Source organism: Muntiacus reevesi, chromosome 2 (genome assembly GCF_963930625.1).
Source record: "Muntiacus reevesi chromosome 2, mMunRee1.1, whole genome shotgun sequence".
In the NCBI taxonomy this organism is placed as follows: Eukaryota; Metazoa; Chordata; class Mammalia; order Artiodactyla; family Cervidae; genus Muntiacus; species Muntiacus reevesi.
The window spans coordinates 258,486,139-258,622,012 of record NC_089250.1 but is presented as its reverse complement, the minus strand read 5'-3'; the positions used below and the strand labels follow the sequence as shown (position 1 = coordinate 258,622,012).

At 50.8% G+C, this 135,874-nt stretch overlaps 8 protein-coding genes, 2 non-coding genes and 1 pseudogene across 19 annotated transcripts; 4 read left to right on the top strand and 7 right to left on the bottom strand.

Moving 5' to 3' along the window:
- Positions 1-1,443: 1,443 nt before the first annotated feature.
- SDHAF1 (succinate dehydrogenase complex assembly factor 1) lies at positions 1,444-2,540 on the bottom strand. The gene has a single exon (XM_065925984.1). It carries the CDS (start codon positions 2,441-2,443, stop codon positions 2,087-2,089), a length of 357 nt encoding a protein of 118 aa, XP_065782056.1. The 5' UTR covers positions 2,444-2,540; the 3' UTR covers positions 1,444-2,086.
- A 31,263-nt stretch (positions 2,541-33,803) lies between these two features.
- LRFN3 (leucine rich repeat and fibronectin type III domain containing 3) lies at positions 33,804-41,306 on the bottom strand. 5 transcript variants are annotated; one of them, XM_065925802.1, is made up of 4 exons: positions 40,293-41,306; positions 40,080-40,181; positions 37,339-38,778; positions 33,804-34,426 (listed from the first exon to the last, which is right to left on the bottom strand). In XM_065925802.1, exons 2-4 carry the CDS (start codon positions 40,172-40,174, stop codon positions 33,961-33,963), a joined length of 2,001 nt encoding a protein of 666 aa, XP_065781874.1. In that variant the 5' UTR covers positions 40,175-40,181; positions 40,293-41,306; the 3' UTR covers positions 33,804-33,960. The 5 variants fall into 5 exon arrangements, with proteins under 5 accessions (XP_065781874.1, XP_065781876.1, XP_065781875.1 ...); XM_065925804.1 differs by having other exon boundaries at positions 37,339-38,775; XM_065925803.1 differs by having other exon boundaries at positions 40,080-40,174.
- Positions 41,307-57,632: 16,326 nt separating this feature from the next.
- On the bottom strand, positions 57,633-58,003 carry LOC136161270 (ubiquinol-cytochrome c reductase complex assembly factor 2 pseudogene; annotated as a pseudogene).
- Positions 58,004-60,396: 2,393 nt separating this feature from the next.
- On the bottom strand, positions 60,397-60,469 carry TRNAG-CCC (transfer RNA glycine (anticodon CCC)). The gene has a single exon. It is a non-coding gene; the product is annotated as a tRNA-Gly (tRNA).
- Positions 60,470-74,671: 14,202 nt separating this feature from the next.
- On the top strand, positions 74,672-77,574 carry TYROBP (transmembrane immune signaling adaptor TYROBP). Of its 3 annotated transcripts, none has more exons than XM_065925987.1 (5): positions 74,672-74,805; positions 75,184-75,210; positions 75,369-75,503; positions 75,661-75,704; positions 77,345-77,574. In XM_065925987.1, exons 1-5 carry the CDS (start codon positions 74,751-74,753, stop codon positions 77,408-77,410), a joined length of 327 nt encoding a protein of 108 aa, XP_065782059.1. In that variant the 5' UTR covers positions 74,672-74,750; the 3' UTR covers positions 77,411-77,574. The 3 variants fall into 3 exon arrangements, with proteins under 3 accessions (XP_065782059.1, XP_065782058.1, XP_065782060.1); XM_065925986.1 differs by having other exon boundaries at positions 75,658-75,704; XM_065925988.1 differs by lacking the exon at positions 75,184-75,210 and having other exon boundaries at positions 74,694-74,805; positions 75,658-75,704.
- A 167-nt stretch (positions 77,575-77,741) lies between these two features.
- HCST (hematopoietic cell signal transducer) lies at positions 77,742-80,403 on the bottom strand. Of its 2 annotated transcripts, none has more exons than XM_065925999.1 (5): positions 80,302-80,403; positions 79,055-79,150; positions 78,649-78,672; positions 78,102-78,233; positions 77,742-77,867 (listed from the first exon to the last, which is right to left on the bottom strand). In XM_065925999.1, exons 2-5 carry the CDS (start codon positions 79,095-79,097, stop codon positions 77,827-77,829), a joined length of 240 nt encoding a protein of 79 aa, XP_065782071.1. In that variant the 5' UTR covers positions 79,098-79,150; positions 80,302-80,403; the 3' UTR covers positions 77,742-77,826. The 2 variants fall into 2 exon arrangements, with proteins under 2 accessions (XP_065782071.1, XP_065782072.1); XM_065926000.1 differs by having other exon boundaries at positions 77,763-77,864.
- An 877-nt stretch (positions 80,404-81,280) lies between these two features.
- On the top strand, positions 81,281-88,461 carry NFKBID (NFKB inhibitor delta). Of its 2 annotated transcripts, XM_065925948.1 has the most exons (10): positions 81,281-82,096; positions 82,276-82,336; positions 83,184-83,374; positions 83,456-83,561; positions 83,679-83,825; positions 83,940-83,991; positions 84,084-84,232; positions 86,514-86,630; positions 86,926-87,090; positions 87,811-88,461. In XM_065925948.1, exons 3-10 carry the CDS (start codon positions 83,322-83,324, stop codon positions 87,862-87,864), a joined length of 843 nt encoding a protein of 280 aa, XP_065782020.1. In that variant the 5' UTR covers positions 81,281-82,096; positions 82,276-82,336; positions 83,184-83,321; the 3' UTR covers positions 87,865-88,461. The 2 variants fall into 2 exon arrangements, with proteins under 2 accessions (XP_065782020.1, XP_065782019.1); XM_065925947.1 differs by lacking the exons at positions 81,281-82,096; positions 82,276-82,336 and adding an exon at positions 82,798-82,929.
- A 3,560-nt stretch (positions 88,462-92,021) lies between these two features.
- Positions 92,022-101,619, bottom strand: APLP1 (amyloid beta precursor like protein 1). Its single transcript, XM_065925834.1, has 16 exons — positions 101,387-101,619; positions 100,420-100,563; positions 99,490-99,622; positions 99,137-99,249; positions 98,776-98,909; positions 98,485-98,663; positions 97,909-98,039; positions 97,460-97,534; positions 96,436-96,594; positions 96,226-96,354; positions 94,718-94,817; positions 93,689-93,796; positions 93,136-93,206; positions 92,846-92,908; positions 92,570-92,713; positions 92,022-92,468 (listed from the first exon to the last, which is right to left on the bottom strand). The coding sequence occupies exons 1-16, from the start codon at positions 101,513-101,515 to the stop codon at positions 92,370-92,372; spliced, it is 1,911 nt and encodes a 636-aa protein (XP_065781906.1). The 5' UTR covers positions 101,516-101,619; the 3' UTR covers positions 92,022-92,369.
- A 1,256-nt stretch (positions 101,620-102,875) lies between these two features.
- Positions 102,876-111,551, bottom strand: KIRREL2 (kirre like nephrin family adhesion molecule 2). The gene is made up of 15 exons (XM_065925801.1): positions 111,374-111,551; positions 110,998-111,147; positions 110,271-110,420; positions 109,943-110,103; positions 109,175-109,325; positions 108,798-108,903; positions 108,544-108,692; positions 108,087-108,214; positions 107,863-107,995; positions 107,473-107,573; positions 107,095-107,314; positions 106,507-106,611; positions 106,086-106,186; positions 105,688-105,753; positions 102,876-103,801 (listed from the first exon to the last, which is right to left on the bottom strand). Exons 1-15 carry the CDS (start codon positions 111,423-111,425, stop codon positions 103,466-103,468), a joined length of 2,109 nt encoding a protein of 702 aa, XP_065781873.1. The 5' UTR covers positions 111,426-111,551; the 3' UTR covers positions 102,876-103,465.
- A 3,579-nt stretch (positions 111,552-115,130) lies between these two features.
- Positions 115,131-134,977, top strand: NPHS1 (NPHS1 adhesion molecule, nephrin). Of its 2 annotated transcripts, XM_065925789.1 has the most exons (29): positions 115,131-115,634; positions 115,742-115,957; positions 116,034-116,156; positions 116,325-116,453; positions 116,953-117,034; positions 117,416-117,519; positions 117,708-117,835; positions 117,923-118,094; positions 118,282-118,439; positions 118,703-118,847; positions 118,950-119,074; positions 120,632-120,818; positions 121,042-121,171; positions 121,311-121,483; positions 121,929-122,069; positions 122,166-122,306; positions 122,799-122,920; positions 123,493-123,664; positions 123,760-123,916; positions 124,012-124,163; positions 125,826-125,937; positions 126,021-126,202; positions 127,959-128,015; positions 130,236-130,355; positions 130,495-130,519; positions 130,626-130,701; positions 130,859-130,952; positions 131,054-131,169; positions 133,584-134,939. In XM_065925789.1, the coding sequence occupies exons 1-29, from the start codon at positions 115,577-115,579 to the stop codon at positions 133,713-133,715; spliced, it is 3,729 nt and encodes a 1,242-aa protein (XP_065781861.1). In that variant the 5' UTR covers positions 115,131-115,576; the 3' UTR covers positions 133,716-134,939. The 2 variants fall into 2 exon arrangements, with proteins under 2 accessions (XP_065781861.1, XP_065781862.1); XM_065925790.1 differs by lacking the exon at positions 121,929-122,069 and having other exon boundaries at positions 133,584-134,977.
- LOC136162126 (U6 spliceosomal RNA) lies at positions 133,129-133,231 on the top strand. The gene has a single exon (XR_010661969.1). It is a non-coding gene; the product is annotated as a U6 spliceosomal RNA (small nuclear RNA).
- Positions 134,978-135,874: the final 897 nt, after the last annotated feature.

The following is a 135,874-nucleotide window of genomic DNA, read 5'->3' as shown; positions in this document are numbered from 1 at the left end:
GTTGAGGCACAAGGAGGTTAAATCACTTACCTCTGATCACGTAATCAGTAAGTGTTAGAACTGTGATTCAAACCTAAGCATTCCAGTTCCAGGGTCCAAGCTCTTACTCACCCGACATTCACCCTGTAACTCCCTTCTGACCAGGACACCCAGCCCCAGTGAGAACTCGATCACTGCCTGTGACCCTGCCAGAAGCTCCCATCCTGGAACTTATTAGGACTCAAGCTCTTGGAGCCAGGAATGAGGAGGAGGAAGAGGAGGGAGATGCAGGTGAAACCCTAATGTGGGCTGGATGGGTAGGACTTAAACACCACTAGCCACTTTCAAGATTTCAGTTTATACTATGAAATGCAGCCAGGCCAGGATTAATAGCAACACCCTGGTGGAAGAAACTGAGGCGGACAGATGAACATGGACATGGAGGCTGAGTACCAACCAGAGACAAAGCTGAGGTAGAAGCCACTTACATGAACCGCACAGCCTGGGGCTCTCCAGGCGCCAGCATTTCTCCCCTTCACCCTCTCCAGCCTTTACCCACATGGTCCCCCTGCTTAGAAGCCTATCCCTACATTCTGGCAAACACCTCGTAATTCTTCAGATTTCAACCTCATCTTATAACTATTTGAGTATCTGCCTCCCGCACTGGGATTGGGGCAGAGACTGTGTTTCTCTTTGGTCCATCCTACCTTTGGGGCTTCCCAGGTGGTGCAGGGGTAAAGAACCTGCCTGCCAATGCGGGAGACCCAAGAGACGTGGTTTCAATCCCTGGGTTGAGAAGATCTCCTGGAGTAGGAAATAGCAATCCATTCCAGTATTCCTGCCTGGAAAAAATACTATGGACAGAGGAGCCTCGCAGGTTACAGTCCATGGGGTTACAATCAGTCAGACATGACTGAGCAGCAGGCATGCCGTGGCATCCTACCTTTGAGCTGAGCGCTGAGTTCCTTTCCTGAGGTCCTCCTCTCAACTGCTTTCTACTTATTTAATGGGTGCAAATACAGCTGAGGGCTACAAAATGCAACACCTCAGGGAATGTCTAGGGCATGTCCCTGTGGAGACATGGGAAGAGGTATGTCTGTGGCCTAGGGGTGCATCTCTCCTTTTCTATCCCTAGGCCTTGCTAACAACAATTCCAGCTTGTAGCTGAGGCTGGTCTCCTTAGCCAGAGGTTTGAGGGTCCCACTACTACCGCAAGGGTTACCAGCCAGGCCCCCTCAGCTCCACCATTCTTCTTCTGCCTCACTACCTTCCATTAAGGGGTCAACAGGGGCTTCCTTGGGGGTCAAACCAGGGTGGGTTCCCTCCATGGATTTGCCCAGGAGAAAGAACTATGCTGCTCCAACCAATCTGCCATTCTAGAGGGTTCCCCACACCCGTCCCTTGCCAGAGGGTCACTTCTTGATAACCCTCAAAATCCCCAAACACATCAAATCTTTACCACCACCAACAGGGAAGTAAGCACACCCCATTTTATTGCCTTTTTGTCCAACAGTCCTGAGCAGGGAAAGGGGCAGGAATCGGGGAGGAGGGAAGTTTCCCCCTCAGAACCATCACGTAGAGGTCTTGAGGGGGTCTTTAACTGATTAGCGGGGGTGAGAGACCCCTTATCCCCTTCCTCACCAATCCCAATTGGTCTCAATGGAGGAAAGATTTTTCTGAGGGGGTTTCCAGGCTTCTCACCGTCCATCAGGGCATCATCCCAAACTCCTCAACGAAAAAGTCTGCTCTTCTCAGAGTTAAATACAGGAGAGGGGAGTCTCTGAGGAGCCAGCAGTGGTATTTCTCAGGGTTCTAGACAAGAGCGTGTCAGTCTCTTTCTGTCCAACAGCGGGGTGTCTTGGCTCCCCAGGCCTTAGGGTAAGTAGCTCTCAGTTTGACAGTCCGCCCCACGCCTCACTGGTAAAGTTTGACCCGGTACCATACAGCAAGTAAAGCCGGGCATTTCTCGCCATCGCACCCCACGTCCCAGGAGGGCTCTTCCTCTCCCTCAATCTGTCCATCTAGCTTCTCAAGACCTCTCAGTTTCCATCCGGGGGCCCCCCGGTCCTCCAGTCCCCCTGAGCCATTTGCCGAGCCCTTCAGCCGGTCACCGTCCATCCAGCGGGGTCTTTTGTGTCCTCACGCTGTCTAGCGGTCTCCTCGGGTCGTCACCTTCATCAGACAGGGTCCCTGGGGCCCCCGCGCCAGTGGACTCCTCGGTCGGGCCCCGCGTACGCACGAAAGCACCCATGGCCGTGGCGTGGCCCGAGCGTAGCATCTGGAGCTGGCGCCGACCGCGGCGGTACAGGTACTCGATGCGCAGTACGTCGGAGCGTGGCAGGCAAGCGTGCTGCCGGAACTCGGCCCGCACCCGTGCCTCGGCGCCCGGCTTCCCGCGCCCGGCGCGCAACAGCTCGCGGTACAGGCTCAGAACTTGCCTCTGCAACCGGCTGTGCCGGCTCATGGTAGTAGCTGGGCCGCGGGGCACGGAACCGCGCGCCAGCACAGCTGGGAGAAGCGGTGAAACACCGCCACAGGCACTTCCGCCTCCCGCTCCCAGCTTTGCGGCGCCGTCGCGCCTCATAGGTTGTCGCTGCTGCTACGTCACAGGGTTATGAGTAAGGGGCGGAGCTAATGGTTCACTGGCCCGGCCCACTGGACATCAGTGTCCTTGAGAGGACGCTTGAGGGCCTGGAGGAGGAGGACGCTAGACGCTGAGACTCTTAGGTTTGGGGTCGGAAGAGACCAGGGAATCCTGACCTGACTCCTAGATCCTGCGAGTGGAGAGAGCTAGAGGTTAGGGTCCTTGTGTTCCCCAGGGCGCTGGGGGCACTGGGAGAGGGAAGACGGGCACACACGTGGGTTTATCCTCATTTATTAAAGCAACCCTGGGAAGCTCCGTGCGTCCCCACTCCCAGAGCAAGTGTACATCGAGGGTCCCAACCCTTGGGGACGGGAATACGCGGTAAAGTGTTGGGTCACAGCCGGCAGAACCAGTCTCTCGGTGCTGAGAATATGCCGTGGGCTATAAGCCCCCAAACGCAGCCTGTTTGGGCCGGCAGCGCTCTCTGCCGTTGAGAGTCGGATCTGCGGGTAGGAGAGGGAGGGGCCTCCCTAGCTGATGAAGCCGAGTCCAGCCCACATGGAACTCTTCGACTGTGCTGGCACTTCGCAGACCTCAGGAAGTATCAGGTAGTCAGCTGCAATTCCGTTATAGTTCCCGCAGGCTATCCGGAGGCGTCCCCGTAGCGCTGGGAGGCCCGCAAGGCCACGACCTGCTCAGCACCCTACCAGCATCCGGAGTGTGGGGGACCGGGAAACGATAACCCGGGATCCCTCCGCCTAGAGTGCGACCACGCGCTCGCACATCTGGGCATGCATTCTTCCGCAAGAGGCTGGGCAGGTCAGGGGCTGGGAAGAGGGCCTAAGTTTGGGAGTCGATCAGTTCAGTTCAATTCAGTTGCTCAATCGTCTCCGACTCTTTGCCACCCCATGGACTGCAGCAGACCAGGCTTCCCTGTCCATCACCAACTCCTGGAGCTTGCTCAAACTCCTGTCCATCGAGTAGATGATGCCATCCAACCATCTCATTCTCTGTCCCCCCCCCCCCACCCCCACCGTCTCCTCCTGCCTTCAATCTTTCCCAGCATCAGGGTCTTTTCTAATGAGTCAGCTCTTCGCATCAGGTCAAAGTATTGGAGTTTCAGCTTCAGCATCAGTCCTTCCAATGAATATTCAGGACCGATTTCTTTAGGATTGATTGGTTTGACTTCCTTGCAGTCCAAGGGACTCTCAAGATTCTTCTCCATCACCACGGTTCAATTCTTTGGCGCTCAGCTTTCTTTATAGTCCAACTCTCACATCCATACATGACTACTGGAAAAACCATAGCTTTGGTTAGATGGACCTTTGTCAGCAAAGTAATGTCTCTGCTTACTGTGGTGTCTAGGTTGGTCATAGCTTTTCTTCCAAGGAGCAAGTGTCTTAATTTCATGGCTGCAGTCACCGTCTGCAGTGATTTTGGAGTCAAGTCCATGCAATTCTCCAGGCCACAATACTGGAGTGGATTGATATTCCCTTCTCCAGGAGATCTTCTTAACCCAGGGATTAAACCCAGGTCTCATGCATTACAGGCAGATTCTTTACCAGCTGAGCTACAAGGCAAGCCCTGGGAGTCAATAGGGAGATCTGAAACTGCTGTGATTCCTGCTGGTGTCTCTGTCAGAAACACATACCAGGTTCTTTGCTAGAGGAATAAGGTCTGGAATTTGCTTTAAAATCCTACAGCACAAACAAAACAAAGAGTGGGAGGAAAAGAAGAAAGCAAGCATGGCAAAATATTTGTAACTGTAATGGGGTTTCAAACACTATTCTTTTGTGATGCTTGAAATTTTCCATAATAAACACTGTCTCAGAAGGGAACTTTAGAGAGAGAAAAAAAAAAAGCCTCTGGAACCTGTCACATCTCTCATCTGTGTCTTCATAATCTAGTAACTGTTAACTGAGCACATTCTCTGTGCCAGGCACTCTTTCAAGTGCTTTAATATTTTACTTATAATGTATAGCAAAGTAGGTTAATAAAATGTATAATATAATATGATGCAATTGGCATTTTAATATATTGTCACCTAATTTATATTATTTTATGTAATCCATTTATTTGAAAATAGTAAATATTTAAAAGTTTATTAAACATTTAATGTTTTAAGTGATATTAAATCCTCATCAACACTCCCATGAGACGATCTGTACCATATGACTCTTGTGAAACCGAGGCCAGAGAAGTAACAGCCTGCCCAGCTTCACATACCTGGTAAGTGGCAGAGTCAGGTTTTGAACCTCAGGGATCAGATTTTGTGACCTCTAGTTTTAACAAGTCTGCTCTACATACTGAAGGCTTCCCAGCTGGTGCTAGAGAGAAGGAATCCATCTGCCAGTGTCAGAGACACAGGAGACGTGGGTTTGATCCCTGGGTTAGGAGGATCCCATGGAGGAGGGAGTGGCAGCTCACTGCAGTATTCTTGCCTGCAGAATCCCATGGACAGAGGAGCTTGGCAGGCTACGGTTCAGAGGGTTGCAAAGAGTCAGACACAACTGAAGCAACTTATCATGCATATACATACTGCCTCTCCAAAGATAATATAAAAATGGTTACAAGAGCAATCACAGCTCATACTTACTGAGCTCTTATGCCAAGCACTTTATATATATCTTCACAGCTACCCTGTATGGTGAGTACTGTTCTTATCACTACTTTTTGTGGATGAGCAAACAGGCATAGAGAGAGGCTGAGTCACTTACCCAAAGCTACACTAGAAGTTTAGGAGATACAGTCAGGAGTCTCTTGACCCTTGAACCAAAGGGTCAAGCTTACCTGTCTGGCTTAGCTTACTTGACAGTTGTGGTATATGTTCAAGCTGTTCTCTCCCATCCTTCCACTCCTACAGGTAACCCTGAACTCACAGGTGATTCTATTTCTCATCATGAGATTTCAGGTTTGTTTTCCCCTTACTAATAAATAGCATTCTGGGAGTTCACCAGCGGTTCAGTTGTTAAGAATCACCGTCCAATGAAGGGGACTTGGGTTTGAACCCTGGTCGGGGAACTAAGATCCCACATGCCGTGAGGTATGGCCAAAAAAATAAAAATAAAAACAACAACCAAAAGAACTCCCAAAACTATCCATTTTGCCTTCCCAGATCCCAGTTCTGCTGTTGCTTTCCTGCTTTCAAGGGAGCCATGCATCCTCTATCCTGGCATCTCTTCCTGCTGGATTTCCAACCTCTCCTTGTCTGGCTTCTGCCCATCAGCACTGAAACATCCCTGAGTTTCTCCCATCTCAAAATAATACTGATAAAAATTAGTTCTAAGATATTCTTGCCCTCTGGCTCTTCCTAGCTGATCTTATTATTGTTTGTTCTATGCCGTGGGGCATGCAGGATCTTAGTTGCCCAAACAAGGATCACATCTGTGCCTCCTGCATTGGGAATGTGGAGTCTTAACCACTGGAGCTCAGGGGAAGTCCCCTAGCTGATCTTTATTCTCCCCTTTCTGCATGGATACCTTGTCAAGAGAGGTGTCTATGCTTGCTACCTCCAGCTGTCTCATTCCTCAACCCTGTAGTCTAAGAGCTGCCTCCTGCTGTGTTGTGTGATAGAAAGAGCCTGTGTTTCTGAGTTGGAGGAAATGAGCTGGTTTTACTTGGGCTGTTCATGAGAGAGCAATACGCTTTTATCAAGTTTAAGTCACTGTAATGTTGAGCCTCTGTGATAGCTCTTGGCCCCAAAAGTCTAATTAATGTAGATGCTAATGAAACCATTTACCTCAGACTGGCACTTGATCCCATGTGCTGGGACTTGAACCCAAGTGGCTGGGCCTTGAGCCCAGCCAAAACCCTGCTTGGGAATCTAACCCATGTGGCTGGGACTCAAACCCAGTCAAAACCCATGGTACCTGGTTCCAGGTCCTAATGAAGCTCAGGTTCTTGATGCCTCATCACAGAAAGAATTCAGTGAGAAACAAAGTGATAGGTAAGAAGTGGATTTATTCAGATTTAGGGAGAAGCACACTCCACAGAGTATGGGACATCGCAGAGGGCCAATGAGTGTGCCTGCGATATGTGGCATGATTAGTTTTTATAGGTTGGGCAATTTCATATGCTAATGAATGGGAGAATTTTTCCCTCTATTTTGGAGAAGAGGTGGAGATTTCCACTGCTTACTGTTCTGATGCACAATTCCTTGCAGTGGCCCAATTTCTTGGTCTTTTGACAGTGCCTTGGAACTGTCATGGTGCCTCTGGGTGTGTCATCTCACTTGCTGACTGAGGATGATGGTCTAGTCTTGTCTGCCATCTTGGTCCCATTTGATTCTAATCAGTTTATGTTGTATCCTTGGGTGATGTCTTTCTTTCAAAAGTTGTGTCCTGCCCTTTTTCCTCCTGTTATGCTAACACAGAAAAAGGAAAAGGCAGGGATGAAAGATGGAAACTTGAGTCCTAGTGACATCATTTGAGTCCCCAAGTCCAGCCCTGTCTGAACACCTCAACTTTACCCAAAGAAAAGTAGATATATTTCCTGTTGTATTTAAGATAGTTGGCATCATTTTCTGTCAGTTACAACTGAAAGTCTTATTGATAAGGTGTCCTAAAGGGAATATTTTGATAAGATATGGGAGACTCTGTGCCCACCCACCGAGGCCTGGGGACCTGTCTTACAGGGATGTCACATCCATTGTGGAAGCAGCCCCAGTGGTCTTGGGACACACAATCTGTGCCATCAAAGATGACGACAGGGTCACACTCACAGCCCTCATGGCATCAGAACAGTGAGCAGGACTTGTTGCAGAGAAGCCAGTTCTGACTGCATATTGGAAATTGTTTCTTTGACTTGCTTTTTGTTGCTTTTGTTATTTTGCAAACTCTGGGAGATAGTGAAGGACAGGGAAGCCTGGCATGCTGCAGTCCATGGGGTCGCAAAGAGTTGGACATGACTGAGCCACTGAACAACAACAAGCCTGCCTCAGAAGACCCTTCCCCTCTTAAAGTGCTTTTGTTCAGCTTATAGAGAGATAATCTAACCTTACCCACCTGTGAATAGCTACAATAAAAAGAAGAGATTAACACACCCCTTCCAAAGGTTGGCCATTCCTGGAGATGTTTTGCAAGACTAAAGAGTCTTTCACTTTACTTCCCCACAGCCTCTCCCTCTCTATTCTGCCTTTTGACTTTCCTTCCTCATCACCCCTCTCTCTGTCTCTGTAAAAGAACCTGGCATCCAGATTCCAACAAGATGGTTACTCTGAGACATTAGTCTGCCATCTTCTCGGTCAACTGGCTTTTTTGAATAAAGTTATATTCCTTGCCTCAACACCTTGTCTCTCGGATTTATTGGCCTGTCGTGCAGCAAGCAGAGTGAGCTTGGACACGGTAACAGGCTGAGAGGCAGGACGTGTACCCCATGACAGGTCCATGCACAGTGGCTTCGGGTGGACAAGTGAGGACTGCCGGTGGATGGCAAAGGTGAGTGCTTGGACTCCCAAGTTTCCTTTTCCAGTCCTACTGCCTTCCACCCCGAGTCAGGCTAGCTTCCTAGTGATGTTTTCCAGCCTTCACAACTTTGGAATTATTGTTCCCTTTCCCTTGCATGACCTTCCTACACACTCTCCTCAGCCAGTTCCATCAATGTCAGGTCTTCTCTGATCCCCATCAGGAGAGGAGATGTAGCCACGTGTTCCGGGAAACAAACTCACTCAGAGGGACAATGCAGATAGTGGAGTGCAGTTTATTACAACAGCGGGCCCAAGGCAGAGTCTCCTCTTAGCCAAGGACCCCGACCAGTTTTTGTGAAAACCTTATATACCCTAAGTGTACTTGCTCAAACCCACCTCCCCAAATTCCTTGAAACTAGTCTGGACAAGGTAGAAGAGAGATACAATCAAAGTTAAACCATGATTCATGTGTCACAAGACAGTGGATATTTATCAACAGGCCTGTGGTCATATCCCGATAAACATAATGGAATTTACCACTTTGTTCTGTTACAGAGATAATTAGCATATTCTTTTAGGCAACGGAGAGTTGAAGTACAAGTCCTGAGGCTCTTTTATCCAGGGGTCTGGTTTTCTGTTGGTGTGCCATTTCTATAGACACCAGGTACAAAGTTCAGAGTCCATTGGGAGGATGACCATGCATGTAGCCTAATGTTCGCAGCCTGGCCTAAGATGGAGCCCAGTTCTGTCTGTCTTCTCCTTCAGAGACTCTTCCTGCTGGCCCACAACTTGCCTAGCATGCATCCCAGGCCCAGCCAGAGCACTCACAGCAAAGCTGGGGGCACCTCCAGGACATCATGGGGATCCCAGCCTCTAGATGACCCTGCAGTGTAGGCTGTGATGTAAAGAGGAGACAGATGGTGAGGAAAAGAGACAGGCACAAAAGAAAGACAGACCTTGGGACTGTGTTGGCGGTCCAGTGGCTAAGACTCTGTGCTCCCAATACAGGGGGCCCAGGTTCTATCCTTGGTCAGGGAACTAGATTCCACACAGCACAACTAAGAGCCCCTATGCCCCAACTAAAGATTTTGCATGCAGCAACAAAGATGCAACTTTGTTGCCTCAACTTAGAGTCACAGCCAAATAAGCAAATACTAAAAACAAAACAATAACAAAAACACCCATAAAGACTTTGTTAAACTGCTGTCCCTCCAGATCTGGCCACTTCTTCAAATCTAGTCATTGCTCTTTTCCAAGTCCCACCCTTCCTCATCTAGCCCCGCCCACCAAGGCCTAAACTTCTCCTTCGCATGCCAGTGGCGACACAGGCCACAGACGGGGGCAGAGGAGCCTGCAGACCAGGCCACAGCCTGGCATCTCTGCCAACTTCCAGGTGTTGAGCAAGAGTGCTGAGGTGCCACTTGGGCTGCCTGGGTCATGAGGTCAGCATAGGTAGGATCCCGTAGGGCTTCAGCAGTGTCACGTGCACCAGGTCTCCCAATCTTAGGTCAGAGAGAGGCCGAAGTGAGTGTCTATGCAGGGCAGGCAGCCTTGGCAGTAGGTGAGGAGGCTGCAGTTTTAAATGAAGGGCAGTGATTCCAGAATTCCCTTCACCTACAGGGAGGGAACGTGGGAAGGGAGAGCAGCCAGGCAAGGGTGTAGTGGCGGTCAGCAGACTCTTCTGGAAATGTCACTGAAGGATCAGAGAGGGACTAAGGAGAACAGTGGTGGTTGGTTAAGGGGCATTTAGTCATTAGATATCAAAGGAGAATTCAATGGGAGGTCAGTTGGAGGTGAAATAGAGGGTCAATAAAGGATCCAATGGAGGATCAATGGTAGAGTGGTCAGAATTAATGAGGAGTCAGTGGAAGACCAATGAGGGGGAAAAGAATAATTAAGGAGTTGGTGGGGAGGGGTCAGTGAGGGAGCAAGGGGAGGATCACAAAGAGGACAAATAGAGGCAGTGGAAGGACAGATCCATGCATCACTGAGGATCAGGAGAAGACTTAGGTGGCTTTGGGTGGCAATGGGAGGACTTAGCTCGTGGGTACGTTGGGGTAGATTCAGAAAGTAAACTGATGAATTAATGTGACACTATGAAAGGCTCCATGGAGCCCACCAGGCTCCTCTTCCATGGGGATTCTCCAAGCAAGAATACTGGAGCAGTCTGCCAGGCTTTTCTCCAGGGGATCTTCCCAAGCCAGGGATCCAACCCCCATCTCTTATGTCTCTTGCATTGACAGGTATGTTCTTTACCACTAGCACCACTGGGAAGCCTTCAATGAATAAGATACTGCATCAAAGAGGCTCAATTAGGATACCAGAAAGGAGTGAGAATTCAATGCAAGAGTCAATATCAATAGGAAGATCAATGGGAAGAGTCACAGGGGTGTAAACGATCAAAGACTCAAAAGAGAGTTAATTAGAGAGTGATAGGAGTCTCAAGGGTAGTAAATAAAAACAAGTGAGAGTCAGTTCGAAGGAGTCCACAAGCAAATCAGTGAGGAGCAGGGTCAGTAGCCATTGGGGGGAGGGGGGCGGTGAATGGGGCCCCTGGGGAATCACAGTGGACATCTTTGAAGACTAGTGGGAGAGTTAATAAAGGGACAACAGCAGAAAACAGGATTTTGGGGGTCGTGGGGACAGTAGGGGGTGGGGGTCAGTGTGGACCTTTGGAACCTCAGCCCGCTGTGGTTGAGATCGTTCAGACTCACGTCTGGTGTCAGAACACAGGCTAAGGGTCAGACCCTTGGTGCAGCCTCGTGCTGCAGAAGTAGCATCAAACCCAGACTGAAGTTGTCATGGGCTGTGTCACGGAGACACACCAGGCGGTAGACAGAGGAAGCAGGGAATTCACAGTGGGCTCCTTCCAATGTGTTGAAGTGGAAGTCTCCCATGGCAGGGCAGACCAGTGGCTCCTCCAGGGCAGTGGGGCCGAGTGGGGACTAGGCTAACAGGCAGTGGTACCAGCCACCTGTGGCAGCCTTGCAGTGATCATAGCTCTTCTCCGGCCAGCACTGGGGCATGCTGCTCACAGGGCACCAGTGGCCAGGTGGTAGCCACGCTGAATACAGTTGTCTGTTCAGAAAGCGCAACCTCGGCAGAGGAAGCAGGAGCAGTGGGCGTGGGGCATGTGTCAGCCCCCCAGCAGAACATGACCAAGTGGGGACCGGCAGATAGGATCGTGGGGGCAGCTCCAGTGCTCTGCGGCTGCGGGGTTGGTGCATACGGTTGGTTAGACCGTGCCACATGGCACAAAGCTGGTGTTAGGTGGGCTGGGGGGTGGGAAATCAGCAGTGAGGCCATGGGGCTCAGAGCAGGAGCCAGGTGGATATGGAGGTTAGGGACCCATGAGTCCCCGGAGTCTGAGCCACAGTCTGCTCTTTGCCAACACCCGGAAGTCATGCACTCATCTCTGACCCCTCAGGCCACAGCCCTGGCCACCTTGCAATTGACAGCCTAAGAGCCCATCTGTGATGCCACAGACCTCCTTCGTAGGGCAGCTGCAGGGGTCCCAGGTCACACCCTCCCCTAGTTGGCAGGTATAGGAGGAGCAATTCTTTCTTTTGTAATTTAAAAAACTTTAAAAAAATATTTAAATTTATTTATGTTTGACTGCGCTGGGTCTTCACTGCTGTGCACAGACTTTCTCTAGTTACAGTGAGCAGGGACGACTCAGTAGTTGCGGTGAACAGGCTTCTCATTGCAGTGGTTTCTCTTGTTGCAGAGCACAGGCTATAGAGCACGGGCTCAGTAGCTGTCGTTGTGGTGCACAGGCTTAGCTCTCCAGGGCATGTGACATCCTCCCCGACCAGGGATCGAACCTGTGTCCCCTGTGTTGGCAGGCAGATTCTTATCCACTGTACCACCAGGGAAGTCCCACAGGCTTTTTTTTCTTGGATGTGGACCATTTTTAAAGTCTTCATTGAACTTCTTACAACATTGCCTCTGTTTGATGTTTTTGTTTTCTTGGCCAGGACACAAGTGGGATTTCAGCTCCCCAACCAGGGATCAAACCCTTACCCACTGCATTGGAAGGTGAAGTCTTAACCACTGGACCACCAGGGAAGTCCCAAAATTCAGTTCCAACATAGTTTCATTGTTGATGTTTTCTGGCCACACATGCAGCTTGAAGGATCCTAGTTCCCCAACCAGGGTTCAAACCCATGCCCCCCGCAGTGGGAGTGTGGAGTCCTAACCACTAGATCTCCAAGGAATTCCTCTAAGAGGAGCAATTCTTTAACAGGACAGTCTGGCCAGGCTGTGGAGGAAGGGAGGAGAGTGAAAGGGGAGATGGTACTGAAGGGAGGGTATGCCTAGAGGTTCTGACATGAGATCCATTCAAGGAAGTGCATGGAGATTAGAGGCAAAGTGGAAGGCTCCAAGTGAAACTCTAACAAGGACCCAAGAGGATGCTCACAGGGAGGTTCTGGCCATTGTGGAGGCAAGAACAGTGGCCCACAGGGATGCAGTCACCCCCTTCCTGGAAGAATCCATCCTCACACTCAGAGCCCTCATCCCAGGGGGTTGGAAGCTGCACCACCTCCTGAATACTCGGACAGGCCACAGGGCAGGGGATCCACACAAGATTCAGAGGCTCTTTGAGGGTGGGGCGGGAGTGGGGGAGGCTGCATGGCTGGGGAGACAGGCTTGTCAGGCTCAGACAAGCCAGAGGCTTACCCTCCATCCAACCAGCACCCCGAGGCTGCATTGTTCTGTTGGCAACCCCCCTTGGATTAATCATACAGCAAAAATAACCAGCAATGACTGAGCAGTGTCTACATATCCTGCCATGTGCTATCTACTTTAATGGGTCCTAGATATGACTGGTGGAGAAGGCAATGGCACCCCACTCCAGTACTCTTGCCTGGAAAATCCCATGGACAGAGGAACCTGGTGGGCTGTAGTCCATGGGGTCGCTAGGAGTCGCTAGGACACGACTGAGCGACTTCCCTTTCACTTTTCACTTTCATGTGTTGGAGAAGGAAATGGCAACCCACTCCAGTGTTCTTGCCTGGAGAGTCCCAGGGATGGGGGAGCCTGGTGGGCTTCTGTCTGTGGGGTCGCACAGAGTCAAACACGACTGAAGCGACTTAGCAGCAGCAGCAGCAGATATGACTGAAGCAGCTTCTCTGTTCTTTGTCTTTGGGGATTTTTGGCCCACCACTCACCCCCAGTCTCTAATGAAAGGGGTGACCATCCCTTGAATCATCAAATGATTCTACCTCTTATCTGCCTGTTTGGGCCTGTGGGGAACCTGGCAGTAGACTCTAGTGGTGGCTGTCTTTTCTGTCCTCCCATCTTTAAAAAAAAAAATTAAAAAAAAAACCCAAATGAAAACATCTATTTATTTGGCTGCAGCAGGTCTTAGCTGCAGCACTCAGGATCTTCGATCTTCATTGTCGCATGCAGGATCTTTAGTTTCAGCATGCGAACTCTTAGTTGAGGCATGTGGTATCTAGTTCCCTGGCCAGGGATCGAACCTGGGCCCCCTGCATTGGGAGTGCAGATTGTTAGCCACTGGATCACCAGGGAAGTCCCCTCCCACCCTTCTGACAATGATACCTCTACCTCCTTTTTGGCAGTCACCCATCCTTATTTCCAACATGCAGATTGAGATGGCTCCACATCCAGGCTCCAGAGATGGGTACAGGAATCAGGGCTGGCTAATCAGACTATTCCTCCCTCCTCTGGGCCCCAGCAGTTGGTCAAGCAAAATCTATGAGTGGGGACTCTAGGACTTTGGCAACTAGTGGGAAAAAGGTGTTACATTTTGTGAGAGGGCTATAAAGCTGTTAGAATTGTCCTCCTGTTGTTGCAGAAGCCTTGCTGCTACCACAGGGGAAGAATTTGCTTGAGAATAAAGCTAACACAGAGAGAGGAGGTTCTCCCCTAGTAGCTCAGATGGTAAAGCATCCACCTGCAATTCTGGAGACCCGGGTTCGATCCCTGGGTTGGGAAGATCCCCTGGAGAAGGAAATGGCAACCCACTCCAGTATCCTTGCCTGGAAAATTCCATGGACAAAGGAGCCTGGCAGGCTATAGTCCATGAGGTTGCAAAGAGTCGGACACAACTGAGTGACTCACACACACACAGAGAAAGGAAGGGAAAACCAGGACAAAGAAGAGAGACAGAGAAATAGGTTTCTTCTAACTGCAATCGAAAATTCTTAATCTAGCTAAGCCTGAAGATAGAAATACCTTCTGTCTTTGCAGCTATATGTGCTTCAAATCCTTTTTTTTTTTTTTTTTTTTTAAATTTCCCTAGTTTAGGACTCTGACATTGCCAGTAAGAGGCCTGCCTGACATATTGGCCACTTCATGTCCCCATGACTCCATCTCTGCCACAGCTGGTTGGGCCAAGGCTGGACAAATGACCATGGTCGATAGAGGTAGGGGTGGTCATCAATCTGTAACTAAAAAGCAAGCCAAACAAGTTCCCCCCAGGGTGCATTTGAACTAGAGGCAGTAAGGGGTCAGACAGGGATGGACGCCGACACAGAAAGTCAGGATGGAGCCAAGAGACCATGAGGAATGTGGAGGAGAAATGTGGACATAAAGACTCAAAGTTGATGAGAGTCTGTTCAATAAGTGAACAAATGTTCAGATGCCAGCTAATTCATTTTCTGAAAAAAAAAAAAGATTTATTTATTTATTTTTGGCCACCCTGGGCCTTTGTTGCTTTTGGGCTTTTCTCTAGTTGTGGGGAATGCTGGCTACTCTATTCTCTGGTTGCAGAGCTCGGGTTTCTCTTTTTCTGGAGCACTGGCTCTAGAGCACAAGGGCTTCAGTAGTTGCAGCTCCCAGGCTATGGAGCACAGGTTCAATAACTGCGGTGCACGGGTTTAGTTGCTCTGTGGCACGTGGGATCGTCCCTGACCAGGGGTTGAACCCATGTCTTCTGCATTGGCAGGCAGAGTCTTTATCACTGAACCACCAGGGAAGCCCAGCTAAGTCCTTTTCTAGGTGTAGAACACTGGGCAAATTCCTTAACCATCAGTGCCTTGGTTTCCCTTATCCATAACAGGTACCTGCCTGATGGGACTGTTGGGAGAATTAATTAAGGTAATAGAAGGCGCGCGTGTGTGTGTGTGTGTGTGTGTGTGTGTGTGTTTTAGTCACTTAGTCATATCTGACTCTTTGTGATCCCCGTGAACCTTAGCCCTTGAGGCTCTTCTGTCCATGGGATTCTCCAAACAAGAATACTGGAGTGGGTTGCCGTTCTCTTATCCTGGGGATCTTCCTGACTCAGGGATGGAACCTGCATCTCCTGCATTGGCAGGTGGATTCTTTACCATCTGAAACACCATGGAAGCCCAAAAGAAGGCTTAGCACTGGGCAAGCACTCTATACAGTCAGTCCCCTTTTCATGTTACTACTGGAACTATTTTTACATTATTGTTAGAAAGATACTAAAACATAGAGGTTTCAGGGGGATTCTGGAGTCAGGCAGAAAGGCCAGTTCTGCTGCTTACGGCTGAGATCTGGGGAAGCACTTAGCTTCTCTGTGCCTCAGTTTCCTCACCAGAGAAAGGAGATGACGATTGACCTTATCTCCTAGTGTGGTTCAAAGGTGCAGTGAGCTGATTTGGAACAGGTCAAACAGAAGTTCTGAGACTCAGCCTTGCATCTGATCTCCTGAAGGGCTTATTACAAAAGGATGCTGGGTCTCATCCCAGCATTTCTGAGTCAGTAATAAGTCTGGGGCAGTCTGCATTGTAGACAAGCCCTGTGTTGCTGCTGCTGGTGGTCTAGGGACAATAATTTGAGAACCAGAACGGGTGCTTTGTAAATGCAGCCGTGAGAGAAAATCAGATCCATTTTCCCAAGGAGAGTGTGGGCAGAATTTTGTCCTGTTTGGCACTGTATCTCATTCGTGGGCCTGGCACATGGGTGGCTCTCACTACCATCTGCAGGATGATGGGAGATCAGACCTGGTCTTGCACCGCCGACCCCCCTGGTGATGGCTCACAGCAAAAGCCAAGTGTCCTTCAGGGCCGCACACAGACTCTACCAAATACTTGGCAAGCAGCCGTGGGGGCCTGTGGGCAGGCATGGAGCATTTGGTGGTTCCCATGGGCATGACCCTTGTTGGCCACAACCCTTGTCAGCCACACAGACCAGGAAGAACTCTGGTGACAACTATGGGTGGCAGGGTGCCAGCAGGCCTCTGGGATCATACAGGAAGCTGCAGCTGCTATGTCTGCGCTCCTGGCCTCGGTGGCTGCTGGCATCTGGGCAGGGACGCAGGCATGCCATGCAGCTGCAGCTCCAGCCCCATGCAACTGTTCAGAGTGCATAGGAATAGTGTGAGGGTGCAGGTACAGAGCCTGGGGAAAGAGTACCAATGGAGGGTTACTTGGTGGCAAGTGGCTGCTGGAGTCTCACTCCCAACTTCTGGGGCTGGAATAGGGCATCTGGGGCCCTGTGGAGATAGGAACTGGAAAACTTCACTTGGGCAGAGCTGAAGCGAAACCTCAAAGAGATAAATGCTAGGTAGACCAGCCATGGATCAGAGGCACAGCCTCTGTAAGAGCTTAGGATGGGAAAGGCCTTGGGGACTGGACTATGACCAGGTCTGTGTTCCTGAAGAGGTAAGAGTTGAGTAACTGCACCACGATCAGGGCTGAGAAGTGCGAAGGATGAGAGCTAGTGGCTGGACTTCTGTCAGAATTGGGCTGACACTTTAGGATAGGCAAGGTTGAGGGTCTGGATCATGAGGAGGAGGAGGGGGTGGCTGGAGGCTGGCAGCGGAAAGTGCAGGGAGGGGCTGGCATCCTGAGATGCATCCTGAGATGGGCAACAGGGAGCTGAAGTTGCCCTGCCAGGGTCAGGAGTGGGGCCAAGCCCTACCGATGAGGGAAGATGAAGAGGCTGGGCTGAGGCCTTGGACCCTCACTGCATAGACTCAGTTCCTGCCAGGAGAAGACTTGGCCACCCAGCAATGGGCCAGTTTCACAGTAGACACTTCGCATTGGGCAGGGTCCAGTGCCCAGGCATATGTCCACAGTTCAACCTTGGGTTTGGTGTAGGAAGCTCATGACCTGGGTGGAAAGGCCTCAGGGGGGCCAAGAGGATGTCACGTGTGTGCGCAAAGTGGGCTGGAGTGCTGGTGGTTGGCAGGATGACAGACGATGGAGGCAGCACCTTGCCAGCAGCATCCAGGCACCCAGCCAGGGAACCCACCCAGAAGTTATGGCTGAAGGCCCAGGCCAGTGCATCCTCAGGCAGCTTGATGACCCCTAGAATGGAGGCTTTCCAGCCCCCAACTCTGGTAATCTCCATCCCTAGGGTCAAGTTTCGATCTTTAGAAACCAGAGGGTCAGAACATAAAATTCAGGCCATGGGATACAGAACTCTCACTCCAGCTGCCTAGAGGACCTTTCCATCCACCAAATCCAGGAGTCCTGCCTTTTAGAACTGAATAGTTCTGCACCCCAGGAACCAGAAGTCTTCACTCTCAGGGCACACAGATGCCAAACCCAAGACCTATTTTAACCCTCAGAACCCAGAAATCCCGCACCCCCAGTGGGGAGGAGTCTCCATATCAGACCCAAGGAGCCCAGCCTCCGGAGCCTCAGCAGTCCCACTCCTAGGACCCAGAGGCTGTCCTACTCCTAGAACCCTGGAGTCTTGCCCCAGCAGCTGACTCCAGTATCAAGGAGAAGGTTAGTCGCTCAGTTGTGTCCGACTCTTTGTGACCCCATAGACTATAGCCCACCAGGCTCCTCTGTCCATGAAATTCTCCAGGCAAGAATACTGAAGTGGGTAGCCATTCCCTTCTCCAGGGGATCTTCCTGACCCAAGGATCGAACCTGGGTCTCCTGCATTGCAGGCAGATTCTTTACCATCTGAGCCACCAGGAAAGGCCCCAGTATGAAGGAGTGTTGCCTTTAAATTCCAGAACCCCTTCCTTCCTAAGGTTCTCTCACTAGAACCAACCTGGAATCTCGACAGGTTGACACCGACACCCAGGCGCTGACAGGCCGGCCCACAGACATGGAGGGCCACGCAAAGCCCAAATCGGTAATCAGAGAAGAGACACATCCAAGCACTGCCGCTGGTCTCGAAGGGTCGAGGCGGCATCAGGTCATGGCAGCAGCTAAAGGGCCCGATCAGAGCCACCTGGGCAGGACGGGGTCCCAGGGGCTCCAGTGGGGACCTAGGCCTGGCTCAGGGCACAGCCTAGGGGGCCTGGCCCAGGGCATCAGGTGGCTGCAGGGCCCAATTATGCAAGGAGGTGCAGTGCAGGCAGCTCCTGCCTCAGACCAACCTCTGCCCCTAGTCAGGAGCTGCAGAAATACAATCCAGCTTCCTGATACTGAGGGTCAAGGCAATCACAGCTGCTGCTGGTCCACCTGCGAGGCAACCCAAGCGTAGCGTTGCCAGAAAGGCTGCATTCCCAAGCATCTGAGGAGGGGTGAGGGATGGAAGTTTGTGGGGGGTTGAATGTTGGGGTACTAGGGCTTTGGGAGGTCTCACTCTCGTCTATTAACCAGGAGTCTTGTTTTCAATACCCAGTTCCGTTCTCATGCAAAACTCAGAAACCCTCCTCTGGGGAAACCAGGTAAGTTGTTTCACTAAAGAGCTAGGAGCGCCCACCTCCTCCAGTTAATAGGAGAGCCTTCAGCCAGGACCTAAATGTCTTTCCTCCAGTTATCAAGAGGCTCCACCAAGACCTTCCAGATCGGAGTGTCTCCTTTCTCCCAATCTATAATTTCCCTCTTTTTTTTTGTCCTCCACCTCATCCCCCAGAAGCTTCCCAGGTCACCTTGTACTCTCCTTCACTGCCTCCTTTCTGGTCCAGCCCTCATCATCTCCTACCCGGACAACTTCAGTGACCTCCTCATTGCTCTCCCAGCAATTCCTCCATCAGCCCCATAGACTGTTCCCTACATGGTGCCATAAGGATCTTATTTACATGCAAGGGATGTCTCAACCCTCCTCTGCACAAAATCTGTCCTTGACCCCGACCTTACACAGTATAAAAGCCGAAGTTACTGCAAGAGCCCACATGGCCGTCCACAATCTGACTCCCATGATCTCCTCCTTTACTGGGTACCACGATCCCTCTGCTTCAGCCTGGACTTCTTGCTGTTCCTCTCACATGGGTGGCAGATTTTTCACTTTAGGCACTTGCTGTTCGCTCTGCCTGGAATGCTCTTTTCTCAGATATCCACATGGCTCTCTCCCTCACTTCCTTTGAGACTTGGCTTAAGTTACATCCCTCCTATTTAAAACTGTACTCTCAGAAATCCTGATCACACTTTCGTTGCTCTATTTTTTCTCTTTAACATGTATCATCTCCTAACATGGGCTTCCCAGGTGGCTTAGTGGTAAAGAATCTGCCTGCCAATGCAGGAGATGCAGGAGACAAAGGTTTGATCCCTGGGTCAGGAAGATCCCCTGGAGAAGAGAAGGGCAACCCACTCCAGTATTCTTGCCTGGAAAATTCTGTGGACAGAGGAACCTGGCAGACTACAGTCCATGGGGCTGCAAAGAGTCAGACACGACTGAGCAACTGAGCACACACAGCACATGCACACACACATACACACACACATCTTCTAATATACTCTATTATTAACTAAACAGTTATTGTTTATATCTCTCCAGTAGAATATAAGCACCATGAGAACAAGGTGTTGTTTTTTTTTTTTAATTATTTATTTGGCTGCTCTGGGTCTTAATTGTGGTACGTGGTATCTTTGATTTTCATTGCAGCATGCAAACTCTTCGTTGTGTCATGCTGGATCTAGTTCACTGACCAGGGGTCAAACCCAGGTTCCCTGCATTGGGAGCACAGAGTCTTAGACTCTGGACCACCAGGGAAGTCCCAAGAACAAGGGTTTTTTTCTGTCTTGACTGCTGATACATCCTCAGTTTCTTGAACAAGGTCTTGTACCTAATAATAAAAAACATTCCTTAATCAAAGAAGGAACTCAGGAGTTAGGTCCCTGGGAGATGAGGGCCCAAGTGGTGAGAGTAAATCTCTGGAGCTCTGAGAATTTGAGGGTGCTGGATACCTGGAATGGAGACTGCTGCATGCTGGGGAGCCATGAGGGCACTTGGGGAACTCCTGACTCCTGAGTGGCAGGGTGAGCTCTCAAGGGGTGTGGAGGGGAGTATGGACCATCATGGGTTCACATATCAGGTCTTAGAATCATATACTTTCTGAGCTTTCCTTATTTTATTTCATTTAATCCTCACTACAGCCCTATGGGTTGTTCTTGTTGCTCACTTGTTGTTAAAATGTGTCTGACTCTTTGTGACCCCATGGACTGCAGAACACCAGGCTTCCCTGTCCCTCACTATCGCCTGCAGTTTGCTCAGACTCATGTCCATTGAGTCGATGACACCATCCAACCATCTCATCCTCTGTTGCCTTCTTCTCCTCCTGTGTGTCCACAATCTTTCCCAGCATCAGGGTCTTTTCCAATGAGTTGCCTCTTCGCATCAGGTGACCAAAGCGTTGGAGCTTCTGCATCAGTCCTTCCAATGAATATTCAGGGTTGATTTCCTTCAGGATTGACTGGTTTGATCTTTATATCATCCCAATTTCACAGATGAAGAAGCCGAGACCCAGAGAGGTTAAATAATTTGCCCAAGGTCATATAAATAACGAGTGGTCAAGTTGGGATTTGAACCCAAACCATCTGGCTCCAGAGTCCATTGTCTTTTTATAGTGCAGAAAGGTAGCTTTGTACATCCATAACATCCAACACTTTGCCCCTGATTAAATATATTGTCTAGCCCCCACAACTTTCCAATCAGAAAAATGTCTGGAAACCTTCCCTGGGGAAAAATTTGGGACATGTCAGTGGCTGCATGTGGTCCTGGGATATGGCCAGAGCTCAGAGAATTTGGAGGTTCCAGATGCCAGTGTTAGGGGGAAATAGAAATAGCCAAAACATTCCTCAGTGACGCTCAGCATGAGCTGGACTTGGTTCCAAGCGCTTTCCCCACGTTAACTTGTTCCCACTTCACAAAGGCCTGACGAAGTAGCTGCTAGAGGTCCACAGGCCCTTATCTACAATTCCCCGATGCAAAGGTGGTCTAAAGACTGAAAGATGTGTTCTGTGTTTGAGGTTAAAACTAAGTCAGCAGCAAAAGCTGACCTGAACTCACCTGTGGCTGCTTACAGTTGTAATTTATCCCAATCGGTATGCATATTCAGACATGTCACTGCAGAAACATTCATATTTGTGGTTTTGTAACACCCACTAGTAGGAGTATTATATGATACGTGGTATTTGCATGGGATGACCCTTCGAAATTCTAAAATCTGAAATGCACTGGGCCATAATCATTTTATTTACTTATTTAATATTTTAAAAAATTATTTATTTAATTGATTTATTTTTGTCATGCTGGGTCTTCTTTGCTGTGCAGGTTTTTCTCTAGTTGTGTGCGGGCTTCTTATTTCAGTGGCCTTAACAGTTGTGGAGCACAGACTCCAGGGCACACGGGCTTTAGTAGTTGGGGTCCACAGGCTTAGCTGATCCGTGGTATGTGGGGTCTTCCCAGATCAGAGATCGAACCCAACTCTCCTGCACTGACAGGTAGATTCTTTACATTGAGCTACCAAGGAAGCCCTATTTTTTATTTATTTATTAAAAAAAAATTGTTACTGTTGGGACTTCCCTGGTGGTCCAGTGGTTAAGAATCCACCTTGCAAGGCAGGAGACATGGCTTCGAGCCCTGGTCAGGGAACTATGGTCCCACATGCTGCAGAGCCGTGTGCCATAACTAGAGTCTGTGTGCCCCAACACAAGATTTCACATGACGCAATAAAGATCTTGCATGCCTCAACTGAGATCCAACAGCCAAATAGATAAAAACATATCCTTTAAAATGTCACTTTTTTAAAAAGATTTTTTTGACGTGGATCATTTTTAAAGTCTTTATTGAATTTGTCACGATAGTGCTTCTACTTTTTATGTTTTGTTTTTTTTTTGACCAAGAGGCATGTGGGGTCTTAGCTCCCTGACCAAGGATTGAATATGCATCACCTGTGTTGGAAAGCAAGATCTTAACCCCTGGACCACCAGGGAAGTCCCCCCAATCATTTTAGATAAGGGACTGTGGACCTATCTAATTGGCTCCATTTTAGAGATGACAAAAATGAGGGATGGAGAAGGAGGGAGTTCCCCAGTATTCCATACAGTGTGATTCTCACCTGAACAAAGCTGAACTCGTGTTTGATGGCAGTGATGACGATGCCAAAGATGTGCCTTGTGACAAGCATGGACTGTCTCCCTCCAGAGCAGGTGACCCACAATTGAAAGGAAGGGAGACCTCTGTGTAGAGTCTGAGGGCAAAGGCTGAGGTTCAAATGTATAGGTTCCATGGCAGTCTAGTGGTTAAAACTCATCTTCCATTTTAGGGGGCATAGGTTCGATCCCTGGCTGGGCAGTTAGCCTCCTATATGCTGCATGGTGCAGCCAAAAAGTATAGATGTATGGTAACCCAGAGGCACAGCAGTACCCTCTGTGATGGCCCCCTGCTCATTCCCAGAGCCAGCTTCTATCTCTGATTTGGTCACAGACATCATTTTGGACTCAGATACAGTTTCAACTTCTGGTTTTCCCAGTCACAGCCTCTAAGCTTGGTTCAGTACCCAGGACCCTGGCTTGGCCACTCAGGCAGTTGCTGACCCAGACCATGACACTGTCATTGGATCTGGACTCTGGGTCAGCTGTGAGCATCAGCAGGGAGACAGGTGCAGGTGCCGATTCAACCACAGGTACAGATTCAGGCCAGGGTCCCTTCACAGCCCCTTGGCAAGTCCCAGCTAAGCTGTGGCCACAGGTAAAAGCTTTGGTTCAGTTTCAAGTGTGCTTTCTGATCCTGGATTGGCCATTACCATAGTTTGAGAGCTGGACACTGCTCTGGAATCCCTCAGAGGTAGCATTTTGGAACTGGACATGGTCTTGGACTCAAATGTGGCTTGCGTGCTGGGCACACACAGTCTTGTGCTTCGCAAAGGTGACATGTGGTCCTGTTAAAGGAAGCATTGTCATTACAGGAGACTGGGAACTGGAGTGGCATCATCAAGGAAGATGCTAGGAGGGAATGAGATTCCATGGGAGGGTCCACAGCTTCCTCAGTCAGAACATCTGGAGATGAGATGAGGAGAGGATGCATCAGAACTGAATCCTGACATTAATCTCATCCCTCCACACCCTAGATACCCAGGGTCTCTGGTATGGAAGCATCAGCATTCAGAAGCTAACACGGTTCCCAATATAAAATGAATTGGAGGACTTCCCTGGTTGTCCACTGGTTAAGAATCCACCTGCCAATGCAGAAGACATGGGTTCAGTCTTTGGTCCGGGAAGATTCCACATACCACAGAGCAACTAAGTCTGTGTGCCACAACTACTGAAGCCTGTATGCCTAGAGTTTGAGTGCCACAGTGAGAAGCCCACGCACTATAACTAGAGAATCCCCATGATTGCCAAACTAGAGAAAGCCCTCTTGCAGCAACAAAGACCCAGTGCAGCCAAAAAAAAAAAAAAAAAAAAAAAAAATCAGGAAAAAATAAAATGAATTGGGGCCCGTATCAGCAGAAAGAGAATGGTAAGGCTGAGGGACAATACAGAAATGATCAGCACAGCCTGGGTACAGAATAGGAGCTGGTGAATACAAGTTTCATCTAAAAACAGCATTGTGTACGTGCATGCTCAGTTATTTCAGTTGTGTCCAATTCTTTGCGACTCCGTGGACTGTAGCCCTCCAGGGTCCTCTGTCCATGGGATTTTCCAGGCAAGAATACTGGAGTGGGTTGCCATTTCCTTCTCCTGGGGATCTTCCCGACCCAGGGATCAAACCTGGGTATCCTGCTTGGCTGGCAGATTCTTTACCACTGAGCCGCCAGGGAAGAACAGAGACTGAATGGGAGCCCCTTATTCCAAGGTTCTGGGAAATCAGTCCCATAATATAATTTAGGATTATGGTCAGCATCCAGTTTACACCGAGTCTGCGCAGAGGGCCTCACTGTTGGTGGCAACAGGCCTCTTTCCCTAGTGGCCTGAGCAGATTTTAGGGTCACAGCTGCCACCTGTTCCATGTGCAGATTTTGTTGGTGATTTCTTGACTTCAACCTTCAACTGCTTCCTATATAAAATAGGGATAATAAAAAGATCTGCCTCCACGGTGGCTGAGGATTACATTTTTAAAACAAATGTTAGTCACTCAGTTGTGTGTGACTCTTTGTGACCCTATGGACTGTATGTAGCCCGCCAGGCTCCTCTGTCCATGGAATTCTCCAGGCAAGAATACTGGAGTATTCTTGGAGTATATACTGGAGAATACACTGGGAGTGGGTTGCCATTCTCTCCTCCAGAGGGTCGTCCCAATTCAGGGATTGTGCTCGGGTCCAGGAGGCGTGGCGCCATCTCCAGACTGTGGACGGCACAGCGCCGGGGTCCACAAGCCAGCTCCGTCCAGGTGAAGCCCTGGGCAGGGGCTTGGCTATGGTCAGAATGCTGCTAGTGATGCGGCCAAGGACCGGAGGGGCTGAGGCTCCAGTGCAAGCTGAGCAGCGGCCGAGGATTGGAAAAACCCGGCAACTCCACGGGCGCCCACTGGCAGCCCGAGAGAAAAGGAAGGATCATAGACGACTCCCCCGCCCCGGGCCGCGTCCCCGGCCAGAAAAAGCACGTGCAGGCGGGAGGGCAGCACAAGCGGGCGCCCCAGGTCCGCGTCGAAGCGCAGCCAGGAGCCGGGGCCCCAGCCTGCGCACCCCTAGGGCGCCGCCTCTCCTACAAGCGTCGGCCGCGGGTGCTGCCTGCCGCCAAGGTCACGAGGTCTCGGTGCCAGGAATCCGCCAGCACGAACGGAGGCACGGCGTAGACAGGTCCTCAGAGCCCCTGGGACAGCATTTTGGACACGTGGTCGCAGGCCTTGTCTCCCGCATACAGGACGGGATGAGTGGCCACCACGCCGGTGCCCAACAAGTCTCCTGAGCTCTGCACCTGCAATACCTGGAAAGGCTCAAGGCGTGCGAGGAGGGGCCGGCGGGCGACGCCGTCCAGCAGGACCGCCCGGCAGGCGTGAGGCTCGGGCCACCGCGGCAAACTCCTTGTGCGGGTCGTGGGGCTGCGGCGACGGCGTCACCATCACGGAGCGAGTACCCAGCAGGTGGCGCGATAGAGCCAGCGTCGGGCCCAGGGAGGCGTGCCCACCCGGGGTCACCACTGTCACTCCCATCGGCCTGGACGCCCCTACGTGCACCTGGCCACCCACCGCCCTCCGAGGGCCCCGCAGCTACACAGCGCAGCACAAGCGCGCCCGCAGTGTCCGCCAGTGCGCCCTCACCAGCACTGTGGTCAGGGGCCCCTTGGGCGGTGGCGACAGGTACAGCCGGAAATTGGGCTTCTCAGTACCAGTCCTCCAAGAAATACTGATGTAGTAACATCCCTGGAAACCCACACATGCAGTCACCCGGCCAGAGGGAACTGGGAGGGGACAGGAAGGAATCAGTATCATCTGGTGGATTTCGAGGCCAAACACATAATGTTCTAATCCTGTCGCCATCTAATCCCTGGCCATGTGAGCTTGGGCAAGGTATTTCACTTCTTTGGGCCTCAGTTGGCTCATATGTAAGAGAGGGTGTTAGCCCAGGGGTATGGGAAGATTACATGAGATAATGTACGTAAAGGGCACAGGACAATGTCTGGTACATAAACATTAACTTAGAATAAAGTTGCTTCCACTGGGTGGTCATCCCAGAAAGGCCCAACTGGTCCCCTTCTCACAAGCAGTTTGGTCAAATCCCTTGCTACAGACCCGGCCCAAATAGTCCTTTGCCCCAGTTGGCCAGGGCCCTGCCCCAAGAAACTCCACTGTGGCCAATCCCCTGTCACAGAACTTGCCAGGCAGCCCAGGAGCCCCAGCTGGCACTGCCAGTCCCCTACTGCTGATCCAGACCAACTCACCCGCCTTCTGGGTCTCCCATGGGTCACTCACCCCACTGGAAGCTCAGGGCGCCGCGGCCCAGTGGGGTGGGTGAGAGGGCGCCCGTGGCTGGAGAGGGAGTGGGTGGGTCCTGGTTAGTCACCGCAGTCTCTCTTGCCAGTCTGCCCTCCAGGCCTCTTACTGCAGGAACAGAGGTGATGCAAGAGGAATCCCAGAGAAGAACGCAGTCCTCGGAGCCCCGGGAATAAGGTAAGATGGGGGCTTACCTGCAAGGAGCCGAAATGAGGCCAGGCACATTGTGGGGGCATTTATGGTTCCAAATGCCTGGGCTTCCCTGGTGACTCAGATGGTAAAGAATTTGCCTGCAATGCCGGAGACTCAGGTTCAATCCCTGGGTCGGGAAGATCCCCTGGAGGAGGAAATGGCAACCTGCTCCAGTATTCTTGCCTGGAGAATTCCATGGACAGAGGAACTTGTGGGCTATGGTCCATGGGGTCTCAAAGAGTCAGACATGACTGAGCAACTAAGACACACATGCTTGGGCCTGGCCCTCAGCACTCTCCCTGGGTTAGCACACTGAGGTCCCCATGAGCACTGGCTCCAGCCTGACCTGTTGCCATCGATAGTAATGAGGCCTCATTATGTGGGCAGGGTCAAGGAAAAGGGGCAGATGGACAGACAGGGGAGGGGAAAGGACAGGGAGGGGAGACGGGGGAGACAGAGCTGAGCAGAGCCACCGAGAGAGGGAGAGGAAAACATACAAGAAAATTGCAGTGAGATGGAGAGATGGCTGTGGGGAGAGAGACAGGCAGAGTCAACAGACAGCTGAGTGGTGGAGAGATGTGAAGACCCAAAGACAGACAAGAAAGATATTCCTTCAGAGGGCCCTCAAGTGTTTGGAGGGGTGAAGTCTCCAAGTTTAAGACAGAAAATTACAAATCAGGGGATCGAAGTGGGTAAGACTAGCATACCATGGTTGGGACTTCCCTGGTGGTCCAGTGGTTAGGACTCTGTGCTTACACTGCAGGGGGCATGGGTTCAACCCCTGGTCACAGAACTAGCACGCAGTGTGGCCAAAAATAAAAAAAAAGAGAGAGAGAGAGAAAATATCATGGTTCCTAAGAAAACAGGGTCAGGATTCCTGAGCCTGCTGAGTGAGGAAGGAGAGGCTTCAGGCTTGAACTTCTGGGATCCTGGAAAGGAGGGTGCCAGGTGCCTGGACACCTGGATTCTGCAGAAGAGCGAGCATGGAGACTGGATTTCCTGAGTCTGAGGGAGGAGGACCGGGGCCCTGAACTCCTGGGGAAGGTGGAGGCTGGGCTCCGGGTCGTGAAAGTGACTGGAGAGGGCAGCACGTGCGCCGTGTGGAGTTCTGGAGGACCTGACGGTGGAGCTCCCACGGGAAGACAGTGGCTTCCAGTTGCTCTCATCCTCCTAGAACGTCCTGAACCAGAGAACAGTGGAACCTCACCGTCCATGCAGGGAGGATCTGGGAGGAAAGACGAGGCTGGGGCTCTAGACAGGGAGAAGCAAGAGACCTTGGGTATAGTTTCCAGCCCCTCCGTTCTCCCAGGTCCCAGGAATGTGCACCCCCTAGCCTCTTTCCGCCCAGAACCCTTGCTTTGGGTGGGAGGAGGAGGGGGAGAATTCAAGAAGGAACCGACTTTCAGTAGCTTCATTTCTCACCTGTTTAAGATCCCTCCCAGGCTCTTCATCACAAGCAGAGGAGGTGAGGGAGGCTCCACCGAGGGCACAGGGAACAAAGTGTGGGAGTGCAAAGGTGAGGGTCTTAACGGGAGGAAGGTCTTTCCTTCCAGACTGAGGTGGGGAACATACGTGCTAGAGATGGAGCTGGACCTGGGAACAGGGGAGGGGGGCAAAGCCTCTGCTGCCGGGCTGAGGAACTGGGACTCTGTCCCGGGCCCCCTGGAGAGCCATGGAAGGTTCTATGCAGAGGAGGGTGCATGGGTGCTCAGTCGCGTCTGACTCTTTGTGACCCCATGGACTGTAGCCTGCCAGGCTCCTCTGTCTGTGTGGATTCTCCAGGTAAGAATACTGGAGTGGGACTGGAGTGGGTTGACATTTCCTCCTCCAGGGGAACCTTTCTGACCCAGGGATCGAACCAGTGTCTCCTACATTGGCAGGTGGATTCTTTACCACTGAGCCAGCTGGGAAGCCCAGAGGAGGCTTGGGTTTGGTTTTAGGAAGATTCCCTGGACCAGAGGGTGAGACTGAGGCTAGAAGCCCAGGGGGAGGAGGCACAGGGACCCATGTGGGTGAGGCCAGAGTTAGAACAGAATGGGGCCAGAGAATGGAGGAAGGTGGGGGGCGCTGCTCAGGAGGCTGAATGGGGGTTGCCCTGAGACAGGACTCAGGAAGAGGCAGTTTGGGGAAGAAGCTGAGGCCAGGGTTGGACCCCATGGGTGTGAGGGGCCCCAGGCGGATGTTCAGGAAGCCAAGGAAAGCCAGGTCCAGGGTTCAGGGGAGGGCCCAGGGCTGGGATAGAGGTGTGGAGGTCCTCAGTGGAGAAGGAAAAAGGAAGCTTTGGGGTGTGCTGGGGGTGATGCCCCAGAACGAGGTGAGTGGAGAAGCAGGAGGGTGGTGAGGACCACAGCATTCAGGGCTGTGGATGAAGAGGAAGTTCCCAAAGAACTGATGTTTTATCCAGAGTCAAGTGTACCCCAGGGATTCTACAGAGAGTTGAAGCCAGAATATACCCAGAATAAAGTCCTCTGAAGTGTCACGTTTTATACTCTAAAGTCTCGTCAATTTAGCATTCAACTCCATCAGTCTACCCATGTGAGTTCTCATATAAAAAGATTTTCAAATACTTACCAGAACACCCTTGAACCTACCCTTGTGTACTCCCCTCCCACCCTCAACAGTGAAAATGGGTTCAGGTTCTCTGGGTTCAGCCGTGGAATCTCCTTGATCAGTCTCCCGGTATATGGGAGTGTCAGTCACCCATGCATTCAAGGCTCTTCATAAGCCTGCCCACAGCAGTCAGACAGTCCCAAGCCCTCCTAAGGCAAATGAGCCCCCAATCCCAACCTTATTCTTTGCTCTGTGCCCCTAGCAACCCTCCTCACCACGGATCTTTCTAAAGTCCATACCAGACCCTGCCCCTCCCATGGCTCCGGTGCCTCTGGCATGCAGTTAGACTTCCTCAGCCTGGCAGCAGGCATCCACCCACTTCTTAAGTTTCCCCGTCACCCGCCCTCTTCTCCCACTCTGTTCTCCAGCTACAGGGAACTTTGGCCAGCTCTCCAAGTGCCCATCGTCTCTCTTTCCTGCTTCTCTTTTGCATACAGTGTTCTTCTTTCTTGGGAGAACTCTCTTCTCCCAGCTTTCTCCGTATATCCTTCAAGTATGTGGGGTGGGGGTGGGGTCCCAGTGCAAAATGAAAATGTAGAGTCCTTTGTTCAAAAATGATTAAGAATTTCACGATGGTGACAGTGGGGCATCAACCAGCATGGGGTCCTTTTAAACAAGGGGCGCTGAGCATCCCTGCAGATCACACTGCCATGAAGCTGGCCCTGCCTTCAGGGAATCTTGGAATCTCCCCATCTCCCATCCCAGGCTCAGTTAGTATCCTCTTCTGGGCTCCCAGAGTCCCCTCAGCTTAAACAGGCCCTAATCATTCTTGCCTGTGCTTCTCCCATCCCAGCCTTGACCACTCTGGGCTCCCATTGTTTGGTGAGTATTTATTTGCTCCACCGGACTTGAACTCTGTGAGGGAAAGGTCTGGGGCTGTTGGTTACCACTCTGTCCCCGGTATCATTGTGCATGAAAAAGTGAAAGTGTTAGTTGCCCAGTCATTTCTGACTCTTTGCCACCCCATGGACCATAGCCTGCCAGGCTCTTCTGTCCACAGAATTTTCCAGGCAAGAATACTGGAGTGGGTAGCCATTCCCTTCTCCAGGGGAAATCTTCCTGACCCAGGGATTGATCCTGGGTCTGTTGCACTGCAGGCGGATTCTTTACCATCTGAGCCAGCAGGGAGGCCCCTATCATTCTGCACAGGTCAGAGTAACACTGAGCATTGATACCTATCCTTGCTTTTGTGAGGTGTGATCAGGAAGGAACCATGCCCAAGTTCAGTCTAGCAAAGAAACATCCCCTTTCGGAGGACCCTTCATCTGATTCTCCCACATACGCGTCCAGGTAGCGTTGTGAAGTCTTGGCATTAGCTGAAGCCTCTCATTTAATCACAGTTATCTCCAGACACTCAGGAACCATGGATTAGCCACACCCAGGATCTGGCAGGAGGCAGACAGGGGACAGAGTCCTGGTATCAGAACTATAGTGTCTTCAAGAAAATCCTCCAGAAGCCTGAAGCTTTGGTGCCAGGAAAGCTGGTCTCAAAAATGGGCAGGGGATCCTCCAAGCCAGATGTGGGATGGACAGTGGAAAGAGTAGCACTCCCAGAGCTCAGAAAAACTGGTGGACCCAGCTAGGCAATGTTGGACAAGCTGCATTTTAACTTTCAGCTACAGAGACACATGATCATTTGCCCAGAGTTGGATTGTTTCTGCATGCGGTTGGGGGATGGTCCATGTATCTTTCTGGGGAGGCAGAAGGGGACCATGCTAGAGGAACCAGCCTGCGCCCGTGTGCCTCCTCCCACCTCACTACTTCTGCCTGTGTGGGTGTGCATCTGTCTCTGGGACTGAATTTCCTGGGTTCACATCCCCCTCTCCCCTGCCCCACAAACCACAGCCTCAGTCTTAGCTCTTGAACCTGGAAGAGGTTCTTAATTCCTGTACTATAGAGAAGTCACATTCCTCATTTAAGGGATGGATCCCAGGTATCAGAGACCGAGGCCCCACAATTCTTCTTCCCCAGTCTCTGCAAATCTGGCCTGAGAACGGGGCAGCTGGACAGTGGTCCCCACTGTCCCCTTCTGTGTAGGGGATGGAGGCCTTGGGTAAAGTATTTCAGACCTCTCAATCCACTCACTTCAGCTCCCAACCTCATCCGGCCACTTTTTCTGCCTGCACCATCGCGGTAGCCTCCTCCTTGGTCTCCCTGCATCACCTTTGTCATGAACATGTAAACAGAACCCCCACTGGAGCTTCCTAGACATCAGGGAGGACTCTTCTCCTTATGGGTCAAAACCCTCTAATGACTTCTCATGCCACTGAGAATAAAATCCGGGATCCTCCCAGTTGCCCATAGGGTCCTTCATCATCTGCCCCCTTTCAGCTCTCCAACCTAAACACAGGATCACTGTTTTTTTCCTCCCCTCCAACCCATGCCAGCCCTGCAGCCTCCGGCATTGCTGTTTCATCTGTATGGAATATCCTTTCCACCCACTGAGTAGTTAGCTTGAGCATCTCAGCAGGTGTTACTTCCTCCAGGAAGACTCCCTAAACTCTCTTCCTGGGTCAAGCACCCTGGTTGTAGGGTCTCATAGTTCCAAGGGTCTCTCCTGTGTGACCCACCTTGTCACCATACATACTCTCCACTTGCTTATTTGACGCATGTTTCCCTCACCAAATGGTGAGATATGGGAGGGCAGGACGGGCCTATGTTTGTTCAGCATCGAATCCCTTTTTGTTGCCGTTGTTTAGTTGCTGAGTCACGCTGGACACTTTGTGACCCCATAGACTGTAGGCCCACGGTGCTCCTCTGTCCATGGGGTTCTCCAGGCAAGACTACTGGAGTGGGTTGCCATTTCTTCCTCTAGGGGATCTTCTGGACCTAAGTATTGAACCTGTGTCTGCTGCATTGGCAGGGGAATTCTTTACCACTGAGCCACAAGAGAAGCCCTAGTACTTTGCATTAATTAATGCTCTGGTACTACAGGCATTAATTGTTCAAATTTTAGAAGGAAGGTTGCAGGATGGCACGCTCTGGCTCCCCCTTATGGCAGCAAGTGGTATTTTGATGCAGGCACAAGGTATCCATCCCATCTTCCCATTCTCTAGGTCCCTTTCCCCAAAACACCTCACTCTCCCTGATGGCTTCACCTGACCTCAGCCACTGAGGGTAACAAACAAGAAGAAGAAGGACCTCGTGATGCTGCTGGAGGACTTGGGGGATCAGGTCAGGTCCTTGGGACTCAGGCTGTTCCCTTGGTCAATGGAGGATCATTTCCAAGGCCTACACCCAACCAAGAAAGGTGTGCCAGGATCTAGGATGCTATTCCACGAGGACAAATCATGTGCACCAGATCATGAGCATGGCCAATCCAGTCTTGGGCTCTTCATCAAACCCCTCACACAGCAGGGAAGAAAGACAGGACCCAAGTTCCCTCTATATCTTGCCTCTGGAGGTGGTACCAGCGGTGGTCTGAGGTCAGGGAGTGCTGGTCCTCCTACTGCTGATCCATTCCTGGGCCTCCAGTGACACTTCCAAGACCCAGGGCTTGATGGTGCAAACCTCCAGGTCTGGTATCCAAGGGGAGGCCTAGGGCAGATCTAGACTGAACGAGGACAAACCCTGGAGAGACACAGGGACAGAAAGGCCCCAGTCAACCTGAACTAGGCTCAAGGCCCACAGGACCACAGGGTCTATACTCCCTGTCTATAGTTTCTTACCTCCTACTGTCAAATCAGCTGACTTTGGCAGCTGCCCACCCAATCCCCTAACACGGCTCTCGCTGAGGTCACCACAGCCTTGAGATCATTAAACACAAGAGTCCTTGGCTCTGATTTGCCTGGTTTGCTTCACTCCGTCCCTCCACCTATTGCTGTGCAGTCTTTGTTTTTCAGCCCAGGTATTTATTTTCCTGTCCCTTAAATATGGAGAGTCTGATGACCCATCCCCGCTGACAGAGCCCCCATTTCTGTCCCTAGCTCTGGTCTTAGACTAGGGGTCTAGTGGTCTGCTGGCTGCCAACCCTTGATGGCATGCCAACCCTTGATGGCATGCCCACCCTCTGGGCCCCTATCCCTATATTCAACAAGTCCCAGTAGCATCGGTGGGACAATGGTGAGCATGGCTGCCTCCCATGTCCACCAAGTCCCACACTGGCCTCAGTACCGTCCTCAAACCTGCCCCTCCTCCCTGGTCCTGTATCAGGGCAGATCCACTGTCCCTCCCCCGGTCAGAGCCCTGGGCCTTCCCCTGGACACTTCCCTCCCCCACAGCCCTTCCGCTCCAAAAGGGATCCACTCAGCTTCCTGTCGTTCTCACCCACCCTCTGCTGCTTCCCCCACGCCTGCCCCTGGTCCAGCCTCGTCCTCACCCACCCAGGTTCCTGCCTTGGTTTTCCCCAGGCCCCCAGCCTGTCTTCGTCTCTGATCCACCGTCCTGACAGCTAGAAAGATCTTCCTAAAACCCAAACCTGACCCTCTCCCTCCCTTGCACAGACTCCTCCGTGACTCCCCAAAACTATCGGGCCAGAGTCTGAGCTCCTCAGCCTGGGGGTCCTGAACCTGCCCACGCCTCCTGCCTCACTTCTACCGCAGCGCCCCCAGTGCCGTGCGTGTCCTAAGCCCTTGCTTGTGTTGGCCCCAAGCCCAGAATACCTTTCCTTCTGCTCTTTGCCCCATTATCTCCTTCAGATGTCATTCTCAGCTCACGTCTCCTTCAGGAGGCCCTCCCTGACCACACCCTAGGCTGTGACCACAGCTTTTGGGGGGCTCCTGCCATCTCCTAGGCTTCCCTCCTCACCAAGTCTCCCATCGCCCTGAGCCATCACTGTCTGAGGGGCAGGGCTGGGGGCCGCCTGGGTCGCCACGGCGTCAGCCAGCACAGGGCGGGCCCAGCGGGGACACTCAGGGAATGTCTGCAGGGTGAAAGGACGACCGTCCTCAGGCTCATCCGGGGACCTCAGACAGAAAGGGGCGGAGGGCGGGGTTCTCTCCCCAGTGGAGGCATCCCTCTCCGGACCCCTGAACGAACCCCCACGCCCAACAGACAGAGACACGGGCAAGGGCCCAGGCCCAAGCTTAGAAAAATAGGACTTTCTTGTTGAGCCCCGGTGCCCCCGACACCCTCCCCGTCAGAGTTTTAAAAACCGTGAGCATTTTGGTGAGTCCGAGGCCAGGTCCCCCGGGGCGTCTGGGTCCTGCCACCCAGGCGGGGGGCGCCCTTCTGGGCCGCAGAGGTGGGCGGCGCCAGGCTAGGGTCCCGTGGGTTCGTGGCTGGGCCCCCAGGGCTCACAGTCCAGCTGGACCACGGTGTGGGCCCTGGGTGCGGCGGGCTCAGGGGCCGGCGGCGCCGGCGTGGGGCCCAGGGCGCCGTTGGTCTGGGAGCACACGCTGCTGACCGGCGCGGAAGCCTTGGTCTTGCCGGGGGGCTGGCCGCCGTGCACCTTGTAGCGCATGAGCAGCACGAAGATGAAGACCAGCACGGAGGCCACGATGACACCCCCCAGCGCGATGATCATGGTGCCGCCCAGGAAGGGCGCGTGCGGGGCCCCGCAGGGCCGCAGCGCCGGCTCGGTGGAGAAGCGGTTGCAGCCCACCGGCCGTGTGGCGGTCAGCCCCGTGGCGCCGTCCTCGTACACGGCCAGCACGCACAGATCGTAGGTGCGGCCTGACGCCAGGTCCGTCAACAGGAAGGAGCTGCTCTCGGCAGGGATCATCCTGGAGGGACAGGCAGGTGGGCGTCAGGTCGCTGGCTGCCCAGCACCCACCCTGCACCCTGCCCCAACCCTCCAGTCTGGAAGATCCCCTCCACCCCCCGCCCGAGGCCACTGCCTCGTTTCACCCTAGGCCCTAGGTCCCTGTAACCACTGCCTGAATTCCCTTTGGTTTGATACCCTTCATTCTGTTAGCCAGCTTTACCCCAGTCCACCTTCTCATTTTCCTGCTGCTCAAATGTCCCTTTGATCTCCCTCTGGCCTCAGTGCCTATATTCTCACCGGTGCCCGCTTCCCCTCCCCCCTGCTGCCCAGTATGCCGTGAGCCCTAGGGCCTCCCAAGTGTGGTTTCATTTTATATCCCTTTGCCTGGTTCCCCTCCTGCACTGCCACCCTTCCAGCATTTTCCCCGAGCCTGCAGCCCAAGTTCCCTCTAACCCTCACTGCCCAATTTTGTTCCACTCCCCTGCCTGACTTCACTCTGGTTCCCCCACCTGCCTCTTCTCTAGCTCACTGCTTGAGTCCCCCAAGTCTATCTATCACCCCATTTCCTGTCAGCCCACCACTGAGTTCCCTCCAGCCAGACATCTCTACAACTCACTGCCCAGCTTTGTTCTTTTTTGATGTGGACCATTTTAAAAGTCTTTACTGAATTCATTACAATACTGTTTCTCTGTTTTGTTTTTTTGGCCCCAAGGCATGTGGGATCTCAGCTCGCAGACCAGGAATCTAACTTGCACCCCTTGCTTGGGAAGGCAAAGTCTTAACCACTGGACCACCAGGGAAGAGGCTGCCTGGTATTCCTCTAGCCTGATGCCCATTTCTTTCTACCATCCCCCTGCCCATCCAATTTCCCTCTAATCCTACCTCCACATCTTCCTCTAGGCCTTCACCTAATTTCGCTCTGTCCCTCTGACTTTCCTCCATCCTGGACTGGGTTGCACTTTCCCAGCTGCCTGACTTTCCTCTAGTGGAAAGCTAGAATTCTCTCTAATCTAACTGCCTGAATCCCCTGTTGTGCTGATGCCCGATTTCCTTCTAACCTGCCAATGAAGGTCCCCCGAGCCCCGCTGCTGTATTATTATTGCTGTAGCCGTAGCCTGCTTGCCAGAGAGCCCTGTCATCTGACTCCGTTTTCATTAAACTGATGTGCCTCAGTCATCGCTGCTGAGTTCTTTTCCTCCCTGTTGCCTTATTTCGTTCCAGTTCTGTCTCCTGATTCTCTTTTCTCTCTCTGGCCTGGTTTCAATTTATCCTTATCTTTCCCATTTCCTTTTATCTTTAGTACCCAATTTCACTATATTTCCTTTTGTAGCAGGGCGCCCTGTTGGGAGATTTAACTTGTTTTATAATCCCTGTTTTATTCTTCAGCGGCTTTAATGAGGGAACTCCGTGATTGTCTCTAGGAGGGTGATGATCTAGGAGAGCATTTGTCCCATCCTCCCCACCCCACCCAGCAAGGTGGACGGGACTTGTGTGATTTTCAGGTGTGGGCCCTCTGTGGAATCGACTGAGGATGGCTGTCTTTGAAATGGAATGGAGAAAAGCTTGTTGGATTTCCAGGACTGAGAAAGAAATTAAGTGATTACCTTTGGAGGTTTTGGCTTGTGGGGAGGCAAAGGGAACCCAGATACTGGATTTACAAGGCATGGACCCCAGACCTTGGGAGGCCCACTCTTTTGCAGCCAGGTGTCAAGGGCGGTACCCCTGGGCCAGCCTGACAAAGAGGACAGGGAGCCATCCCCAGCCATCCATGCAAAGCTGGACTTGGGTGAGACATGTCAGTAGCACCTGGGTTACAGCCACCATCAGTGACCACATGTGGCCACAGCAGATGTTCCAATCTTGCCTGGATGACTGTCATGGTAACCCACTCTTGGAGTGTGTAACCCAGGTTTTGTTTGCAGCAAGAGAAGGGAGAAGGGAGTAGGGAGTCCCCAGCAATGCCAGACTGAACAGTCCTGTTCACCTAGTCGTGGTGGAGCCTGAACTAGCTTGAATTTGATTTGGAAAAAAAAAAAAAAGCTGAGATATCACCATGTTAGAACTCCAAACACACAGAGCAGGTCACATCGTACAAACCCAAAGCCTAATCTCTATATAACCTCCCCCCCATTTTCCTTTTAACTTCTGGTCTGAGTTCCTTTGCAGGCTTTCCAGGCAGCTCAGTGGGTAAAGAATCCACCTGCAATGCAGGAGATGCGGGTTCAATCCCTGGGTCGAGAAGATCCCTTGGAGGAGGGCATGGAAATCTATTCCAGTATTCTTTCCTGGAAAATCTCATGGACAGAGGAGCCTGGCGGGCTACAGTCCATAGGGGTGCAAAGAGTCAGACACGACTGAAATGACTGAGCATGCACTGAGTTCCTTTGCAGCTGGGCTGCCTCACCCCATTTTCCCCATGATCCCTGGACCCTCCTGCTTGATCTCTTTTTCTTCCTGCAGCCTGACTTGAATCTAGCTGTCATCTGAAAATACTTAGTTCTCTTTACTACTTAAATCTGCTCGTAACCCCTCAACCTTGCCTCCCCGGCTGCCCAGTTAACCCTCTTTTTTTTTTTTTTTCTGGCCACGCCTTGCAGCATGCAGGATCTCTCTTAGTTCCCCAACCAGGGATCGAACCCATGCTCCATGCAGTGGAAGCACAGCATCTTAACCACTGGGCCACCAGGGAAGTCCTGATTACCTTTTATTCTTGCTGCCAGATTTCCTTTTTCTGTCTGATACTGTTTACTTTTGCTGCCTCGTTTCTTTTTACCACTGCTGCCACATTCCTTTTGCCTTCTCTGCCTGATTTCCTTTCTAACCCTGCAGCTTCCCTTCCGGTGCTGCAGCCTGGGGTATCAATAGGTGTTCCTCCAGCCCTCCCTCCACCTCGCTCCCCCACCTGAACTGCCCGCCGCCTGGACCCTGCACCTGTACACGAGGATGTCGTCGGCTGAGCTGTTGTACTGGATCTGGTACATGCGGATGCCCGGGATAGGCCGCTGATCTGGCCACTGGACGAGAGCCGCTGTGGCGCCATGCTCCGTCACCTGGACGCCACGGTCAGTAGGGGGCCCGGCCTCAACTGCCTTGGCAGAGGCAGAGGCAGAGGCGGCAGAGGGCGGGGTGAGGGCATCAGGCTCCCCGTCCCGCGGGGGGTCACAGCTGGTGCTGTTGGCTAGCTGAGGGGGTGGCGGGGGACCCACAGTCAGCTCAACAGCTGCCGTGGCCTCGCCAGCTGCATTGGCCGCAATGCACGTGAAGATGCCGCCATCTCCCGGTTCGGTGACCAGCAGCTCCAGCGTCCCGTTGGGGAAGGCGCGCGCTCGGCTGGAGTTGCCCAGCAGCCGGCCCTGAGGTGACACCCACCGCACGCGGGGCTCGGGGTCCCCCACTGCCCGGCAGCGCAGGGCGGCCGGCCGACCGGCAGGCACAGCCAGGGGCGGTGAGCGGTGGGTCACCACGGGGGGCTCGCACACAAACTCCTCCTCGCCCACTGCCCAGAAGTAGCGGCCGCCCAGGGCCGGCGGGGAGGCGCAGGCCTCCAGGTCGTCCTCCCGCGCCAGCCGCCGCAGCCACACCAGCTCGCAGTTGCAGTGCAGGGGGTTGCCGCCGAAGGCCAGCACCAAGGCAGAAGCGGGCGAGCCGCGGGGCCGGGCCAGCAGCGGCAGGCGGGAGAAGAGCGGGTCCGGCGGGATGGTGGTCAGGCGGTTGGAGGTCATGTCCAGCCGCGCCAGCTTGTGCAGGCGGGAAAAGGCGCCGGCGGGCACGGAAGCCAGCAGGTTGTGGTCGAGGCCCAGCGTGTTGACGTTGCCCAGGCGGCCCAGCGCCTCCCAGGGCAGCTGCTCCAGGTTGTTGTAGGAGAGGTCGAGGTCCTCCAGCGTCTCGGCGCAGTCGTCCAGGGCGCCGGCCGCCAGGGCCGCCAGCTGGTTGTTGCTCAGAATGAGGTGGCGCAGGTTGACCAGGCCGCGCAGCTGCCCCTCGCCCAGCGAGGTCAGCCGGTTGCCGTCCAGGTGCAGCGCGCGCAGGGCGCGCAGGTCCGCAAAGGCGCCGGCGGCCACGTGGCGGATGGTGTTGCGGGACAAGCTCAGGTGTAGCAGGCCCGTCATGTTGGCCAGGTCCCGGCGCCGCACGGTCGCGATGAAGTTGTCAGCCAGGCGCAACTCCGCCGCCCGACGGTCCAGTGAGGGTGGCACGAACAGGAGGCCTGCCCCCGGGCACAGCACGCTTAGGGGCAAGGATTGTGTCTGGCAGCGGCAGCGCCGGGGACACGGGCTGGGTGAGGCTGGCTGGGGTGGAGATGAGGCGGGGGCCAGCGGTAGCAGGCAAAGGAGCAGCGGGAGGACGGCCATCGCGGGCAGGGGCGGCCTGCTGGGAAGAGGAGGGGGTGTTAGGGCGGGCTGGGGCCAGAAGAGGGGTGCTGGAGGGGGTCGGGGTGGTCTGAGACCAGAAGAGAGGGTCACAGTGGCCTGAGAGCAGAGAACTTGATCAACGATGGTCAGAGAGGAGTGGTCAGACAGACCAGAAGCCAGAGAAGATGGTTAAAGACTCAGAGAGATGTGTCACGAGGGAAGAGAGGGAAAAGAAATGAACAAAGAAAGTCAGAGGGAAGGGAGGTGATTAGAAATGAGACAGGCAGAGAACAGGAGCAGTGATCAGGGTGGGGAGAAGGTAAGCCAGAGAGCTTTAGATGTGGTCAAAGAGAGACACTCAGAGATGGCCAAAGAGAGAAGAGGTGGTCAGGGTGGTGGGAATGATTAGAAGTAGGCAGACAGGACCAGACGAGAGAGGTTGTTAGAGACAGTCACAAAGATGAGGAGTGGCCAAAGAGAGGGGAAGTGGCAGGGGTGGCCAGATCCAGGAGAGATGGTCAAAGATGGTCTGAAATGGTCAAAAGGCGGAGAGGCCGTCAGAGAGAGGAGGAGGGGACAGACATGTCAGAGACAGCTGGAGACGGGACAGCTGCTGAGATTGATGGGTGTGGGGAGAGGGCACCAGAGAGAGGAAAGGCAGTCAGAGACGTTAGAAATGATCAGAGAGCATCAATGAGCAAGAGAGACTGAGAGAAGAGAGGTGGTCAGTGAGGGCGGATGGTCAGAGACTGGCAGTTGGAGTCAGGAGTGGGTAGAGGGCTAGAGACAGTGAAAGATGGTTAGACAGAGGAAAAGGTGGATAGAGAAACTCAGAGAGAAGAGACAGAAGAATGGTAGAGAGAGATGGTGAAAGATGGTCAGAGACAGTCACGGGTCAAGGCTTAGAGTCCGGGGTAGACACGGGTAAGAGAGCTGCTGAAAGATGATTAGAGAGAGGTTCTACAGACAGATGTCAAGGGTGGTCACTGAGTAAAACAGCAGACAGAGGTGGCTGGAGAGAGATGCTGTGGACAGGGGTGTTAAAGACGATGATCAAAGACAGCAGTGGCAGACAGAAATGGTCACTGAGAGGAGTGGGGGGCAGAGGTAGCCAGGGAGAAGAGCCAGTGGACATAGGTGTGAAAGATGATCAGAGAGAGAAGAGGTGAGTAGAGATGGTCAGTGAGAGGAAGAGATGGAGAAAGGAGACTGGAGAGGAGTGGTGGACATGAGAGGCAGCTGGAGATGATCAAATAAGACAGATGGTAGGAAGAAGCTGGGGAGCCCGAGCGGGGCCGGGGGATGGGGGCAGTCACAGACCTGGAGATGCCATCAGCTGGGGATGAGGAGGTCAGAGAGGGGCAGGGCTGGCCAAATGTCCACAGTGTTCGAGGCAGACTCTTGTGAAGGGACATCTGTTCCCTGGGGAAATTCCAAGGGTGCCCAGGGGTACATGGTCCTCCTTACCTCCACCCCCAGCAATGAAGTTCCTCCCAAGTCCCTCCCCACCACAGGGTCTCCCAGTAGCCTTACCTGAGCTGGAAGCCGCCCCAGGGAGCAAGAATCCTCAAGCTCCAGGGGTCAGGGGTCAGGGCTCTGGAGGGGGTGCCTGGTCATGCCTTCCCTGCTCCCAAAGCCTCTGTCGAGGAACTGTCTGTTGTGTCTCCGCTCAGATTTGTGGCCAAAGAGTCTCTAGACCTTGATACTTAGGGTCTTAGATCTCCAAATACTGGGCCTCTTAAGGGCCCAATTTTAGAGACCCAGGCCCCAATCTAGGTTGCCCGGAGTCACCGTCTCCCAGCTCCAGTCTTGGGATGCTAAACAGACAGATGGAGAGTTTAAGATCTGAGTCCCAAGCCCAATCTTGGGATTTGATGCTAGGGTTCTGGGTTTAGATATTGGGGCGCTGAGTCAAGATTCGCCCCAAATTTCAGCATTCGGCTTAGCAGCAAGGATTTCAGGCCCAAACTCGGGTTTAGGCCCTTTGCAATGCCAGGGTTCAGATCTTGGACTCTGAGGCCTAAATTTCAGGGTTCGAGTCTCAAATAGTGGGCTCCTGGGTGTAGAAATGAGAATCCAGTCCCAGATTTGAAGGTCCCAGGCATAGAACTCAGAGCTCAGCTCCAAATTTGGGGATTCAGATGCCAAATCTTGAGGTTCAGGCTCCAAATCTTGGGGTGCATATTCCAATTCTTGGGGTTCCAACTCCAAATCTTGGGGTCCCAGGGACTGATGTTGCGATTTCAGCCCCAAATACTGCTGTGCAGGCTCCAGGTCTCGGGGTCCCAGCCCCAAATCAGGTTCCAAGGCTCAGGTTTCCAGATCTCTGGATCCAATCTCGGGGTGCAGGCTCCCCTATTTCGGGGTGCGGGTCCTGGTTGTGGGGCGGCGCCGTCTCCACTCGCTTCGCGGGATGCAGCGGGGGCTGGTCCAGAGGGAGGGGGGCGGCTGCGGTAGGGGCGGGGGGCGGCCAGGCAGCCCCGGGGGCCGGGGTGGGGCGAGGCCTGGGCGCGGACAGACGGACAGACAGGGACACGCGGGGTGGGGGCACCGCAGCACAGGCTGGGACGTAGGGGGGAGGGGCCGCGCTCAGAGACCCCTCCCCCGCCGGGGCCGGGGCGGGGGCCGGGCGGGGGCCGGGCTGGCGGGCCGGGTCCGGGCGCTCCCGCGGCCTCCTCGCCGGGAACCCAGGGCCGTGCGCGCGCCCGCGCTTAAAGGCGCAGGCCCCGCGCGCGCCCGCGCTTAAAGGTGTAGGCAGGTCTCCTCTCTCAAAGGCGCGCCCCTAGCCCCACCTTTCATGGAGTCTTCCTGGCTTTCCTTGGGAGAGAGAATCCTTGGATAAAGAGTCAGGAAGACACAGAGACTGAAACCGAGAGACACACAGAGATAGAGAAAGAGACAGAAAGATAGACAGGCTTAGATTGAGGGACAGAGAGGAGCAGAATCAGAGAGGCAGAGACAGAGAGAGAGGAAAAGACACATATTCAAGCAGAGATGGAGATACAGAGACAGTGAGAGACCCAGAAAGAAAAAGAGAGACGAGAGACAGCACCAGTCAGAGATAGACAAAGAGACATAGAGATAGTCAAAGAGACACAGACTGAGGGAGAGGCAGAGACAGCGACAGACTGAGCTGGGCAACTCAGCTGTGAGGGTGTGTGTGTGTCTGTGTGTGTGTGTGTGTCTGTGTGTCTATGTGTGTGTGTCTGTGTGTGTGTATGTGTGTGTGTGTGTGTCTGTGTGTGTGTGTCTGTGTGTGTCCAGCTCTCATTCGCAGCCTTGAATGTGATTCTCCATCCCAGAGCCCTCTGCCGCCCAAGCCTGTCTTCTGCCTTCCTGTCTCAGCATCACCTCTCTGGGATGTCCTTTAGGTGGAATTTCCTTGCCTGGGCCCTGCCTGTATCAAGCCTTATCTTTCAGGCCAGTGTGGAGACTCTGCTCTGTCCCAAGACTCTTTGCACTGGCTGCAAGGGGAAAACTTGGCTCTGGAAATAGAGCTAGATGTCAAGTCACACTTGCCAGATATCCCATGGAGAAAGGAGAAGATAGGAAGTGGAACAGAGGCAGGGGGCAGGCCGGGTTGACCCAGAAAAGTATATCTGTATCTTCACTGCCTCCCCCTCTCCTCGACTCAGATCCACTGCCCCATAGAATATCCTACTAGAATCGTACTAACACATGACTCACCAGGAGTGGTGTCTGCCTGTGCTGATGCTCGCGGAGGATAGTGGAGGAGAGGATGAGGGTGGGGGGATCCCACGTGTTTCCTGGCAGATGGTGTTGCGGGAAGAGGGATGTGGGCCGTGGTCTACAAGCCTGGCCTCGGAACTTGGTTATAGCAACCTGGGGGACCTAATCTTTTGGGAGCCCTGGTCCAAAGAGGACCCACCCTTGGCTCGTGATCATGACCTTACCCTGGGGGAACCTGATCACAAACCCCTGCCCCAGGATCCCCCATCTGAGTGGAGAAGTAAGGTAACCCTGTTGGAGGCGGGGGCATGAATGCACATCCACCCTGGCATCACTAGCTCTGCTGAAGGTTTCAGAACAGACTTTTGGCTCCTTCCACTTGTGTGTATTGAAAAATTGCAGCTAAAATTAACTCAGCTCTAGGGCCCGCCTTTCCCGATCATTAGCAAAGTTCATCAGTGCTCCTGGCCCAGTACAACAGATACTGGTTTCTCAGACACTCAGGAAAAAGATGAGAAGTTTCAGAGATGCTACAGCAGTGGCGGAGGTGGGGGAGACAGAGGAAAATACCTGGAAAGTGAAAGTGATCTTCCCGACCCAGGGATCAGACCAAGGTCCCTTGCATTGCAGGCGGATTCTTTACCAACTGAGCCATCAGGGAAGCCTGAAGATATCTGGAGACAATCTCAAACAGACTGGGATTAAAATTCAGTGGAACTGGCTGATTTTGGAGGTGGCCCCTGGAAATGCGCAAGTGGGGAGGGAAAGAGTGAGGCAGAGGAGGGACAAAGTTAATAGAAAGTGCAGACGAGGAGTAGGTTACCCTTTTGGGCAACTGGGGCTTGATTCTGCTGGGGAACATTAAGGAACCTTATAGAGCACATCAGAAGTATTGTTCCTTCCCCTCCTTCCCTGATGTAGAATTCAGAGAGCCTGGGGCATTTATCCACAGTCTTGCCTTCTTTGGTGATGACTGTTCCTTGGTGAGAGGGGGTGGTATTGAGAGCAATTTGAGATCAGAGAGGGCTGCCTTGAATGATCTAGATCCGAGGTCCTCCTACTTCAGCCTTATCAGAATCACCTAGAGGCTGTGTTAACCAGAGATCTTCGGGCCCCAATTCCAGAGTTTCTGATTTGCATTTCTGCCTTCCAGGCTGATGGTAACGCTGCTGGCCCAGGGACCACACTCAGAGAAGCACTGGGCTAAACCAGCAACATCTACAATGTGTGTGATCCTGGCCACCACATTGTGCCAAAACCTGGTGGACTGAGGGGACCCCAAGTGCGTGCCAAAGAAGCTAACATGTTTAGAGACATACAGAGAGACTTGGCAACAGAGAAAGGAAGAGGCAAAGATGCTAGTTCAACATTTACTTTGGATTTCTGGGCATGGTTGTGCACTAGATGACACTGCAGTAAAAGTGTTACCAAGACAGTGTCAGGTCCTGCTTCACTGAGCTCACATTCTAAAAGGGAGAAAGACAGCCTGGGGTGGTTGGGGCTGGGATGGGAGGAGCTTGGGCTAGAAAGATTGGGACTGTCAAGACAGAGCGATCAGAGTATGACAGAAGCACAGGGCAAAATAATAAGGGCTTTGATGACAAAGTACAGGGCCAGATGGAGGAACCAGAGGGTATTCTGATGGAGAGTTCTGATGGAGGAAACAGAGGGTGTGCACCTCAGAGGCAGAGTCCGGCCTTTCCCTCCACCTTCCCACCCTCCAGGAGTCAGGAGGCCTTCCTGGAGGAGGAGACCTTTATACTGCGATTGAAGGATAAGTAACAAATGAAGCAGGTGGGCAAAGGGACGCCTATGCTGTTTGTATGCCCTTATGCCATAGCATGTACAGGCTAGGGGGAGTTAGTTTCTGAATAGTTCCGTGCGTGTGTCTGCATGTGCTGTAATCCTTCATTAGCTCCTGGAAGGAGATCCTGGTGGGATGGTTGTTTGGGGGACTCCGCTTAATTGCTGCATTTACTTAATTGCAACATCTGGAGAAGGGGACCGAAGCATCAGAAACAGCCACAGCAGGAAGAATGAGGTTAAACTGCCTGAGAGCTGAGGGAGCCTTGGGAGGAAGGGAACTGCTCATATCTACACACACAGTCTATCCAAAAATACACATCCATACTCACAATGCACATCACACTCTCAGAGGCTCACCAGAACACACACGGATACAGAAGGCACACGGAACACACATCACGTCCAAATAGACTTATACAAGTTGGGCTTCCCCAGTGGCTCAGCTGGTGAAAAAAAACAGACAACCCCCCGCCACCTGCCAATGCAGGAGACACAAGAGCCACGGATTCGATCACTGGGTTGGGAAGATCCCCTGGAGAGGGAAATGGCAGCCTGCTCCAGTATTCTTGCCTGGAAAATTCCATGGACAGAGGAGCCTGGCAGGCCACAATCCTTGGAGTCGCAAAGAGTCGGACATGAATGGGGATGCACTCGTGCAGGGGGGTTGGGGAACTTGCAAATACATACTTAGACACACTTCCAAAACACACACACAGACCCACATTCAGACATGTGAGAAGTCACATGTGCAAAAACACGCTTGGCACACAGATTCTCTCTTGTACACATGTGTGAGCCACATTCCCACAGATAGACACAAGGAGCATTCTGAGAGTCACACCAGACATCTACACAGGATGGACACACACACGTGCACATACATGTACATTCAAATCAACAGATTCAGTCTGTCTGCCAAAAAAGGGTGACTTTTAAAATAAACTGAGGCCCCTTCCAAGTCGGGGTTGTTAGAGCAAGAAGGGATGGAGGTGGTATATCTCCTTATCCTCAACTAGTACCTACCAACTCCTCGTACAACCCAAGTCCAGTCAATGGGGATTCATTGAAATTAGCTCAGCTTTGTAATTATCACATGAATCAGCGCTGAGGACTAGGGACTCACTTGAAAAAGATCATGTCTGAATGTGCACCCCCAAATGGAGAGGGGCCAGGAGATGAGTACATCTTCTCCACCCACCCCCTGTACATACACACTAACCACCCTAAATCAGACTGATGGGTCCCAGGCAAGCACCCACTTCTACATGGCAACCATGAGACCCTGTACTGAGGTTCTGCTGAACTATGGTAGAAGACAGAATACAACTTTCAGGGACTGTTTTAATGACTTCCATCTATCAACATGGAAAAAGACTTCTGTAAGAACGTGGGGGAAAGTTTACATTTGTGCAAAGAACCAAGGGAAATATGTTGAAAACTTTTAACCAGTAAACTGGTTAAGAGACTCAGGGCCATTGTAGAAACCTATTCTGTGAAATCCTGAAAACCACAGTTAGGGATTTGAGGCTCACTTTACAGAATGACAGAGGGCTCAAGCTTTACTGATATCCGGGGACCAGAAAGGAAGGAACAGTGTATTAGTGAATGTAAAGCCAACTGCTGTAACAAATAACCCCCTGAATTTCAATGACTTCATACAATAGTTTATTTCTTGCCAGAGGTGTCTTGCCACAGGTAGCCAGCTATCCTCGTCAGTCAGTCCGTCAGTTCAGTTGCTCAGTCGTGTCTGACTATTTGTGACTCCATGGACTGCAGCGCACCAGGCCACCCTGTCCATCACCAACTCATGTTGGTGTTTACTCAAACTCATGTCCATTGAGTCGGTGATACCATCCAGCCACCTCATCCTCTGTCTTCCCCTTCTCCAGCCTTCATCTGCTGATAAACAAACCAGTTGTTTATCTTGAATTTCTGTTATTTCCTGGGGCTCAGAATTATCTGCTTTCACCAGGTGGCGCTAGTGGTAAAGAACCTGCCTGCCAATGCAGAAGACGTGGGTTCCATTCCTGAATCAGGAAGATCCTCTGGAGAAGGAAATGGCAACCCACTCCTGTATTCTTGCCTGGAGAATCCCATGGACAGAGGAGCCTGGTCGCTATAGTCCATGGGGTCGCAAAGAGTTAGACAGCACTTAAGTGACTTAGCATGCATGCACACACCTGGTGAATGGGAGGAGACAGGGTGGAGAAGGTGGTGAGCTTCTTTAAAAACCTTGGTCCAGAAGTGACCTTCCACAAACTTCTCTCTTGCCCATGTTTTATTGGAGAGATGCAAGTGGAACTGGGAACATATTTCCAGGCTGGATAGCTCCTCCCCGCCCAGTCACAGTTATACAAAGAGTATGGATTATAATGGACCCAACATCAACCACAACCAGATCCACAACTTCAGGGGGCTGTGGAATCTTCTTCCATCCACTACAACGAATCCTGCTACAGAGGATGTTCCCAGCCCCACTCTTACTACCCTCCCACCCACCTACTGTGGTCCTCTGCCTTTGAGGTGGGTAACCACAAATTTGACTCTTTAAAGAGTGAAGAGAATCTGGCTTGATTTGATAAATGTTTAGATCACTGCAGAAGGATAATGGTGAGAATCTGACACTCTTTCTCCAAGCATTTATTGAGCTGTTACTGTGTGCCAGGCACGATGCTGGGAACATGCCCATGAATGAGACACAGTTAAGGCTTTGGAATTGCATCTCCTCTTTCTCAGGCAGAAAGAGAACAGATGATTTCTGAACCTGTGCTTGTCGCTGTGATATTTCACTATGAACAACATGGGAGACAGGGGAGGGGCAAGGAAATCAAGTCTGTCTGCCTGTTGGTGATAGAGTGGGTGGGGTTCAGGGAAAGGATGGGGGCAACATTTGAGGGGGGTGGTCACCTGGATCAAAAGGGGTGGGGAGGGCTTTCTAGGTGTGAATAGAATCTGTGTGCAGACTCGTGGGTTAATCAGAAATCTAATTCCAGCTTCTAACACAAACCATTGCTGATTCAAGTGCTAATCAGAAATCTTATCCCTGTGAAAGCAAACCTGTGTTGATTCATGTGCTAATTATAAATCTAAGCTGGTTGTAAACTCTGTCCTGGAGCAGGAGCTAAATCACAAACTTGGGCAGGAACTCCTTCTGATAATCATCAACTCAAAGAGACCTGCGTTGCTAATGGCCATCGAGAGTTGATTCATGTGCTAATTACAATCTTGGGATAGTTTATTAGAATGATCGGAGGGTGTCAAATTCATAGCGAAGAAGAGCATAGACTCTGAAGCCTGACAGTCTGGGTTCAAATTCTATTCCTGTAAAGAGGGGTCTGATAGAACACCAAATGTCTTTTGGGAGGATTAAATGAGTTAATGCAAGTAAAGCGCTGGGAGCAATACCTGGCACCTAAGTGATTACTCTTGTAAGTACTAGCTGTAACAATAATAATACACAGGCAACAGTTATTGTTCTGATTTCATTTAATTCTTCATAGCAGGCCCCACTCCAACCTCTTCATCACCTTCCTAAGCCCAGGTCTGAGGGTCTTACCCTCTGGAAAGGCTTCCCAGGGACCTGGGAGTCCCCAGTCCCGCCCCCGCCCCGATCCCTTTCAGCACCCTTCCCAGGTCTGGACGTCACCGCTCAATCGCCACTTGAGGGCAGCAACACACCGTTCAGCCGCTGCGCGCGGTGCATTGTGAGGCGCGTAGTCTTTGGGGCTGATTAAGCAGCAGCTTGGGCCTGGCATGCGAACTACATTTCCCAGAAGGCCATGCGACACACTATGCCTCACCTTGCTTAAACCTGTAGGCGGAGATCTCGCCCTCCGCAGAGAGCGCGCCTCTAGAGCGGCGCGGCGGATCATGGGGTGTAGGGACAGCCCGGCGCCTAGAGGAGGGCTCGCTGCGCAGGCGCGGGCAGCCTGTGTCTCCTCCTGGGGGCAATAGGAAGCGGGTGACCCTGGAGCCACAGAAGCCGAAGCTGATGTCGAAGCAGCTGTGGAGGCTTGTTCAGTCGCTAAGTCGTGTCCGACTCTTTGCGACCCCATGGACTGCAGCACGCCAGGCTTCTACGTAGTCGCTGACTGGTGGAAGAGCTTAATACCACCCCGCCTCCACACCTACCCCCGTTGTGTGACCTGGGGCCTCCTCACCCGCTTTTCTACTCTCCGGCATCTCCACTGTCCCTAGTATTTTCTTGGAGCTCCAGTCTTAAGAGGAAAAAATTAAATCCTTTCCCTTCTTTTTTCTTTTCTTCATAGGCACACACCCCCTTAAAACACACAAACCCCTTATGGTAATATTCAACCAAGCACAAAAATAGAATAGTGTAATGATCCTCCAGCTACCTATCACCTTTCTTCAATAATTATCAACATATGATCTTATTTTATTTTTTCCGCTTCCCTCCCCAGGCGAATTCATTTAAAGCAAATCCCAGACATATGATTTCATCCATAAACACTTCCGTATGTATCTCTAAAATAGAAGGTTCTTAAAAAACATAATACTTTTATAACACCTAAAAATGAATAATAATCCCATAATATTATCTAATATCCAACCCATCTCCAAATTTTCCTGATCATCTTATGTCTTCTAACTGTTGGCTTGTTCAAATCAGACTCCAAACAAGGTAGTGTATTCAATTTTGTTGACACCTCTTATTTGCTGACAGTTCCCCCTTATTCTCATCTGTTTCACAGTCTGATCTGGCAGGTTGTGCTTCTTGGTGTTCTTTAATATGTTCTGTCCCATGTATCCCCTGTAAACTGGTAAATCTAGAGGCTGGGTCAGATAGATTCAATTTATGGGTAAGTATACTTCATGGCTTCCCTGGTGGCTCAGATGGTAAAGAATCCACCTGCAATGCAGGAGACCTGGGCTCCATCCCTGGGTTGGGAAGATCCCATGGAGAAGGGAATGGCAACCCAGTCCAGTATTCTTACCTAGAGAATTCTATGGACAGAAGAACCTGGCAGGCTACAGCCCACGGTGTTGCAAAGAGTCACACAACTGAGCAACCAAGCTCAACTCCACTTCATGGATGATGTCCCCTTCTTCCATCAGTTAGCATGTGATAATGCCTGGTTGCTTCTTTTTGTGTGTGTGATGTTAATATTCACTGTTGCGGCTGAGTGTTGTCACCCTAATCCATCCATTATAAAAGCACGGCCAAACTTCAGGAAAGAAGTGTGTCCATGCTCTTCCTTCCAGCTCTCTCTGCTTGTTTCACAAATGTGGTCTATTGCTAAATCTCTTCCTTGTTGCTAAACTCAGGAAGTAATCCTCCATCCTCATCTTGCTGGTCCTGTAATAACAGGCCTGTTCTGTGCTGTTCAGTACGGTAGCCACTGGCCACACAAGTGGCTATTGAGAGCTTGTGCCTGCGAGCATTTGGGTCACACAATAAGTCACTACAGTTGTGTTCAACTCTTTGCGACCTTCCAGGTTCCTCTGCCCATGGGATTCTCCAGGCTAGAATACTGGGGTGGGTTACCATACTCTCCTCCAGGGGGTCTTTTTGACCTAGGGCTCGAACCCACGTCTCTTATGTGTCTCTGATGCAGGTTCCTTACCGCTAGCACCACCTGGGAAGCCCTTTTGAGAGCTTTCAGTTCAGTTCAGTTCAGTTGCTCAGTCGTGTCCGACTCTTTGCGACCCCATGAATCGCAGCACGCCAGGCCCCCTGTCCATCACCAACTCCCAGAGTTTACTCAAACTCATGTCCATCGAGTCGGTGATGCCATCCAGCCATCTCATCCTCTGTCGTCCCCTTCTCCTCCTGCCCCCAATGCCTCCCAGCATCAGGGTCTTTTCCAATGAGTCAACTCTTTGCATGAGGTGGCCATAGTATTGGAGTTTCAGCTTGAGAGCTTAACTAGTCCTAATTGAGATGTGTGCTGTAAGTGTAAAATACACACTGGGATTTCAAAGAGTACCAAAAAAAAAAAAAAAAAATTTAATGATGAGAAGCCCGTGCTCTGCAACAAAGAGTAGGCGCTGCTCACAAGTAGAGAAAGCCTATGTGCAGCACTGAAGACTTGGTGCAATCAAAATAAATAAGTAATTTTTTTTAAAAAGTAAAATATCTCAAGACTTTAAAAAATATGGATAATGTTGAAATGATAATCTTTGGTATATAGTAACAGTAAAATATATGTGTGAGCTACCTTATTAAAATTACTTTCACCTGTTGCTTTTTATCTTTTAAATGTGGCTACTAGAAATGTTAAAATCACATATGTGGCTCCAAGTTATATTTCTAGCAGAAGGTGTTGTTCCAGAACAGTGGTTTTCAAAGTGTGATCTCTGGACCAGCAGCGTCAGCATCAACATCATATGACAACATGTTAGAAATGCAAATTCTGTGTTGCCCTGGGCTTACTGAGCCCAAGTCTCCGGGGACTGGGGCCCAGCAGTCTGCATTTGATTAAGTCCTCCAGAACATTCCTGTCTGAAATCTCCCCTCCTGGTTTGTGTGACACAGTACCTCCCAAACCCACCTACTTCTCACCCCTTCACTGTTAACACCTTGGTCTGAGCATCTCTTAGTCCTACCTGGACCCCTGCAGTCGCTTACAAATTGGTTTCCCAGCATCTAATGTTGTGCCCTACTTGTAGTCATCACACTCTGTTTTGGGCCTCCTCCAAAAACATAAATCAGATCACATTACTTCCTTTCTTAAAAACTTCCAGTGGCTTCATATTGCACTTAGAGTAAAATCCAAACCCCTTCCTGTGACTCCTGCGGCCTCCCCATCTTCACATAGTCCCCTGACTCCACCTTCGCTCTTTCTGCCCCAGCCTTGCCATCCTTCTTGCTATTGCTCACACACTCCCAGCTCCTCCCTGCCTCAGGGAATTCGTGATGGCCATTCTCTGTTCTAAGAATGTGGTTCTTTGTAGGACTGGCTCGCTCTTTTCCTTTGGGCCTCAGCTTAGATGCCGCCACCTCAATTGTCACTAAAGCCAAGCCCATATCCATGTTCACACAATGTCACCCACCTTTCATTCCCTGCATGGTATGTACATAACACACACTGTTCTGGTCATTTGTCTATCTCTACCACTATCAGGTATGCCTACAAGGGGCAGGAACTCACCTCTCTAGCTCACCACTTTGACCCCAGCTCCTCCCACAGTGCCTGCACACAATAGGTGCTTTTGAAAAGTCTGTTCATTGACCCAGCATGTGAACTGCTGCAGCTGCTCCTCTTCTGTCTCTCTCGCTGCTTCCATCCACTCTGAAATCAGAGGACCATTGTCATCCATGGTGTTTGAACTCTCGGAACCTTCCCCGTGACCTCCTCATTTCTGGCTTCTGCCACACTAGGATATCTGAACACAGGGCCCACTTTCTGATTTGCGATCGGCAGGCTGGGGTTGCTATGCCTGCGAGGGCTTGATGAGGATACAGAAACCACTCCAGTGTTAGAACAGAGGGATGTTAACACATCGGGGTGGTTATGCAGCAGATAGAGGAGCTGAGGAGCCAACAAGAGCCAGTGAAGTCAGTGGAAATTAACAGCAGTGGGAAGCCACCACTGTTCCAGGCTGGAGGAATGAAGTGAGGAGGTGGGGTCACCAGGGCCTGAAGATAAAGTCACCTAATGGAAGTTGGAAACCCAGTGGGATTGTCTAGCTGGCTGGAGTGGTGGAGGGGGCACAGCCACAGGGAGAGAGGCGGGCTTACCAGGCAAGGGGAGGATTGCCCTGGCCTCCCCCTCCTTCCTTCCGGGTTCCTGCCACTGCTTTCCATTGGCAGAACCCAAGGTAAATCCAGATGAAGGGGAGATGAACTGTGGCCTGGGATGCAGCAGGAAGGGGAGGGCGAGGAACAGATCGGGGCAAATACAGCCCAAAGCAGCACAGCATGGTTTCCTGTCTGCACCAGACAGCCCAGCTGGTCATCCCACACTAGGCCTCGCATTATTGTGTTCAGTCGTTAAGTTGTATCTGACTCTTTGCAACCCCATGGACTGCAGCATGAAAGTCAGGGTTCCTTGTCCTTCACTATCTCCCAAAGTTTGCTCAAACTCATGTCCATTGAGTCGGTGATGCCATCCAATCATCTCCTCCTCTGTCAACCCCTTCTCCTCCTGCCCTTGATCTTTCCCAGCATCAAGGTCTTTTCCAATGAGCTGGCTCTTCACAGCTTACTGAATTACATCACGTGTCTGGCTGCTGTAGGATTAGGATCTTTTTTTAAAAAATGCTTATTTATTTGACTCTGCCAGGTCTTAATTGCAGCGTGTGAGGTCTAGTTCACTGACCAGGGATTGAACCCTGGCCCCCCTGTACTGGGAACATGGACTCTCAGCTACTGGACCACCAGGGAAGTCCTTAGGGTTAGGGATGAGTTTGCAACCCCAATGTTTCAGATATCTACTGCTGCATTACAAATTATCCCTAAATTAAGCAGCTAAAGAAAACCATTTTCTTTTTCCTCTAACTTTATGGATCAGAAAGTCACAAAAGTTTCAGTGGGGTTGTTTTCATATGGTGTCTGTCCTGTGGTTAGAGTCAGATGTTGACTGGGGTGGTCATTTGAAAACTCGACTGTCCAAGGTGGCTCATTAAAAATGTTGCTGGCTGTTGATCAGAGAGCCTGCACATGGCCACTCCAGCATCATGATCTTACTTGGGGGCAGGCTTCTTCCAGAGCATGTGTTCCAAAAGACCTGGGCAGAAACTGTATTTTTTTTTTTTTAATGACTTGGCATAAAAAATCACACAGGATCACTTCTGCAGTCAGGACCCACCCAGATTCCAAGTGAAGCTACATAGATCCCACCTTTTGATGTAAGGAATTGATGGCTACATCTTGCTCCAAAGAATGTTGAGGCACTGATATGAGTTCTTTTCTGCCCTGACTCTAGACAGTCTCCTCAGATGAACATCTCCGTTATATTCTGGGGGCTTTGATGTCTAACTACATGGATATATTTTCAAGCCTTATATGCAGCCCAGCCCATCTCTTGATCTATAGAATGGTTCCTAACTGGACATCCTCCTCCCAGGTGTTGTTTCAGTTCAGTTCAGTCACTTAGTCAAGTTCAACTCTTTGTGATCCCATGGACCACAGCACTCCAGGCTTCCCTGTCTATCACCAACTCCTGGGGCTTACCCAAACTCTTGTCCATCGAGTCGGTGATGCCATCCAACCATCTCATCCTCTGTGGTCCCCTTCTCCTCCTGCTCTCAATCTTTCCCAGCATCAGGGTCTTTTCTAAGGAGTCAGTTCTTCACATCAGGTGGCCAAAGTATTGGAGTTTCAGCTTCAGGATCAGTCCTTCCAATGAATATTCAGGACTGATTTCCTTTAGGATGGACTGGTTGGACCTCCTTGCAGTCCAAGGGACTCTCAAGAGTCTTCTCTAACACCACAGTTCAAAAGCATCAATTCTTCCGCCCTCAGCTTTCTTCACAGTCCAACTCTCACATCCGTACATGACCACTGGAAAAACCATAGCTTTGACTAGATGGACCTTTGTTAGGAAAGTAATGTCTCTGCTTTTTAATATGCTGTCTATGTTGGTCGTAACTTTTCTTCCAAGGAGTAAGTGTCTTTTAGTTTCATGTCTGCAGTCACCATCTGCAGTGATTTTGGAGCCCCCAAAAATAAAATCTGTCACTGTTTCCATTGTTTCCCCATCTATTTTCCATGAAGTGATTGGACCGGATGCCACGATCTTAGTTTTCTGAATGTTGAATTTTAAGCTAACTTTGTCACTCTCCTCTTTCACTTTCATCAAGAGGCTCTTTAGTTCCTCTTCACTTTCTGCCATAAAGATGGTGTCATCTGCATATCTGAGGTTATTGATATTTCTCCCAGCAATCTTGATTCCAGTTTGCGCTTCATCCAGCCCAGAATTTCTCATGATGTACTCTGCATATAAGTTAAATAATCAGGGTGACAATATACAGCCTTAATGTACTCCTTTCCCAATTTGGAACCAGTCTGTTGTCCCATGTCCAGTTCTAACTGTTGCTTCTTGACCTGCAAACAAAGGTGGAGAGTCCCTTGGACTGCAAACAAATTTTTCAGGTCAGGTGGTCTGGTATTCCCATCTCTTGAAGAATTTTCCACAGTTGGTTGTGATCCACACAGTCAAAGTTTTTGTCTTAGTCAATAAAGCAGAAGTAGATGTTTTTCTGGAACTCTCTTGCTTTTTCTATGATCCAGCAGATGTTGGCAGTTTGATCTCTGGTTCTTCTGCCTTTTCTAAATCCAACTTGAACATCTGGAAGTTCACAGTTCATGTTCTGTTGAAGCCTGGCTTGGAGAATTTTGAGCATTACTTTGTTAGCACGTGAGATGAGTGCAATTGTATGGTAGTTTGAACATTCTTTGGCATTGCCTTTCTTTGAGATTGGAATGAAAACTCACCTTTTCCAGTCCTGTGGCCACTGCTGAGTTTTCCAAATTTGCTGGCATATTGAGTGCAGCACTTTGACAGCATCATCTTTTAGGATTTGAAATAGCTCAACTGGAATTCCATCATCTCCTCTAGCTTTGTTCATAGTGACGCTTCCTAAGGCCCACTTGACTTCACATTCCAGGATGTCTGGCTCTAGGTGAGTGATCGCACCTTTGTGGTTATCTGGGTCATGAAGATCTTTTTTTATAGTTCTTCTGTGTATTCTTGCCACCTTTTCTTAATATCTTCTGCTTCTGTTAGGTTTCTGTTCTTTATTGTGCCCATGTTTGCATGAAATGTTCTGTTGGTGTCTCTAATTTTCTTGAAGAGATCGCTAGACTTTCCCATTCCATTGTTTTCCTCTATTTCTTTGCACTGATCACTGAGGAAGGCTTTCTTATCTCTCCTTGCTATTCTTTGGAACTCTACTTTCAAATGGGTATATCTTTCCTTTTCTCCTTTGCCTTTCATGTCTTTTCTTTTCTCAGCTATTTGTAAGGCCACCTCGAACAACCATTTTACCCTTTTGCATTTCTTTTTCTTAATCCCTGCCTCCTATACAATGTCACAAACCTCTGTCCATAGTTCTTTAGGCACTCTATCTATCAGATCTAACCCCTTGAATCTATTTGTCACTTCCACTGTATAATCATAAGGGATTTGATTTAGGTCATACCTGAATGGCCTAGTGGTTTTCCTACTTTCTTCAATTTCAGTCTGAATTTGGCAATAAGGAGTTCATTATCTGAGCCACAGTCAGTTCCCAGTCTTGTTTTTGCTGACTGTTTAGAGCTTCTCCATCTTTGGCTGCAAAGGATATAGTCAATCTGATTTTGGTATTGACCATCTGGTGATGTCCATGTGTAGAGTCTTCTCTTGTGTTGTTGGAAGAGGGTGTTTGCTATGACCAGTGCATTCTCTTGGCAAAACTGTGTTAGCCTTTGCCCTGCTTTATTCTGTACTTCAAGGCCAAATTAGCCTGTTACTCCAGGTATCTCTTGACTTCCTACTTTTGCAAGATGGACGGGTCATGGTGGAGAGTTCTGACAAAACGTGGTGCACTGGAGAAGGGAATGGCAAATGCTTCAGTATTCTTGCCTTGAGGACCCCATGAACAGTATGAAAAGGAAAAAAAATAGGACTCTGAAATATGAACTCCCCAGATTTGCAGGTGCCCAATATGCTACTGGAGATCAGTGAAGAAATAACTCCAGAAAGAATGAAGAGACGGAGCCAAAACAAAAACAATGCCCAGCTGTGATGTGACTGGTGATGGAAGTAAAGTCTGATGCTGTAAACAGCAATATTGCATAGGAACCTGAAATGTTAGGTCCATGAATCAAGGCAAATTGGAAGTGGTCAAACAGGAAATGGCTAGAGTGAACATCAACATTTTAGGAATCAGCGAACTAAAATGGACTGGAATGGGTGAATTTAACTCAGATGACCATTATATCTACCACTGTGGGCAAGAATCTCTTTGAAGAAATGGAGTAGCCATCATAGTAAACAAAAGAGTCCGAAATGCAGCACTTGGATGCAATCTCAAAAACGACAGAATGATCTCTTCGTTTCCAAGGCAAAGCATTCAATAACACAGTAATCCAAGTCTATGCCCCAACCAGTAATGCTGAAGAAGCTGAAGTTGAATGGTTCTATGAAGACCTACAAGACCTTCTAGAACTAACACCCAGAAAAGATGTCCTTTTCATTATAAGGGACTGGAATGCAAAAGTAGGAAGTCAAGAGATACCTGGAGGTGTTGTTTAAACACCTCAAAATAGTTAAACTCAGGTAATTCTGATACCCAGTTGCTGGTTGGGAATCACTATTCTTCAAGATGAGTGCTAAAACTTCCCCGGTGATCCAGTGGTTAAGAATCGGGGGATGCAGTTTTGATCCCTGGTCAGGGAACTAAGATCCCACATGCCACATGGCAACTAAGACCTGATACAGCCAAATAAATAATTAACAAATAAATATTTACAAAGATGACATATTTCTTTTAGTGATACCAGGGCCTCCATCATCTCCCGTTACATAGGTTCTGATTTGGCCCCAGCCTCATCTCTCTGCCTTTAGAGTTTAGGGATTCACCAAGACAACCTCTAAGTGGTTTCTCACCTATGTACCCTAGGTGACCTCCTCACTTTTAAGGCAGATCCCTGGGGTTATGTCCAATGGAGCCCACTCCCTCTCTCAGACTGGGAGAGGTACCTGCCTCAGGGCCCAGTAATGGCCTGGGGCCACACATTCACTGCATTTCAGGAGCCTGTGTCTGTGAAGCCTGCCAATAGCACCTGTTTCAGCCTGGCTCTTGTGAATGGTCAATAAGGAGCCATTTACTGAACAGTGGAAGGCAGTTTTATACTAAGATTCCCAAAGAGCTATACCTCCCTATGTATACTCATGTAATTCTCTCTCCTCAAACCTGCCTTGGATGCATGACTTGCTTTAACTAGTAGAATATGACAGAAGTCACCGCCCCCCTAGCCATTTCTGGCCTAAACCTTAAGATTGGGAGCTTTTGCTTTTGTGTACTCAGGAGCTCTGAGCTCCACACTGGGGAGACCACATGGAAGGCCATGTGGAGACCCAAGGAAGCCATGTGGCAGTGAGAATAGATGGCCCCGATGTATGACCCCAGTGCAGCCATTCGAGTTCTCTCTTAGTCAATTGAGCTTGTCCCAAAGCACCAGGCTCACAAGTGAAGAAGCCCCTTGGATGTTCTTTTTTCCCTTGGGTGTCCTAACCAGAGCTGACATCATGTGGAACAGAGACAAACTATCTCTACTGTGTCCTTTTCAAATTCTTGAAATGCAGGACAGTGAGCAAATGAAGTTGCTGTTCTTTTTTTTTTTTTTTTTAATGGGGAAATCAGTGTTTTATTGATAATGGTAATGTACATGACTTCATGGTTAGTTAGGCGGGGCTATAAGGCCTGAGCCTAGGCTTTGTGCTTCTCCTTGGGCTTCCTGGGGACAAACTTCTGCAGTTTCTTCCACATGCCTTTATTCATCTCCTTAAACTCGTCCAACATATCTGTAGACAGGATCAGTTTGTACTCTTCCAAGGACAGGCCACTGAAGCTTGTGTCTCTGGGAGGGTACTTGTGTTTGCAGTAGTTTGAATGGAGCCAGGCTAAGCTCTTGTACACTTGACTGCAGGCCTCAGGCTCTGCAATCTGGGTGTTCTCTCCCTCCTGAAAGGCCTGTGCTACCCACTGCCACAAATAAGCGCCCACATTCCTGTCTGTTTGTTCATCCCCGGCCATTCCTCACAGAGCTTAAGAAAATGCCCTTAGCGGCTGGCTGCCATTTTAGGCCCCGCTTGACTCTGCCCCTGAGGGAAGAGTTGGCCTTTGGTTGTGGTTTTGTTTTTTTTTTTTTTCCGGTTGTGGTTTTAAGTCATTAGTTGTGAGGAATTTCATTATGCAGCAATGGCTACCTGATATAGGCTGAGTAAACTGTTTCCTATTCCTCCTTTGCCTCACAGAGGAACGGGCAGAATATTATCACCAACATAAATACACTCACTGCCCGGATCAGGGCTGGCGTCTTGTATACATTCATTTATTTGCTCACTCACTCATTCATTCACTTATTTATTCTTTCACTAGATATTTATGGAGATCCTGCCATATGTCAAGCTCTGTTCTAGGTGCTGTGGATACCCTGGTGACAAGACAGACAAAATCATGGAACTCATATAATATGAAGTGTGATGTCAGTGTAAGAGCAATCATCCTGGGTAATGTACCAGAATGACTGGCTAAAGACAGAGTAAAGAAAGCAAGACTATTATTGAACAGAAGCATAATGTCACACCAGTTGGGTTTATGTCTCTGCCATTTGGGGGAAAATATCAATTTGGAGCCTCATCTTGCATGATAAATGAAAATAAATTCCAGATGGACCAGAGTAAAATGTGGGAAGAAAATTGCACAATAAAAATCTTGAAGATGAAATAAATATTTAATAACCTCTGGGTTGGAAAAGACTTTCTGAACTTTAAGAGAGCAAATCACAGGGACTTCCCTCGTGACTGTGGTTAAGACTCTATGCTCCTACTGCAGCAGGCGTGAGTTCGATCCCTGAAGATCCCTCATGCCTGCCACTGGGTGTGGCTGAGAAAAAATCCTATTTAAAAAAGAGAGAGAGAATACATCATAAAGGAAAAGATTGACAGATTTGACTGTATAAAAAGTTGAGTATCCCATATGTTTGAAAAGGGCGTGACTAGGGACTTTCCTGGCATTCCAGTGGTAAAGGCTCCTTGCTCCCTAATGCAGTGGGTCCTGCTTCAATCCCTGGTTGGGGAACCAAGACCCCACATACCGACTAAAAACAAACAAAAATAATTATTTTAAAATGGGCATGACTAAAATTGAAGTGAGCTAGTAGAGAAAAATATTTGCTACAGGTATAATAGAAAAGTGGTAAACATAATAAACATATTAATAAATTAACATGGAATTAACAGGAAAAGTCAGTACCCGAAAGAAAGATGGGCAATTAATATGAAATGACAATTCAAAGAAGAAACACAAAGAGCCAAAAAAGATAAAAGCCAAGTTTATCCCTGGTAATATTCAAATAATTTGCCCTTTGAAATACTGAGAGGCAGCCCTTTGCCTGTCAAATCAGCAATGATGTTTGAAATGTGGTTCCCTTTGGTGAGGAGAGTTCGGGGAAATGGGAGACCCTGTTCACATTCACCATGAATGGGATGTGAAAGGGAGTGATTTTTATAGAGAAGGATTGGGCCCCAAGTCTAAAGCCGGAAAATACTCATATCTGTTAATTCATCATTTACACTACTGGAAAGAATCTGGCAAGTGGAAAAGGATTTCACCTCAGGGATTTTTATGGCATCATTTACATTTTAAAAAATTTTTATTTATATATTTATTTTTGGCTGTGCTGGATCTTTGACTTCTTGCAGTGGCTTCTCTTGTTGCAGAACATGGGTTCTAGGGTGCATGGGCTTGAGTCACGGTGGTGCAGGGGGCCCAGTTCCCCTGCATGTGGGATCTTAGTTCCCGGACCAGAAATTGAACCTGCATTTGCTGCATTGCAAGGTGGATTCTTAACCACTGGACCACCAGGGAAGTCTCTATGGCACCATTTTTTAATAAAGCAAAACAAACAAAACCAAATTGGGAATAATTTGACTATGACCTACTAGCATTTGACAAAGGTCCATGGGATATTAATTGGTATTTGAAAATAAAAGGCTCCTTAATCAAATTAATGTGGGAAATGCTGACAAATGAAGCTAAGTGAGATGCAGGAGTTTTAATTAACAGACTAGTGTCCATGATAACTGTAATAAGAAGGGCCCTCCTAGGTATTTTTTCCTAAATAAATTTATTTTCCTAAATAAATTATGTATCACTTTATTTTCGGTTTTTCAACAATTGTTGTCAACTATCAAGTCATTTCTTCCACCTCATTCTATTGGCCACCTCGTGGCCCAAGACCTACTCAGATCAAGGGGTGGGGAAATAGATTCCTCGCTTTGATGGAAGTTGCTGTGAAGTCAGATGGCAAAGGGCAAGGAGACAGGAAGGGGTGAAAAACTGGAGCCATTTTTGCAGTCTACCAGAGCCCTTTCTTCATGTGTATGAGGAAAGGTAAATTACTAGCAGCTAAAAAATATATTTATTTATTTGAGTGTACCAGGTCTTAGCTTCGGCATGTGGAATATAGTTCCCTGACCAGGAATCAAACCTGGGCCCCCTGCATTGGGAGCGCAGAATCTTAGCCACTGGACCACCAGGGAAGTCCCAAATTAATAGCAGTTGTTACTTGAAGAAGTAAGTTTTCTTCCCCAAGTCTCAGTGGCTTGATAACAACCTTTTTTCCCCCCACAGGATAGCATGATGCAGTCAGTGGGGTAGCTCTACTTCTCAGAGTCACTTGGTGACTCAGGCTTCTCCCATCTGGCAGCTCTGGGCTCCTTTAGCTCCCCTGCTCCTGCCCCTCATTCTCTCCAGCAGTGAATGTTGAAAGAGAGGAGGGGCATACATGGGAGTTTTGGGGATAACACCTAGAGGTCGGACACACATCTGCTCACTAGCTCTTTGGGTCACATATCCAATTGCAAGGGAGGATGGGAAATGTAGTCCAGTCCCGAAGGGGCAAAGGAAAGTGGTGTTAGTGAGCAATTAGTCTCTACAACGCGTTTGGGAACATGCTGTATCTGAAAGTAGAGAGGGTTATTGTGTTTACTTATTTGTTTTCTTGTTTATCACCTGTCTTCCTTCTCTAGGTTTTAAGCTCCAGGAAGGCAGTTTTGTTCACCATTTCACCAACTAGGGGCCCAGTAAGCACTCAACAAATATATGTGGAATAAATGAATGAATGCATGAGTGAATGAAAAATTCAACAGTTTCACAGATACAATATTATGAATCAATTAAGACTGATATGTCTAAGATTTTGGGAACACGAAAAATTGTTAACATGTGAACACTTAGGTAGGTTCTATGTTAGGTACAATAGATCCCCTGGAGGAGGAAATGGCAACCCATTCCAGTAGGTTTGCCTGGAGAATTCCATGGACAGAGGAGCCTGGAGGGCTACAGTCCAGGGGGTCGCAAAGAGTCTGACATGACTGAGGGACTCACACTTTCACTTTCAGGTTAGGTATGATATGAATTCATAACAGAACACTATATAACAGTAGCTTAAACAATGGAGAACTTTATTTCTCTCTAACCAATAGAAGTATCAATAACCTCAGATATACAGATGACACCACCCTTATGGCAGAAAGTGAAGAACTAAAGAGCCTTTTGATGAAAGTGAAAGAGGAGAGTGAAAAAGTTGGCTTAAAGCTCAACATTCAGAAAACTAAGATCGTGGCATCCAGTCCCATCACTTCACGGCAAATAGATGGGGAAACAGTGGCTGACTTTATTTTCTTGGGCTCCAAAATCACTGCAGATGGTGACTGCAGCCATGAAATCAAAAGACGCATACTCCTTGGAAGAAAAGTTATGACCAACCTAGACAGCATATTAAAAAGCAGAGACATTACTTTCCCAACAAAGGTCCATCTAGTCAAAGCTATGGTTTTTCCAGTGGTCATGTATGGATGTGAGAGTTGGACTGTGAAGAAAGTTGAGTGCAGAAGAATTGATGCTTTTGAACTGTGGTGTTGGAGAAGACTCTTGAGAGTCCCTTGAACTGCAAGGAGATCCAACCAGTCTATCCTAAAGGAGATCAGTCTTGAGAGTTCATTGGAAGGACTGATGTTGAAACTCCAATACTTTGGCCACCTGATGCAAAGAGCTGACTCACTTGAAAAGACCCTGATGCTGGAAAAGATTGAGAGCAGTAGGAGAAGGGGACCACAGAGGATGAGATGGTTAGATGGCATCGCCGACTTGATGGACATGAGTTTGGGTAAACTTCAGGAGTTGGTGATGGACAGGGAAGCTTGGTGTGCTGTGGTCCATGGGGTTGCAGAGTCAGACATGACTGAGCAACTGAACTGAACTGAACTGAACCAATAGACCAAGCATAAACAGTCCAAGGCTTCATGGTATCAGTATGGAGGCTTCATGGCATCAGAGAGGCAAGCTGCTTTGACCAATGGCTCTCCCATTCCTAGGGGAGTGCGGTGGCCTGAGTGGTCCAAGGTTGCTCCCACCACATCCATGTTCTATGATGTGGGAAGGGGGAAAGGAAAATGGAGACTCATCCTATGGTTCTTCTTAAGCATAGGTGAATTGAGAAATAAAATCTTAGCTTTGGTGTCTAATTTATTCTGAGGGTCATCTCTTTGCTCTTTTCCCAGGGCAAAGAGCAGACATGTTAACAGTGAGGTCGGGTCCTGAATGAGCAGTCAAAGAGAATATAGTTTCACGTTTCAGGTAAATACAAGCTGTTTGCAAAGATGGGCAGGATGCAGATTTGCACATATGATATGGTCAGAAATATATAAAAATATATTCAGTAAAATGACAGGAAGGAAATATAACAAAATACTGTAATGAGGTTGTCTCTCAGATGTAGGTGAAGTGTTTTTTTTTTTTTCATTTTTTGTATCTTGCTGTATTTTTCAAAAGTTTCATAATGAGCAAGCATCAAGATCTTTTAAATTTTATTTATTGTGACATATCAAACACCTATCAAAAAAAAGCCCACAAAACCCCCAAACGAAAAGCAAAGCACAGGATAATGAATCATTGAGCGAACACTCAGGCATACACATCCACAAGAAAAAAAAAAAGATGTTGTTGATGTATTCTAGAAAATGTTTTGTCTTATTTTATTCATAAAACTTCCTCCTTTCTAACAGGTTACCACCATTTAGACTTGATGGAATCCTTTCTTTGCTTTTCTTGGTAGTCTTAACACCTACGTGTGCTTCTTAAACACTACAGTCTAATCTGGACTATTTTAAAACTTTATGTAAATGGGAACCATATTGCATATACTCTTTCATATATGTTTTTTTCCTTTCACTCAACATTCTGTTTGTGAGATAAATCCATGTTGTGACAAATATTAGTACCTACTGTGTTTATTCTACACAGTCAGGATATTTATTCTCATTATCACATAGTGTCCTATGGTGTGAATCTACTACGAAGTATGTATCCATCTTCCTCTGATGGACATTTGTATTGTTTCTCTTGAAGGGCTTTGCAAGTAGGGCAGCTATGAAGAGCTTTACACAGGCTTCCTGGTGTACATCCACCAGTTTCTTTAGGATATAGATAGAGAGGCAGAAGTTCTGAGTCACTGGGAATAACAATGCCAAATTGTTCCCAAAGTGGTTAAACCACTGCCATTCACTCCTTCTGCAGTGTGTGGGAGTTTTGGTTGCTCCCTATCTTTTAGCACCCACACCTGGTATTGTCAGATTTTGCCATTTTTGTCATTTCTAAGTATAGAGGGGAAGGTGTCCTTTTTTGGCCTCACCGCATGGTATATGTGATCTTAGTTCCCCCACCAGGGATCAAACCTGTGTTCCCTGCTTTGAAAACGTGGAGTCTTAATCTCTGGACTGCTCAGAAAGTCCTGAGGGAAAGGTGTTTTAATTCACATTTCCCACTGAACTTCAGAACCTATTGATACCTTTGCTGCCATTTGGATTTCCTCCTGTGTAAAGGATCTGCTTAAGAGTTTTGCTCATTTTTCTTTTGAGGTTGGCTGTTTGTTTTTGAAGGAGTTACTTCTATATGCCCTACTCAAATCCTTAGTCCACATTATACGTTGGAATTATCTTCTCCCACTCTGACCATTTGGTGACTGTATCTTTTTAATGGAAAATCTCAAAACATATACAAAAGTGAAGAGAACAGTGTAATGAATTCCCATAGACTTATCACCAGCTTCAACAACTGTCAGTTATTTGTTGTTGTTTAGTCGCTGAGTCATGGCTGACTTTTTTGTGACCCCATGAACTGTAACCTGCCAGTCTCCTCTGTCCATGGGATTTCCCAGACAAAAATACTGGAGTGAGTTGCCATTTCCTTCTCCCAGGGATCTTTCCCATCCAGGGATCGAACCTACGCCTCTGCATCGGCAGGCAGATTCTTTCCAACTGAGCCACCGGAGTAGCCTGTCAGTTTATAGCCAATCTCATTTCCTTTCTACCTGCACTTCTTCCCCCTTGGGTTATTTTACACAAGTTCTAAAAGTCTTATTATTTTATCCAAAAAATTTTATTAAGTAAGTATCTCTAAGCAGTAAAGACCTTTTAAAATATAAATATATAGCCATATCACTCTAAGACATCCTTTGATGAATACAAATTATTAACATTGATTAGCCAAATGTAACAATCTCATCTTTTGTAGTTAGTGCTTTTTGAGTCTTGATTAAGAAATCTTAGTAGATGTTAGCTATTATATATAGAATGGGTAAACAACAAGGTCCTACTCTATAGCACAGGGAACTGTATTCAATGTCTTGTGATAAACCATAATGGAAAAGAATATTTTTAAAGTATATATATATATATATATATATATATATATATATATATATATATGTCTATGTATAATTGAATCACTTAGTTGTGCAGCAGAAATTAATACATTTCAAAACAACTATACTTCAATTTAAAAATTGAAAAAGGAGAAATCTTTTCCTTGCAGTTATGCTACATTAACTTTTAAAAGCTTTTTTGTTTTATTTTTCAATTTGGGTCTGTGATCTACCTATAGATCAATAAAGTTGATTATTGTGCTTAGTATGAGGTAGAAGTCTAATGTAATTTTCATCCAATTAGATAGCAAACTCAGTATATTTATTGAAAAGATCATCTTTTTCTTTTTTCTTTTTTTTTTTCTTGCAGTAAAAACCTCTGTCACAAGTCAGGGGGCCATATGTACATAGGTATACTTCTAGAATCTCTGCTCTAGTTCACCAATTGCTGAATTAATTTCCATTGCTTTACAAGTCTTTTTAAAAATATTTATTTTTATTTATTTATTTGATTGTACTGAGTCTCAGTTGCAGCAGTGGGATCTTTAGTTGTAGCATTTGGGATCTTGTTCCCTGGCCAAGGATTGAACACTGGCCCTTGCTTTGGGAGCATGGAGTCTTAGCCACTGGACCACCAGAGAAGTCTGGCTTTATAAAAAGTCTTAATATCAGCTAGGGTGGAAACTATCACCTTGTTTTTCACTAAGAGTATCTTTGTTATAATTGACTCTTTGCATTTTAGTATAAAATTTAGAATCCACCTGCAAGTTCCACAGAGAAAAGCTTTTAAAAATCTAGATTATGAATGGATGGAACATATAGGTAAATTCAAGGGAAACTGCTATCCAAATCCAATAACATGGTATATCAAACCATTATCTAGATTTTTTAAAAAGTCTTTTACAAAGTTTCCTTATACAGGCTTTTCATACAGTTTGTCAGATTTATTACCAATTAGATTTATTACCAGATCATTTACTCTAATATAGATGGTTACTTTTCTCCAACTTTGTTTGGTTTATGACTGGTATGTGGCAATAAAATTGATTTTTATACATTGATTTTATATCCAGTTACCTAGCTAAGTTCTGTTATGAATTCTAATAAATTAGTCTGTAGAGTCTTCTGAACATTCTTTAGCCAGAATCATATAATCTATTAATAATAATGCCAATAACTTTTTATTTATTTTCCTGCTTTACTTCAGAGTTAAGGTGTTCAGGACAAAATTGAACAGAAGCAATAACAACAGGCATCTTTCTTTGTCTTATTCCACACTTAGAAGGAAAACTTTTAATATTTGACCATTAAATATATATATTTTTTGATCATTAAATATTTAAATGCATGTGTGCTAAGTCGCTTTGGTCATGTCCGACTCTTTGTGACCCTATGGACTATAGCCCACCAGGCTCCTCTGTCCATGGGATTCTCCAGGCAAGAATACTGGAGTGGGTTACCATGCCCTCATCCAGGGGATCTTCCCAATGCAGGGATCCCTTAAGTCTCGAACCCGTGTCTCTTAAGTCTCTTGCATTGGCATGCAGGTTCTTTACCACTAGTGCCACCTGGGAAGCCTAGATATTTTAATACTTATCCATAAATGATGTTAGCTGTAGGTTTTTGGTAGTGCTCTTCATCAAAAGATTTTTTGAAATATTTATTTGGCTGCACCAGGTCTTAGTTGTGACACTTGGGATCATCAGTCTTAGTTTTGTCATGCAGGATCTTTAGCTGCAGTATATAAACTCTTAGTTGTGGCATGTAGAATCTAGTTTCCTGACCAGGAATTTAATCCGGGCCCTGTGCATTGGGAGTGCAGAGTCTTAGCCACTGGACCACCAGGGAAGTCCCTCCTGGTTCATTCATACCTTGATGACCTTCAGGTCTCAGCTTAAAATGAAGAGCTGAGATTCAGACTCTCCATTCTGGGTGGATCTGGGCCTTTACTTTTGCTCAAACCATCTTTTGCATGAAAGAAGGCATTTGTCCCAAAGGCATTTGAGTTTTGAACTCCTCTCTTGTTTCATTCAGAGTTTTCAATACTATTTCCTTACCCTCTTATTACTGTGCGTGTTCAGTCATGTCCGACTCTTTGTGACCCCATGGACTCTAACCCACCAGGCTCTTTAGCCTGTGGGATTTCCCAGGCAAGAATACTGGAGGGAGTTGCCATCTCCTTCTCCAGGGGATCTTCCCAACACAGGTGTCAAACCCGCGTCTCTTGGTCTCCTATATTGGCAGATGGATTCTTTACCACTGCACCACCTGGGAAGCCCTCCCTCTAACTAGTGTTTTGCTGCTTTTAATAATTCTTTTCCCCATAGATTTCACCCTGCATTTTTACCTATTCTCCAATGGAGATGGTTTTTGGTTTCTTTAGAACACCATTCCTGGCAGCCTGTTATTTTTTCTTTTGCAAAATTGAATTTATTTGTCATGTTTTCTGAAATTAAAATATCTTTCCCCCCAATTATATATACTAAAAAATCCCCTGTAAAAAAAAAAGACAACCAAATTTTTAAAAATAAGAAAATATAAATGATCTAAATCCCATTGCTCAGAGATATCACTGTTGACATTCACTTAACTACACATTCATACTTCTTTCTATTCAGATATACACAGTTTTACATATATCACTTTATATAAATGGCATCATGTTATACACACCGTTGTTTTCATATAGTTCCTTTACATTCAAGCCTATTTTGTGTTTACCCTTCCCCATCTCCTATCCTGACCGAGGTCACCAGTGTTGCCAACGTTAATAGCCTGAGTGTATCCTTAGGTAGTTTTCGCCACCGTCACTCAAATAGCAAACACACACACACACACACACACACACACACACATATACACATACACATACATATTTGTAAGAGATTCATTTTAATTATTGTTTGCAATTGTACCACCAATAGAATCACTTCTCTGCATCTTGCTTTCTTCAGTTAAAATCCCTTCAAATTAGCTTGCAGAGTTCTAATTCATTTGTAATGACTGTATTGATGATATGGGTGAACCATAATTGATAAATCCATCAAACATTACATTAATTATATTTAAAAGACCTTCACTTTATGAATGAAAACTCAGCCACTGTGGTCTAAGATGCACGCCTACCGCCAGCATCAGGGCCACATTCCGGCCAAGAGGAAGGGCAGAGACCTTTAGAAACACAACCTGAAGTCGCCTGCTTTCTTTCTTCCCTCATTCCATCATCCAGAAGACAGTTACGAGGCCTCACCTGGCTCCAAAGAGACTGAGAAACATCGTCTTGGCCAGGGGACCAGATGTCTGATTCCAAATGCTATTCCAGTAGAAGGGGAAAGAACAATGTCTGCTGATCAGGGGCATTCAGCCTTACTTTCCTGGTGGCTCAGTGATAAAGAATCTGCCTGCCAATGCAGGAGACTCAAATTCCATCCCTGGGTCGGGAAGATCCCCTGGAGGAGGGAATGGTAACTCACTCCAGTATTCTTGCCTGGGAAATCCCATGGACAGCGGAGCCTGGTGGGGCTACAGTCCAAGAGATCTCAAAGAGTCAGACACGACTGAGCAACCAAGTATGAATGCACATAGAACTCACACAGAGTAAAATTCATCCTTTTTAGTGTGCTGTTCTATGGGTTTGACAAATGCACTGTTATTATTCAGTTGATAAGCTGTGTCTAACTCGAAGAATCAGACACCACTGGAGCAATTTAGCATGCATCCCAAATAGTATTCCATTGTATGGATGTACCACAGTTTGTCCATTCATCTGCTGAAGAACACTTGGGTTGTTTCTAGTTTGGGCATTATGACTAAAACCACTATTCATATGGCAAACTGCTTTTTATGTGAATTTAAGTTTTCATTTCTCTTGGGTAAATACTTAGGAATGGGATTGTTGGACCATACAATAAGAATATGTTTAACTTTCAAAGAAACAACTGAACTGTTTTCTGAAGTATCTGTACTATTTTGCACTTCTATCAACAATGCATGAGAGTTCCAACTGTTCTCATCCTTGGTAGCTCTAGATATTGTCAACTTATTGTTGCTGTTTGCCATTCTAATAGGCCTGTAGTGGGATCTCACCGTGGTGTTTCTTTTTGTTTTAACCAAAGAATCAAACTATTATCTTACCTAGGAAGGGTAAGGCAGGCTGGATGGATTGGTTTCCCTGGTATTTTGGACAATTCTCATGCTTTCTATGCCAGACGTCCAGAGCCCTCCGGACATCATCTCTCTCTTTTTTTTTTTTTTTTTTTTTTTTTTTCTGGTTGTCTTCTATTTTTTAAGAATTTCTTACCTTATGAATTCAACCTCCTCAGAAATCCATTTTCCCACTTTTCCTTGCAGCTGTGGTACAGGTATGCGTCTATCCAGATTCATCCAAAATTCCATCACTTCCTTCCCTCTGATATTTGGGTGCTCAGCTTTCCCCTTCAATCATGTGTGCACTAACCTCCAAATCGTCACAAACTTTACCCTGTAAACTCACCTAGTTCAAGCAGGGCATTTGAAACTACAGACTTGGGTGTAGTTACAAGGTCCCCTGCCCCCTAGGGCTTCCTAGGTAGCACTGGTGGTAAAGAACTCGCCTGCCAATGCCAGAGACATAAGAGACGCTGGTTTGATTCCTGGATAGGGAAGATTCCTTGGAGGAGGGCATAGCAACCCACTCCAGTATTCTTGCCTGGAGAATCCAATGAACCGAGGAGCCTGGCAGGCTACAGTCCGTAGGGTCACAGAGTCGGACACAACTGAAGGGACTTAATGCACACACACGCACAAGGTCCCCAAAGTAACAGGGCTATTTCCTTTGTCTGCTCTGTAACAGACCATCCCAACATGTAGTGACTTTCTCATGATTCTATTCTGTGAGCTGACGGGATGATTCTTCTGCTTCATGTGGTATTGCCTGGGGGTCATTCAAGGGGCTCTGCATTGAGCTGGCGGCTGGAAGGGCACAGAAGATCCAAGATGACTGGATCTTTTGGGGCCCTGGGCACTTCCTGTTGGCCAGGGTGCCTTGGATCTTATCCTTGTGGCCTCTCTCTCCTCATGGTATCTCATCCTCTAGGGCCTCTTTGTATGACTTCACTCTCCAGGAAGGGAGCTTGGACTTCCTTACAGCATGGCAGCTGGGTTCCAGGAGAGTAAGAGCAAAAGCTGTAAGGTTTCTTAGCCCAGGCTCAGAACTGGCACAGCATCACTTTCACTGTCTTAAGTCAAAGCAAGTCATGAATTTGGCTCAGATTCAAGGGGAGGGAAAATGGACTCTGTAACTTAAATATATATGTGTGTATATTTGGCTGTGATTGGTCTTAGTTGTGGCCCAAAGAATCTTTCAGTTGTGTCATGTGGGATGTATTCCCTGACCAGGGATCAAACCTGGGCCCCCTGCATTGGGAGCATGGAGACTTAGTCACTAGACCACCATGGAAGGTTTTTTTTTTTAATTTATTTCTTTTTAATTGAAGAATAATTGCTTTACAATATTATGTTGATTTCTGCCATACATCAACATGAATCAGTCATAGGTGTACATATATCCCCTCCCTCTTGAAACTTCCTGCTGCCCCCCTCCCCAACCCACCCCTCTAGATTGTCACAGAACCCTGGTTTAAGTTCCCCACCAGGGAAGTTTTTTTAAATTTATTTATTTTTGGCCATGCCACATGGCATGTGAGATCTTAGTTCCCTGACCAGGGATCAAACCTGTGCCCCTCACCATCCCTGCAGTGGAAGCGTGGAATCCCAACCACTGGACCACCAGAGAAGTTCCCCCTCTATAATTTTTGATGAGAGGGATAGTATGTGCATATTGAGATGAAGAAAATCTTGGTGACTGTTTTTGAAGACTACCTACCATGGGTGGTTTAAATGAGGTAGGAGTTTCTCTCTCTCATGAGTCCAGGGCTCCTCCAATGTGATGGGTACAGAGGTTCCTTCTATCCTGTTGCTCTTTTGTCCTTATCCTGTTGCCCTCACCCACTCATTTTAATGTGATCCCTCCCTTATTGAAACTCCAGCAAATGAGAAAACTGAAGAAGCATAGAGTGTACCCTTCCATGAAAGCCATGGCCTTTACATTGCTCATTCACTTCCAACATGGCCCATTAGCCAGAGTGAAGTCATATGGCCTTTTAAATGCAATGAAGCAAGGAGATACAGTCTTTAGTCTAGTGGCCAGAGGCCCAGAGGAAAATTCTGCATGGGGGACAGCAGGTATAAAGGCCCTAAGGTGAGAATGAGCTTGACTTATTTGAGAAACAGCAAGAAGGCTAGTGTAGCCCCAGTAAGGGAAGTAAGGGGAAGAGAGGAAGGAGGAGAGGACAGAGAGATGGATAGGTCTTTCTATGAACATATGTTTTCTTTTTTTAATTTTTAAAATTTTATTATTTATTTTGGCTGCACCGAGTGCTCGCTGAGGCACGTGGGCCCTTAGTTGGGGTGTGCAGGGTTCTTTAGTTGACACTTGTAGGCTTAGTTGCTGTATCTGGGAGTTCAATCCCTGGGTTCCCTGACCAGGGATTGAACCCAGGTGCCCCATTCCCACCAGCCTGGTTGCATTGAGAGTACTGAGTGCTATCTGCTGGACCACCAGGCAAGTCCCTGAATATGTGTTTGCAGTTCTCTGCAGTAAATGCCTTCTTTTGTGGAATTGCTGGATCTATGTGTAGGTGACTATTTAAATTTTAAAAATACATGTATTTATTTTGGGGGCAATGTCAGGTCTGAGTTGCAACACTCAGGATATTCCATTGCAGTGTTGCACCAGCTTAGTTGCTCCAAGGCATGTGGAATCCTAGTTCCCCAATTGGGGACTGAACCCATGCCCCTGGCACTGCAGGACAAATTCTTAACCACCGGACCACCATAGAAGTCCCTATGACTATTTAAATTTATGAGAAACTACCAAGCTCTTTTCCAAGGTAGTGGTTCTATTCCACTTTTCCAATTGCTCCTCATCTCTGCTGACACTTGACAGGGTCGATCTTTTTAATTTTTGTCACCCTAGTGGGCGTGTAGTGGTGTTTCACTGTGGTTTTAGCTTGTATTTCCCTCATGACTAATGATGTTGAACGCTTTTTCACATGTTACTCGGCTAGTCACATCTCTTCTTTGGTGACGTGTCTGTTCAAACCCTTCAGCCATTTAAAAAAGTAAGTGATTTGCCTCACTTTTCAGAAAGCTTCCCCTGGCTGCTGGGGGGAGGGTGGACGCTGGTAGGAGTTGGGGGAATGGAAGCAGGGAGTGGGGGAAGGGACTGTAGCTTCCACAGAGGCGAGCTTGTCATAGACTCAACCCATGGCCTGTCTTCTGGACAAGTCAACTTTGACCTTCCCCAACGCTTGGGGTGCTGCCAAGAGAGTCTGAGACACTTTACAGAGCTCGTGGGGCTCGGGGCAGCCCTGCTTCCTGGAGTTGGGCACTGCAGGGAGGGGTCTGCCCTCCATCTGGGTCTCTTCCTTCCCCCAGTGGGATGGAGACCCTGGACAGGAGACCAGCTGGCATATTAGGGTCTGTACCAGTACAGCTATGCTTGGGCTTAGTCGCTCAGTTGTGTCCAACTCTTTGCGACCCCAAGGGTCTGTATGGACTGCAGCCCACCAGGCTCCTCTGTCCATGGAATTCTCCAGGCAAGAACACTGGAGTGGGCTGCCATTTCCATTTCTGGGGAGTATAGCTGTACTCGTAGCTAAAATATTGGAATGCTTCACATTTCCACCACCTCAGCCCATTCCATTGGAACACCTCGGACTTCCCCACATCTCAGCAGCCAAAGGAGGACCCCGAGACTCGGACCCAACCCTGTGGCTGCATCTGATTGGAGGGTGCCTGGGTGTGGGGCTGTTAGATTGGGGATAGCCTGGGCCTGGCTGGAATTGGAAGAATCAGATCAGGAGGCTGAGGCTGAAAGGTAGGAGGATTCTTCTCCGAAGGGGAGCCCAGAACTGGAGACATGAATTGTTGTTGTTTAGTTACTATGGTGTGTCCGACTCTTTTGTGACTCCATGGACTATAGCCTGCCAGTCTCCTCTGTCCATGGGGTTCTCTAGGCAAGAATACCAGAGTGGGTTGCCATTTACTTCTCCCAGGGATCTTCCTGACCCAGGGATTGAACCCGCGTCTGCGGATTCTTTACCACTGAGTCACCTGGGAAGCCTTGAATTGCTAGTAACAATGACAACAATGATATTGATAATGATTAACATTCACTGAGCATTTACTGTGTGCCAGGCAGGCCTGATTCTCACAGACCTCACAAAATCCTCACAAGAAACTGGGCCACTGCTGCCACATCCTGGCCCGCTGCTCCCACCCCTGCCTCCAACAGTCAGGTCCGCATGCCCAGCCAGAAGGAGCCTGTTGACTCCTGAGTCAGATCAGGGCCCTCCTGACTCAGAGCTTCCTCTGGTCTCTGTTGCCCCTGGCTCACTGGGCTTCAGCCACCTTGAGACGCCTGAGCAGGCAGGCCCTGTTCATTCCAGACCTGGTGGTGGTGGTGGCATGCTGATTCTTCTGTGACAGGACTCGGCCAGGCCTGGGCAATGGTGGCGTTTAATAGCCAGTGCCGCCTGGGACTCGTCTGTGACTCTCTTCCGGACTCCAATTACCCACCCCCCACTCCAACAGGTCACTCAGCATCCGTCCCATGACTGGCATCCAGTTTCCCCTTTTTCTCTTCTGAGCCCAGGCCCGGGGAGCTGTGTGTGCGCTGCCTGGACGGGGCTTCCTGCCACTGGCCCATCCCCCTAACCCTAACCTCAGGTTCCTCCTTCCCCAGCTCTGGCTCCTCTCCTGTTGGGGCTAAAAGTCCTTGTCATCTCCTGGGTGGCCTCCCTCAGTACGGGCTTCCAGCCACTTCCTCATTTGGTGTGGGCAGCCCAGCCTGGCCCAGTGTCACCCATTGCCCCCCACCTGCCTCACCCCAAAGCCCTAGGCCTGGGTCTGTGCTGTGTGCATCTGTGTGACTGCCTAGTCTTCTCCCTCTTTCTCTGCCTGGTCACCGCTTTTTCCTTCCCTCGCCTCCATCTTGGTTCTTTTCTCTTTTTCTTTAAGGGTCAGATATCTGTCTTTGGGTCCTGGGTTCTATGTCCACCTTTATTTGCTGTGTCACTTTGGCCGAGTGTCTTTATCCTTCTCTAAGATGGGATAAAAGCATGTACCTCAGAAGGGTGTGCTATGCTTCATTGTTCAGTCATGTCCGACTCTTTGCGACCCGATGGACTGTAGCCCATCAGGCACCTCTGTCCATGGAGATTCTCCAGGCAAGAATAGTGGAGTGGGTAACTTATCTCTCCTCTAGGGGATCTTTCCAACCCAGGGATCGAACCCAGGTCTCCCACATTCCAGGTGGATTCTTTACCATCTGAGCCACCAGGGGAGCCCAAGAATACTGGATTGGGTAGCCCATCCCTTCTCCAGGGGATCTTCCCAACCCAGGAACCGAACCAGGGTCTCCTGAATTACAGCCAGATTCTTTACCAACTGAGCTACCAGGGAAGCTGCCTCAGAATGGTGTGCTTGGGTTTAAATGCATTAACCCTTGGACAGGGTGCCTGTGCATTACTGGAACCCATAACCTGGTGGTATCTTTTAATATCCTATGAACATTACAAGGTTCAGATTGTCAAATAAATATACCTGGTGCTTATAAAAAGCTGACAAGGGTCAGACACTGTTCTAGAGATACAAATTCATTCGAGCTGCACAACACCCTTCACAGTAGGTACTATTTTACTTCTTGTTTTACAGGTGAGGAAACTGAGGCCCAGAGAGGTTGAGTGACTTGCTCAAGGTTGTCCAGCCAGGAAGAGGCAGAGATTAGCTCCAATCACAGTCAGCCAGAGACCCTCCTGTGACAATGATGGCGGACCTCTGTCTGGGGGTGAAGGTTGAATGGACACATGCGCCCATCACCCTTCATTTTAACCACTGGAGGCTGCAGCCTGGGGTGTCTTGGCCTGACTCTTTGGTGATGTCTGTCTCTGTTCCTCCTCCCCCATCGTCCCCTCCTCCCTCCTGCCACCACCCACCTCAGACTTCCTCCTTTACTTGGACACTACACCACATCCCAGTCGCCTTAGGCTGTGGTGTCCAGCAGCGTCACCTGCATCATGGGGGGCCTTAGACCCTCCGACAGGCTCCCGTCTCTCCTTCTGACTGTGGGTGGTGAGTTGGGGGCTTCTGCAGCTTCTGGGCTCAGCACAGGGCAGGGCAGGGAGCTGGGCGGAAAGAGAGAATCGAAGCGGGGCGGGGTAGTGTTGGGACCGCAGCAGATCCCCAGCCCTCCAAACCCTATGAGCCTCTCCCAGAGCCTGCGCCCCAACCCGCCCCAAGATATAGCCTCTGGGAGAAGCGGAGAGAGGGGACTCAAGAGTGTTGCGACAGGACAAGTCGATGTAGAAGGAACCCAGTCCAGAGGCCTTGATGACGGCCGCCAGGTCCCTCTCGTGCCCGCCGGGGATCAGGAGACACCCTCTCCAGCTTCTGTGCCCACCCCGCAGTCACAGCCCCGTGTCTCAGTTTACCGTCTTTTCCTCTCCTCAGGTCTCAGCCTCGTCCAGGCCCAGAGTGGTAGGTCGAGACCCTGCAGTCCCCCGCCCTTCCTCCCAAAGACCACCCCACTCCGGACCCTTCCCCAGTCTCTCCACAGCTCCCCCCATGACTGACACCTCCTCCCGATTCCCACCCCCGGGGGTCTCCCCTGACTCCTGCACCACATCCATTCCCAGAATGCAGCTGCTCCTCCGTGAGCCCGGGCGTGCTGGCTGGCATCGTGCTGGGGGACCTGGTGCTGACCCTCCTCATCGCCCTGGCCGTGTACTCCCTGGGTCGGCTGGTCCCTCGGGGGCGAGGGGCTCCGGAGGGTGAGTGGGGCTGGCTGGGGATGGCCTGGGACCCTCTGAGGACTTGCCTGGCAAGGGAAGGGTAAACGCCCAAGTCACAACCACCCAAGGGGAGGTGATGGAGGGGCTGACTTTGGAACAAGAAAATAGTCCCAATTCTCACCCCACCCCCCAGCAGTGACCCGGAAACAGCACATCACGGAGACAGAGTCGCCTTATCAGGTAAGGAAACCAAGTTCTTGCCTCATCTCTCACTTTGGCCCTGTGGTTGTCTGTCCGAAACGTCCCTCCCCCAGTCCCCGCAGAACCCAGACCCTGAAGCCACGTTCCCAGGAGCTCCTCGAACATTGAAGACGAAGCGTCCAAAAATGCTTTCAGTGATCAATCACGACTTTACGCTCAGCTTAAAATGTGCGGAGGGGAAATTCAGGGATGGTTTGCCTCATCCAGAAGGCAGGAAAAGCCCAGCCCAGGACATGCTGATTTCTCAGAGAAGTCCTCCGAAGAGCAGAGGATATAATTCAACCCTAATTTGGTAACTTTAAAATGAGGAGTTTTAGAATTAATAGTGGGGGACAGGAAGCAGATCTTGTCTCCTTTTTGAGAAACTGACAAAAGTCGGAGACTCCTCAGAAAAATCCGTACGAAAAACACAAAATTGTGCATATAATCTACGGGCAGTGCAAGTATCCTTGAAGCCCTCCTTAAGAGCCATGATACAGGGATTTCCCTGGTGGTCCAGTGGCTGAGACTCCACGCTCCCAATGCAGGGAGCTCAGGTTCGATCCCTGGTCAGGGAACTAGATCCCACAGGCTGCAACTAAGAACCACGATGCAAATGTCATCTTTCCATCTTCCACCTCCTGTCAGTGTGATTCTTAACCCTTTATGGGGTCATGAGTTCCTCTGAGAAACTAATGGAAGAGAAACAGACCCTTTCCAGAAAGATGAACTCCCAGACCAGGCATTTGTATGTGATTTTAGGGATTCTATCTGAGGCAGGCATCTTGGGGCCACAGACCCTTACCCCACCCGCACTGTGAAGCTTGCTCTGTGAAGTCTGTTTTATTTGTCTGCAACCAGCTCTGGTGTGAGTCACTTGTGGCTTGAAAGTCTCTCTATAAAGTATAAGGATCTCAAGTTTGGCTCCATGAGGGAAGACTCAAGGGGATTTCCAGTTACTGGGAGGCAGTGACATTTTAGGGCAAAGCCCCAATTTATTCATTCCTTTGGTGAAATTTGTTGAGGGCCTGTATAGGCTAGATGCTGGTGAGCTTACGTCCTAGTTGGGGAGACAGTCTTGAAGCAAATTAACAAGATCACTTGGGGAGGCAGTGTGAAGAAAATAAAGCAGGTTGATGTGACAATGACTGGGGTGTGGGGAGGAGAAACTAGAGATGAGAAAATCAAGAAATGCCTCTCAGGGAATTCCCTGGTGGTCTAGTGGTTAAGACTCTGTGCTTCCAATGCAGGGGGGCCCAGGTTTTATCTCTGGGCTTAGGGAACTAGGATTCCACATGCCATGTGGTCAAAGGAAAAAAGAAATTCCTCTCTGAGAAAATGCCATGAGCTGAGACTAGAAGGGGGAGAAGGAACCTCCCATGGAACTACATGGGGAACTGGTGTTCCAGGCAGAAAGAAGAGCACACCCAAAGACCCCTTGCCTGGGGCAAATGGTGAGGCAGAGGGAAGAAGGGAGCATTGAATGCCCTTGAATAAAATCTAGATCTCTTTCATGGTTACAAAGTTGAAGAAGCTGCCAGGGGCCTTGCCAGCCCCTGGGAGAAAGCTAGATTTTCAGTTTATTTGGCCCATACCATTGTGGTCCTTTCACTGATGGTCCACACCCTTCCATCCCTTAGGAGCTCCAAGGCCAGAGGACAGATGTCTACAGCGACCTCAACACACAGAGGCCATATTACAAATGAGTCCAAAGCAGGACAGTCAACAACCTGATGCCTGGATCCAGTCATTCCTGATGCCTGCTCAGCACTCTACTCCTAATCCCATCAAGACACAGATCCACAGAGTGGCCTTCATGAGATGTCAGACTTCTCCCCACTACTGCCCCCAAATAAACATTGGAGTGCACAAACAATGCTGAGTTATTCCAGATCCCTGGGCAGATGGGGTGGAGATATATGGGGTCTTGGGGGGATCAAGGACCCAGAAAACAGATAAATGAGAAGGAACCTTTGGGGAACCTGGGTTCTTTGAGAAAGAATTAGAACAAGAGGTATTTCAATGGCTTTATTCCAGCCCCAAGGCAGGGTGGATTTTCTTGTGCCACCACCCACAAGCAGGATGAGAGGGTCAGAAGTCAAAACTTGAAGTTACAGGGAAGTCAACCCCTGCAAGGCATGTTGATGTAGATTTTGTCATCTTCTGGGGGTGGGGGAGAGAAAGCATGAGGTCTGACCACCCACCTCCCACCCACATCTCCACCCCCTTGGGGACCCCCAGCCTCAGGGGTTTTCTCAGGAGTTCCCCCAAGCACCGCCCCCAGGGTTTCCCCGGAACCTCGAGGGCTTGCCCAAGGAGGGGGGGCCCGCCCGCCCTGGGGACCCCCTCCCTGGGGACATCTTGTCCCTTTAGGCCCAGCCCTGTCCCTGTTCTCACCTTGGGGGGGCCTGCTGCGTAGGCGCGCACACACAAACACCACCACCACAATCAGCAGAGACACAATAGCATCCGCAGCCACAAGGCCCGCCAGGAGTGGCAGAGAGAGGGGCCCACATCCGGAACAGGAACCTGAAGCGGGGGGACCAAGACCACAAGGCGGCTGAGGGGGCTTCCAGACACTCAAGGCTGGGCTTCAGGCATCTGATACAAAGGAAATCCCTTTGGGGGTGGCTGTCCCAGAATTCCTGGGGAAGGAGAGGGGTCTTGGAGATTCAGAGAGAAGCTGGGGATGTCCTAGGGCTCCCAGGACTGTGCTTTGGGCACAGTGAGTACCCCTGGAGACAGATCGGGGGGGTTGGCGCATTGTTGGGCCTTCAGTTTGGTGATGAGGATGGTGACGTGGGGACCCAGAGAGGGCTGCAGATCCTCTGGCGGCTCCAACTCAAGGATGAGAAGTGAGATTCAGGATTCAGAGGCCACACTTTAGGAATGGAAGCAGGACCTGAGGTGGTGCTGCAAAGGGGAGGGGGGATTGATTTCTCACCTGGGGTCATCTGAGCTGCAGCCACTGTGGAAGGAGAGGGTAGGCAAATCAGTGGGCAGAGGTGGTTCTCAAAACAGGGCGCAGGGAAAGGAGATGCCCTGAGAAATAACCTCCACTCTGGAGAGATCAAATGAGAAGAGGGGCCAAGTAGAAGGGGAGTGCCCGGAGACCCAGAGAGAGATAGGAAATCAGAAGTAGAGGCAGAGACCCAGCAGTAGAAGGGGATGGACAGGCAGCCATCCAAATTCAGCTTCCCTTTCCAAAGAACCGGCCCAGAAGTTCATTTCTGGAAAGGAAAGGGCACTGAGAGAACCCGCCCTCAGCACCTCTCCCTTCAGATGCCACCCCAAACTGTTCACAAAACTCTAACACCCCCCGCCCCAGCCCTCGTAACCACTGGCTTCACCTGGGAGCAAAAGCAGGAACAGGATGTTGGCTGGCGGGACCATGGTGGGCTGGGGGCTGGAAGGGACCTCTCAAAGGGCTTTGGACCAGAGAAGTCCTGAGGAACAATGGGGGAGTGGAGAGGCAGCAATAGCGGATGTCACCCTGCTGGTGACAAGGCCACCTGCTTCCTGTGTGTCTGTGTGGGAGGGGGAGAGGTGATGGGTCCCTCTGACTGCCTTCAGGGACAAACCAGGGGGAGGGTCAGAGAGACCAGGGAGGCTGCTATGATTGTCCAGGTGAGACATGACAGGTAGACCAGGTTGTGGGCACTGGGGAGATTCTGGCGAGATTTTTAAAGTAGAGACAACAAAACTTGCTGATGGAGTGGATATGAGTGTGTATGAGAAAGGGATCCAGGATGACCGAAGATTCTGGTCTGAGCAACTAAGGACAGAGAATCCTTTGACAGCATGGAGAAAGAAGGGAAACAGGTTTAGGGGAAAAAGTGCCCAGGTTTGGCAAACGGAGCTGGAAATGCCTGATAGAGCTCCCCGTGGAGAAGCTGAATGACCACAGTGGCCTCTTTCTGAGTTCATGGAATGTCTAGTCTGGAGATGTAAATTTGGGGACTGATGGCTCATGGATGGTATTTAAAGCCATAAGACTGGATGAGATCATCAAGGAAGTGAGTAGAGACAGAGAAACACCACCTCCCCCACCACCAAGAAAGGGTGAAGAGGAGTAAACAGGCAGGAAAACGGAAGGAGCAGCAAGTGAGGGAGGAGAACCAGGAGAGCACAGTCTTGAAAGCAGGGGAGAAATGTGATATACATGGTTACCAAGATGGGAACTGAGAAACAAGCCTCCCACTGGAATGACAGTCTGCTTGAGGGCTGGGAATTCCTGCCTGCTTAGTTCACAGCTACACCACAGCACCCAGCAAAGTGCCTCCCTTGCAGTAATAAATTCTTTTTAACGAGGAATGAACAAATGAGAACTGGGCCCTGAAAAAGAATGTGATGTGGGGAAGAGGGGAAATTTGAGTCCACCTACATCACTCTTACCTACAGACCTTTCCTCCCTTGAGACCAAGGAGTCCAGAACCCCAGCCCCCTTCTCCCTGGACCTGGTATTACAGGCAGCGTCCTCCCACCCTCCACCAGCCCAGGGCCTTGAAGTCAAGGCCTCCAACATCCACTTGGACAAAGATCCAGAAATTCGGGTTCCCAGTTCCCTCCTTCTTCAGGGGTCCGCCACCCCAGGCACCTTCTCCCTCAGACTGAAGATAGGGTTCCCAATTCCTCTTTCCCAGGAGACTTCGGAGTCGGGACTTCAAAATGAGCTCCGCCCATTCAGACACCAGACTCGCTCGAGCGCACCGCGGGGACTCCCGGGTTTGTGGGCGGGGCCCTGCCCAGGACTGGGCGGGGCCAGAATCTGCGTTTAAAATCTCGCGGGGGGACCCGGTCCAAGATCGGGGACCCGGCGGCGGCTCCGCGGGAAAGCAGCGAGGCTGGCGCAGCGCCGAGGCCGGGGCCCTGGGGGCCCGCAATCAGCACCACGGAATCCCCGAGGTAACTGGGGGGCGGGGAGGTGAGGTACGCTCGGCCCCTAAGAGAGGGGCTGGGGGCCGAAGATGGACATCAAGAGTGAGGGGTCTAGCATCAAGCTGAGAGTGAGAACCCAATGTGTGCAGGGGGCAGAGGGTGCAAAGTCCTGGGTCGTGATGCCGGAGCGGCTGGGATTCTGAGATCCGAGTCCGGAGAGCTAAAAGACTGGGGATCCGGAGTCTTAGGTCCTGGGGATGAAAGTGCTGGGAAGCCCCGAGCCCTGCCTGGGTCCTAGGAGGAGGGGCTGGCGACCCAGCCGCCATACTCTAGAAAGAGGCTGGATTGAGTCCTTGGGGGCGTTTGAAATTGGCCAAGGTCTAGATAGACAAGGTTTGGCCGCAGGGCTTGGCCGCAGGGATGCTCTCTGCCCGTGACCCTGGCCCCACCCTGGGATTTCCCGAGTCGCCACCCGGCCTGGGTCCTCGGTCTGAGCAGGAATTCCCCATGTGCGGGGATTCCATGAACGCCACGCTTGGCCACGCATCTTGTTTCGGAGCCGGACACCTGGTGTACCGGGTAGAGAGGAAGAGGGAGGTGGAAGATTCCCTTGCGTGAGCGCCGTGACGTCAGCGCGTCGCGTCTGTGCTGTTTCCGAGTCCGCCCTCCCGCACTTAACCTTTTCTCCGCCCGAACCGGGTGAGGGCCGAGGGCCCAGGCTTCTGGGGTCGCGTGAACAAGAAGTCTGGAAACTGGGACTCCCAGGTCCTAGAGGGGAGTAGGCTGAGGCTCGGACTCCTGGGTCCTGGGGTAGAGGTTGCGAGTCTCCCAGACTCCTGTGGGGTGGGGCTTGAACTCCTGGGTCTGAAGAAGGGGGCAAGGTCCGAACTTTTGGATCCCTGAAGAGCCAGGGGGCTCTTGACTTCGTGGTTCCTTAGGGAGAGGGGCAGGGGACTCGGATATCTGGTTTCCCGAGGAAAAATATCAGGGCAGCTTCTAGGGCAGAGAGATTTGGGAACCTGGATGTACGTCTCTGTGAAGGGAAGACCGGCATCCCCCCGAATTCTTCAGGACTGGGAGATCTGGGGGTGGGGTGCGGTGGGATTTTTCACGGAAGTGGCGGTCAGAGGGAGGGGGGCTGCAGAGGGCGTCCTCCACCCCCTTCCTTAGTTTCCACGACGCTGGTGGAAAGTTGGGTCAGAGGGGAAAGTGCGGAGCAAAAGGAAGGAAACGGCGGAGGCGGCTGCGGCGCCGCACCCGAAATCTTAGATTGGCTTTGGAGTTCTCAGGCGACAGCAGTGTGCCAGTTTTTTCCGCGCGGGAGGGCGAGGAGGATGCTCAGATCCACTCCCCCGCGCCCTTGGGTGACTTAAAGACCCCTGATAACTTCCCTCCCTCCTCACCCCGCAGTGAGCCGGAATGAGCGCAGCCATTGCCCGTCACAGACGGTGAAGAAGCTGCTAGAAGAACAGAGGCGCCGCCAGCAGCAGCCAGACGCCGCCGGTGGGCTACCGGTGAGCCCCAGGACGCCCTGTAAACTACAACTCCGATGAGGCCATGTCCTGGTGGGCAAGGGCCCTCAGGGCTGACGAGAGATGTAGTCTTGACTTAGATGCCCTGTAGGTGGGGAATGGGTGCCGAGAAGTCTGCTGGATAAATGCTCCCTTGTTTCTTTTTGTTTCGGCCTCCACAGGGACAGTTCCCACCTCCCCTGGCCCAGCCCCTGACTTCATCTGTGAGTGAGGGTGAAGCTGGTAAGTCTGGAAACTCACTTGGTTCCCTCAGGGACTCAAATATCCCCGCTCTTAGAACTTTCCAGAACTTAGGTGTTAGGCCCTCATTCTTGCCGAGACCTGGTAGCAGTTTGATCTCCCAGATTCTCTGGAGCTCAGTAGTTTCTGCACGTAGTCCTTCAGGGGCTCAGGCTCCCAGCCTGGAGTCTAGACCCTCACTCACTCAGTGTTCAGGCATTTAGGCCCCCACAGTCCAAACCTCCAGCTCTTTGATGCCCCAGAGGTACTAGCTTTCTCTATCCTGGGGACTCTGGGCCCTCATACAGCTCCTGTCTGGGCTGCTGCTTCCCTGACTCTGGTAACCGGGCCTGCCCCTGCTCCTCCTCTCACACACAGGCCATACTCACTTCCCTGCACACCCGGAGACTTTGGGTTCTGGACTTGGCAGCCTGGCGCCCCCCACTGGCTTTGTAGACTGGGACCCCAACACGCATGCTGCCTACACGGACAGCCTCTACTCTTATCCTGCTTCTGCTGCTGAAAGTTTTCTGACTCCTGACTTCTACTCACCCTCGGACCCAGGGCGGCCGTGTTCATTTCCCCTGGGGATGGAGGTGAGACTGACAATGGGAACTGGATGCTGAAGGGTCCCTGAGATGCCCAGTTGCCCTTATGCAGCACAACATTCTGAGATGTCTGGGTTAGCAGCCCATTCCTCAGATGGGCAAAACTGAGACCCAAAGGTCCAGGGTTACTGGCCGCAGGTGGAACATGCAGCCACTCTGCCTAGCACTCTGTATGTGTATGTGTGTGGTGGAAAGAGGGAATTCTCAGCTGACTGGCTCTCCCCACCCCCTGTACCCTTCAGGACCCCCTGGACACTCGACTCTATGCAGACCCTTCCCTGCCACAGGCAGGATCCTGGAGGGCTTCTGGGCTCCCCTCAGGACCTCCACAGTTGCCTCCTGTGGTCACTGGACCATCCCTGGATACTGCCCGTGCTCACATGCTGGCTCTAGGACCCCAAAAGCTGCTGGCGCAAGATGAGGAAGGAGACACGTGAGTACAGGGGAGTGGAGTCTGCGGGCTTCGTGCTCAGCTGGGGTGCTGTGCTCATTGCTGCCCCCCACCTGTCCCCAGGCTCCTGCACCTGTTTGCGGCTCGGGGGTTGCGCTGGGCAGCATATGCTGCAGCTGAGATGCTCCAAGCGTACAGACATCTGGACATTCGTGAGCATAAGGGCAAGGTGAGGGCTGGAGGCTTGGTCTCCTGGATCTGAGGACAAAAGGGCTGGGGGCCTGGGTCCTGGTTTTCAAAGGGTAGGGGATGGGGGACCCAGACTGACCTTTCTTGACACCTGCAGACTCCTCTTCTGGTGGCTGCTGCTGCCAACCAACCCCTGATTGTGGAGGATCTACTGAACCTGGGAGCGGAACCCAACGCCACTGACCATCAAGGACGTTCTGTCTTACACGTGGCCGCTACATATGGGCTCCCAAGAGTCCTCTCGGTATGTCCATTTGGCAGGTGGGATGAGTGGGATGGGCTAGATTGCCTGGATCCTGACTTTCAGAGCTACCTGGCCTGGAGAGACTCTAAGCCAGCTCTCTGCCTTCTCTTCCAGGCTGTAATTAACTCAGGGGTTCGGGTTGACATAGAAGCCAGAGACTTTGAGGGTAAGTTGAATGGTGGGCAGTGTGTTGTGGCAGGTGGGGCTGGGTCGGGGGAGTGCTCCAAATGTGAAGTCCCTACTGTCTCTGCTCTGCAGGCCTCACCCCACTCCACACAGCCATCCTGGCCCTCAACGTGGCTATGCACCCACCTGACCTATATCCCCCAGTACTGAGTACCCAGGCCCAGGACAGGCTGGCTTGCGTCAAGATGTTGCTGCACATGGGTGCTGATCACACCAGCCAGGTGAGCTGGGCAGTGGACAGCTAGCCCCCAGGAGGGCATGTGGGATGGGAGCTCTTGAATGTCCAAGAAGGCTACATAAATGCTGACTTGCCCCTTGTCAGTGGCGTGAACTTAAACATGTTACTTCACTTCTCTGTGCCCCAGTTGTCAACTGGGAATAATATTAATGATTTTAGCTTATATTTATCAAGCACTTAACTGTTACTAAACACTGAGTTTCACTGATTAGCTAATTGAATTCTCACAAACACGCTTTGATGTGTGTGCTATTATTGCCTTCTCTATTTAATGATAATGAAACTGAGGCTCAAGGACTCAAAAATCTTGTACCTGGAAAGTGTCAGAGAGGGGATTCAAGCCCAGGTGGCCTGACCCTAGAATCTAGCTCTTAATACATATATTCTTCTCCTTCCTGCCAGTAGCTCCTTCAAAGGCTGGCTGAAAGAATTACACATCCACTCATTGTTTTGGATTATTTTTGTTTTAAGAACTTTGAACACAGATAAAGTACAGAAAATAATGTTTTATTTTTTTATGTTTTTGTTTTCTTGTTTTATTTTTTTTGTTTTTTTATATTTTTGTTTTATATTTATATTTTTGTTTTATACCTATAATAAAGAAATATTTATACCTAAATAATTATACCTATAATTATATACCTATAATGTTTTATATTTTTATTTATACCTACCCAACATAAATAACCAGCTATGAGTTGCTGGGTTATCACTTCTCCACTTACCTGTATTACTTTTAAGTAAATCCAAGCTTATAATTTTATGGGTAAAATTATACCCATAAATATTTGTCTTAAAAGATAAGAATTCTTTTTAACCTCAGTACCATTATTCCAGCTTAAAAAAATTAACAATCTCGTAATAGCAAATATCTTGTGTTCAAATTTTTGTTTGGCTCTAAAGTAACATATGGGCTTCCCAGGTGGCACAGCAGTAGAGAATCCCCTGCCGAGCAGGAGACAAGGGTTCGATCCTGGGTCGGGAAGATCCCTTCAAGAAGGATATAGCAATCCACTCCAGTATTCTTGCCTGGAAAATCCCATGCACAAAGGAGCCTGGCAGGCTGTAGTCCATGGGGTCACAAAGAGTCGGACACAACTTAGAGCATGCAAGCACAGTAACATAACGTTTATTTTTTTCATTAAAAAAAAACCCAAAAAACTATGATCCAAATAAAGCCCACACATTGCAATGAATTGTCCTTTTTTTCCCTTTTAAAAAAAATTTTTATTGAAGTATAGTTGATTTACAACATTGTGTTAGTTTCAGGTATACAGCAAAGTGATTTATTTGTACATATATACATACATATTCTATTTCATATTCTTTTCCATTATGGTTTATTACAGGATATTAAGTCTAGTTCCCTGTGCTACACAGTAGGACCTTGTTTGTCTATTTTATATGTAGTAGTTTGTTTCCGCTAATCCCAAACTCCTAATTTATCCTCCCCCACCCTGTTTTCCCTTTTAGCAAGTATAAATTTGTTTTCTATGTCTAAGCACACAATTTTTCATGTTTATTATCATTAGGGATTCTTTGAAGGCACATAATAAAGTTTCATTGTGGAAAATGTCTTTATTTGCTTCAAAATGTGAAGAGAGCTACTCAGTATGGAAGTAGATATAGGCTTAGGTAGTCCACTGATAAATGCTTCTCAGCTCCCATCCTTGTAGATAAAATAGTCCATGTGGGATGTGGGTGCATTTTATTGTGTTCAATAGAATGTGGGCTGGCCAGGGCAGCTGCTAGTCCAGAGATCCAGAGAGCTCCTTTGGAGGACTAGAAAAGGAGGTTTTTTCTCAATGATACCTGGGCTTGAAAACTGTCTTAATGAATATACAGTTCAGTGGTGCTTATGATCTGTGTATGTGCTTGTGTTCATGCAATTGCTCAGTTGTGTCCGACTCTTTACAAGCCCACAGACTGTAGCCCACAAGGCTCATCTGTCCGTGAGATTTTCCCGGCAAGAATACTAGAGTGGGTTGCCATTTCCTCCTCCAGGGGATCTTTCCAACCCAGGGATCGAAACCATGTCTCTTGTGTCTCCTGCATTGGCAGGCAAAGTCTTTACCACTGCTCCATGATCTGAATGGCACCCCCTTAAATCTGGTATTCTTGTAGAGTGCACAGTGCATGCACCTGTATAATGCACATAGGGGTGCTTGCAAAAGAGGAACAGAGTCTCTAAAGGCTTTTGGGCTCCATGGTTGGAGGCCTGGGTATGAGGACTGGCCTGACCTCTGCCGTTCCCCTCTCCACAGGAGATCAAGAGCAACAAGACTGTTCTGCACTTGGCTGTGCAGGCCGCCAACCCAACCCTGGTTCAGCTGCTCCTGGCACTGCCCCGGGGAGACCTGCGGGCCTTTGTCAACATGAAGGTAGGGGCCTGGGCTGGAATGTGCAGATTGGGTGAGATGTGGCAGAGACGGGCAGCTGGATGCTGGGGGTCTTGTGGCTGTGGCTGTGGAGGGGACGATGTATAGGATGTGGACCTAGACCAGGGGCATGTGTTGGGCACAGACAGAGGGCTGTGTGGAATGTGGTGTGGAGCAGGGCTCTGGGACGTGAGAGGGGACATGTGGGACATGAACATGGTAGTATAGAGAGTGTGAGGTCGAGAGCCCAGGCCAGCTGAGTCTGCATCCTTAGCAGTCCTCCCCTCACTGTCTCCAGGCCCATGGGAACACCGCCCTCCACATGGCGGCCGCCCTGCCCCCTGGGCCGGCCCAGGAGGCCATTGTGCGGCGCCTGCTGGCAGCTGGAGCAGATCCAACACTGCGTAACCTGGAGAACGAGCAGCCTGTCCACCTGCTACGGCCTGGGCCGGGCCCCGAGGGGGTGAGCACTGAGCCAGCCCTTACTGCAGGGTGAACCTCTGACCCCATCCATTCCTGACTTTAGAGGGTGACTTGTGGTGTCAGAAGGTGACCTTGACCCTTCTCCAACCTCGACTTCAAAATGTGACCTTAAGAGACTTCGCTGGCAGTACAGTAGTTAATACTTCCCACTTCCGCTGCAAGGGGCTTGGGTTTGATTCCTGGTCTGGGAACTAAGATCCCACATGCCATGCAGCACAGCCAAAAAAACAAAAGTGACCTTGGACCTCAGTGTCTGCTCCCTTGCCTGATAAGGTGACTCCTCCTAATCTCTATTTAAACCCTGACCTCAGAGTATGACCTCTACTTTTAACCCTGAATCCTGACCTAACCTTAAGGTGTGACCTTTGATCCCCAGGATAACCTCCAGCCCCCTGACTTTTAGTCCTGACCTCAAAGTGGGACTTCTGACCCTCAAATGTTACTCTGACTCCTAGCTTCTCCCTTTGGACTCCCAGTCCTCAATGCTATTCCCAAGGTGGGAACTCTCAGCCAGCAACACCTTTGCTCAGGAGCCTTGATTCATTGTGTGCACGAGGCTTAACCCCCATCCCCCCACGTTTGACCTTCAAACCCATCTGACTCGACTCACTTCTCTCTGACCCCCAGCTTCACAGGGTGCGCCTGCCCCATCTCTCCCTGCAGCCTCTCAAACTTCTCCCCCGTCTTATTTTGTTCACAGCTCCGGCAGCTGTTGAAGAGGAGCCGAGTGGCACCCCCAGGCCTGTCCTCTTAGGACGCAAACCCAGAACCTGGACTGATTTTCCAGTCCCCACCGTCCTGTGGGACAACCAGCGTATGCTAATGTTGCAAATTCGTGATAATGTATGTGGACAATGTCCAGCCTTTGGGGTCTTACATTAAAACCCCAAAATGGCTGCTAGGGGGTAAACAGTCCCCAATATTTGGGGTGGTATGATACCCCTCCCCCACCCACAAGGAGCCCCCTTGATGATTTCTGTGAAATCGAGGCCCTTGATTGTTTCTGTGAAACACCCTAGACCCCCCCCAACCCTTTCCCCCTGCAGGATCTTTCAGGGTCCCCTCCGCTAACTCAGCTCTTTACATCTGGAACCCCAGATATAACTCCCTTACATGGTACTTGGAGTACCCCAAAAAACAGCTTCTGGTACCATCCCAGTAGAGCTCCAAAATGACCCAGTGACCTCCCCGGGACCCAACCCCTTCAGGTCCCTAACCCTGAGACATAGGAAGGACTCTCCTAAGTTAGAGTCCCCTAGGCCTTTTTAAGTCGACTCAACCAGGCCCCTGTCCCAGACCTCGATATTTCCAGTGAATCCCCTCCCCTCTCTGAAACTCCTGATTAAACTCAACCTGGACTGGAACCGTTACTATCTAATCGCTCATCCTTGGTGCAGGGAAGCGACTGAGGAGCTGTGTTTGGGTGAACGTGTCTGGGTGGGGTGTTGTAGCAGACCCTGGGGGGGCCAAGTCCACATCCTGTCACCCTCCCCATCAACACCTGGTGGTCTGCCTGCCAGGGCCAGCACGTGAGTCTTTGCCTGTGGGCCTTCTCAGACCCCTGGTGCCCCCTTTGCCTCTTCCCACCTCAGTAGCCCTCAACCAGTGACTGACTGAGGGAGATGGTGTGTAAGTGCTCCAGGCCCACCCCCTCGGTGGGGATGGCCGTGCGTGTTCTGCGCGGGCTCTCAAAGTTCCCTGACGGAATGCGCCTCCAGTTCTCTACCCACTGCTCCTGGCTTGCTAACATGCCCTTTTGTGGCAGCTTTTTCCCTTTTCTGCGTCACTTCCTGCTTCCCCCACCAGTATTTTCCGGCCCGTCCAGGTAATCATGTCCTCAAATCCTTGCCTCAGCCTTGCTTCTGGAGAAACCTTAACTAAAGACAGAAGGCCTCCACAATGCCCCCTTCTCATATCTGTCTCACAGCCTCTGCTCTGGCCTCCATTCCAATCTCATCCCTCCAGAAAGCCCTCTGACCCATGTTAGTCCCCACTGCTTGGAGCCTCTCACGGACAGCAGACCAGGCACACTTGAGGGTGCGGGCCAGTGTCTCTACCCCAAGACCTAAGGCTTAAAACCACCACTTTTTTTGGCCATGATTTTGCAATCTGGGCTGGGCTGAGCTGGGCAGTTCTGCTGTCTTGCTTTGGTCACTCGTGTGGCTGCAGTCAGCTGGAGGCCTGCTTGGACTGGACAATGGCACTCACATGTCTGAGAGTTTGGTCAAGATGGCTGAAACCCCTGAGAGTGAACCGAGCATCCCTCTCTGGTCCCTCCAAGAGGGTGGGAGGATCCCTTCACATGATAGCTCCAAGAGAACAAGCCCCTGCTCACATCATGCTTGCTGACACCACACTGGTCAAAGTCCGTCATGTGGCCAAGCCCAGAATCTGTGGGGAGGAGGGTACTGCCCAAGGACAAGACTGGGAGTTGGGGTCATTGGTGGTGCCAGCACCAGTCTCCCACATCAGCTGCCTTGGACCAGCACGTATGTGCTCCTCTGCGTGTACTCACATCCTGGCAGCTGACCCATGAAAAATTCGTAGAAATATGTCATATTTCAACAGCTCTAGGAAGAACTTAATAGGAATTTATCTTACAGTCAATTATGTGACCTAGTTTAATGTCAGCATATTTTTCCTTTGTGGTATACAAAATAATGGTATTGATTTTTGATAGCATCTTAGATTCTGTTGGCATATATGTATCCCAACATGTATCAAAACACACACATTCACACACACAGACACCACTAACATGATAACATGTCTGTATGTGTGTTTGTGTGCGCTCTGTTGTGTCTGACTGCAACCCTATGGACTCTGGCCCACCAGGTTCCTCCATCCATGGAATTTTCCAGGCAAGGATACTGGAGCGGGTTGTCATTTTCTCCAGGGAATCTTTCTGACCCAAGAATTGAACCTACCTCTCTTGAGTCTCCTGCATTGGCAGGCGGATTCTTTACCACTGAGCCACCTGGGAAGCCCAACATATCTCTAAGAAAACTGCTTTACTAAAAGAAGAATCAAATTGCTTTCAATGGGAAAATAGAGTGGCTTAGGGGGCACAGGAGCATCAAATAAGCAATAGTAAAGTTATTTTTCCTGCTGGAATTTCAATAAAGCAGTGTTTTTAAACTAATTACTCTAAGTTTAGCCATTAAAATGCAAATATTCTTAAGGAATCGTGTACTGAGCATATTGAGCAAAATGGCCTCTCATTTTCTATCCCACCTGCTCAGAGCCCCTTACCCATTGTTAGCCTGTTAATCACCCTTGGCTGTGAAAATAGAAAGGCAGATTTTCCCCTGCTGGTAGTGCTAGCTATAGATTTCTAACCTGATGTTAAAACCAGATCAGAATGATGTTTCTAACTGAGTTCTCTTTTTTGACCACACTGCAAGGAATGTGGGATCTTAGTTTTTCAACCGGGGATCGAACCCGTGCCCCCTGAAGTGGAAGTGGGGTGTCTTAACTACTGGGCCACCAGGGAAGTCCTAGAAACTGCATTCTTAATAAAACTGTAACATTGTATCCAACTTGCATCATGTAGACATCTTTCTCCCAATACTTATCATGTCTATATTTAATATACATGACCTATATTTATACGTATATATTATGTAGAGCTCACCACGGTGAGCTCATTGGTCCTTTGGGAAAAATAGAAAAACTGCTCCCTCCCTTAGCAGTCTGTCAGAAAATTGTGCTATCCTAATATTGGGACACAACACATTACTGCCATCTGCTGGGAAGCTCTGGTAAAAATGCGATCTGCAATGTCTAGGAGATGAATGGTACCGCTTGAAATGTTGCAGAGAGCAACCTGAACACCATATGGGACATCCATGGATTATTAGCCAGGAGGTTAGCAAAATGGCTGAGTGTGGGCACTGGAGCCAGGTTTCCTGGGTGGGATTTCTAGCTCCAACGCTTCCTAGATGGCGACCTTGAGGATGTGATGAACGTCTCTTTGCCTCCATTTCCTAATCTATTAATGAGGATAGTTGTAGTACCTACTTCATGGGGTGACTAAGTGTGCCAGTGCATGTAAAGCCCTTGGATCAGTGCCTGGCACAGACATGAGTTTGCTCCCATGTCATTTTAGAATTTATTCAACAAATACTTACAAAATGCCAGGCACAGTTCCAATGTCTCAACAAATATTACTCCTTTTAATCCTCATAACAACCCTCTTGAAACAAGTAATGTATAGAGGGATAGCTCTGGCATGTCACAAAATGGGATGCACTTGCAGACAACACGTAACCCTTACTGGGACACGTGGTTGAATTTCCACACGCCAGGGGGACTCCTATCGCCTCCCCAAGAAGGGATGAAGACTCAGGAATGGGAAGCATGGTTCAAGACTCCCTGTCCCTCATTGAGCTCACAGGTCAGGGATGGATGCTGTATGTGGCTGTGTATGAGTAGAAGGCAGGGGAAGTTTGCAAAGTCTCCTTGGAGTTCAGCCTGAAACCTAGCTGATACTGGCCTAGAAGGGGCAGTCCGTTCAGTACCACGGAAAGCTCCTGGTGGGCGGGAGAGCCTATCCCAGACCTCTGGACCCCGCCCCCTTTCAAGGTCCCGCCCAAATTTAAAGATCGACCGGGGTGGTAATGAATCCGCCTGCCAATGCAGGAGACACAGGAGAGGCAGGTTCCATCCCTGGGTTGGGAAGGTCCTCTGGAGGAGGAAATGGCTAAACATTCCACTATTCTTGCCTAAAAAATCCCATGGACAGAGGAGCCTGGCAGGCTACAGTCCATGGGATTGCAAAGAGTCCAACACGACTGAGCGACTGAGCACACACAGTTTAAGAATGTGAAGGAGGTCTGGGTGGGGTTGCGCACCAATGTCCAGAACTGATTACACCCTGATTCCCCCAGACAGACAGAGGATGGCCTGGAGGGGAAGAGAACTTTATTGGGATATTAGTGGAAGACACATGGGAGGATGAATTCCAGGGAACAACAGACGCTGGGACCAAGCTGCTGGTCACCTTAACGACAATAAATTAACAAACAAAATAAATTAAAGTGAGGCGGTCTCAAGGAGGCGGGGAGGGCAGCTGGGAATACCCAGGGATGTCTTAGGGATGGAATTTGGAATTGGAAAAGGGAAATAAGAATTTCCAGCCCCCTCACGAAGGGTCTGAAATGAACTTTTTCACCCTCTCCCACAGGCTGGGAGTTAGGGTTCAGGGGTTCCAGGAAGAGGGAAGGTCTGGGCTCAGCTGAAGGGGTGAAGGGGGTTGGTTCAGGGTCGTTCCTCCAGGAAGCGGTAGGTGGGGTTCTCATAGCCGTGACGCTGCAGTTCGCGGAGCTGCTGCTCCTCCAGGGTCAGCATGGGGTCCACCTGCAACGGGGGCAGGGGTGGGAGAGTGGGCCGTGGGGACCCAACCACAGATCTCCCAGGCTCCGGGGCTCCTCCCCACCCCAGGTCTCTGTGTCCCTTACCTCCACCACTCCGTGGCTGATGGCCCCGTAGGGCTTCTTCCGGCGCAAGAGCAGCAGGGAGAGGATGATGAGGGAGCCCCCGCCGGCTCCCATGATCAGCAGACCGGACACGGCCTCTCGGGACACGCCTGTGCCAGCTGGGGCCTGCAGTGGGAGGAGAGGATGCCGGGGCCATCTCTGAGGCTGACCAGGGCCCTGTGTGGCTTCGGGAGTCACAGTCTAGCCACTGACCTCTTCACCTCTCCCCCTAAGTACCCTGAATATTCCTCCTCTTACCAGCTCATCCCTCTGAATCTCCGATGAGTGGAAAGGAAAGCCCCTTGGAACAGATGCATTCACCTGGGGGAGTAGGAGGTGTCAGGAGTCGGCTCCAGCCCCCTTCTCCCCTGGGCCCAGGAGGGCATCCCCCAGCCCTCTTCTCCACTAGGACCCTGAAGTCCATGTCCTCAGGCCCTTCTTCCCTCCGAGGCCAAGGAATCCAAGCCCCCCACGCGCTCCCCCTGCAGACCTAAGAGTCCAGCCCCCTCCCGGCCTGCCTCAGGGGCCCACAGGTCTGACTGGCTTACCTTCCGTTCGTACTGCTCCAGGGGGGTCATCTTGTCTTTCCCAGAGGACGCGGCATCTTGTTCTGTGGACCCTAACCCCCAAATCCTATCTCATTCCTGAGAGTCCAGAATGGTGATACCCCCGCCTGAGGAAGGGTCGGGGGGCACCAGACCCCACCGCAGGAGGCCTGGGCTTCCCAGTGTGTGGGCCCTTTTCCACTCTGGGCTCAAGGACTCAGAAGGATGTGGTGACCAGGGGCTACTCTGTGAGCTAGTCACCTTTGGGAAGGGCCATGGGGGTGTCTGCTGGCAGCCAGAGGAGACAAGACAGGCAGCCAGAGGAGAACCGTGAAGAGAGGAGAGCATCACTGAAGAAAGTGTGGGGACACCCCCTCCTGGGGGCCGAGGAGGGAGGATCTAGGACCCTCCAGAGGCCTCCACAACCCCAGACATTCCTTCCCACCCCCTACTGCTCACCCAGTGGCTAAGACATCCCCAGACTTTAGGGGATTAGAATTGAGGTTGAGGGCCTGTCCCCCAAAGCCTGGGATTATGTATGTTTGGGTTAACTCACCATCCTTGGAATCCAGGGGCTGTAGCCCACTCTTGTCCTCACTGCTGCCCCCTGGGGCAGGGGCTTCCAGTTCACTGAGGCCCAGGTGTTCAGAGTGGAGGAGTTCCTCTGAGTGGAACATGCAGAAAGGGGGTGATTTCATGAGTACAGGGATCCACAAAACATGATGGTGCCTGTTAGGGTGAATGAATGGCACCCTAACAATAGCATGATTGGGGGGAGCCATACGTGAGATGTGGGAGAGTAGGGAGCGGAATGTTGGAGGAGGGAGATGGAAGTGCAAGAGAATGGCCTCCTCAGGACTTCCCTGGTGGTTCAGTGGCTAAGACTCTACACTCCCAATGTAGGGCTCCAGTTTCCATCCCTGGTCAGAGAACTAGAATCCACATGCCGCAACTAAGAGCCCACATGCCACAACTAAGACAGGGTGTAGCCAAATAAATAAATAAGAGAATGGCCCCCTTACAGAGCAGGAGAATTAGGGTTAAGCATGCGATATCCAAGAGGAAATTACAATAGATCTGGGGGCTCTGGGTGGGGGGGCAGTTACAGTTCCTGATATTCATGCTTTTGAATAGATCTCACAGTGTAAATCTGGGTTGGGTTTGTGACTTGCTTTAACCAAGTGGGCCCAGGTCTTAAGAAGACCTGGCTGTTTCTACTTCGGTGCTTTGGGGAGCTTGAACCACCACGGAAGTCCACATGCCTTGCTGGAGAGACTGCATGGAGGAGTTCCATGGAGAAGAGAGGCCTCTCTGAAGGGAGAGAGGATCATTTGTGCCAGAGTTCCAGCCCCTAGCTGACCTGCTAGCCCAAGGTAGCTACACGCTTGCCTACTGACAAGACCCGCAGAAGAAGCACCCAGCACAGCCCAGATGGCAGAATCATGAGCAGTGAAAATGATTGACTTAAGCCACTAAGTTTGTGTGTGTGTGTGTTGGGTGGTGAGGGGAGGGGGTTGTTACATAGGAATAGATAACTGAAACGGCAGAGGAGTCAAAGGTTGGGGGGTCATGGTCGGGCACTCACGGATCTGGGGCCGCAACTCCTGAGCCAGGCGGGGGTTCTGGTCAAGCAGCCCCAGGCTCTGATTCATCCTTTCCTCAATTACTTGAAGGTGGGTCTGCACCTGTTGGGGAATGAGTGTGAGGGATGAACTGAGCCGCGTGGGCTACAGAGGGGAAACCGAGGCAGGGTGAAGGAGGAAGGTCAGGAGGGTCCCAGGAATAGTAGCACCTACAGTGGACAGGAAGGGGGGTACAGGGGCCAGGAATTGGGCCATGGGTGGCAGGAAACTGAAGGCAGAGAAGCAAAATACAATGAAAAGGAAAAGATGTACAGGAGACAGGATGTGAGAATCTTGGGAACGAAAGTAAGGAAGAGGGAAAAGGAGTAGCTGCTAGGAAAAGTTGGGCACAGGAGGCCAGGTAAGTCTAGGGTACAGAGACTATGGTATAGAAGACAGGAAGTGGAGATGAGTCGGGGGAGAGGTAGAAAGTAGGGTCTGAGGAGTAGGAAGCAAGGTTTGAGGGGGTTCTGGAGAAGGAAGTAGAATTGGAGAGTCATGTGGGGACTTCCCTGGTGGTCCAATGATTAAACTCTGCCTTCCAATGCAGGAGATGTGGGTTTGATCCCTGGTTAGGAAACAAGACCCCATGTGCTACAGGGTGTGGTCAAAAATTAAAAATAAATAAATATAGCTTGTTAAAAAAAAAAGTTAGAAATGATGTGGCTCAAGAGCAAAGCTTGGAGCTCAAGAGCACAGAATCAGTATTCTTGGACAGGAAGAGAGCATCCAAAAGATAAGAATTAGGATCTAAAGGCACTGAACAAGGGTTTCAGGGAGAAACAAGCAGAGTTAGGAAACAAGCAGCACTGAGGGACAGGAACAGGGTTCCAGGCATAAGAGGGGGATTCTAGGACAGGAAATAAGAATCCAAAGGATAGGAAGTGGGAATTCAAGAACAAGAAAGCGGTCAGAAGCACATGGGGTGATGGAGGCAGTGTTCCAGGGTCAGGAAGTAGGGATCTGAGGGATTAGAACGGGTCCCAGGCACAGAAGGGGGGATCCAGGGAGATGAAGGAGGTCCAAGGGGGCAGACAGAGGGTCTGAGGGACTTCCTGGTGGTCCAGTGGTTAAGAATCCACCTGCCCATGCAGAGGACACAGGTTTGATCCCTGGTCCGGGAAGATCCCACATGCCATGAGGCAACTGGGCTGGTGCATCACAACTACAGAACCCCCGTGCTATAATTACTGAAGCCTGTACGCCTAGAGCCTGTGCTCCACAACAAGAGAAACCACTGCCGTGAGAAGCCCGAGCACCACAAAGAAGAGTGACCCCCACTTGCCACAACTAGAGAAAGCCCTTGAACAGCAACAAAGACCAAGCTCAGCCCAAAAGAAATAGATTAAAAAATGAATTGCTATAAAAGAAAGAGGATCTGAGGGGCAAGAGCAGCATCTGAGGGATGGGGGTCCAAGAGACCAGGGTCCGAGGGATGGCAGAGTATTTGGGAGCTGGAAGGACTGAGCACCTGGAAGCGCATCTGCTGGGCCTTCTCGGGGTCCACGGCAGCCACGTGCTGGTAGTGCCTCAGTGTGTGCCTCTGCTCCTTCTGCTCAGCTCGCAGGTAGCGCCGCAGGGCCAGCAGGACCCGCTCTGGCTGTGGAAGGGAGGGAGGCTGCCCAGGCCCGTCCCAGCCCACTCCACCCTCTATCCTCCGCCCCCGCCGCGGTTCCAGTACCTGAGGCGGATCCCCCTGCAGCGCCGCCAGGAAACCTTCCAAGGCGGCCCGGCGCTGGTCATTGATCAGGGCGATGACTCGGGTGGCGTGGGTCTCCACCAGGCGCTGTCGCTCACCGGACACCTGCTCCTCCAGGGTCTGCAGGATGGACTGGAAGTGCTGGCGAGGGGGTGGGCACAGGGTCAGGAGAGAGGCATAGCCGGAAGAAATCCAGGTCAGAGGGAGTCTGGAAAGGGAGGGCTATTGAACCATAAGTGGGGTGGGGTGCCATGGATCCAGGCCTGGGCAGAGTCTAGCTGGGGTGGGACTAGAAGACAGGAGACTGGCTGGAACGGCTGGGTAGAGTAGGGGCAGAACCAGCTCTACTGGGAGCCCGGATGAAGGTGTCCACTGTATGGGTAGGAAGAGTGTGGGAACAGAGCTGGCCCATGTTAAACCGAAAGGGACCAAGTATTGCAGGAAAGGTGGGGCTTAGGCCTGGGCAGGGCCCACTGGAGACAGGCTGTAACTAAATAAACCTGAGTGGAGCCGGAGCAGGAGTCAGGGAATGGGGCTAAGCTGAGCCGGGTCTACACAGGGTAGGGTTGTGCCAAGGTGAGGCTGAGACTGGTGGTTAGGAGAGTGATGAGGCTGGGTCTACTGAGGAGGGATTGGGTAAAAGTGAAATGAGAGGGGCAGGACCAGAGTCAGGGGAGGGGGCAGGGCTGAGCATCAAAGAGGGGCTGAAAAGGACCTGGCTGTGTCAGCAGGGCCCCAGCTTGGGAGAGGCCTCCAGAGCCAGCCCTCAGAAGTTAGGATCAAGTTAAGACTGGGTAAAATATGGCCAGTGGGAGGAGGAAGAAGAGGAAAGCAAAGTCAGATTGGATGTAGGCCAAGAGGGGCAGAGCCAAGTGTAGGGGTGGGGCCAGGAGAAGCCCATATCAGTAGGAAGGGGTGAAACTGGATGAGGCCAGAAAAAGCCTGAGCCAGGCTGAAGCCCATTACACCCAAGTACCCAAGTAGGACACTCTGGAGGCTGTCCTACCTCATTCAGGGCCTGTCTGTCGGCTTTAGGCAGGTTCTTGGACTGGTTGTCGGCCATGGCCCACTCACGCATCACCTGGGGACAAGGGGAGCTTCAGGATCCTAGAAGTCACTCTGCTGTATCCAGTAAGTCCCCACATCCCATTCTTCTTCAGAGTCTCCAGATCCCTTAAGTCCCACGGCCTCTTGGATCGCCAAGAGAGAGAGGATTCAGAAGGAATTTAAAGTGGAAGAGTACCATGCATCAGAGTTGCCATGGAATCTGGTGGTGTCTCACTGGGACTCGAGGTGGCTTGGGGATCCTTGGTCATCTTAGGGGCGGGTTGAGGGCTGGGGGATGATGGAGGTTTGGGGAGCCGTGAGAAGTAGTCTCAATGTGTCCCTGAGCAACTTCCTGGTAATTAGGGAGCTATGTGTTGTGGGGGATCCTGGGGCCCCCAGTACCATCACCTCATTAATCTGGCGCATTCTGCGCTCCTCCAGGTCCATCTTGGCCCTCAGGAAGCCTTCATGCTCACTGATTTCTCCAGGCATGCCAAAGTACACGTCCACACCATCTGTGGGCCTCGGGGTGGGAGTCACTGCAAGGCCAGGAATCCAGGAGTCAGCCTGAAGCCCAGCTCCAGGTCAGCTTCCCTTCCTAGAGAACTGCATTTCCTAGAGTGCAGTGGAGACCCCCATGTGTTCACTTCAACCATAGCTGCTGCCTGGCATCACACGAGATGTGGTTCTGAATTGGACCTGTTCTTGCAAAGCTTAGGAATCTATCACACTATCCTTCAAGCTTTCCTCCAAATAATCCTTCAGACATACCAATTCTGGGTACCCCCAAACCACCCTTACCCTTTGCATTCCTCACAGGGTGGCCCTTCCACCTCTACTTTATCCAAAGCCATTCCCATCCCTCCCATTTCCCCCCACAGGGCTTCTCCCCAGTAGGTCCCTCCTCAAATGCCCCTACACCAAAGCTCTCTTAAATCATCTTCCTTCTAGGGTGGAGAGGGTGGGGTTTAGAGATGGCTTCACCTTTGCTGACCCCTGCAGGGGTCTGGGAGCTTGAGGGTGGGACTCTCTCCTCCTCCTCGTCAGCTCGTGGGGGCTCCACAAAGTAATCATCTACTGGCTGCAGGAAGGATTCCTCCTCTTCCTCGTCATCACCCCTCTCAACTCTGCTTCCGGGGGGCCAGGACCGGGTGGAGGGATCACTGAGGGAGCAGAAGACCCAAGGAAATAAGAACCTGGGCCTAGGTCCCCAGGCTTCCATCGCCTGCCTCAGGAACCTGGAGGGTTGGGCCTGGAGGGTTCCCTCTCACTCACCCGACTGCTGTCCCAGAAGGGTTGGTGGTCGCTGGAGGTGGGCAGCACACATATTCCACACCTCGGAACCGATCTGCACCACAGGGCAAAAGCATGCCTGAGCCATGCAGGATGAGGCCCTGGGAGCTGCAGGCCTGTGGGAAGAGTGGGCATAGATACCAGGTCTGGGGGGTAAGGAAGGGTGAAGGGGGAGCCTGGATGCCAGAGTCTTAGGAGTGATGGGGCTTGGAGCCTGGATTCCTGGTTCTGTCCCACTGGGGAGAGGGGGCTGAGGCTCAGACTCGGGTGGTGGAGGAGAAGGGTGTTAGAGGAATCCTGGGTTCTCCGGGAGGGGTGGGAGGATGAGGGGCTGGGTCCTTACTTCCTGCGCTTCCTGCTGCCTGCGGGTTGAACTCTCGCACTGGTCCATGCGCTCCTGGTGCAAGAACCGGCAGCCTTCAGGCACCAGCAGGGCCTCGCTCACGAATTCACCGGCTGGAAAATGTTGGGGGGGGTGGGGGCGTCTGTGTGAGACACTCCCACAGCCACTAGCCCTAACCACTTCCCCCCTCCCCAGAATTCAGATCTTTTACCCTCAGAGGCTTCCGTCCCACTGTGGACTCAGGCACCTAGCTCCCTAATGCGAGCCCGAGACCAGGGCCAGACTCTCATCCCTTGGAGACTACCGTCCAGCCCCCCACCTTCCGTTCCCCAACCCCCCGGCCTGTGACTCACGCAGACAGTGGAAAGGCACAACTTGGTGGTGGGGGTGGGCACAGTGGCCACCCCGGGCACCCCCGCACCATTGCTCCATGGGGATGGCCTGCGTCGCCTGCTCCACACGGGCAATCTGCAGTTCCGGGTACATCTGGGGGCACCGAGTCGGAGCGATCAGCCCTCTGCCTCGCCCCTACCAGGTGCGCTCCTGCGCTGGCATGTCCCTTTTCAAGGCTCTAGTATTCGAAAGACCCTCTCTTCCCTAGGCCCGTAGAACAGGACTTAGATATCTAAGCCCCACAAGCCATTGGCCACGCCCCTTAGTACCTCTCCCTTCCATCCTTAGGCTCCGCCCCTTTGCCTGTAGGGTTTCTTTATGAAGGTCCCTCCATTACCCCAAAGCTCTCCCTTTAAGCCCACCTCTTTTCTAGTCGCTTCTGCCCCTTCCCCCAATCAAGTTCATCTCCCCATAGATTCCAGCCTTCTTTAAGCCTCGCCTCTGGCCTCTCAGGATCCTTTCTCTTTGTGTTAGACCTGCTTTTTCATAGCCACACCTCCTAGCTTTCCACTCTCCCATTGGGTTCCACCGCTTTCCCAGTCCACGAGGTCTTTTTGTCTTAGCCCCGCCTCTTACTTGCCACGCCCACCTACACCTGCTCTTTAAAGTGTTCACCACAATGTTAAATTCCATCTCATCACTGGACACTGTCCTCAGCTGGCCGTGTTTGCACGGTTCTTCTCTTTTCTTGACCTAGTTTCTCAAAACCAGGTCCTGTCCTATCCTAACTTTGCCTCTTTGTTGGCCATGTTCCCTGGTTCCCCATGCCTTCTTGAACCCCTCATTTCCCCGGACCTTGCCTTTGCACGGCTAGCGTCTTAAGGGCAACCTGGTCCCAACTCGGACCCGCTTTTTTGCTGGCCACGCCCCTCTCAGTCGGTCCCGCCTACCTGTCTGCAGTACTCCAGCACGCGCTGCGGGTCCCGGAGACAGCGTCTTGAGAGCTGTGGGTCTGGTTCCCAGCGGCCGGTGCGCAGGTCCCGGTGAAGGGTTGGGCGCCCGCATAGTCCAGCCACCTGGGCAGACCCTGGGGCCTGGGGGTGGGGGCGGAGGGGTCAGCGAGGGCACGGGGGACGCTGACAAGTGAGTCCTCCGGTCCTTTGCTCCCTAGGACCCAGATGGTCACACCCCCAGCACCAGCCCCCTCCATCAAGCACCGCGCACCCGCCTCTGTGGAGGTTTGGTTCCCTGGGAAACAGCTCCCACTGGGCCGGGGGCCGCCCCAGCTCTGCCGTTGCTATGGCAACTCGGGGTCTCCCGGGATCCTCACGGCCTTGTTGCCGCGGAGACAGGCCCCGCCCTCACCCCAGCGCAGCCGCACTGGAGCTCGAAGGGGTTAAACTTGAATGGCGGGGGAGGAGGCCAGAACCCAGGCGTTCTGGCCCCTCCTCCCTCCGTCCCTAGCTCACACTTGCATTCTCGAGTGGAAAGACCACAAGGCCTGGCTTCAGGGCCCTGCAGGCCTGGACACTCAGTCCTTGGGGGATGGAGAGCTACACCCTGGGTTGGGGGGCGGTGGCTGGAGGTTCCTGGGTTCTGGGAGCCTTGCGGGAGCCTTCATATGGGTCCCGAGGATAAAAGTGGCTCTAGGTGCCTTGCTGCCCGGCAGGTCCTATTCAGATGGGCAGGGGCTGGGGCTGAGTCACCTAGGTCGAGAGGGTCTGAAGGGGCTAGACTTCGGGACGACGCTGGGGCCTGGACTTAGGGGTTTCTGAACGCCTAGCGCTATTAGGGGCGCCTGGGGGCTGGCCACCTGGCTGAAAAGACTGCGCTTTCTGCTTCGCACCTATCCGCCCCGGGGTCCAGAGGCCCGGTCCCGCCCGTTCCCCCACCCCCTAGGGCCCGGCCGGGCCTCACCTCGGCCGCGCTGGGGCTCCCACCGGCCAGGTTCCCTTCGGCGAGCTGCACGCGCAGAAGCAGCAGCAACAGTGGCAGCAACCGCAGCAGCGGGCCCAGACCACGAGCGGCGGGGCTGGCGGGCCCCATGTCCGGGCCCTCGCGCCCTCACGTCTCCAGCACTCCCGCCCGGCCGGGCCCCAGCGGTGACAGGAGCTCCCAGCGCCACGGCCGCCGCCTCCTCCGCCGACGCCCCCGAGCTGCGCCGGCGCCGCCAGCCCCGCCCCGCGCCGGCCCCGCCTTCCCGGCCAGGACAATAGCGTGGCAGCTTTGCGCACAGCTGAGCAGCCTGCAAGCCCCTGGTGAGAGCCTGCGCCAGGCCCCCGCCCCCTTGTGGGGGACTCCAGGTGTCCCACCTATGGAAGGGCCTACCCGGGGTCTGGGTCACAGGCTTCTCCAAGACCGTCACCTCCTGTTTTCTCCCTTGGACCCAGACCGTCACTAAACGTCTTCCTTCTCTTCCAGGGACGCCAGCACAGGAGCCCCTACCCCACCCCCAAATCCTCTTGAGGTCACCTCTTGAGGTCCTAGGCCTCCAAAATTTCCTCAATCAAGAACACAGCTGTTGAGCTTTAAACAACCGTGAAGCTGGGGAGATTCTGGCCAGGAAAAGGAGGTCGGATCTCATTGTTCTCCCAGCCTCTCGACCCTCCTCTGAAACCCTTCAATAAAATGGCTTGATTTAAAATAACAAACAATCAAACAAAACCCCACAGCAGTTGACACCCAGTCCTCTTCTCCCTCAGATCCAAGAGTCTGGGTCCCAGGTAACTTCTCTCTCTGGACCAGAGACCAAGCCCTTGGCCCTTTCTCCCTAAGATCAACGAGTCCAGGCCTTCTGCTCTGCTTTCCAGGAGCCCTAGTCATAGACCTTTAATTCCTAGGTCAAGGATGCATGAACCAAAGTCCCCAGACCCTTTCTTTAAGGATGAGCCGAGTCAGGTACCTATCACCTCAAGATAAGGGTCAACCCCCATTCTTGCTCTGAGGATCACGACATTTCTCTTTTCCCACCCCTAGCCTCTCCTTTGCTGCCTCCCCTTCAGGGTTCACTTCCTTCTCTTCCCAAAATACAGTGTAGAATTGTCTTCCCCAAGCAGACTGGGGCAGTCCTGTCATGTGTGTGCATCTGCACATGTTTGTTTGTCTAGATGTATCTTAAAAGAGCTTAGAGTGCTCAGTTCAGTTCAGTTGTCACTCAGTCGTGTCCGACTCTTTATGACCCCATGGACTGCAGCACGAGTGCTCAATGGATAGTAAAGGGCTGTGGGTTGGCTCATGTGTTTTTCTACAGCCACTTTGTAGTCTAGGGTAAGAAGAAGGGCCTTGGGGCAGGTTTGATGGACCCCTTCCTTGATAGACAGTAATAATGCCAGGGGATTTCTAAGATAGTCACTTTGCAACTTTTTTTTTAAATTGAACATAAATATTCTCATTCCCAGATTCCAACACCACTCCTTGCCCGCTTCCCACCACCACAACATCTCTTACCCTGTCCTTGCTCCTTGGGCCCGGTTCTTCCAGGACCTTTAAAGAAGGTAGAAAGAATCAAGATGGTGGCCATCTTGGATTCCCAGAGAATGAATGGCCATTTTGACAGCAATTTCATGGGTGAAGCAAAGTACCCCTTGGGGATAGCAAGGACAGGTCCTGTATCTTGATCTGCTTTATGTTGCCTTTCTTCTTAATGTGGGTGGCCATCTTGAAATCTCTTCTTTCAATGTTGGGAAGCAATTTCCTTCTCTGTCTCTAACTCCCATCACCCCTGCTCCCATCCCTCTGCAAAGGGCCCATCTGCCCTCTTGAATCTCTTTTTTACACAGGAAGAAGCAGGCCCAGTGGCCTTCTTGCTTCCACTCGGGGCATCCCCTTTGGCTGAGTTGACTGTACATCAATGACCCAAGGCAATTGTAATGATCTTTCCTTCCCCTCAAGGTTCAATTTTGGAAGGGTAGGTTGCCAGTTTGTTCTGGTTACTCAGAAATCAGGACAATCCATTATGCAAGTTGAAGATCCCAGGACTCTTCAGCTGGAGAGATGTCACACATGAGTCTGGAGACGTGGGTGGCTGGGCGTGGGGAAGGCAGCATATGGGAAGGGAGGAGTGCTGGGGGCCAGATCTGGGGGTCCAAAGGATGTGGGCTTTATGTAGCTAGTAAAAGCTCGAGGATGGGGTGTGGTGAGATAGCCTGCCCGGGCTCTATACAGTCTGCAGGGGGGGACCATGCCCAGATGTGGATTGAAGTCATAGAAGGTAGGGGTTCCAGGAGGTCCAAGAGGGGAGGAGGGTGGTAGGAAGAGACCTCCTCCGGGGGCTTCTCCAAGGCTCAGGCTCACACTGACTCCTCGGACCTTGTAGTAACCATTGGTTGGGTCCTGAGGGAACAAAGTGGGACTTGGTAAGGTATGTGAGGGTATAGAGGGATGAGGGTAAGTAATAGAGAGACACATTGAGATAGAACCAGACCTAGGGAGAGACGAAAAGATAGAAGGAGGAGCAGGCAGAGAATCCAGAGATGTATAGACTGGTAGAAGGGCAGAATGAGACAGAAAAACAGTAAAGAGAAGAAAGGACAGAAAGAGATGGACAGAGAAAAGCAGAGACAGAGGTCTGCCAAGGGATGGTGGTATGGAAAGGAGATGCAGAGGGAACAAGAGAGAGAAATGGAGATCAAGACATCCATTCATGAATTTGCCCAACAGCCCTGAGGCTTTGACTCTATGTGCTGCTGCTGGAGACATCTCTCTCTAGGATAGACCTAGTCCCATCTTCATGGAGATTGCAGGTCAAAGGAGAAATGATGAATCACCAGACAGAACCAGGAAGGGTCAGGGATGTGATGGAGGAGATTCAGGCAGAGTGACTGGAACGGTGATGGGAGAACCTTCAGACTGTGGTTGGGAAGCCTAGATCACAGTGGTCCTGGCTGTGACAGGTGAAACAGAATGATCAGGGCTAGGAGGAGAGAAGCAAAAGTTTTCCAGCACAAACAATGAGGGCTTTCCTGGTGGTCCAGTGGTTAAGAATCTGCCTGTTAGTGCAAGGGACACTGGTTTGATCCCTGGTCAGGAAGATCCCATGTGTCATGAAGCAACCAAGCCTGTGCTTCACAGCTACTGGACCCATGTGTTGCAATGCGCCCTAGAGCCCGTACTTTGCAATATAAGGAGCCACCGAGATGGGAAGCCCACACACCACAACTAGAGAGTAGCCTCCGCTCACTGCAACTAGAGAAAAGCCTGCAGAAAGCACCAAAAGGCCCACCACAGCCAATAAATAAATAAATCTTAAAAAACAAAAGAAGAAGAAATGTTTGAACTGACACTAGAGGAATAACGGAGAGAACTAGGTAGGTATGTGAAGAAAAGGGGCTTCCCAAGTGGCGCTAGAGGTAAAGAACCTGCCTGCCAATGCAGGAGACATAAGAGATGTGGGTTCGATCCCCGGGTCAGGAAGATCCCTTGGAGGAGGGCACGACAACCCATTTCAGTATTCTTCCTGGATTATCCCATTGACAGAGCAGCCTAGCAGGGTCGCAAAGAGTCGGACAGGACTGAAACGACTTAGCACACATGAAGAAAGGAGTGTTTCAGGCCAAGAGACCAGCATCTGCTAGGTAGAGTGAGAAGGGCTCTGGACTGGGAACTGGGGTCAGTGGGGCCCCATATTTGGGGGAACAAAGGATGGACAAGTTTGGGGAAATGTGACGCTAGTGTGGAACCTGGCAGGCAGAAGGGGCCTGGGTGAAGCAACGAGGGAGAGGCATTTAGGAGGCCTGATGTGGGGTGTGGGCCTCTGATGGGGAAAGCACAGGCAAAGTGAACCTTGAACTGGGGCTCAAGATGCAGGCCAAGGCTGGGGCAGATATGTGGGCATAGTCAGTAGACAAACCAACTGAGACTGTGAAGGTGGGTGAGACAGCCCAGGAGGCAGCAAGAAATGGGTGGAGGTCCCTGCTGGTCCAGGGGCTAAGACTCCCTGTTCCCGATGCAGAAGGCCAAGGCAGAGTTCCAGTGCAGAGTTAGATCCCTGATCAGGGAACTAGATCTCACACGTTGCAACTAAAAAAATCCTGCATATGGCAGCAAAGACTGAAGATCCTGCATGCCACAACTAAGACCTAACACAACCAAATAAATAGATAATATTAAAAAAATAAGTGGGTAGAGGGACCTAGGGGCCAGAATGAAAAAGGAGGGAACAGAAGTGGAGAGAGAGCTAGAAACACAGTGAAGGGAGCCCCTCTTTTCCCAACACTCACCTTGGTCTCCAGAGCCCCCTCCTCATCCAGAACCAGGTCGCTGTGGTCCGTGTGCACGATGGGGCCCTGGGGTAGAGTACTTAGTGAGAGGGAGTGTAGACTACACTGCAGGGGATGCCAGACCCCAGAGACCCTCAGTTGAACATCTGAGGCCAGGAAGGAAGGACGAAGGGCTCCTGGGAGCTGGGGTCTGAACACAGAACAACAAGGAGTAGGGGGACAGGGCTAGGGAATAATTGGGATGGGACATACTTGGATTTGGGAGACATTTGGATCTGGGGGTCACTGTTGGGACTAGAGCTCTATTTGAGTTTGGGGGACCTGATTGGGATGGGGATCACAACTGGTTACTATTTGGTTTTGATGTACCATCAGGTCTGGGAACCCTCACATCCTACCTGGTCTTTGCTGCTGCCTGCCTCCTCCTCGGGGCCCCTGGAACTGGAGCCATCGCTGCTCCCTGGGATTCGCACCAGGTTCTTTTGCTTGGAGAAAGAGGCTGAGGCCAGGAACATTGGAGGTGGGGGCAAAGGTAAGTGATGGGGCTGGGTCATGGTTTGTGGAGACCAGAGAGCAGGAGGAGAGAGGGCTGGGGCGAATCAGGCTGGAAGGCTGGGAATCAAAGAGACCACTGGCCTACGAGGGCAAGGGGCGTGACCCTGAGGAGATGGAGTTAAGAGCTTGAGCTGGGAACCAGGCTTTGAATGGGAGCCAAGCCCAAAGGAGGTCTGGAGAGGCAGGACTGGGGCAAGCCTCAAGGCCAGAGCAGCCAGTGTACAGGACCTGTGTGGGGGTCTGGGGTGGGGTTCAGACACTGACCCCTGCCGTGGCGCCAGCAACAGAGGGCCACCCCAGTGATGACCATAAGGAGAGTCATGGCCACGGCGGCCACTCCGGCCACAATCCGCACAGTGGGCAGCAAGTCTGTGGGAAGAAGGGGAGGGGGTTTCTGAGGAGGCTGGGCAGATGACTGAGCAGGAACTGGGGAACAGGGCTTGAGTAAGGGAACCTCTGGTCAAAGGTCATCAAGTCCGGGGATTCCCAAGTTTTGTAGTCCCCTAGCCTGGGGTCTCTGAGTTTAAGAGCACATGAACCTGAGGTTTCATAAGTTTAGATTCCCTGACTTTAAGAAGTCATAAAGTTTGAACATATTTTACTTTGCAATTCTCTATATTTGGAGGTAGCCTTCTTTGGAGTCCCTAAGTGTGAGAGGTCTTTCAGTTTAGGATTCTGTGTTTGACAGAAATTATTGTTGGGGGCGGGGGTGGTCTCAGGATTCAAGGGACTCCTAGTTTTGAGGCTCCCAGGGTTCGAGGGCTCTGCCTTTGAGGGTCTTCTGTTTGGAAATTGTGGCATTTTGAGGGTTTGAAAACCTCAGATTTGGGGTCTTCAGGCCCAGAATCTCACCTCTACGGCCCAGGCTGACCTGGGTGCCTCCCTCACCCAATCGGTTTCGGGCACTGCAGTTGAAGCCCCGGTGAAAGTCGGACTCCTGGGTCCCCGAAATGTGTAGCACAGAGATCAGGCCTGGACCCTGTCCCCCGAGGCCCTCTGGGGCTGGGAAGGTCTCCACCAGGAACCGACCCCGTGACCCCGCCGTCAGGAAGCCCTCATCCCAAGACCAGACCTGGGGGCACAAAAGAGGAAGGTCACTGAGGAGACTCAGGAGGGCAAGAAGGTGTGGGCAGGGCCTGGGAAAAGTCAGAGGTAACCACAGCGGTTTGGGGAGTCTGTCTAGGAGGTCAGGGTGGCCGGATGGGTCATGAGAACGGGGACTTTCCTTACCACGGCTTCTGGGGCAGGGGAAGCGAAGACCAGACACTGGAGGCTGGCGGGGCCCCTCAGGAAGGCAGGCGTAGAGTGCAGAGCGGTCACTACTGGGGGAGCTGGTTTGGAGATTGTGAGCCAGTCAGAGGAGAGGCCCCGCCCTCCCTGAAGCCCATTCTCACGCTGGCTGGGTCAGGCCGGGCTCTCCCCACTAATCTCAACCTACCATCCCACTCCTCTCAACAAACGTGAACCCTACTGAGGCTAGCCTTTTGTAGGTCCAGCAGCAATCCCCAGGCACCACCCCCTTCTTCTCATGGCCACCCCCACTCCCGTTAGACCTCATCCCCTCTGCCCACGTCTTATCCCAGAACCCGCCGGGCCCACTAGGAAGCACCTCTTTCTCACCGTTCACAGTCAGCCTAGCTTCCGCAGCGCCACCGCCCCGGCCCGAGAGCCCCGGCTCGGCCCTGCACACGTAGTCGCCTGCATCCTCAGGCCCCACCGCGGGAAGACGCAGCGTGGGCCCGGAGGCCAGCACCTGGGAAACGGAAGGGGCGTCAAGGGCGAGGCCTTGGGAGGAAGCCCCCGCTACTGCCAGCCGCGGCCACAAGCCCCAGATCTGGCTTCACCTGTGCGTCCCCGCGGCGGGTCCAGGTTACCCGTGGGAGCGGATTCCCGCGCCAGACACAGCTGAAGGAGGCGTCTTCTCCTACGTCCACCGACAAGGGTTTCGGCTTTGCCTGCAGAATCGGCCCGACTGGAGGAGACCGAAGAGGGGCCACATGACCAGGGAGGGAAGCAACTTCTGACTCCGGAGCAGACACTCAGAAACGACACCCACAAGGGCCCATTGGGTTGAAGACCCCAGTTCTCAAATCGGCGCACACGTCTGGCCCACAAGCCTCTGCCCCACTCTCGCCCCGCCCCTGCTCCACTTTGGCACTGATCCAGCACAGCCAAATCCCGCCTAAATCCTACATCCGGCCCACCATCCCCGGCAGCCCGCGGTAGCCACGCCTCACGGTAGCCCCTGACCCATTCTGCTCGCCCCACTTTGGCCACGCCCCCGGCCCCGCCCCGGCTCACACTGCACGTCCAGCGCTGTGCTGCGGTTGGCGCTACCCACTGCGTTGCTGACCTCGCAGGACACGGGCGCAGTCAGGAATGAAGCGTCGGCCACTACCTCCAACACTGGCCCGCGGGCCCCGAGCACCGGGGAGCCCCCCTTTGCCCATCTGCGAAGGTGGTGGGGTGTTAGTGTTGTTCTTGCTTTTCAGGCACACCTACTCAGGTCCTAGCCCCAGTCCTCCCCAAGCTGGTCCTCCAGGCTGGGTCCTCACCTATAGCCGGTGACAGGAGGCTGGGCTGTGGCCTGGCATAGGAAAGTGACCTTCTCTCCCTCCTGCACTGTCTGTGGTTCTGCAGACAGAGTCACCACTGGGGGGTCTGTAGAGGTGAGTCAATGGTCAGTGGTGGCCAAGGACATGGAACACCTCCACTGATGACCTAGGAGTCCAGTTCTCAGCTCCTCCACCCCAGGAGTCTGATCCCCAGTCCCCTCTTCCCTTTCAGCTAGCAGTCTAGGCTCCCAGTTCCCAATTCCCCCAGGGAATCGAGGTACACAGCCCCCTCCTTTCTCATGCCCTGAAATCCAGATCCCAGGCTCTTCTTTCTCCAAGGACCTCAGGCTCAAAGCCCAGTGTCTGATTGCACTCACACTGCAGGCTCAGTGTGACAGCTGTGTCCTTCCCTGCAGGCAGGGCCTGGCTCCGGGCCCGGCAAACCAAGGTGGCTCCATCATCATGGCTGGAAGGGGTCAAAGATAAGATGCTCTCCACTGACCCGATGGTTCCTTCCTTCAATGGGGTCTGTAGGTTGTGAATAATAATGATGATTTCATCTACCTTTAGGTAGTACTTAATGTCAGTCACTCTTCCAGGAATGTATAAATACTCCTTTATTTAATCTTCCAGTAATCCTAGACGTGCATACTACTGTTAACTCCACTGTACAGATAAGTAAACTGAGGGGCAGAGAGGTTAAGATCAATCAACTAACAAGTGACTGAGCCAGGATTTGAACCCAGGTAGTCTAACCCTATGGGGGCTTCCCAGGTGGCACTAGTGGTAAAGAATTTGCCTGCCAATGCAAGAGACATAAGAGATGCAGATTTGATTTCTGGGTCAGAACAATCCTCTGGAAGAGGGCATGGCAACCCACTCCAGTATTCTTGCCTGGAGAATCCCATAGACAGAGGAGCCTGGCAGACCATGGGGTCACAAAGAGTCGGAAACGACTGAAGCGACTTAGCATGCACTCATAGTCTAGCCTTAGAGTTCCTATGTTTAAGTACATACCAAGGATCCCAAGCCTTGAATCTCTTCCTTCTCATGCCCTTCTCCTCTGCATGAGCCTGTGGTCTGAATGGACCCCCGAATTTCCCTGAATGAGCAGGGAAGGGCTGGCACAGAGACTTGGACCTGACCTGACGGAAGATGGCCCCGTCCAGCCGGACCCCATCTCGAAACCACAGCAGCTCAGGGGTGGGGTGGGCATCACCACGGCTCCGACAGGTCAGATTCGCAGGAACCCCAGCAACCAGAGACACAGAGGGGCCGCCCAGCACCTGGGGGGGTTCTGGAGGCACTGTAGAGTGGATCTGGGGTCAGAGCTGGATCTTGGTCCTAGAGACTCTGATCTTCCCAGCTCTAACTGCCCTCTCCTTCATTCTCCCCGGACTCTGATATTCCCAGCTCATACTGGTGGACCCCCCTCCCCCAGGCTCCCCAGGGACAAGTGGGCTGAGTCCTTACCCAGCACATGCAGCTGGGCTGGTCGAGAGCGGAGGCCAGCTTGTGTTGCTTGACATTCATATGATGCTTGATCCTCTAGTTCCACGGGCCTAATGTGGAGGTCGTGCTGGCCACTTGCTGCATTCCCTGATATCCAGTACCGGGACCAGCCTGGAATCAGGGACAGAGGCAGTCACACCGTTGTTCTGATTTGCTGGTCCCAAGCCTCCATCCCCAGGCATCTTACACCAGAAAGACACTACCAAAAGTGGGGGCTGGGCCAGAGAGACACTAATCCTTTCCCAGTCCAGAATCACTACAAACTTGGGGGGATTATAAATTCAGGGGGAGAAAAAGCAAGAAAATAATTGCCATAAAAATCAGAGTAGATACTACCTGTAGGTAGTAGGGAGGGAGTGAGCTACAAGAGAAGGGAATAAGGAGGGCTTCTGGGGAGCTGGCAACGGGGCTGGGTAGTTGTTACACAGATATCTATTTTAGAATTATTTGACACATCTTCCATTTGTGTTTTATGTGTTATTTGGCACTGATGCACTATTTTACAATCAAAATAAAAATTTCCAAACCCTATGGGTCAGCTGCAAAGAAGATCCTGAAAATTCATGTTTCCCTGAGCCCATTAATTTCCTAAATTTGAAAATGTCAAGCTAGAAACTTAAGTTGTAGCTCAAGCCCAGCATCCTCACCCTGAAGCCAGCCCCTCCCTGAAGAGATAGTAAATCCTCACCTGGAAGGTCCCTTTCGCCCCCTAGAGCCAGCCCGTCCTTAGTCCACTGAACCAGTCCCCGGTAGGCGCCCAGGGCACAGGGGAGCCGGGCCTCGTCTCCCAATAGGACTACCTGGTCCTCTGGCTGTTGCAGAAAGTGGGGTGCCAGGCCTAGGAGAGTGGGGCGAGGGAACAGAGCCGAGCTTAGGGTATTCAGGAGCTCCGGATGGAATCCAGTCCCCAATCCCCTCTGCCCTCAGACCCAGAAGCCCAGGCTCCCAGAGTTCTCTTTCGTCAGACCCAGGAGTCTGGACCCTCAGCCCCATCTATCCCAGCAAAGCGACAGCTAGCAAACGACCCTCTCCTGTGTGTTATCTGCGCCGGCCCCTCGCGGTACCTGCACGCCCCCTGAGGCAGAAGGAGAGGACGAGGAGTACGGGCACGAGCATCCTGAGTGTGTCCCCCAAGATCCAGCGGACTTGCTGTTGCACTGGCTTCCCTGCCAGTTCCTTTTTCGGAGCACACTTCCCACCACTCTGGCCTGTAGTCCGCTCCGCTCCTGACTCTTCTCCCCAGGCTAGAAGCTCCCCTCTCTCTGACCTGGAGGTTCGCTCGTCTGCTCCGCCGCAGGCTCCGCTGCTCTGAAACGCCTGCCAGTTCGGCGCGCCAGGTCTCCGAGAGACCCTGGAGGGCCGGTTGCCACTCGCCCCGCCCCGGCCTGCCCCCTGGGAGACCCGCCCTCTTCCCATTGAGAAACTCCCGCGGCCGCGACGCGGATGAATGGGGGCACGCAGGGCTGCGTCCCCGCCAGCGGGTGGACATTCCAGCCCCCTTACGGTCTGGGAGCTGGAACACCTGGGTCGAAGGCGGGGGTACCGGCTGGGTTGGACACCTGCACCCTGCCGGGGTTGGGGGATGGCTGGGGGTGAGGAGGAGGGAGGGGAGGGAGTGGAAGAAACTTGCTCAACCCGGGTCCTGGAGGGACAGCGCTGAGTGGAAACGCAGCTATAAATGGGAACCCTTGGGGACTCGCTAGTTTCCGCGCCCTGGGGAGGCGGGGCCCGGGGCTCCTCTGGGCCTGTGGGTCAAGAAGAGGGCACCATGTTTGCCTGGGGGGCTGCTGGGACCCCCGAGAAGAGAGGGTTCAGTTCTCCCCATCTCAAAACGCCTTCAGTGCCTGCCTTTTTACCGCTGCAAATCACAGCTCGTCCTAAGATCCAGGAATCCAGGCCCCCCACCCCCGCCCCTCCTTTCCCAGGACCCTGCAGTTCGGGACCACCCCCTCGCCCCACTCAGCAGTGGTTGCCGGGCGACGGCTGGGAGGCGGCGGTGCCCGGGCTGAGTCAGGCAGGGAGGCTGGGAACCGCGCAGCTTGTCCTGACGGCTGCCTGTCGCCCAGCTGGGGCGTTCCCACGCTGCCGGCCGGCGGTGCGCTGCGCAGCTGGCAGGGCAGGTGGGTGGAACCCGAAGCCGACAGAAGGGGGGGACTGGGGGCCTGGGACCCTGGGTATGGCATTCTTAAACCTGTAGGGACTGGGGATCTACACTCCGTTGTTCAGAGCTCAGATTCTTGTGTCCCTAAATAGCAGGGACATGGACGCCCCCCCCCCCGCCCCCCCAGGATGCTAAGACTAGGAATTAAGACCTCTGATGACCGAGAAGTTAATGGCCTGAACGCCGAGTTTCTGAGGCATTGGGGACTCAACTAGGGCCGCTGCCTGAAGCAGAGTGCAGTTGGGAAAGGATGACCTGAGGTCAGAAAATCTGGTCTTAAGTCTTAGAGTCAGTGGATTTAACCACCAATCTCTCTCCCACCCCCTCGCAGGCCCAGGAGGATTTGAAAATCAGCCGGCAGTGAACATCTGCCCTAAGTCCTGTGTGTGTGTATATGGGGTTGGGGGGGAGGACTGGAGGCCTGAACCCCCAGGTCCTTGGGAAGGAGGGACCTGGACTCTGGAGTCTGAGTGGCTTCTGTTTTGGGGATTCAGCTCCTGGATTTTGAAATAGGATGGGCTTGTGGCTAGGACTTCTGAGTCTTGGGGTGGAAGTCAGGTAGAAAGGCTGCTTTTCCAGCATCTGACATCACTTCCCCTTCCTGGCTCTCTGGGGGCCACAGGCATGGAAAAATGGAGAGTTTGAGGTCCCAGGAGCATCCAGAGAAGGAAAACATCCAAGGTTGGAGGGTGGAAGGTTTGTGCTAATTAAAGGTCCCAGCAACGGACAGCCCTATGCCCGGGCCCTGAGGGACACCATCTGGTGACGGCCCTATGACAGAACCTCCAGCTGTGCACCCAGCCCATTCCCCAGGAGGCATGGGGCCAGTTGGGAGAGGAAATGTGGGAGGAGGGCAAGGAGTTAATAATGGGAGGGAAGAAGACAGACGAGACTAGAGTCAAGGATGGAGCTGTGGGGGCTCAGCGCAGATGCCTCGTCTTGTGTAGGGAGAAGGACCAGATGGGGGTCGTGGAGGGGAGAGAGAGAGAAAGCGAGCAGTTCCAATTCCTGCAGGAGATGAGCAGGCAGAAGAAGCTTATCCCGTGTGGGTGTATGGGCGCACACTGGGGTGGGGAGGGCAGGCCAACCAGCATATGGTTGTAAAATTCAAATATGTGACAGTCAGGAAGACTCAAAGATGGAGAAATGAATAAAAGAAAGAGGCGTAGTCCAAGGCTGACTGAGAACAAATATTTATTGAGCTCCTGGCGTGTGTGAGAGACAGAGCATCGGGTGGGAGAGAGGTACAGATGAGAACAGAAAGAGAAAGACAACGGAACTTCCCTGGTGGTCCAGTGACTAAGATTCTTCACTCCCAATGCAGGGGGCCTGGGTTCGATTCCTGGTCAGGGAACTGGAGCTTATATGCCACAACTAGAGATCCTGCACGCCACAGCTATGACCGAGTACAGCCAAATAAATTAATATTTAAGAGAAAAATGGAGAGGTGTACAGGCACAGACAGTGACAGAGTTAAAGGCTGGCTGAGAGGTAACCACCTAATGGAGAGAGACGGGGAGAAAGACACAGAGTCAGAGAGGGACAGTCTCAAAGTGGTGGAGAAAAGAAAATAAATCAAGATGAACTGAGGGAGGGAGAGAGACAGAGACATCCAGAAGGAAAGAAGAGAGAAAGAGACCAAGGGACACTATGTGAACTAGAACTCACAAGACCCGTGCCAAAGCGTTTGCACATTGGGCTCAGGGCTGGTGGCCTCGGACCCTACCTTTCATTCCCACCCACTCTGATTGCCTAGCGCATTTACACCTGAAACACTTATACACACACACACACACACACACACACACACACAGAGCACAAGTTTTCACAGATCACAGTTCACTATCAACTTCCCCAGGCATGTTCACTTACGTGCATTTCACACATGTGTGTGCACATATATATGTACTCTCCCAGTCTCTCACACACACACTTGCACACTCCTCAGCAGAGATTCATGATCTCATTGAGAGGGAGCTGTCTACTCAAGGAAGGAAGAGAGGCTTTCCTGGTGACTCAGTGGTAAAGAATCCACCTGCTGATGCAGGAGACACAAGTTTGATCCCTGATCCAGGAATATCCCACATAACTTCGGAGCAACTAAGCCCCTGTACCATGACTACCGAGCCTGTGCTCTAGAGCCGGGGAGAGGCAACTACTGAGCCCACAGGCCACAACTACTGAAGCCCAAATGCCCTAGTGCCTATGCTCTGCAACAAGAGAAGCCACCATAATGAGAAGCCTGTGCACCGGAACTAGAGAGTAGCCCCCACTATCTGCAACTAGAGAAAAGCTGTCCAGTAACGAAGACTCAGCACAGCCAAAAAATATACAAGTAAAATTATTTTTTAAAGTTTTTTAATTAAAAAAAAAAAGGAAGAAAGGAAGGGACTTGAAGTTCAGGTACCAGGGTAGGAAAAGTAGGGGAGTCTTAGCCCCAGGCTGGGCCCAGCTCTCTGCTCCCCATGCTGTGTTGGGACCTCCTGGGTCTGACCTGCTCCCATTTACCCCTGGCCAAGACAGGCCCCCGGGGTCATGGGGGCTGGGGAGGGACCGAGGAATGTGCCTGGCATGTGCTGACAGGGGATTTCTTGCTCCAGCTGTGCTGGGAGGAGCCCTCCGGCAGAGGCCTGAAGCTGGAGACTCAAGAGTGTGCCTGGGGGAGGTGAGGATGAGCAGTGTAAGGACGAGATCGACTGAATACGGGCCCAGTTCTGCCACTGACTGCATCATGGCTCTCCTGGGCTCACGGGGCCTGCCGGGTTCAGCGGTGAGTCCTCCCTGAGGGGCTGTGAGTGGAGCCCAGGGGTGGGAGTGGCATGAGAGCAAAAAGAGAAACAGAGACTGACTTTGGGGAAGGAGATAGAGACAGAGAGAAAGAGAACCTTAGAGCAGGAAGGAGCGTGAGATAGAATACAGGAGGGAGAGCAGAAGGGGACCTAGGGCAGGAAGAGAGAAATAGAGAAAGAGAAAAAGAGGGAGACAAATAGAAAAAGAGAAACAAAGAGAAAAGTAAAGGGCAGACATAAAGAGGGGCCCAGAGAAAGGCAGGCAGACGCAGGAGGTGGGCGTGGACACCGTGGACACCAAAGACAGAGGACCTGGGATGGCCCTGAGGATCCGCATCAAGGCTGCACTGCTGCTCCTGGGGCTTCTGACGACAGGTGAGTGGGATCCTGGGCCGTGACCAGAGCCAGGTGACCCTCATTCCCACGGCCCCTTCTCCAGACAGACTCTCTGCCCTCTCCTACTGATATCTCTGTGTCCCCAGGCCTGACCCAGGTGCCGATCCCGGCCTCAGCCCCCCGAGGCTTCTGGGCTCTGCCCGAAAACTTGACGGTGGTGGAGGGGGCTGTTGCTGAGCTGCGGTGCGGGGTCCGTGCCCCTGGCAGCGCAGTACAATGGGCCAAAGACGGGCTGCTCCTCGGCCCTGATCCTAGGATCCCCAGTTTCCCGCGGTATCGCCTGGAGGGAGACCCTGCTAAAGGTAGGGGACCAGACATTGAGATCCTGAGCTACCAGCCCAGGCTGACCTTGGCCCTGACCTTGGGTTCTACCCGCAGGTGAATTTCACCTGCATATTGAAGCGTGTGACCTCAGCGACGATGCAGAGTATGAGTGCCAGGTTGGCCGCTCAGAGACAGGCCCTGAGCTCGTGTCTCCCAGAGTGATCCTCTCCATCCTAGGTATGAATGAGAGACCCCCCAGGACCCATGAGTCTGGACTTCCGCCCTCGCCATCTCCAGAGTGGGGGAGTCCAAGCCTCCAACCCTGCCCCCCTTTCTCAGACTCAAAGCCTAAATCCTCATATCCCTCTGGGTGGTTCCAGCTCACCCCAGACCCTTTCTCACCAGTGCCCCCCAAGGTGCTTCAGCTGACCCCCGAGGCAGGGAGCACGGTCACATGGGTAGCTGGGCAGGAGTACACGGTCAGCTGTGTGTCTGGGGATGCCAAGCCAGCACCTGACATCACCTTTCTCTTGAGTGAGTGTGGGTGAACTGGTGGGGGCAGCATGAAGCCCCTGGAGTGGGGAGGGGGTGTATCCCTGCCCAGGGCCTTCCTGAGATGGGATGCAGGAGCAGACGTGGGGAGATGCTGACGCTGGTGTGGGACCCGGTGAGTGGGAGGGGACATCCAGGGCAAGGCACTGAGAATTTTGCATAATTGCTGGACCAGGACTCAGGAAAGAGGCTGAGGCTCCGGACAGAGATATGTGTGTCTTTTGGGGGCAGACACAAGAAGCTGCGGGTGGGTAATACAACCTGGAAAGGAGGGGAGGGGACAGGAGAGGCCCAGGACCCAGTCCTGGGGCCTCCAGAATTCAAGGAAGCCAGAATGTGCAGAGGAAATGAAGCTGGTGTTTCTCCTCCAGAACCAGGAGGGAGGGGACTGTATATCCATCCTGAAGGCTTTCAGGCCAGGTCTCCAGGATCTACCCTGGGGAAAACCTGCCTCTCCTCTAGCTTTCTTGTTAACCCCAAGGTGGACAAACAATTTCCGGTATCTCTGCTAATGTGAATGAGGGGTCCCAGCAGAAACTCTTCACCACGGAGGCCACAGCCAGGTATGGAAACTGGGATGCCCCCCGCTCAGCCTGATCCCCCAAGTTTCTCCATGAAAACCCCATATCCCAGGGATTCATGCATGGGAACTTGGGTCTGGTAGGTACATCTGGGACCCAATTCCCCACCTGGATGCTCTAAAACTTCTTCGTGGGAACTCTAGCTCCAGAGTATCAAGTACAAAGGTTTTGGCCAGGTTTGGGCCTCTGGGACCTCCATTCTTACTGCTGACCCCCAGCTCTCTTCCACGGAGCTCTAGCTCCTAAAGGAAATCACCATAGATACTTAAACTAGGTGCGGGGACCTGGGATCCCCACCTCTGTACTTTGACTCCCCAAATTTCAGATAATAACTGACTTAAGAACCCCAACTTCCCACCCTAGGGTGACACCCCAGAGCTCGGATAATGGGCAGTTACTGGTCTGTCAGGGATCCAGCCCAGCTTTGGATACCCCTATCAAGGCTTCATTCACCATGAATATTCTGTGTAAGTGGAGAACTGAGTCGGCCGTTGGCACTAGGGATGGGGAACAGGAAATGGGGGGCCCGGGGAGCACAGGGATTATGGAAAGCTCAGGTTCTCGAGGGGGAATCATGGGGGTTCAAAGGCAGATTGTGGGGCTTGGAAAGAATGGATGGACTCCCCAGGCCCACTGAGTGACTGTTGCTCCCCAGTCCCCCCAGGGCCCCCCGTCATCGAATGGCCAGGCCTGGATGAGGGGCAGGTGCGGGCAGGGCAAAGCTTGGAGCTGTCGTGCACCGCCCGAGGAGGGAATCCGCTAGCCACACTGCAGTGGCTGAAGGTGAGGGCAGGGGCGGCATGGAGGTGGGGGGAAGGGTGGGGGCCAGGCGCTGGCCCTGAGCTGGCCCAGGCCTGTCCGTGTCTGCAGAATGGCCAGCCCGTGTCCACAGCGTGGGGCACAGAACATGCTCAGGCGGTGGCCCGCAGCCTCTTAGTGATGATCGTGAGGCCGGAAGACCACGGGGCGAGGCTCAGCTGCGAGGCCTACAACAGCGTATCTTCAGGGATTCAGGAACGCGGGGTCACGCTGCAGGTCACCTGTGAGTCCCGGTGCCAGCTGCCCATCTGTCGTCAGTCTGTGCCCCAGGGAACCATCTGTTTGTGCCCCCAAACCATGCCGGTCGGATGCCAAAGCCCTCATCATCTGTCCCCAGTCTCCTGTCTGTCTGGGCTGATCTGTGAGCCATCCAGCCCAGCTTAGGGTCTCTCCTCCGTTCATCCCTGCAGTTCCCCCCAGCGCCATTACTATCTTGGGATCTGCGTCCCAGTCTGAGAACAAGAACGTGACACTCTCCTGCATCACCAAGTCCAGTCGCCCGCGGGTCCTCCTGCGATGGTGGCTGGGCTGGCGGCAGCTGCAGCCCAGCGAGGAGACGGTCATGGACGTGAGGCGGGGGTCAGGCTCCTGGGTCCGAGGGTAGAGGGAGCTGAGGGCACATCTTCCGGATCTGGGAGAGGAGGGGTCTGGCATCTGGGATACCTTGATCCCTGGGGAGTCTGGACTGGAATCTGGGGCCCCCTGGGTCTAACAGATGAGTCGGTGGAGATGATTCATGGGTCCCTGTTGTGACCTGGGCTGGACCCAGGTCATTGGTATCATGGATGGGGGTGCCCTAGTCCCCCAAATCTGAAGCCCAATCCCTGCTAGGGCCTGCATGGTGGCCACATCTCCATGTCTAACCTGACATTCCTGGCGCGACGGGAGGACAACGGTCTGACCCTCACATGTGAGGCCTTTAGCGAGGCCTTCACCAAAGAGACCTTCAAGAAGTCGCTCACCCTAAATGTGAAATGTGAGCCTCCACCCTTGCCCGGGGGTACCCCAAGCCTTTGAGACCCTCAACCTCAGGCCCCAGCCCAGAGAGAAAAGTCACTCTACCTGGCTTTCCCCACAGATCCTGCCCAGAAGTTGTGGATTGAGGGCCCCCCAGAGGGGCAGCGCCTCCGGGCTGGGAACCGGGTGAGGCTGGTGTGTCTGGCCATTGGAGGCAACCCAGACCCTTCCCTCACCTGGTACAAGGTCGGTGCCCAGCAAGAAGTGTTGTGGGGCAGCCAGGAACATGGGGGAAAGATGAAGCTCCTTCTCTCCTCCAGAGTCTAGGGAAACCTGAGTTTCTTGAAGAATACTGGAGATTTTGAGTTTCGGCAGGGAATTGAAAAGACAAACGCCATGAGAATTAAATGCAGTTTTAGGAAAACTGAGGAAATTCTGGGAAAACAGTGAGAATTCTAGAATTAAAGAATTCTGGATCAGGAATGAGAAATCTAGAGAAAAGGCAATAAATTTCATTAAAATTAAAGGAAATTCTGGTGAAACCTTGGGATTCAGGTAAAATGGCTAGAATTTTAGGGAAAGACTAAGAATTCCAGAAACAAAGACAACAGTGGGTAAAGGCTAGAAATTAGGGGGGAAAGACTAGTAATTCTACAGAACATTTGAAAAATCACTAATATGAAGTTGAATTCTTGGGATTGGGAGTAAGAAAATTAAATTCCATTAAAATTTAAGAATTCTGACTGAATTCTTGGAGAATCGTGGGAAACTAGGAATATCCACTAGGAATCTAGTGGAAATTCTGGGGGAAAGAGTAGGAATTCTAGGAATGAAATTCAATTTCATTTTGTTGTTGTTCAGTTGCTCAGTTGTGTCCGACTCCGTAATTCCATGGACGGCAGCACACAAGGCTTCCCTGTCCTTCATTATCTCCCAGAGTTTGTGAAAACTCATGTTCATTGAGTCAGTGATGCCATCCAACCACTTCATCCTTTGTCACCCCCTTCTCCTCCTGCCCTCAATCTTTCCCATTATCAGGGTCTTTTCCAATGAGCTGGCTTTTTGCATCAGGTGGCCAAAGTATTGGAGCTTCAGCTTCAGCATCAGTCCTTCCACTGAACATTCAAGGTTGATTTCCGTTAGGATTGACTGGTTTGATCTCTGTCCAAGGGACTCTCGTTTAATTGGATGGGGAAATGCCAAGAACTGGGGCAGCACAAAGGATTCTAGTAAAGGACTAGGATAATAAAAGGCCATTGGGGGATTCAGAAATCTGTGACCAGGAAATGGAATTAAGGAAAACATTAAAAGAAATCGTTGAGGAAGGTGGGGATTTTAAGAAAAAGAGTTAAGGAGAGGCAAAATTGAAGGAATTCTGGGAAAGGTTTGGGAATTCCAAGGGAGTTTCCCTGTGTAGGAGGTTTGGTAAATATAGCTGGAATGAATTTCGAGGAGTGGGGCTGAGGGTCGGCCGAGGGCACCGACAATTGCAGGCCTCCAGAGAGCAGAGAAGCGGGGCGGGAGTTGGGGGTGAAGCGTGGGACTGGAGGCGGGTTCAGACTGCAAAACCTCGGGGCTCCAGGGGCCCAGTAGGCGGGAGAGATGCCGGGTGGAATCTGCTCAATTCTAGTCCCGATTCCTCTGCCTTAGCCGATGCTCGCCGAAGGGGGCGCCTTTTCCTCATCACACAACGGCTTTATTTATCTGAGCTGGCGGCAGCCCACATAATGGAGACGTCCCAGTGGGGGCGGGAGGGGGGAAGGCAGAGCTCCCCGTGGTCCCCCAGTCAGTCTCGGCCCTTAGGACTCGCGCACCGTGACCGAACCGCGGCCGCCCCAGGAACCACGGCGGGTGCAGCTGGGAAGTGTGGAGAAGTCGGGGAGCATCTTCTCCCGAGAGCTGGTGCTGATCACTGGTCCGTCGGACAACCAGGCCAAGTTCACGTGCAAAGCCGGCCAGCTCAGCGCGTCCACGCAGCTCGTGGTGCAGTGTGAGGGGGCGCGCTGCCGGGCTGGGAGGGAGGACTTGGCTGCGGCGGGGAACTGAGCGGAAGCCTTCCTGGTGGGGCGGGGGTGGGGGCAGCTGGAAGAGGGGTGGATGCCGAAGAGCCAGGGACGCGCTCGCGGCTGGGCGGGGTCTGGGTCCCTACCCGGCGGAAACCGGCCGGTCTCCTGTTCACCTCTGAGCCTCGCTTCTCCCACCGGTTCCCGAAGTCCCCCCGACTAATGTGACGATCCTGGCCAACGCGTCGACGCTACGCCCCGGGGATGCCTTAAACTTGACGTGCGTCAGCGTTAGCAGCAACCCTCCAGTCAACTTGTCGTGGGACAAGGAGGGGGAGAGGTGAGTGCGAGAAACCCCGTCCCTCCCCGGTTCTGATCGCATTCCTTTAGTCAGAAACCTGCCCCCACCCGACTTGCCCGGTACCCGGCACCCAGTACCCAGACTCTGGCTCTGGTCCCGCTCCCCGCCCCGTCCGCAGGCTGGAAGGTGTGGCCGCCCAGCCCCGCCGGGCTCCATTCAAAGGTTCCGCCGCCGCTAGGAGCGTCCTTCTGAGACTCTCATCCCGCGACCACGGCCACCGCGTGACCTGTAGCGCCCACAGCAGCGAGCTGCGGGAAACCGTGAGCGCCTTCTACCGCCTCAACGTGCTGTGTATGTGCGCAAGCCTGGCATTCCTCTTGATTCCTATCTGACCTATATTACAATACTTGGGTTATAATATACAATACAATATAGTACAATATCTGGATACTTTGACTTCCATTCTTAACTTCAGAAACTTTCCTGCTCTTTATCCTGACACTCGACCCTGCACCGATTCTTATCCTGCCCATCCCCCATCTTCTTTTTTTGTCCTGTATCCTAAACCCTGACCTTGACCCGCATCCCGAACCCTGTTTCCATCCTTCAGTCTGACTCTGGTCTCTCTGAACTTAACCCCACACCTCAGCTCTGAACTTAATCGCTCCCTTGTGCACAAACTTAAAATCTCGGGGAGACCTCGACTTTAACCCTTTCTACCTGCACCTGATCTCAAATCCATCCCCGGCCCGAACCTTAACAATCTTGACTCCCCACGGGCCCTCCTCATCCGCAGACCCTCCAGAGTTCCTGGGGGAGCAGGTGCTTGTGGTGACCGCGGTGGAGCAGGGCGAGGCACTGCTGCCTGTCTCCGTGTCTGCCAACCCCGCCCCAGAGGCCTTCAACTGGACCTTCCGCGGCTACCGACTCAGCCCAGGTGCACGGAGGGGGCACGGAGAGGAGCGCAGGTCTCCAGGACTCCCGGAGGGGTTGAGGGCGGATTTAGCAAGCTCCTCACCTTTACTTCCCCCAGCTGGCGGCCCTCGGCATCGTATCCTGTCTGGTGGAGCGCTGCAGCTATGGAATGTGACCCGCGGTGACGATGGCCTCTACCAGTTGCACTGTCAGAACTCGGAGGGCACGGCGGAAGCTCTCGTGAGACTGGATGTACAATGTGAGACCCCTCATCACCGTAGGAAACTAAGGAGCTCTGGGAGCCCCGCCCATCACGGAAGCCCCGCCCACCCAGGGAATCTTGCCCGCTGTGGAGTTTCCTCGTTGTGGAAGCTCCGCCCACCCAAGGAATGTACCAATTCCGGAAACCTCCCCATTCTGGGAGATCCTACCGTGACAGAGCCACGCCCACTTTGGGAAACGTGCCCATTAGAGAGACCCTTTGTAGAATCTCTGCCCACCTATTCCGGTCAGGAAGCCAAGCCCACTCCACACAATTCTTTGAAGTCCATCGAACCTACTCTTGTCACTACAGTGGCATAGTAGACGGTGGGGACAACCTCACTAACACCGAGAACTTTATTCTAAAGGCAGACTTGATCACACTCATAACTTTCCTGGGCACTTCTAAGACACCCCTCCCACCTGGGGCCCTCTTCCACCATGGCCTGTCTGGGTCCAAATGCCTTCCCCAAGCTCCTGCCTTCCCTAGATGCTCCCACCATCCGAGCTCTCCAAGACCCCACTGAGGTGAATATTGGGGATTCTGTGGACATAGTCTGCACTGTGGATGCCAATCCCATCCTTCCTGGGATGTTCAACTGGGAGAGGCTGGTGAGGATCTAACCTTCGATAAATAGAGGTGTGGGCTGGGAGATGTGATTTCTTGACTGTAAGCTCCTCGGGAGGAGGGGGTCACATCTTTATGACTCTATATAACTTTGTAGTTGTCAGGACATGCTCCAACAGCTAACTGTTGAATGGTAAATGGGTAGTGGATAAGTGAATAAATAACCAGGCGGGTGGGGGGTACATGGGTGGATATATGGATGGATACGTGGTGGGTGGATGAGTTAGTAGATAGATGAATGAGTGGATGGAAGAACAGATGGAAGTGGATGGAAGAACGATACATTGATGGATGGGTGGATAGAAGGTTCCAAGCAAGAATGGTTGAGTAAATGGATGGATGAGTAGTTGACTGGATTGGTGACTGAATGGATGGATCCATGCATGAATGGTTGGATAAATAAATGAATGATTGGGTGGAATGACAGGGAAATGTTTTCTTTGCTAGGAAGGGTGATTGTGGCTGGGAGAAAGAGGCTATAGACGGGGACCCAGTTTGAGGGCTAATGGAGCTGGGGCTGGACCTGGGGACAATCTCCCGAGTCTTGAACCTCTAGGGAGAAGAAGGGGAGGACCAGAGTCTAGATGACATGGAGAAGATGTCAAAGGGATCCACAGGGCGTCTTCGTATTCACCATGCCAAGCTGACCCAGGCTGGTGCTTACCAATGCATTGTGGACAATGGGGTGGCACCTCCAGCCCGAGGGCTGGTCCGTCTTGTTGTCAGATGTGAGTAACATCCAAAGCCCTAACTTCAAGGCCTGCCACTAAATCCACATATCATGTCCTTCCATACACCTCATGTTGACCTCCAACCCCTCTAGTTGCCCCCCACGTGGAGCATCCCGCTCCCCTAACGAAAGTGGCTGCAGCTGGGGACAGCACTAGTTCTGCCACCCTTCACTGTCGTGCCCGAGGTGTCCCCAACATCATCTTCACTTGGACCAAAAACGGGGTCCCTCTGGATCTCCAGGATCCAAGGTGAGCCCAGGCTGAACCAGGTAGCACTCCAGCCCTAACTTTGATCCCCCAGCCTCAGTCACCCTCCCTGAGTCCCGGCTGCATCTCCTCTCCAGGTACACAGAGCACACATACCACCAGGGTGGCGTCCACAGCAGCCTTCTGACCATTGCCAACGTGTCTGCAGCCCAGGACTATGCCCTCTTCACATGCATAGCCACCAACCCCCTCGGCTCGGACCACACCAACATTCAACTCGTCAGCATCAGTATGGCGGGAGAAGGCTGGGAGGCTGCTGGGAGGGTAATCCCCTAAGTCAATCCCCTAGTCTCTGGTTGGTCCCAGAATGACAGTATTTCTGAAACCTGAGAAGTGTTTATGAATGAGGATGGACTTTTTGCCTGCTTCAAAAGTCCCAATGGAGACTGGATTTTTAGGGAAACTGACAACAAAGGAAAAAATGGAAGGGGTTTCTTATTGCCCCAAGCCTGGTGGCTCAGTGGTAAAGAACCCACCTGCCTGTGCAGGAGACACAGGTTCGGTCCCTGGTCTGGGAAGATCCCCTGGAGAAGGAAATGACAACCCACTCCAGTATTCTTGCCTGGAGAATCCCATGGACAGAATAGCCTGGCATGCTACAGTCCACGGGGTCGCAAAGAGTTGGACATGACTGAGTGACTAAATGCAATGCAACTGAAAAGTAGATTTTTAGGAGTCACTGGATCTAGGTTCAGCTGTCATCAAGAACTCTCCATCTCTCTGGACTCCTTTTCTCTGTGTTGGCTATCTTGTAAGGCTTCCTAACAGTGGTATGAAAGTACTAGAATTAACATTCCACTGGCTCCCCTTGACTCCCAGCCCATTCCTGAACCAATCAGGTGGTGAAAGGAAGACAACCTAATTGTTGCTCTTGTTGGCCAGACCCAGTCATGTGTCCACCCTACAAGGAGTGGAGTCACTTCCATCAGATGCACGTGGCCTGATAATGTGGGCAAGTGACTCTCCAATGGGTATTCAGTGTTCTGTAACCAGAAGAAATGAGGGGAATGGATATGAGATAGACACAAAAGTCCACTACAAGAAACATGTGTCATACAGTCAATCGTCATCATTAGCGGTGTCTGTATTTGCAGTTTTGCCTACTTGTTAGAGTTTATTCATAACTCCCAAATCAATACTCATTCTGCTTCAGACATTCAGGGGACTGTAAATAGGGGATGAAAAATTTGAGTCACCCAATGAGTACATTTTCAGCAGAGGTGGAACAAGGCGACATTCTGCCTTCTTACAGCTCTCATTTTTTTGCACCTTTGTGCTTTTTGTTAATTGTTTTGCCATATAAAATGGCCCTCAACCACAGCACTAAAGTGCTGTCTGGTGTTCCTAAGCTCAGGAAGGCTGAGATGTACCATTTGGAGAAAATACTTGTGTTTGGTAAGCTTTGTACAGGTGTTGAGTTCCAGCAATTCATTTGATGTTGATGAATCAACAAGGTATATTAAATAAGATGTCTTTAAGCAGAAACAGGCATAATAGAATGCTGCTGCTGCTGCTGCTAAGTCGCTTCAGTCGTGTCCGACTCTGTGTGACCCCATAGCCAGCAGCCCACCAGGCTCCCCTGTCCCTGGGATTCTCCAGGCAAGAACACTGGAGTGGGTTGCCATTTCCTTCTCTGCATAATAGAATATCATGCATTAATTGACTGATGAAAATGTTGTGACTGGAGGCTCGTGGGAGTCTAAGCCTGCATTTCCCTTGGAAGCAATGGCTTGGTATTTGCTAATTGAATGTTCCCAGTGACTTTAGAGAACATAACCACCATGAATAATGAGACTCAACTGTATATTTGAAGTCATTCTTAGCAAGAATCTGGGAGGAATCTTCCACAATCCTTCTGAATCCTCTATGTCCCCCATCTCTTACCTCAAAGGCCGCCCTGATCCGCCATCAGGACTGAAGGTCATGAGCATGACCCCACATTCAGTGGGGCTGGAGTGGAAGCCTGGCTTTGACGGGGGCTTGCCGCAGAGGTTCCAAATCAGGTAGGTCTCTATCATGAAAGGAAATGGTTGTAGTCAATAGGGCCGGGGTACCTGCCTGAATGACTGCCCTCCCTTTGATGCAGGTACGAGGCTCTGGGGACTCCAGGGTTCCTCTACATGGATGTCCTACCACCCCAGGCCACCACCTTCACACTGACTGGGCTGCAGCCTTCTACTCGATACAGGATCTGGTTGCTGGCCAGCAATGCCCTGGGTGACAGCGGACTAGATGACAAAGGGTCCCAGATCTCGATCACCACCCCAGGTGGGAAGGGACATTCTTGCACAGTCTGCAGAATTACTCAGAGACTTATAGGGTGGAGTCGATACTGTTATACCCTTTTTGCTGATGGAGAAACTGAGGTCGAGAGGTTAATCAACTTGTCAAAGCTCTCACAGGTAGAAGGAGCTACATATGAAATTTAAACTCAGGCAGATGAACTCCGGAGACTAGTTTTTGCCATTAGACTATACTGTCTAAATGTGATTAGTGGCACAAGGGAAATTTGAAGAGAATTTGAATTGAATGAAAATGAAAACAAATGAAAATTGTGAGGTGCAGCTAAAGCAGTGCTTAGCAAGAAATTTATAGCATTAGGTTCTCAGATTTTTTAAGTCTTCAAATTGACTAAGTTTCCGTCCTAAAAAGACTAGAAAAAGAAGGGCAATTAAACCAAAAGTAGACAAAAGGAAGGAAATAATAAAGAACAGAAATTAATGAACTAGAAAATTGAAAAACAATAGAAGAAAATAATGAAATCAAAAGCTAATTCTTTGAAAAGATAAATGTTTATAGAGCTAATCAAGACAAAACAGAGAGAAGACACCATTCTTAACCAATATAAGGAATGAAAAAGGGAACATTACTACTGATCCTACAGACATTAAGGGGAAATTAGGAAATATTACAAACAACTTTATGTTAATAAATTCAGCAACTTCAATGACATGGATGAATTCCTTGAATATGAATGAGAACATCTGGACTCTGGTAGACTACTATGGTGCAGTGGCCAATCACACAGAGCCTGGTTCCACCAAACCTGGGTTCAAGTCCCAGCTCTGCAACTTCCTAGGTGTGAGACCTCAGGCAAGTTACTGAAGACTCAGCATAATCTCTGGGCCTCAGTCTGTAAAGATAAAGTGTGTATCCAGTCTCTGTACCTCAGTTTCTGAAAGTCAGGTCTATCTTAGACAATTGTAAGAAATAGATAAATTAATATACCTAAAGCTCTTAGAACAGGGCCCTGTACAAAGCTAGTGCTATGTAGATGCTAATTTAAAGAAATGCCCCCCACTCACTTTTTGTTTACTTTGCCCCATGAAAATTCCCTTTTTCTCTTTTCCCTTCTGATCAGTTCAGTTCAGTCGCTCAGTCATTTCCGACTCTTGGCGACCCCATGGACAGCAGCACGCCAGGTTTCCCTGTCTATTACCAACTCCCGGACCTTGCTCAAACTCATGCCCATCGAGTCGGTGATGCCAACCAACCATCTCAACCTCTGTCGCCCCCTTCTCCTCCTGCTTTTTTTCCCCTTTTTCTTTCTGATAGGGCAGGCTTTTTTCTCATGGAAGTAAGGACTCTTTCCCATCCCTACAGTGTTGCCTCCTCTTTCACTGTCCCAGTTTTCACTTTAAGCAGTAAAGCATAAAATAGTACTATATTCACCTCCCTTGCTCTAAAACTTATACCTATATTAAGACATCCAGAGAACCCTGCGTTTTTAAAAATTAATCCCCCAAATTGACAATTCAGGTTAAAGGAGGCTTCCACACCATAAAGCACTCATCAACAATATATTATTATTATTTTGTTATTAGCATTAGCTTTAGAATGGCTATTAATAGTATCATCATTATAATCAGCAATTTCCAGTTCTCTTTGAAATATTCCTAAAGTCAGAAATTAGTTCCTATATGTCTCAAAACTGGGTTGCAAAGCTTAATAGGAGACGTAGAAATATTTAAGGCTTATCTCAGCTTGTTGATGTTAATTTTCATTCTCCATCTCCACCTCCCAGGTCTAGACCAACCTTCTCGAGAACCCGACTACCAGCTACCCACAGAGCAGCCTGCAGGTAAGTCCTCAATCCCCAGATAGCCCTCTCCCTCTTGAAAACAACTTTCTGGTCTCTAACCCCACCTCCTCTGCCTTATGACTATAGTCCCTTAAGACTTAAGTCTACCCCATAGGCCTGCACTCATATCTGAGCTCTTCCTCTTCCTTGAGTGTGATAAATTTTCTTTTTTCCCAATTTACCTGGATGTGATAAAATTTCTCTCTTCCCTGTGCAGAGCTTGTGTCAGTTGGTTTTTGCTGCATAACAAACTATCCCAAACATGGGCACTTATGGCAACAAACATGATTTCTCATGATTCTATGAGTGGCTGAACAGTTCTGCTCTGGGCTATGGTCAGCTGGCAGCTCTGCTGGAACCTGTTGATCTAGGATAGCCTCTCCTCACTTGTCTGGCAATCTGACTTGTAGTTGGGACATTGGAGATCACGGGGTCACATGTGTTTCCTTGGCTTGTTCACATGGAGGTGGTCACTGGAGTCCTAAAAGCAGCAAGAGAGCACAAGTTCCAATTTATAGGCACTTTTCAAGCTTCAGATTATTTTTTTATTTTAATTTTTAAATATTAATTATTAAAAAAATTGGGGGCCGGGCCATGAGGCATGTGGGATCTTAGCTCCTCGGTCAGGGATTGAACCCACACCCTCTGCATTTCAAGTGTGGAGTCTTAGCCACTGGACCATAACGGATTTCCCTTTGAGCTTCTCATTGTGTCTTGTTGACTGAAGCACGTGGCATGGCTCAACTCAGAGTTAGTGTAGGGGGAAGTCTTAAGACTATGCATGTTAGTTGCTCAGTTATGTCCAACTATTGGTGACCCCCATGGATAGAATGTCGTTAGGCTCCTTTGTCCATGGGATTCCCCAGGCAAGAATATTGGAGTAGGTAACCATTCCCTTCTCCAGGGGATCTTCCTGACCCAGGGATTAAACCCAGGTCTCTTGTATTGCAGGCGGATTCTTCACCATCTGACCCACCAGGAAAGCCCTCAGACTATGCATATAGTGAGACAATCATGACCTTTTTGCAAATAATCAATCCCCTTTAGAGTCTGAGAAGGTTGTAAATGACAGAAATTCAGTTGTTGTTGACAATAAAAAGAATGGCTTGGCTCATGAAATTGAAACTCCAATTGTGGCTGGATTCAGGTACTCAAAATGTTCACCAAGGATCAGTTTCCCACTCTCTCAACTTTGCTTCAACTCTGATTACTTCTTTCTCACATTTTTCTCTTAAGAAGGCAAAGAAGTCCTCCCACACCTTCCACTTTTATTTCACTTCTTAGCAACTAACCCAAGTGTGTCCTAGGTGTTTTGCCAAAAATCTCCCTTGGGTCAAATGCCAGTCTTTGAACTGATCACCATGGGAATGGGGATGGGAACTCTTAACGGCCAAGTCAGGCCATGTGTCCTCCACGGAGTCCTGTGGAGCCAACCAGACTGAGAGCAGAGAGAAATGACTGGCAAAGGAAAATGAGTCCCAGGAGGTGGGGAAATGAGTGCTGAGCAGATGACTGCTGAGAGGGACTTAGTCTTGTCCTCAGGGATATAGCATAGGATTCTGATTTTGTCTGAGATGGAAGTTTGTGCAAAGAGGAAGTCATTTGAGATGAAGTTTGAAAGAAGAATAGAAGCTTGCTTGAGATGAAAGGACATTTAAAGACAGACACTCTACTCTATTCAAAGGCTTAAATGTGTGGGTTTGCCTCAATGATTCTGCAAACAGCCAGTGGTTAGTTTTGTGTGACTGGAGGGTCAGTATTTGGTGGGCAAGAGTGAAGATGTGGGAAGAGGCCAGATAATAGAAGATCTTGAATGCCCAGCTAAGGACCTGAAGTTCCTGCTTGAGCCCATACACGGGGCTTGGACATAGGTAGGATGCACTGCTAATGGCTTGATTTGAGAAAGGAGCCACCTGCTCTGAGATGGCAAAAGGAGTGAACATGTGGTCTTCACAGTGGTCCAGTGGTTAAGACTGTGCTTTCAATGCAAGGGGTGTAGGTTCAATCCCTGATCAGGGAACTATGATCCCACATGCCCTGTGGTGCAGCCAAGAAAATTAAAAAAAAAAAAAAGGAGTGGACATAGAAACCCCTGTCCATCTGCTTCCCTGACCTAGGAGGAGGGCTTTGCTTGGTCAGGCACAGGCTTTTTCAGAGAACCACAATTGAAGTCTGAAACCAATTGTTTGGGCTCATTAAGGGGTAACTTCCACCCCACAGGACCCTCAGAGATGCCCTTGCTGCCTGTACTGCTTGCTGCTGGAGGTCTTTTGCTGCTTTCTAATGCCTCCTGTGTCGGGGGATTCCTCTGGCAGCGGAGACTGAAGCGTCTTGCTGAAGGTGAGAAGAGACCCTTCTCCTGCTGGGACAGAGGTCCAAGGGTGATAGGAACTCTGGGTTTGCTGCATACTGAAGGTCTCCCAGGGCCAAGTGGGCTCAAGGGGTGTATCTCTGACCCCCTTTCCCCTACTTCCCTCAGGCATTTCAGAGAAGACAGAGACAGGGTAAGTGGGGATATTTGTCTGTAAGGAAGACTCGGGAGGAGGTTTGAGGGTGACAGCTGTCAGAGGGTCAATGCCCAACTGCCTCCCCGTGCCACCATCCTGGAAGGTCGGAGGAGGACCGAGTCAGGAATGAATACGAGGAGAGCCAGTGGACTGGAGACCGGGATACTCGCAGCTCCACGGTAAGGAGGGGTGGTCCTGACACCCCACTGACGGAATTGGCTGTGACTAAAACCCCACCAATAGCTTTGGGTTAATCATTGTGCTTTCCAGGAATGATGGAGTCAGAGGATGGAAAACACTTAATTTGTTTTTATTTTGGTGGGTGTGTGTGGACAGGTTAGCACAACAGACGTAGAGCCATATTACCACTCCATGAGAGACTTCAGCCCCCAGCTGCCCCCCACGATGGAGGAGGTGTCTTATCCCCGAGGTGAGTGGTGCGCACAGTGGAACATCCCCTCCCTGCCTTTGATACTCCTGACATCTGGATCTAGCTGTTTGATCATCACTACTCCCCCACTCCAATTCCAGGTCTCAGGGCTCTTGAGGAGGAGAATATGGCATTTCCTGGACACCTGTATGATGAGGTGGAAAGAGTGTACGCTCCATCTCAGGCCTGGGGACCACTCTACGATGAAGTACAGATGGTGAGGAGATCTATATCCACAGAAATATTTCCTAGTTAGTGCCAGAGATCCCCCTCCTACTGCCCGTATTAGTTCAGGTAAGCTAGCTGCTATAGCAAAGAGGCCTGGCCATAATCCAGTGGCCAAAACAAGACAGTCTGTTTCTTTCTCACGTAGCAGTCAGAGGGGAGTGACCGTGCTGCACATGGTTATTCTGCAACCCATGTTCTTTCCATTGTGTTCCTCTGCTATCCTCTAGTGAGTTGAACAAGTTTACATGGATGGGCCAGTTCCCTGGGGGTTTCAGCTTGTGGGAATGGGAAAAAGAGAGCATGATAGAGGCATGACCCTGACTTATGGTTCAGGCCCAGAAATGTACACACTGCTCTTATTCCACTGGTGAGAATATGGACATGGCCACACCTTAACTGCAAAGAAGGCTGGGAAATGCAGTCTACTTGGCAGCTCTGTGCCCTACTAAGATTCTGTTACTGTGGAAGAAGGAAGGTGTGTATTTGGTTGGATAACTAGCCATCTCCACTATACTGGTTACAGCAGAGAGATGGAGAGAAATACTTTTTTGACCCACTCAATGGAAAAGTCAAGGGATAGAATTGTCTTCAGGCCCACCCAGAATTTCCTCTCTTAAGACAATCCCTAGCAAATCCAGGTTTCTATCCTATTAGATTATCAACCTTCAGAGAAGGAGAATGCCTCTTATCGAATCACTCCAAAGCCCCAACTCGGACACTTAGTGGTTTAGCTTGGTTCACATAGTTGTTGCTGAATGTTGCTGGTTCACTGAGGCAGGAGATAGAATATATACTAGTTGGACAAATCTGGGGCAGTGTCTACGCATGGCATCTGGGATTAGAGGCCAGCCCCACTCAGTGCCCTGAACTGAGAGTGGGAGAGAGATGTAGAACCCAGAGGGAAATGAAGATGGTGGCTGGGCAGGCACAAACCACAAACAGGCACCTTGACCACCAACTAAGCCCCACCTACTGGCTCTTGACTTTCTGTGTGGCCTTGACTAATGCTCTGGCACCTGTGGGCCAAAGACTTCCTTCTGTAACTTCGTTCCCAACGGGGCACCGTCCTCCCTACCACTGTGGAAATCGCGCGGTGCTGTCCATGGTACTGAACACATATGCCCTCTAAAAGCACAGATAGAGCTGCACACTTTTTCTGTAAAGGGCTAGATAGTAAATATGTTGGGCTTTGCAGGAGATAGTGTCTTCCTAAAAACTACTCAACTCTGCCGTAAAAATAGCCATAGAGAATACATAAATAATTACGACTCACTTCCAATAAAACTTTTATTTTTGGACACCGAAATTTGAATTTCATATAGTTCTCACATGTCACAAGTATCACTCTTTTTTAACAAATATTTCTCAGCAATTAAAATATGTAAAAAAATATTCTTGGGCAATACAAAAACATGCAACGAGCCATATTTGGCCCCTTGCTCTAAAGTCTGCTGATCAAAAACAACAATTTTCTCCCAAACCTAAGGCAAAGCACATCCTCAGTAAGGACCACCCTACAGGTCTTTTATCTCTTCTATTTTGATGAGACAGTGTTTTGGATATTCATAAGACCAACAGGATCAAGACTCACATGGCACAATTCCCATAACTGGTGGTGGTGTTGTTCTGTTGCTAAGTCGTGTCTGACTCTTTGCGACCCCATGGACTGCAGCAGGCCAGGCTTCCCTGTCCTTCACCATCTCCCAGAGTTTGCTCAAACTCCTGTCCATTGAGTTGATTATGCCATTCAACCATCTCATCCTCTGTCTCTCTCTTCTCCTCTTGCTTTCAATATTTCCCAGCATCAGGGTCTTTTCCACTGAGTTGGCTCCTCACATCAGGTAGCCAACGTATTGGAGCTTCAACCCCAGCATCAGTCCTTCCAGTGAATATTTAGTGTTGATTTCCTTTAGGATGATATCGTGGGCTCGTTAAAAGTTTCACATACTTGCTTCAGCAGCACATGTACTAAACCTGGAATGACACAGAGAAGATTAGCATGGGCCCTGTGTGAGGATGACATGCAAATCTGTGATGCGTTCCATATTAAAAAAGAAAAGTTTCACATGTCTGACATTTAAATTGCTTTTTGACATGAAATCATGAGTTATCTTGGATTTGCTTGAAAAGAATTCCAGGTAGTGGGGGCAAGGGATGAGAAGATAGAGATAAAGATAAATCAAGATTGACCAAAAGTTGATACTGTTGAAATTAGGTGATGGGTTCACAGGGGTTTATTATAATCACTATCCTCTTTGCATATGTTGGAATTGCCTTTATAAGTAGAAGCTAAAACATTTTTCTTTCCTGTGAAGTAGAGCAGAAAGGTGTATCCCCCAGAGCTGCAATCATGACTCACCCACAGCATCTCTCTATGGTTCTAACTCCACCTTTGCTTGTCAGGACTCCTGTGACTTCCGCTGGCCTGAGGACAGATATGAGGATGCAAAACGAATCTATGATCAGGTGGCAGGAGATCTGGACCCTATGGAACCTGATGCTATACCCTTTGAGCTGAGGGGACATCTGGTGTGAGAATCTCCTCAACACCCTTTTCCTACACCTGCAAGACACAATATGCCCATTGTCCTTTTTATTCCGGGCGAGGCTGAGCTTGTTAAGTGAGCTCCATTGGACACAAAGGGACTGGACTTTTTCAGGAGGAGAGGTGGAGGGGTGTGTGTAAGTGACAGATGGTTCAAGCTGGTCCAAGTATCAACAAGGCTCCTCCTAGGCTTGGTTTTAGAGTTCTCTGTAGGGACATCTCAATAATGAAAAGATACTCTGAGTGTCTTTATGCTTTTTAAAGTAAAAATTTTAGAAGTGGGAAAAGACATACTAAAAACTCAGTTCATTTTGAGTTCAACTAAACCTGAAATAGCTAATAAGTGGAATTTATGAGCCATTATTATATCCTACTTGTTTTACGCTTTTCCACAGTTATCTACAACACAATGTATAAACTATGACACATATATACATAAATAGACTCTATAGAAAATAAACAGACTTTATTGAAAAGCTGTACTCAAAAGAATTCATACTGTTGGTTTTGCTCATAGAAATTCTAGAACAGGCAAAGCTAATCTACAGTGACAGAGCAATTAGTGGTTGCCTGGGGCCATGAGAAGGAACTGACTACAAAACAGTATGAGAAAACTTTTGAGGGGGTGATAGAAATGTTCTATATGATGACTGTGGTGGTCAAAACTCACTGAACTCTATGCTTAAGGTGGGTGTATTTTATGGTACATAAATTTACCTCAACAAAGGTGACTTAAAAACAGGCACCATAGGGTCTTTCCTGGTGGTTCGGTGGCTAAGACTCTGTGCTCCCAATGCAGGGGGCCTGGGTTCAATCCCTGGTCATGGAACGAGACTCACAAGGCCACAATTAAACATCCCACATGCTGCAGTGAAGATCGAAAACCCTATGTCCCAGACCTGGTGCAGTCAAATAAATAAATACTTTTTAAAAGGCACTATAATAAAGCCTGTTCATACTGTTCATGGGGTTCTCAAGGCAAAAATACTGAAGTGGTTTACCATTCCCTTCTCCAGTGGACCACATTATGTCAGAAGTCTCCACCATGGCCCGTCTGTCTTGGGTGGCTCATAGTCTCACTGAGTTAGACAAGGCTGTGGTCCGTGTGATTAGATTGGTTAGTTTTCTGTGATTGTGGTTTTCAGTCTGTCTGTCCTCTGATGGAGAAGGATAAAAGGCATATGGAAGCTTCCTGATGGGAGAGACTGACTGAGGGGGAAACTGGGCCTTGTTCTGATGGGCGGGGCCATGCTCAGTAAATCTTTAATCCAATTTTCTATTGATGGGTGGAGCTGTGTTTCCTCCCTGTTATTTACCTGGGGCCAAACTCTGGTGGAGGTAATGAAGATAATGGTGACCTCCTTCACAAGGTCCCAAGGAGGCACTGCTACACTCAGTGCCGCCAACCCTGCCTCAGGCCACCGCCGACCCACACCTCCCCGGAGACTCCTGGACACTCATAGGCATGTCTGGGTCAGTCTCTTGTGGGGTTGCTGCTCCTTTCTCCTGGGTCCTGGTGCACACAAGGTTCTGTTTGTGCCCTCCAAGAGTCTGTTTCCCCAGTTCTGTGTAAGTGCTGGCAGCTCTATGGTGGGGTTAATGGCAACCTCCTCCAAGAGGGCTTATACCACACCCAAGTCTGCTGCACTCAGAGTCCCTGGCTCTGTGGCAGTCCACTGCTGACCCATACCCCCACAGAGAGACTCTCAAACACAGTTCTGTCTCAGTCCCTGTAGTTTTTTTGAGTCCTGGTGCGCAAAAGGTATGTTTGAGCCCTTTGAGTGGGGTATGGGGTTTGATGTTGATGTTTGGGGAATGAGGGTGAAATGTATTGAAATTCTTTGTGTCCATCTTAGAACTTTTCTGTAGACCTAATATTACATCAAAGTGAAAGTTAGGATTTTAATTTATTTTATTTTAAGATTAAAAAGTACATTGCAGGGATTTCCCAGGTGGTCCAATGGTTAAGACTTCACCTTCCAATTCAGGTACTGCGGATTCTATCCCTAGTTGGGGAACTAAGACCCCACATGCAGTGTGGCCAAAAAACCAAAACAGAAAACAGAAACAATATTGCAATGAATTCAATAAGGACTTTTAAAATGTAAAAGTACACCTAAGATTTTTAAAAGTACAAAGTAAAGGTTTA

What these genes read in the sequence shown, in the direction of transcription:
- HCST (XM_065925999.1), bottom strand. Translation starts at nt 79,097, where the DNA reads ATGGTCCCGCCAGCCAACATCCTGTTCCTGCTTTTGCTCCCAG. An exon ending in TGCAGCTCAGATGACCCCAG is followed by an intron (nt 78,234 to 78,648) that starts GTGAGAAATCAA and finishes CCCCCGCTTCAG; the next exon opens with GTTCCTGTTCCGGATGTGGG. An exon ending in ACGCAGCAGGCCCCCCCAAG is followed by an intron (nt 77,868 to 78,101) that starts GTGAGAACAGGG and finishes CCCCACCCCCAG; the next exon opens with AAGATGACAAAATCTACATC.
- SDHAF1 (XM_065925984.1), bottom strand. Translation starts at nt 2,443, where the DNA reads ATGAGCCGGCACAGCCGGTTGCAGAGGCAAGTTCTGAGCCTGTACCGC.
- KIRREL2 (XM_065925801.1), bottom strand. Translation starts at nt 111,425, where the DNA reads ATGCTCGTGCCCGTACTCCTCGTCCTCTCCTTCTGCCTCAGGGGGCGT. An exon ending in AGCCCAGCTGCATGTGCTGG is followed by an intron (nt 110,104 to 110,270) that starts GTAAGGACTCAG and finishes TCCACTCTACAG; the next exon opens with TGCCTCCAGAACCCCCCCAG. An exon ending in CACAGCGCTGGACGTGCAGT is followed by an intron (nt 108,215 to 108,543) that starts GTGAGCCGGGGC and finishes GGTCTCCTCCAG; the next exon opens with TCGGGCCGATTCTGCAGGCA.
- TYROBP (XM_065925986.1), top strand. Translation starts at nt 74,751, where the DNA reads ATGGGGGGCCTTAGACCCTCCGACAGGCTCCCGTCTCTCCTTCTGACT. An exon ending in TCTCCTTCTGACTGTGGGTG is followed by an intron (nt 74,806 to 75,183) that starts GTGAGTTGGGGG and finishes TCCTCTCCTCAG; the next exon opens with GTCTCAGCCTCGTCCAGGCC. An exon ending in CCTCGTCCAGGCCCAGAGTG is followed by an intron (nt 75,211 to 75,368) that starts GTAGGTCGAGAC and finishes ATCCATTCCCAG; the next exon opens with AATGCAGCTGCTCCTCCGTG.
- NFKBID (XM_065925947.1), top strand. An exon ending in TTCGTGAGCATAAGGGCAAG is followed by an intron (nt 83,562 to 83,678) that starts GTGAGGGCTGGA and finishes TGACACCTGCAG; the next exon opens with ACTCCTCTTCTGGTGGCTGC. An exon ending in GGCTCCCAAGAGTCCTCTCG is followed by an intron (nt 83,826 to 83,939) that starts GTATGTCCATTT and finishes CTTCTCTTCCAG; the next exon opens with GCTGTAATTAACTCAGGGGT.
- APLP1 (XM_065925834.1), bottom strand. Translation starts at nt 101,515, where the DNA reads ATGGGGCCCGCCAGCCCCGCCGCTCGTGGTCTGGGCCCGCTGCTGCGG. An exon ending in CCCTGCAGGGGTCAGCAAAG is followed by an intron (nt 98,040 to 98,484) that starts GTGAAGCCATCT and finishes CTGGCCTTGCAG; the next exon opens with TGACTCCCACCCCGAGGCCC. An exon ending in AGATTCAGAGGGATGAGCTG is followed by an intron (nt 92,714 to 92,845) that starts GTAAGAGGAGGA and finishes CTCCCACTGCAG; the next exon opens with GCCCCAGCTGGCACAGGCGT.
- LRFN3 (XM_065925802.1), bottom strand. Translation starts at nt 40,174, where the DNA reads ATGTCCCTTCACAAGAGTCTGCCTCGAACACTGTGGACATTTGGCCAG. An exon ending in CCAGCTGATGGCATCTCCAG is followed by an intron (nt 38,779 to 40,079) that starts GTCTGTGACTGC and finishes TCCTCTTCCCAG; the next exon opens with CAGGCCGCCCCTGCCCGCGA. An exon ending in GACGACATCCTCGTGTACAG is followed by an intron (nt 34,427 to 37,338) that starts GTGCAGGGTCCA and finishes CTGTCCCTCCAG; the next exon opens with GATGATCCCTGCCGAGAGCA.
- NPHS1 (XM_065925789.1), top strand. Translation starts at nt 115,577, where the DNA reads ATGGCCCTGAGGATCCGCATCAAGGCTGCACTGCTGCTCCTGGGGCTT. An exon ending in ACCACGGAGGCCACAGCCAG is followed by an intron (nt 117,035 to 117,415) that starts GTATGGAAACTG and finishes TTCCCACCCTAG; the next exon opens with GGTGACACCCCAGAGCTCGG. An exon ending in CCACACTGCAGTGGCTGAAG is followed by an intron (nt 117,836 to 117,922) that starts GTGAGGGCAGGG and finishes CCGTGTCTGCAG; the next exon opens with AATGGCCAGCCCGTGTCCAC.